We start from the raw sequence: 144179 nt of genomic DNA, 5'->3' as shown, positions 1-144179 counted from the left end.
ATCTGATCATAGTCTCAAATTGGATTTCAACCTTACCAATTGGCAAAAGCCAACTGGGAAACTCTGGTGGCAGAAGGTTTATAAAAGTTTAAACAAGCAAAGCTTCCATTCTGGGAAATCTGATAGAGGCACTTGGGGACACAGTGTCTGTTACAATGGAGTGTGAATAACAAATCAAAGTGTTTGGTGAGGGAAGAAGAGAGAAGTACTCTCAAGTCTTCAAAAGAGCTGAGGGTATGGGTCAAGTGGTACAGGGTTCAATCCCTTGTACTCCCAAAGAAAGGTAAAGAAAAGAAAATCACCAAGGATTGTTCAAAAGGATAAGGATTATATGCTTCCTTGTTTCCCTTTTTCACCTCTGTAATCACTCAATTATTTATCATTTTTATACGTTTTATGATTTTAATTGTTATTATAAAGGTGATGAGCAAAAGGGTTACAAGTTACATGAGTCAGATAGTGAGTTTTTTTTTTTTTTGGACAATTTCACCTCTTCCCTTATTCTCTCTGTTTTCCCTCCCATTCCCATCCACAAGTTATATAGTTCATATTTAACATGGCATCTAGTGAGTACCACTGTTGCATTTGTTTACTCTTTGTCCCTCCTTTTCTTATTGTTTGATAAGCTTTATTTAAAAATATTTTATTGTTGTTGCAGAGGTGATATACAGAGAGGTTACAATTACATGAGTCAGGTAATGAGTACAATTCTTTATGAATCATGTCTCCCTTTCATTCACTCTTTCCCAGTTTTTCCCTCCTGTCCATACTCACAAGATGTACAGTTACTTTTCATATAGTGTCTAGTGAGTATCACTGTTGTATTTGCTCCACTTTGTCTGTTCCCATCTTACCCTTGAAAAGACAAACAAACAAACAAGATAAAAGGAATAGAAAACAAAAACAGCAATAGCAGCAACTAAAAAAGCCTCTTAATTCCTTTTCTTGGAGTTCATTTAATAAAATATTGTTTTATATCATCATATGCATATAGATATTGAGCCTTTGTCAACCACTCCTATGCATATCTTCTGTTGGCCTCCATGTCTAACTGTCTAGACACCTAATTTATCATGGCTGTGTGTGTGTGTGTGTGTGTGTGTGTGCATGCATACACACACGTGCATGTGAATGTGTGTACTCTCTCTTTCTCTCTCTATCTCTATCTACATATCTATATTTATATCTATATCTATCTCTTTCTCTCTCTATACACACACATACACACACATATGTCAGTGTGTTTACTTGTACCTGCATTCTAGCTACCATATAAATTAGGGAAACCATGCAACCTATGTGTCTTTGGATCTGGCTTACTTTGCTTAATGTAAGTGTTTGCAAGACTTCCTATTTCCTTAAGAATGGCACAATGTCAATCTTTCTGATGGATGAGGAGAATTCCATTGTGCACATATACCAAATTTTCTTGACCCATTCACTGCCCTCAGTGAATCATCTGGGATGATTCCCGTATCTTGGCTGTCATAAACAATGATGCAACAGACATGAGTTTTGCTGATCACTTTAGTGTGGCCTTGTTTGTGTTCTTTTGGATAAATACCCAGAAAGTGGATTGCTAGGTCGTAAGATAGCTCTATCTTTAGTGTTTTGAGGAACCTCCTCACTGCTTTCCAGAGTGTTTAGACAAGTTAACATTCTAAGCAACAATATATAGAGTTCCTTTTAAAACTCAACAATCCAATCAATAAATGGGCTAAAGATTTAAAGAAAGACTTCTCAGAGGAAGAAGTAAGAAGAGCCAATAGATATATGAAGAAATGTTCAACATTTCTGTCCATAAAAGAAAGGCAAATAAAAATAACATTGAGATTCCACCTCATCCCAGTTAGAATGGCCATTTTCACAGAAATGGATACTAGCAAATGTGGATGGGGATGTCCCTCCATTTGTGTGCCCCCATACCCACCCAAAGACAAAAAGAAAAGAAAAGTAACAGGGGAAAAAATAGCTCTCGTTTCCATTTCCTGAAGTTCATTGAAATATATATTATTTTATATACTCAGAGGCATATAGGCATTAAGCCTTTGTAATCCTCTCCTAAGAATATCCTCTTTTAAGTATCACTGTATGTGAATGCCTACAGTCCTGTATAATTTTTCATGCCACAGTGTATTTTAGATCCAGCTTCCTCATGAGAAAGCAAACATGTGCCCTTTTTCTCGGTGAACTCAGTTAATTTGACTTGCTCTAGGTCCATCCATTTCTCTTCAAATAACATAATATTATTCTTTCTAATGGCTGTGTTCAATTCCATTAAGTGTAGGTACCACATTTTCTGGATTTACTCCTCTATTGTAGGGCCATCTGGGTTATTGCCATGAATTTTATTTTGTTTTGGTTAGTTTTTCTTTTCTTTTTTGTCCTGGGGCTTAAACTCAGGTCCTGGACACTGTCCCTGAGCTTTTTTTGCTCAAAGCTAGTACTCTACCACTCTGCTTCATGCTTTTCTGAGTAGTTTATTAAAGATTATAGTCTAACAGACTTTCCTGCCTGGGATGGCTTTGAAACACAATTCTCAGATATCTTCTTCTTGAGTAGCTTGGGCCTGAGGCACCGCTCCCTGTTTGGATTTTTTTCTTTTTCTTTTCCTCTCCTTATTTTCTACAAATGAATTTTTGTTCTGTCTTTATAAACAGTATATTTTCTAGATGCTGCACAGATGGGCTGAAGTATGACCCCACCAAACCAAATGATACTGAAATCCTTCCCACATATCCTCAGAGTCTGATCTTATTTCAAAACCTAGTGATCGCTGGAATCATTTCAAATGATGTCATGATGGAAGAGAGTGGACTCATGCTCCAGTTTATCTGGTATCCTTATGAAAAGACAACTTGAAGCCACTAACAGGGAAGGAAGATGACATGTGAAGGTAGGGGGTAGGGGCAAGCAGAAGGTCTGTGCCTGGACAAGCCCAGAACCAGGAACCAGACTCCATAGAGACAGGCAAATACCCTCCAGAATAGGCATTGGAGGGAACATAATCCTACTAATACCTTGATTTCCCGAGTTTGGTCTTCAGAACTGTGTGAGAATTAAGGTCTGGTGTGAAAGGCACATATTTTGTGTTATTTTGGTAATAGTCTGAGGAAACACCAGCCTCTCCTGATGGAGACACTGAGTTGTTATATTTGTTGTGGTATGTACTACCTGGCTCAACGCTTCCTACATACTTGGTTGCTTCATACAAACAAGTAGATATCTGCCTGGACTCTTGTGTAGATTATAAATTCCATAAGTCTGTAGACCATGCCTAGATCTTAATTATCCTGAGAGGAAAAAGGGGCTTTCACAGATGGGCACCTAAGGGACCTTTGGTTCTATATTTCTTTAACAGGCCATTTTTATTTATATAGTTACAGGGAGAATAATGAGAACAATATGACTAAGGAAGTACAGATTATATATATTTCCCCAGTAGTTTTATCTGCAGAGCATTGACAGTGTAGTCTTCATTACCATCTCTGAAATATTGAAAAACTAGGACAATTCATAGGTAGGCTGGTTATCTCTGTGAGGATAGAGAGAGTTCCCACGGTCTCCAGCTGGTTCTTTGGTGTATAAACACTGGAAAGAAATACTCCTTTATTTATGTCAGCAAAGTTAGTTGCTTCCTGAGTTCTTCCCTTGCCCCTATCAACCATTTTCCAACAGGAAAAGAAACAAACAGGGCGTTTATTACTATGGCTACTGGCAATCTTAGTAGCATAGTAAGTTTACTTTAAACAGCTTATTAATAATGCTAATTATTAATAATAATGATGGCAGAGAACCAAACAAAATCACCAGGGAAAAGACAATATGACCAGTTATCAGCATTATCATTATTCAGAGAACAGAAGCCATAGAAAAGTCATTACTATAAACATGCCTTTGACTATTGGCAGATGTTTTATTTAAATAAACATAATCAGGATTTGTGAAGATTCACCTTGGCAGCAGCTAAAGTTCAGGAATATTCACTAATCCCTTTGTGTCCCAGTTGTTTCCCCAGCTGCTCTGGAAAACGCATTGAGTGTGCTGGAAGCAGCGCCTGACAGCATGTTGAGCCTCCTGTTACTTCTAATTCATTCACGATTCCACACTTAGGAGGACAGTGTGTAGTTTTTAAATTACATCCTGTAAATATCAATCAAATCTGAATACGCACCTCCAGTTCATTCCATCATCTTCTGAAATCTCTCTCCAAATACTGGTACCTACAGTAAACTAATAGTAAGTTTACATTCCAGGCTCCTTAACTGGAGCTCTCTGTTTATGCTTGACACACAAAGACAGGAGTTTCATTTCACTTATCTAAACCTGAAACTTTACCAAGGATATTCAACAGAGCAGGGATAAGGCTATCCCAGAACACAAAGGCAGGACATACAATTTATCCAGTAGGTTCTGAGGCATGCCTCTTTGCTGCTCTACTCATGTTCCCACATTCTTGTAGGCACCATCTCGCTGTGCTTTTTCAGGATCCCAACTGACCATATAACCAAGTCGTCATAAATTTCTATTTCCAAGGAACACCACTATCCAGTGGTAAAATTCCGTGTCTTAGTCCAATTCAAGGTGAGACAATCTGAGTAGCTTGACTGTTCGATAGGAGCAGTTGCCCACACTATCCAAATAAGCAAGTGGGAAATCTATTGTTCTGCCTAGGACGCTAATCTGAGACTATACTTCTTCACTTTGCTCAAGGTGCTTAGATTAACAACAGGAATCCTTTGTAGCTGCAAAACATTATAAACATAAACCTTCTACAACCCTTAACCAATAGCACTGTTTAATTCACCTAACAATTACCTCAAAACTCTGAATTAGCAATTTCTATTTTCTAGCTAAACATATTATGTATTGGCTTATTAATCTCTGTGCAGGATACTTTACTATTTATCATTTCTCTTGGTCATTCATAGTTACACATTGCTAGGTAGTATCATCTATTTAAAAATATGTGAAAAAAATGTCCACAATGCTTTTTTTGTGGTCATTTGGGTAAATACTCAGGAATGGGATTGCTGGATCATAGCTAAACTCTATGTTTAGTCATTTGATGAACTTCAATATTATTTTCCACAGTGGTTGAACAAGTTCACATTCTCACCACCAGTATTGTAGCATTCTCTTTTGGCCATATTCCTTCCAGAATTTGTTATTATATATTTTCTTGATAATAGACAGTTTAACTGTGCTAAGGTGGAATCTCAATGTTTTGATTTGCATTTGTTTTATGGCCAGAGATATTGAACATTTCTTCATGTGTCTATTGGCCATTCTTATTTCCTCTTCAGGAAAGTTTCTTTTTAATTCTTTAGCCCATTTATTGATGGGGTGGTAGTTTCTTTGAGGATTTGTTTTTTTTTTGTTTTTGTTTTTGTTTTTGTTTTGGCCAGTCCTGGGCCTTGGACTCAGGGCCTGAGCACTGTCCCTGGCTTCTTCCCGCTCAAGGCTAGCACTCTGCCACTTGAGCCACAGCGCCGCTTCTGGCCGTTTTCTGTATATGTGGTGCTGGGGAATCGAACCTAGGGCCTCGTGTATCCGAGGCAGGCACTCTTGCCACTAGGCTATATCCCCAGCCTGAGGATTTGTTTTTTGAGGGGTTATTTCTTTTGAGTTCTAAGTATAGTGACGATCTTCTCCCAGTCTGTGGTCCTTCTATGTATCTTACTTGTTATATATATAATTTGCCATGCAGAAGCTCTGTAGTTTAATGCAATCCCATTTGCCCAGTCTTTCTCTTATTTATTGTGTTTCTGTTTTTTTTTTAATAGGAACTTTTGACCTGTGCCAAGGAGCCCCAGTGTATCTCCTATCCCTTCCTGTAATGTTTTGAGGGTGTCGACTTTTCCCTCTAGATCTTTGATTCATGTGGAATTGATTCTGGTGCAGGTGACATATATGGATCTAACTTTAGTTTTCTACATGTGTATATCCAATTCTGCTAGCACCATTTGTTGAGGAGGCTGTCTTTCTTCCATCTGATGTTTTTAGCTCCCATATCAAACATTAAGTGACTATAGGTCTGTGGAATAATTTCTAGGTCTTTAATTCTATTCCATTGGTCATCAGGCCTGTTCATATGCCAGTACCACGATTTTTTTATTTTTTATATAACCATGGCTTTATAATAGAGTCTGAAGTTTGGTATTGATATTTTCCCCACAATATTTTTCCTGCTAAGATTTTTTTTTTTTGCTATTTATAGTCTTCTATTATTCCATATGAATTTTTGGATTGCTTCCTCTTTTTCATTAAAGAATGTTGTTGGGGTATTGATGGGTATTGCATTCAGTTTGTAGATAGCTTTTGGCAGCATTGCCATTTTCATGATGTCAATTTTCCCAATGCAGGAGCATAGGTACTTTTTCCACTTCCTCAAATCTGCTTTAATTTCCTTTTTCTGGTTTTTAAAGTTTCTATCATAGAGCTCCTTCACATCTTTTGTTAATACCCAGGTATATTATCTTTTTTTTGGGGGGGGGCTATTACAAAAAGAGTTGCTGTTCTGATTTCAGCCTTGCTCTTCTCATTTTTGGCATACAGAAAAGCTACTGATTTTTGTGTGTTAATTTTATACTCTGCTACTTTGCCAAACTTTTGAATCAGCTCAAGTAAAGAGTGGAGTCTATGGGGTTCTTTAAATACAGGATCATGTCATCTGCAAGGAGAGAGAATTTTATTCCTTCTTTCCTAGTTTGGATCCCTTTTATGCTTGTCTCTTGCATTATTGCTCTGGCCAAAAATTCCAATATTAAACTGGAGAGGAGTGGAGAGAGTAGACATCTTTATCTCATTCCTGATTTTAGAGGAAATGTTTTTAACTCTTCACCATTAATTTTAATGCTGGCTGTAGGTTTGTCATGTACACTGTGTTGCTATTATTAAACTCAAGGATATCTATATCTTATAATATCACGTCCATAAATACTAATAATCATAGAGACTAGTAATAATATGATTCATGTCAATTTTATGCTTAATATTTTACAAAGATAAATCAAACATCACTTGGATTATGAACGAATACCAGATATTGTTCACTTTTGTTTCAGTTGCTGAATTGCAATTGGTGATTTTCCAAGCTTGTTGATTCCCTCAGCTGGATTCTTGTGATCAGAGTAAAGGAAATACATTTTTCAGGAACTCCTATTCCAAAAGAGTTGATAGAGAGACAGACAGGTAGGCGGATAGATGTGTGTGTGTGTGTGTGTGTGTGTGTGTGTGTGTGTGTGTGTGGTGTGTCTGGGCATCTTTTAACACATATTATTGAACTAACTGATCAAACCAGAACGAACCATATGTTCTTCTGGAAGGTAGGCTTTTAGGTCTTACATGAAAGAAACATGCCTAGGAAACTGGCAGAGGGTGTGCATTGTATTAGAAAGAATATCAGATGAGATGCCCTGTTTGTTTTTTTTAGTAGTACATTAGGCTTAATTGATTGGCAGTAAATAATGCGATGTTTAATGTGGACATAATCTCTAAATATTTAATATTTAAAGTTCTGAATCTCTTAATGTTAGAGAATTGGAACTTTATTAATTACTGTTACTAAAGAAAAGTCTAGCTATTCTTGACCTGTATTATGTAGAATCCTAACTAGATGGATTGGCAATGAAGGAGAGTGGCAATAAGGAGAGTAGAACTTTTAGGATCTTTTCCTATGTGTTGCCTTGACATCCAGGAGTTGCTCCTTAGTGTGGATTGTCTTGGTGGGAGTGGAATCCAGGGTAAAATCGTAGCTGAGTCTCTGTTCTTGCCCTACATTTTGTCAAGGAGTGTTTTCTGAGTTTCAGCATTTGCCATGACCTGAACTTCCTAGCATGATGAGTTGAATGCTAGCAGCGTTCCCAAAGAGCACCTGGTTTTATCCAGTGCACAGATCTGATGTTTAGTCTGATGTAAGGGATATCCCACTCTTCTGGAAGTTTTCTACTCATGTCTCTACATCTGCCCAACTATTCTAACAGTACATTCATCTCTTGCTCTCCAGTCCTATTCACTCACTCATTTCAGTGATGGACCCATCAATTTTACTTTTAAAAATTGAGTTTGGTGCCAAGTAAATCCATTTGGCAGCCATTGCAAGAACAAGTCAGAATGCAATGATCAGTGACATTCTTATTTATTAAATAGGTTTCCCCCAGCACTTGAAATCTACAATTATGAGACTGCCTTAGTTTTTCTTCTTTCTTTCCCTTTTGCTATTTTAATATCCATTATTACAGCGTTTTCAGATAATATTTAAACTGGAAAAACTTTGTCCATTCTGTTTCTGAATAATTTCTTTTAGATTAAATCACCCCATTCTGTCAAGTGTAATTTGATTTTAAGATTACCAAAGAACTCACATTTGGAAAGATTTGCTGAATATCTTATTGACATGGTATTATGGAAAAGCATTATAAACAGAGAAATTTTTATTAATTCTCTGCTTATAATAGAGAAAGCAGAGAGTCGTAGTCTATTGTCAGTTCTTAATGTGTTAAACTTATAAATTCAAAGGATTCTATTCTGTGGTATTTATTTCAAGATTATATAGCATTGAATGCAAAAGAAGCAAATATGATTTGGATGAACTCTCTGTAACGATCTGGAAATAATTTTTCCCAAGATATTGATGGATACCATTTCACACCCTGTGAGGTTGACTAATTTGAGGTCTCCTGGGTTTAGGGAGTAAATGACCTTAGGAAACAACTCAACTAAATTCACAGACTCTTAAGAAAACTTACTAAAGTGGTCTGAGACCATTGATGCCATGGTTTTATTTTCTCCATAGAAGAGACTGGCCAAGTAGATAGCTCTTGTATGCTGCCAAAATTCACAATGAAGTAAAAATCTCCATAATAGACTATATTAGTAATAGACTATATTAGAAAAATATTAGTTGAAGATACAATTAGGTAAGACATCATTTAGGGCTAGAGTGGGACCCTGCTCCATTCTAAGAAAGTAGAACACAGGCCTCAAAATTCATCAACATGAGGGTGGAAGGCAGGGTGAACAGCAAATCCAAGAAATTTAAAAAAAAAAATGCCACAACAGTCAACCAAACACAACAACAACAAAAAAACTGACTAGAATTTAGGGGACAGGCACAGAGTAGATCCTCTCTGCAGACCTCAAAAGGAACTGGTTCTCTTTACAGCTTGATCTCAGAATTTTTAATTCCAGGACTGTGAGACTGCAGATTTCTGTAAGTCCTTAGATTTATGGTATCTTAATCATGGTAATGTAGTAAACAAATACAGGTATAATCACTTTTAAGAAAGTTCAAAGTTTTTCACAGTTTGAAATGACTAACTCGTGTGTGTGTGTGTGTGTGTGTGTGTGTGTGTGTGTGTGTGTGTTAAAAGAACATAAGTATTTTCTTTCCACTGTCTGTTTCTTCGTTCTTCAGGTTAAGTTTCTCCATAGGTATGAAAGAAACATATCTATTAATTACTTTTTTTAAAAATAAGGAGCTTGAAATTGTCTTTTTATTACCATTTCTTTCCTGAATTTCTTTCTTGAATATAACCATTCTTTAGTTCTTTATCTCTGGAAGTGTTGCCAATAGCCCTTATTTGAAAGACATCTGGTTTTTATTGGAAAACTTGAGTCCACACATGTGCTTAAAGTGGCATGCACAGTGCCGCCTGCTCCCGCCCCGTGACGTTTCAACCTCTGCCTCTTTCTTCCTTCAGACAAAGGGTGAAGAAGGCCAGAGAATATCCACATGGATTTTGACTTTACCTTGTCGTTGGAACCCAAAGGCCTGTAGATCACTCAGAACCCTGTGAGAATGTTGCATATAACAAGATCTTCTGGGATTATGCTACAGATTTTGTCCTCTTGAAAAGGGCCATATCATAATACAGCCTCAAGCAAAACCCTGCAGGAAATGTGTGGGTTGAAGGGAGTTTGACAACCTAACAATCCCCTGTTTCTCATCTGGAGGCATGGCTTCTCTGGGAATGGTTTGGGAGGAAAACTACAAAAATAGAGGGCATTGCAACAAGGCCTGAAGGAGACAGGCGGCTTGCAATTTGTTGGCAGGACCTAAGAATGAACGCTAAATACCTTGTAATGCACAGGCAACCTTGTTGAGAACTAGTATCTTCCTCAAGGCACAGCATGACTTAAATTCCTCTGTGCTTTATTTAGACACTTTTGGGAGTTACTAGAAGATCTCCTTTAAGTATATCTTTTATGTGCTTCCAAGTGTTGACAAATAATGGATGTAAATGTCACAGAAGTGTATTGACCATGGAATCCACAACTGGTGTTGGACTATCACTGGAAATACTGTGATGCTAGGAAACACATTGTATCAAGTTGTATATATGCATTTGCATCTGGATAGACACATTCTACAGGAATTTATGACTAGGAAAATTGAGTTCCTCTGCTGTGTGTTATATCATTGTTGTAATTACTTTCAACATGCCACGTGAAACTGTAGCTACTATTGTTGATGATCCTCTTGTATCCCTTTCCTGTGGTTGTACTCGCACTATCACTGTATCTTATCTGAGTACATTGGAAACTGCATATACTGGTATTAGAACTAGGGAAGTGAAAGGGAATATCAAAATCGAGAGACAAAGGATAAAAAGACAAACGACTACAAAAGCAATACTTGCAAAACCATTTGGTGTAAACCAACTGAACAACTCATGGGGGGAGAGGGGATGGGGGAGGGGGGAGGGAGGAATGAGGGAGGAGGTAACAAACAGTACAAGAAATGTACCCAAGGCCTAACGTATGGAACTGTGACCTCTCTCTACATCACTTTGACAATAAATTAGAAAATAAAAAATAAACTAAAAAGAAAGAAAATTGAGTTCTTAAGCAAAATTGAATGCTCATAATCATTCTGGGTATATTTGAGATACACTAAAAGACTATGTTTACTATTCATTCATTATATATATCATTCATTATATATTCATTCATTAGTCATTCATCCCTTAGTCTTTGGGCAGTATGTAGTATACATGATACAAGAAGGTTCTGGAATAAGATTATCTAATCCTGGGCTAAAAATGGGGAGTTGCATTTTACTATGAGGCTGCTTGCAAATCTGTGTAAGGCAAACCTCTTGTTACTAAAGAGTGTGTATTGTTGAAGTAAAATCAGGACAATGCCATTTAACAAATTAAAGATATCTTCTATTGCCAGAGTGGTGAACTGAAAACAATGTTCTGACCGTACAAGATGAGTAAAGCAAAGGCAATGGCTTCTTCCCGGGAGAAGCTGCAATCATGCAAAATGTTACTCATGTGTATCTATCAAGACACAAAGTTCAAAAGTAGTTCTGCTTTTTTGAAATTTAAGACATAAAATTTGGTATATCAGTACCAAAATCCTTACAGAGTCACCCGAAGTTGTTAAGAGAAGACTGGCCGGCGGGCTGATGTGTTCATAGATGGATGAGGAATTTTTCATCAGAGGTAAATTTCCATCATCCTTAGTCACGGACAGGCTTTTGTGATGTGTGTTAGTTACCAGGTCGCAGCCCATCAGCTGCAAACGCATCTTCCCATGGTTCCATGCAGAAGCTCTCTCCAGAGCGGATGGTGTCAGAACTCGTGGGCTAGGGGAAGCACTAACTGTGCCTCCCACATCTGCCCCTAGAAACTCCACTGCCACATAGGAAATCCAGACTATATAACTGACCCTGGGAGGTTGCAGAGAGCTGCACTCAAACCAAGAAAGCATACTGCAAAGGCTGGCATGACTGAAGCTTCCTGGCCCGAATTAACTGTTTGATGAAGTGACTGACAGGAAGTCATTTCTAGCTTGATTCACCATCCCAGGTTCTATAACAAAATACCCTAGAATGGATAACTTATAAACAGTGGAGACACATTGCTTACAGTTCTAGAGGCTGGGAAGTTCAAAATGCTGATTCGGTGTCTGTGGACGGTTTTCCTTCAGCTTGTTAGTTCGTGCCTTTTTGTTTAGCCCTCACATTGCAGAAGAAAAAGCATCTTTCAGTCTCTCACCCCTCTCTCTGTGTCTCTTTCCTCTCCTTCTCCTTCATTTCTTCCCCCGCCCCCTCCCTCTCTCCCCTGCCCACCTCTCTGCAGTACTGGGGCTTGAACTCAGGGCCTGAACACTGTCCCTTGGCTTTTTTTTTTTTTTTTTTTTTTTTGCATAAAGCTGGATCGCTACCACTTAAGCCACACCACCACTTTAGGATTAAGACAGTTAACTGGAGATCAAAGTCTCATGGTCTTTCCTGCCCAGGCTGGCTTCAAACTGTTATCTTCAGATCTCAACCTCTTGAGTAGCTAGGATTAAAGTTGTGAATCACCAATGCCTGACTCCAGCCTCTTTTGTGAAGCTGCCAATGTCACTCACAAGACTGTGCTTTCCTTACCTAACTACTTCCTAAAAACTCCACTTCTTAATACTACCATTTGGAGATAAAATTTCAATATAAAAATGTTGGAAGGATATAAGTATTTAGATTGTAGCATTGACCTCAAAGAAAGCACATAGGCAATATAAATGGCTGTGTTGATGAAGCTAAGGACCTCAGCTATATCATTCTCTTGATGTTTTCACCAAATTTGGATAGCTGCTCTCTCCTGTGAGCATCCTGGAAAAACAGATACCATGTGGTCCACACCATAGGCCTTAACACAGTAGAGCTGGTTTGTATCCGAAGTCCTGTAAGCATAGGTACTGTTACTCTGAAGAAGGCACAAATGGGAACCACCTCCGTTTAATTTTATCTAGTAGTGAGGGAACAGCTAAGACTGAGGGTACCCCCCCCCCCCGACCAACCCCGTGCTGTCAGGCACCAAGTTCCAATCTTGATTTCCATCTGGAGAGAAAAGCCAGGGGTACAGAACTCCAGCCTAAATGAATGCCAGACTGTCTTCCTCTCCAGCAGCTGGGGCCAACACATGGCTGCTAGAGCACTTAACAAGAACAAGGGCTGTGTCTGTCCTCTCAGAACAAGACTGATAGAAGCACAAGCCTACCTTCCCTACAGGCCCTGCAATCAGCCATCTCATACAATACTGCACTGACAGAATTGAGCCTCACAGGGTTAAATGTCTTGCCTGGTTCTTGACATTCTGAACCTTTCCCTTTTAATTTAGGAATTATGACTGACAACTGTAGTTGGACAATACCAAAACTGCACAGGTGTAGTAGTCTCATATGCTATTGATAACCAGCCTTCTTTTTTGTCTCCCTAATACAGGACTTTGACCACTTGCTCCTCAAAAACCACTGCTGCCTTACACTTCCAATGGTTACTTGAGCACATATGGAGGAGGGGAAGACTAGGTAATGGGGAACTCAGGAACCCCCAGAAATGTGCACTGAGCTAGTAAGTACCCCATGCCCAAGCAGAGCTAGTCCTGAAGAGAATATATGCCTAGGATAAGTCATAGCAGAAGATCAAAGAACCTCAATAGCTATGTACATATGAATACATAAGACAATGCGAAGAGAAATGAACTCTAAGTTATGGAAATAAGTGGTTTATCATTGTTGCTGTTATTTTCAATGTACTATGAGAAATTATGCCTTCTTCTTTTGTTTTTCTTCCCCATGGTTTTACCCATAATGTCACTGTAAGTTATTTTGGTACCCTGGGTATTTCATGTACATTTATCAGAACAAGGGAAGGGAAGGAGAACATCAAAATGGAGAGACAAAGGGTAAAATGTGAACCAATGCAACAGCAATACTTAAAAGACAATATGCTGTAAACCAACTGTACAACACAGGGGAAGGGGGGTGGGAATTTGGGAGGGGGAACGGTGGGAGAAAAATGAAGGAGGAGGTAACAAGTTGATTAAGAAATGTACTCACTGCCTTACGTAGGTAACTATAACCCCTCTGTATACCACTTGGACAATAAATAAATTTTTTAAAAGTAACTAAAAAGTCTAGCAAGATGAGTCTTCAGAAGCAAGGCAAACACTGGTTTTCTGTGTTTTAAACAAGATGCCCATATTTTCATGAGTTCTGGGCAACTAGACTGTGATTGCAACCCACAGAACATATCACTGACAAGCATGCCATGGAGAAAGCATGAATGTAGGCCATCACAGTTTTCTGGTTTCCTGGATAAGGGAGATGAGTGGCAAGCTTTGTCTGTTATCTCTGAAGAGGGTTTTCTTGGTGTGATATTTGATGAAATTAGGAGTATTGACAATTATGCAACTAACCTGCTGGTTTCAAAAGAAGATTCATATTACAGCAACAAGAAACAGCTTGTGTGAATTATATTTAGTTCCTAATCTGGCAAATTTTCACCATTCCCTATATAATTTTTACTGCAGAGCATATTGAAGGACTGAACAAATAATCTTGAAAGCAACTATGGAGAATAGATATTCTATGAAGAACCTGTCATTTTTATTATTTGGTCAATATACAACCTTAATATGATTTTTTTCCAACTATGCTTATATTTTACATGTTATATGCATTTATGTAGATGTATTTATTTATTTATTTATATGTATATAATATACACATCTATACAAGATCCAGTCAAACCAGTCATAGGTGGGAAATACCTAAACTTATATTCTCATTTGTTTAAGCAAATCTAATACTATTTATACCTAAAAAGTTGTTCAAATTTTCTTAAGCATTTGTGTCCAACACATTTCAACCATATTACCACTCTGAGTATCACTGAAGACTTAGAGATTTATCAGAAGAAGAAGTAAGAATGGCTAATAGACACATGAAGAAATGTTCAACATCTCTGGCCATAAAACAATTGTAAATCAGAGCACTACTACACTGTTGGTGGGAATGTAAGCTTGTTCAACAACTCTGGAAAGCAGTATGGAGGTTTCTCAAAAGACTAAACATACAGCTTATCTATGACCCAGCAATTCCACTCCTAGGCATTTATCTAATAGACTACAAACAATGCCACACTAAAGCTACCTGCACAATCATGTTCATTGTAGCATTGTTTACCAAGATATAGAATCATCCTAGATGCCCCTCAGTGGACAAATGAATGACGAAAACATTGAAAGGGTGGAACAAAGGATGAACAGATTCAGCAGTGAAACTCACTTGACACTATGTTGAAAATGAATTGTACAACGTATGGGTGGGTATGGGAGGGGGAAATGGGAGAGAATGAGGGAAGGGTGACACTGTTATAAAAGAAATATACTTATCACCTGACATATGCAACTGTAACACCTCTGTATATCACATTTACAATAACATTATATATATGCATATGTATGCATATATACATGCATAACAGTTCTACATTCAAAATTCTAGAAATAATCATGAAAATATAAAAATGAAATTTGTTGTTTAAGAAACATTGTCAAATAACAAAATGTAGATATCAATTGGTATGAATGATTTTCCAATACAATTACAATAAAGTATTTGAAATAAAATTTAAGAGTTCTCATCCACATGGAGAAGACAGAAATCAAACCTCTCTCTCTCTCTCTCTCTCTCTCTCTCTCTCATGGTGTGCAAAGCATCAATTCAAGAGGAATAAAATATTTTAATCAAAGACTCTCCAAGTCATTGAAGGATATGAATGTTCTTGGACAAAAACATAAAAAAAAAACTCTTTTTTTTTTTTTTTTTTGGCCAGTCCTGGGCCTTGGACTCAGGGCCTGAGCACTGTCCCTGGCTTCTTCCCGCTCAAGGCTAGCACTCTGCCACTTGAGCCACAGCGCCGCTTCTGGCCGTTTTCTGTATATGTGGTGCTGGGGAATCGAACCTAGGGCCTCATGTATCCGAGGCAGGCACTCTTGCCACTAGGCTATATCCCCAGCCCAAAAAAAAACTCTTGATGATAAAAAAGAGATAATGTTTTTCTAAATAGGACCCTAATAGCTCAGAAAATAACATTAAGACTAGAAAAATTGGATTGCATAAACAACTGTCAGAATTAAAAGACAGTCTAAAAATGTGAGCATAAGCTGTCATATGATTTTGAGTATATACCCAGAGGAATCTAAACCAATACCCATTAGATTTTCTGGTATACCATGTTTATGGGGACACTATTCACATTAGCCAAGTTATTGAATTAGCCTGGGTATTAATCTACAGATATATGAATAAAGAAAACATAGGTATAACATATATAATAGTTTTATTCAAACGGAAATACATATGAAGTTATGTCCTTTGCAGGAAAATGGATGACACTGGACATGATCATGCTAAGTGAAATAAACCAGACTCAGAAAGGCAAATAAAATGTCTTCTTTCGGGGCTGGGAATATGGCCTAGTGGCAAGAGTGCTTGCCTCGTATACATGAAGCCCTGGGTTCGATTCCTCAGCACCACATATATAGAAAACGGCCAGAAGCGGCGCTGTGGCTCAAGTGGCAGAGTGCTAGCCTTAAGCAAAAAGAAGCCAGGGACAGTGCTCAGCCCCTGAGTCTAAGCCCCAGGACTGGCAAAAAAGAAAAAAGAAAAAAAGAAGTCTTCTTTCACATGTGGAATTTAGATTTTTTTTTAAAGACATGAAAGTTAAAGAGGATCTATTTGGGAAGACGAAGGAGACCAGCAGAAGGCAGGAGAATAAGAATAAGAGTATGAGAGGTTATGTGAATGGATATGTTAAGTACAGCACACACACACACACACATTATTTTTCACAATTCTATGCTAATAAAAGGAGAAAATAAGGGTGGTAGAATGAAAAGGTATGAAAAGCTTTATAGCTAAAACACCATAATCTAATCCATAGTAAGCAAAGCAAGGAGTTTTCTATTCAGGGAAATAAAGTCACACAATGAATCTCTTCATTATCAGCAAAGGAGGAGACGTGAATCTGGGAGGCTTACCAGGCTTGGGACATGAAGCAAACTGAACACAGCATGCTAAGGAATTGTGTCCATCATCCAGACAACCAGAAAGCCAGAAAGGTGATAAACAGATCTCTGTTGCAGAAGGATTTATCTGACTTCATGGAGAAAGCAAATGAGAAAGCCACCGTGGATAAAATGTTTAGTGACCCACTCAGATGCAGCTTGTCCTTATAAATACTTCAGAAGCACAGCTCCTGAATCACTATACATTCTCAACAAATATCTTACTATTTGAAAATAAGCATCTGCTTATTTTATAATGTAAAGTCAGTCACCTTAATAACTGATGATGTTAAAGGTGTTAAATTAGTAGACCTTAACTGCTTTAGAGAAGGCTGAACAAATTTTGAACAAAAGATTCTCTCATGGGTGTAAGGAGGACAATCATAAATAAACAACCACAGTAAGAACATTATTACAGGTTTAATCAAGGAGTGAGCAGAATGTACATGACCACATCTACATGACTAGATTCTTAAAATAATTGGACAGTCTTAACAAGACTCCTTATATTCCCTCAGCCTTAATTTTCTTGCTTATGAGACATAAATTCTCACCTAACTTTCGGGAGAGAGTAAATAGTGTAACATGCTTTGCCAGGTGTCAATCCTTTAATCAATGTTTAAAGAACAGTTCCTTTGCAAAGTAAAATCTCTATTCAAATATTATTTACTATATTTATTTTCTTTGAGATATATTTTAAAAATCGAATCAGGTTAATCTTGCTAAATTATTTCTTAGTGTGAACTTTCTTAATTACATTCTAATTTTTGCCGTCAATTCAAAATGTAATTGACATTGTGTGTAACTACTAGACTAAATGTGTCAGTATTTATTCAACATATCATTACAAGGCTTCTTATTTTATTATGCCCTCCAACGTGAGCCTCGCTAGTGATTTGGATCTTTATGCTATTGTCCATAATTCACTCAGTGGTAAATATTTTTTGAGTTATAACTGAGTGCCAGTCTGGCCTAAATTCTCAGAATGCAACAGTGATCAATGCAAAGATAAGTCTTTTGGAATTTATGCTATAGCAAAAAAGAGATAATAAGTGTCATAAACAAATAATACACTAGAGTAAGAGACCATAAGTATCACAGAAAAGAAGATTAAGGGAAATATGTGATATCTTGATAAAGTGAAGTTTGACACTTCTAGATTATAGAACTCTCTATTGCAGTGTCTGAGGGAAGAAGGACAAACATTAAAGCAGAAGGAAAATCCAGTGTAAAGGCCCATGGCTGGACCAGGCTTTTATGGCTGGTACAAAGTGAACAAGGAGAGAGTAGAAAAGAAGAGTCAGATCACAGTGTCACAGAACTTCATGGGTGAGCACAGGCTGGGAGCATGGTCTAACTTGTTACTTTTTAAGCTGCATTTTAGAATGAGAAGAACAAGAGAGCTGGTATGTGAGTTTGTTGTAAAGGCATGGCAGGGGGACCATGAATAAAAGCCGCAACAAAGAGACAGAAATGCTGGTGGTTCAGACAAACACTATTTACAGGGATGGTCAAAGTGGTTGGATTCCAGATGCATTCATCATAAGAATCAGAAGTAATTTTTAGCAGATCTACATAGAAGGCTAAAAGATGCTTGTATCCTGTGGAAAGTTATTGCAAGGTCCTCCCTCAGCAGGGCTTCATGCAGATGCCCCTCACTTGTTTAAGTCTCCGCCCAGTTAACTAGGTAACTGGCACACCTGGAGGCAGTTACCTCCCCCTTCTCTGCTGTCCCATCCTAATCCACCTGGCCCCAGCTCCCCACCCCTGCCCTAGATAAGGCACAGGGAGGGAAGGGTATGGGTGGGATTCTCTGTAGCCCACTGCAGGTGCCTTGAACTTGGCTGTAGGCCAGCAGTTGCCAAAAGAGAGTTCTCTCTTCTGCCTGAACACTGCGTAGTGTTCTTCATCATTGGCTGCCCTATTTTAATAGTTCCTACAGCTATTAGGACAAGGACAGCATTTAAAAATATTAGCATTCTATACTTTATTTTTGTGCTGCTACTGAAGCTTGTATTCAGTGCCTAAGAACTATCTCTGCTTTTTTTTTTTTGCTCAAGGCTGACACTCTATCAAATGAACCATTGCTTTTGGTTGGTTAATTGGAGATAAGAGTTTCTTGACTTTCCTGGCTTTAGACCAACATCCTCAGATTGCAGCATCTCTAGTAGCTAGGATTACAGGAACGAACCACTAATGCCTGGACTTGTATACTTTTTAAAAATAAATATGCACGGCTCCTGTGCATGCTATGCTAAGTGTATGCTCTAATTTTCTGCTATACTTACAGCTCCCAGAGTATCCTTCCTGCCCAAGTGCACAAGATGAAACTACAAAGAAAAGGAAATCAAAGCTGTAACTCTGTTTTTCAATATGGAAAGACTAGCACAGAGTGTAGGAGAAGAGGTCAGTACCTCAGGTCATGAGTAACTTGTAAGCTGCCTGCTGTGTTTGACTCTTGTCAGATAAGCACATTGTAGATGCTGTCAATTTATTTCATCTCCATCAGCCAAAGCTAAAGTGACATTTAGTGATTTGATTAAGTGAGATTCTCCTGAATACGACCTTGAGATTTCCAAATTTCTGACTTTCCCTGCAATCTTTGCTTGCCTGTCTTGGAAGAGAACTTCACATTACTGTCAAGATAAAATTACTGCTAGTTCTTTCACATGTCAAAGCCCTGCCTTTTCTGCAGTGTAGCCCATTGTGACTCACCACTCAAGGTGAAGCTTTGGAGTTTTATTGACTTTTATTTTTCTTTGTACTTTTCTAAGAGAAATCTTCCCTTTATCCTTTGTGAACTTGTGTCAGAGTGGGTCTTGTCACTTAATTGCTTAGATGCAAATTGTGAACTGTTTGCCCTCTTACCTTTTGCTTGTCAGGAAGAGAATTGTATAATCAAAATTGTTGATTTATAAAATGCTTATCTCATATGCTCCTAAGTGGTGGGATGTTTTAAGTAAGTAGAAAATGTTGATTACTTTACTGAGTGATTGATGCGTGATTAGCTTGGCCTCTCTTTCCCTTGGACACTCCTGAACTATTAAAAATAAAACTGCTATGTAGTGGTGGCTCACAGTGTAATCCTAGCAACCTAGGAAGATGAGATCTTAGAAGCACAGTTTGAAACCAGCCTGTGGAGAAAAGTCTGGGAGACTCTTATGTCCAATTAACCAACATAAAGATGGAAGTGGAGCTGTGGCTCAGGTGATAGAATGTCAACCTTGAGGAGAAAAGTTACAAGATCACACTTGGGTCCTGAGTCCATGCCTTCATGCCAGCACAAAAAAATATTAAAAATTAAACTGATTGGCTAAGGGAGTAAAGTTCAATATGCACCTCAGCGGTTAGTTGTAAGGTTCGCCAGAAAGGAAACCTGCCACAAGGTTCAGGCACAAAGGAGTTCATTAGAGGGACAGCAAACTGCCAGCCCCCACAAGATGCAGGTGAGGGGAGAAAGAAGGGGAGCAAGAAGAGAAAAAGAGCAGGAGAACATAAGAGAGAAAAGGAAAGAGAGTGGAGACTCGTGTTAAGCTGGATTATAAAGGGAAAGTGGGGAGCTGTGGCCAGGTGGTTTGGATGTGACCTTGGAGAAGGGGGTGGTAATAGCCTCCAGGTGTGCCAGTTACCTAGGTAACACAGGAACTGGGCACAGATCTAAACAGGAGCATCTGCATGGAGCCCTCCTGGGGGTGGACCTTACATTAGTAAATATGAAATTCTCTTTCACGTTTTGGCAGTCTCTATTTAATTCTTTGGTTTTATTGGGTATGTGTGTTTGGTTTTGTTTTGTTTTAAATAATATGAGGCATTGTGTCTCTCTAAGAACAGAGAAAACCATGTCATACACATCAAAGGAGGATTGTTATTTTAACTCGTATTGGCTAAGTTTACTTTATGTGCACTACAATTTTACAGGTATCAGGAGTGGAAAATGAAGCTATATTACCCGGGAAAAAGCATCTCCAGGCTGTGCATTGGAGAGACATATTATTCTCATAGGAAAGGCTGTTCTTTGAGAAAAAAAAAAAATCCAGCCCACTTTCTGTGCCTGTTACGTCTGTGCAGCTCGGTCACTATCAGTAGCTGAATGAAACCTTTCAATGATAAAAAAAAATTCAAAAAACCAAAAACAAAAACAGAGAAACCACACTGAGTCTTCTAAGGTGTCAGCTGCCTTAACATTATTCTTTATTTAGAGAGAAAAGTCAAGAAACAACAATAAAACCCAGTTCAAACAGATTTCAACTCAGTGTATTTTTGCTAACCCTAAGACAACTTCTTGAGTAGGAGTAGTTACAATTTATTTGCCAGAGTTCCATTGAGAGAATCCAGGTTTTCATCCACTCTGCTGTGTGGTGCAGTCCATCAACCATGAATTTAAAGCAGGAGATCAACCACAATTATGCCACTAACTGGGAGTATTCCCTGAAAAGGCAATGGATCATTGGAAATGCACTGCCTTTATCAGTTAGAGATTGCTAAAGATATTACTGCACAATTCTATTGAACTTACTTACGGCAACCTAATTAGATAAGCAGAGGGGTACAAAGGAAGCAAAAGCACAGCATATACAGTCTTAGTCTAGGATCTTAGACAGAGATTACCCTTTTATCTTTGCTCCCAGTTCAGATAAGCCAGAGATTCAGGTCCAGCTCTCATGGCCAAGGCACTTCTGTGTGGCTAGGGTGTTTGGTAAACATGTGTCTTTACAATATCCTTGCAACCAAGCTAAATGGTTGTGCAAGAAACAAACTGCAAAAGAATAACAATCCTGTATTTAGCAGCAGTATCTTAGTCAATGTGTAAAGCTTTATGATCCATCCTTATAGTAAAAAAAAGAAAGCAAAACATTACATTATGTCCTGTAAAATAATGACGTCAATCCAGAAAGCAGAAGTAAATATAGTAACATATGCATCCTTACTCAACAAGCAAGCGCTGCAAGGAATTATTGAGACAAAGACAAAAAGACAAAACAAAGCTCATGACTACCAGTGCACTGAGGAACACAGTTCTTGAGGCAGAGAAAGACTATTTAATTGGGATTTTTCTAAATTAACAAGTCGAACTATGGAGAAATCAAGTTTTCAGAGGCATTCTAGTTTTATTTATTTATTTATTTTTTGGCCAGTCCTGGGGCTTGGACTCAGGGCCTGAGTACTGTCCCTGGCTTCTTTTTGCTCAAGGCTAGCACTCTGCCACTTGAGTCACAGAGCCACTTCTGGCCATTTTCTGTATATGTGGTGCTGGGGAATCGAACCCAGGGCCTCATGTATATGAGGCAGGCACTCTTGCCACTAGGCCATATCCCCAGCCCAGGCTTTCTGGTTTTAAAGAATAATCTTTGTTTTCATACTTTATATCTAAGAATCAAGTCTTACTAGTGATTTATTTTAATATATGCATGACCAGAATAATCCTTTTTCCTTCTGAGCATCGGGTCTCTCACGCAGCGTGACGCTGGAACGGGCTGCACTGACTCAAGGAAGCCCATTAGGATCAGAATCCCCTACCTCTGTTTAGTAATATCACTCTGTAGTGAAAGGTGGGAATGCTTACACAACAGGAAGCACTTCAGAAGGATTTAACAGGACAACAGGACCCAGTTCCTGTAAACCTTGCCACTCATCTGTCACTGTTCTCCATCTTCCACACTGTTCTCCATCTTCCACACAGTCCTGATGTCCTGCCGGAAGCTAGATGCACACAGTGGATGAGAACCTTTGAGCTGCCTCTCAAGTGTCCCGCCATGCCCATCCTCCTTTTACAATACAGCTAAAAAAATTGGCTTGAAGAAACTAGCATTTTATAGAAATAGTTAAGCGTGACAGAATGACTGATTCTCATTAATAGATATAATATAACAGCTCATAAATGTCGACTAAAAATTGGAACTAGGGCCCTTTGACTGTCATACTTAGGCCTACCTGTAACCCACTGCCGCCCCTAGAGAGAAGCTCTGACCTGGAAAGTGACAGGCAGTGTGTGCCGGTGTGTCTGCTACACAGAACATGCTATGCTAATTCCACATGATTGGTTCGAATTAATGAGGCCCAACTATATTTGATGAAAGCTCAAAAATATAACTGAACCCAAATATCAGTGCTGCCTTTGTCACTATTCTAGCTGAATTCTATATCCTGATTTTTACTACTGGCATCTATTATTGGTGAGCAGGAAAATTCCATTAGCAAGGGTTGGGAATTATGGTACCGTGAAAGTAAACCTGAGTGGGGCATTTGTGTTTGCAAAACATCCAGAGGCTTTACAAAATGGGAATCCCTTTCTCTAGGTTCTCCTTCATTCTGTGATGGACTTCACCCTTTTCCTGGATACATTCATTTGGTTTTTCTAACACAGACTCCATTAACTAATTAAATAACATGTGGTCCACTGTAACAATCTCATCTCTGAATGCCTGGGCTTGGAATGAGAAAGGGGCTGTGGTTGTTTTCTTTCTTTTGGCTCATTCCAATTCTGGCATTCTCTTTCCTGGAGCCTTTTCTGAGATTTTTAGAGATATTTCCCTTGATTCAATCTGCAGCTTGCTTTTATTCTCTCTCTCTCTCTTAGCTCTTTGTGTGTGGGGGGGGAGAGAGGCATGGTGGTTTGAACTCCAGTCCTCACACTTGCTAGACAGACATTCTTAGCATGGGGTCACAACTCCAGCCCTGATCCAATTGTTTTTTTTTTTTGAGATAGAATTACACTTCTGGCCTGAGCACCATCCATCTATATTAGGCAGCCCAGTAGCTAGGATAACAAGTTGGCCCCACCTCTAGCTATCCACTGAAATGTGGTCTCATGAACTGCTTTTTTTTTTTTTTTTTTTTTTTTTGCCTGGTCTAGGTTCTAATTGGGATCTCAACATTCTCAGGCTTCCAATTAGCTAGAGTTAAAGGTGTGAACCACCAGTGCCTAACTTTTTCTTAGCTCTTGTGTGTTCAATATTGACAACCTCTGGTGTCTTTTCTGAAAGATCTTTCTCTCCCTTCAGGTGAGCATTCAGCCCACGACTTAAATATCACCTCCCATCTACCCCCCCAGACAGTCTGCAGATCTACATACCTAGAACTGTTTTCAGTGGGGAGAGAAGTTTTATTAAGAAAAGAATAAGCCAAAGTCTCTAATAACAAATCACTTCAGAAAGTTATCACAGCTGCCATTCTTCAAGTATAAGGTCTTTGTGTACTTTGTCTACCAATACAGGGGGCCTATCACTAGTTCTTTTAGTGGTTAATCAAAGCCCCTCGCTGGTCTTGGGGTAAATATACATCTTTCTTCACTGTGGTGTAGGATGTAAACAAGGCAGCTTGTTCTCTCCAAAGAGTCTCAGCAATCTTCTGTCCTGGCTATTTCACTTTCAAACATACGATGTTTCTTGAGTGTCTACATATTGCAAAATAAGTTCTTGAACCCCTCTTTGAAAATCCTCTTGGCTCATCTCATATTTTCCTTGAGAATGAAACACTGTATGGCTATAATCTAAAGCCTACCACTAAAACAATGAAATTATAGGTTATACTTCAGATTGCTTAATTGTCCAGACAGGACCTCATGCTGTTGAGATAAAACTGATAATCAACAAATAAATTACTTGGGAAAAATTATCTTTATGGAAGATACTTCTAGTATTGATGCTATAATACCAATCAATGAATAAACTTGTGAATAAGTTAAATAATTAGCTGATAAAATTGTATATAATCTTTAAAAGTCAATTGCATTTTACATGATAAAAAGTTGGAAATAATGTTTACAATTTTAATGAGTCTAGAAAGTCTAGGCAGGCTGGGAATATGGCCTAGTGGCAAAGAGTGCTTGCCTCGTATACATGAAGCCCTGGGTTCGATTCCACAGCACCACATATATAGAAAACGGCCAGAAGTCGCGCTGTGGCTCAAGTGGTAGAGTGCTAGCCTTGAGCAAAAAGAAGCCAGGGACAGTGCTCAGGCCCTGAGTCCAAGGCCCAGGACTGGAAGAAAAAAAAATCCCATTAAAAATAGAAAGTCAAGGCAACCTGATAGGATACTAAAGACCAGATAACTAATTATTCCTGTTACTCCAATACTGGGAAATTTGCCAGATCCCAACTGATTATGCTTCTCCAAGACATCCGGGTGCCTTGGTTGCCTAGCAACCCTTCTCCGCCCATTTTCCTTTCTTTCCAGAGGTGCAAAATACAATGTCAGTTAGAATTTAAGTTGGCAGATAAGAAAATCACTTTCATTACATCAGCCAAAGCTTGTTTGGCATGGCTTCAATTTGAATTTTAATGTCAGACAGATCCAAATTTAAGTAGTGACCTTGGAGAGGATCATTAACCTCACTCTGTGTTTGTTTTAAAGCTAAATACTACATTTCAGTAACATATCCATGTACTGTAAACAGAACTGACCTACTCATAGTCCACTGTTCAGGAAAGCAGCGTACACACTTCAGAATGATGATGGAGACAATCATGCATCTTACAGATGTTAACTAGCATGTGCTTCAGGAAAGACCAACCAAACTTTTGCCAAGAATCTGCTGGAACATTCTGAGAAGGTGAGGGTTGTTAGTTAATTGATGCTTTTTTTTAATTAAAAAAATAAGAGTTACAAACAAGGTATTAGTGGCTCATGTCTACAACCCTATCAACTCAGGAGAATGAGATCTGGTGACCATGGCTTGAAGCCAGATTGAGCAGGAAAGTCTGTGATTCTCTTATCTCCAAGTGACCAGGAAAATGCTAGAAGTAGAGCTTTGGCTCAAGTGGTGGTAGAGTACTAGCCTTGAGGAAAAATTTTCAGGGACATCATTCAGGCCCCAAGTTCAAGTTGCAGTGCTGGATCTTACACACAAAAATGTAGTTACAAAATGACTCCTCTATGTCCTAAAAAACATGTATGAAGAAATTTTATAGTAGACACAAACATTATTGCTATCCTAATGAAAGTGGCAGTCTAATTTAATGAATGTGTAGACAATACATAAAAATATGAAGAAAGATGTTTATAGCTATCATTGCTATGAAGGAGAGTCAGACCGAGAGCTCTGGATTGGAGAGAGAGTGGATATTCCTTTTTAAAAATAATTACTTTATTGTTATTAGAGATGTGATGTACAGAGGTGTTATATTTACATGAGTGTATTTTCTTCTTACAACATCATCTGTTCCCTCATTCTCTCCCCTTCCCCCCTTCCCATCTCCACCCATGAGTTGCATAGTTCACTTTCATCAGTGTTCAGAGCACTCTACTGCTGCACTTTCTCATCCTCTTTCCTCAAGATCTTTTCTAAGTGACAAAGCAAATTGTTTAACAGAGAGCAAGAGAGCACACCACTAAGGGAAGATGGAGCTAGATTGCTCCAGAGCAAGGTGAAAGTAGAGAGAGAGAGAAATGTTTTCTGCTCTACATACAGGAAATGGGATGCTAAGAATTGGGATTTTCATAAACATAGAAATGGACGTGGTGATAGTAAGTAAAGTTACCTAGAGAAAGCAATGTGATGTGAAAGAAGCAAAGGAAGTGCCATATACAGTGAAAAGCAATGGTATTCCTAAGACAAAAATGAGCTGGGATAGAAAGAATACAGAAAAGAAGAGAAAATGATGTTTGGTTGGTTGTTTTTAATTACTAAAGACAAGAGAGTGCTTTGCAAGACATGGAATGCTGTGAAGAGCTTGTAGAAGGAATGATCCCTAAGTGCCCAGTAGATTGGGACTGTTAAGATCATTTGCAGTGGGGTAGGGGTGCAGAACCTGAAGCTAAATGGGGCCAAGCAGCTGATGCTAATGGCCTAAGGAAAGGTCGGCACCAACTCATAAGTTAGATAACTGGAGCTGTGGAGAACATTTGTGGGAGTTATTGAGGAACAGGGCAGAATGGAACTGTGGGTAAATGGGCCTACTGCTGGATGCTCTTCACAGGACATGTGCATTGGTCAGAATGTATATGCTCAGACATCTAATATTTGTTTATTTGAGACATGGCATATGTAATCCAAGCTAGCCTCAAGATCTTGATCCTTGTGCCTCAGCCTCCTTAGTGCTGGGATTCTGGGATTACAGACATGCAACACCATGCCCAGCCAGGCATCTCAGACTTATAAAGGCCTTGCCTAGAGACCTTTCTGTGGCAATAAAACAAATAATCATGAGAAATCCTATAATACTTTACTACTTTCCAAAGCGTTTAATAAGGAAGTCACTAGCCTGAGTCTGTGTCTCCAGTTAGAGCTCCTAGGTAAAGATCTGCAGTCTAATTTACTAAGTTTTTAAGCCAAAATCTAATTTGAAGCTATATTTGTAAAGATCTGGGTGTCTGCTTGTCACAGGCAGGCAACTGATTATAGCACGCCCTCACGGCAGGCCGAGACCAGTCAAGCTATTTCTCTGCTTCACTTCCATTTTGTTGACTGTAAATAATCACACTCCGAGTTCCAAGTGGAGCCCTCTGAACCTCTTCTGATGCCATGTGCTCCAATTCACAAATTGTTCTTTGCCTGGATAATCTTTATAATACTTAATTTGTCTATTTAAAAAAAATTCAGTGAAAGGAACCATGGTGAAACAAGCAAACAAAAACTTCCTAGAATATCCTCGTTAGGAAGGTGGCTTACTGAAAGTAAAAAGACATAAAAAGGAAAATTGGTCCTCTGTTCTTCAGTTAGACAATGAATTCCTTGCAAGTGACAGTTGCTCTCTACTGCACCTTGGCACAATGCTGATAGAGCAGGCATTCATCTGTCTGACAAACGAATGAATGGAGTAGGTACTGGAAAATGGGGACCACTGTATTATTCAGTTCTGTCACTACTGTGACAAAATGCCTGACAGAAACAACCTAAGGGCAAAAGATCTATTTTGGCTCTCTGTTTCAGACATTCTGGTCCATCACCTTTGTCTAGGTTTGTTTTTCACTTTGGTAAGGCAGACCATCATGGTGATAAGAGTCTGGAGAGGTTTTTCAACTCGTGGGCAGAAAGGAAGCAGATAGTGTGGGAAAAGGATGCATATACGTATACATCAGCCCCAGTGACCACTTCTTTCCATTTCTCAGTTTCCACCAGTTTCTAAAATAATGCTGCTAGTTGTGACATAACACATAATCCTATGGGGAACATTTTGTATTCAAACCATAACAACTAGAATGTGCTATGCACTAAATCTGCTCACAAATCCTAATTATAGCTTAAAATATTCCTCTGAAGCCAGAACAAAAGGTATCATGAAAACAGTAACTATTATTGTTACAGAATCTACATCCTTCTTCCATAAGATGTTATTCAATTTCTTCTCCTTAATGTCGTAATGTGCTTAATAAAAATAATTACTTTTATTGTTATTTTTCAATGTTATTTATAATAGTCAAAAGATGAGATTATCATTATATAAAGGAAAAAAAAACCTTCCTACATAGCATGCCTCTATCACAAACCTTTAGATCTCTGAAACAGAGAAGGAAAATTGCATAACAAATTAGTATGTCTATCATTTGGAAAAGACAAATGCATATATTTTTGAGAAGATTACTGTGCAGCACTCATTAGCTTCTAGAAAAAAAAAAAAAAGATGCTTTCTTTCTGCCATGACTCCAGACCAAATATTTTTCACTCCTTGGTCCTCCTAAGACAGAGTCCACTCCTTAAATCCAGCCCTATTTCATGACCTACCACAGAATTAACTCAGGACTATTTCACAACTATAGTTGGTATATATGTATTGTTTTCAAGTTCACATAACAACATGTTCTAACATCTATGTTTTATGTTTAAAATGGCTTCTATTTTAACTCATTTTCAAATGAGTCCATGTCAGCCAAATAAAGGATAATAGTATTTGAAAAATAAAATATACAACACCTCACTTATTTGATGGAAAAAATACCAGTTTTATCCTTGTATAAATATTGTGGACATCACTCTATTTCCTCCATCCATTAGTTTATATTTAAATATACTCACATTATGGTATTTACTCAATAGCCAATTTTATTGTAATGTATTTTATATAGGTAAAATAATTTGTATGATTTTTAGTATACACATAGTTTATGCAAAATAATACACATATCTGTGAAATTGTTATCAGTTCTTATTTCTTGACATAGAGCTAATCTCTTGTTTCTATCTTCATAAATAATGTCATAATAAATAACATCTTCCACAAAATATTGCAAATATTTTTGAATACTTTCTTAAAACAAGGAAATTCATTAATAAGCCTTTATAATCTTTTAGGCATGTGATATTCCACTAGTAGTTTGTCTCCAAAAAATATTGTGAAGATATATGCTCCCACCTATACTGACTGATATTCCCAAGTTGTGAAGGAAAACCGAGGAATCACACGGTGTGCAAAAATGAATAAGGAATTGTTTACTAATTTTCATGCAAGGAACTTCCTCAGCATTGCCTTAGAGAAACAGCAACATATGCCTGGGAAAGGGAGAGAGAGTGGTAGGAGTTTAAATTCTGACTTAGTCTAGAGGTCAAGGTGTTTCAGTTCAGAAACAAAAAGGAACTTCAGCTGGCCCTTACACTGCCCAGTTGAGGCACGAATGAGGCCCCACGACATCAGCCTTTGTTTACTGAACACAAAGTCACCCAATGTGCAGAGGAGCTCTCTCCACAGTCCAGCCATGAGAGGCAGCAAGAAAAGGGAAGGTGTGTTGATTCTCTTCAAGAACCTTATTCCCCGAAGAGAAGAATTGTGTGCAACTGAAAATTTCCATTGCAACACAAAGGAATGTTTGAAAAGCAAGAATTGTGTTGTAAACGTCAGTTTAAATTATGGTAGTCTGGGAGGAAAAAAGAAACTTTGGTTTGCTTCATTAAGAATTTATGAGAGAAAAAAGTAAAATTTGATTTGGATACTGGCGAACAGACAGGATTGGACGTAAGAAAAGGAACACAAGCAATCAGGAATTTTGAGCCTTTGGGCTGGAATGGAAAGATTCTATTGCGGAATTGCAGATGACACTGAGTACAGATTTGCAAGACACAGAAAAATGTTGGGTTCTAGGATTAGGAAAGTCTACAACTTATAAATTAAAGTAAATCTTTGAAAATTTCTGTTTATGATCTGTCTCTTCCTGTATAGTTAATATTTATTGAAAAAATCTGTTGTGATCTAACTACCCATTAGATAAGGGAATTCTTTTAAAGTCTCTATATTCTTAAAGCCTGGAGTTTATGCATAATAATGGATTGAAAGAACTAAGTTGTGTTGTGACTTTGCTGCTTACAACAAATTCAAGGAAATCTCCTGGAGTTGGGAGAGGGAAGCCTTTCACCTTTTGCCCATTTCTTTCATGCTAAGGGGCTTATACTCCAGAAATACTTGTGGCTTCCTTCTTCAACAATGACTAACAGTGGCTGCCCTGTTTTGTTCATAGCTCTGTGTGATGGCTAAATGCTTAGCCTCAAAATGGCACTTCTTAATGGCTCCTTCCATGGTAGAAAGGGCAAAAAAAAGATGAGAGTGTTCTCTGAATCTCCCTTATAGGAGCCCTGGTCCATTCATGAGGAAGAGTGTGAAGTGGGTCTATTTATTTGTTGTTAACTTCTGCTTGCCTCTTAAATGGTCCGGAAATGAAGAGAATAAAAGGAAGTGTTTGGATTCTGAATTCATCTCTCCAACAAAAAACACTACCGCATAAAGCAAAAGAGTAAAATATGCTTAATGGTTTCTTTTCTCGCTAGGTTTTATTTCAGAAAGACTGAACTCTTGGGAATGGTTGATAAGTCAAGAAGTGACAATATTGCTAGTTTGAAGAGGGTAAGGCTCAGTCTCTGAGGGGGTTGATGAGCTTCCTCCTGTTTGGGACACAAATGAACTCCACAAGGTTTAAACTACTACTGTCCCCACACTGCTTCCTTGTAGCACTGGAGTAGATCATTGAAACCTAAGGAATGATTGCAAGGTGCATCTCAGATCCTTTTGCTCAGCTCAGTTTACAGTTTCTGCAGGATCCATCTCCCTGTAAGAAAGACCTGACTTCCGGCTTCCCTGAATAGGTCTGCTATGCTTTATGTTTCTCTGACATCGTGTTTAGTTGCAAAAACTTCCACTTTCCAGAGGATCTTAGCTTAGATGATCAACTATGTAGTGACCTTTAAAACTTTAGACACGAGGTGCAATGCTGATTCAGGAAGTCAACTGGGTGGGTAATGCTAAATGAATAAGTAGGAATACCCCAACGAAACCTCCAGTAATTGGAAGCACCTAAAAACGGAGGCCTGACAATGGCCCTTCTCCTGGTCTAGAACTGGATCTCCCTCCTTTTCTTCAAAAGGCTTCCAAGACATTACTTTGCTAATCTGCAATATAGATAATGTTTCAATGTCTTGAAAATTACAAGAGTGTATTTCTCACCTTAAGCCACAGAATCAATACAAGCACTGAATGCCTAGAAAGTCCATATTCATGAACATATCCATCTCATTTGTAATGGAATACCTCCCCTTGCCAACTCCCCTTAGCTAAACTGCATTTCGCAGTGACTTCTGACTTGTTAGCCAGATTCCTACAACAAGGCTTTGTCTTTGATATTTCCTAGAACATAATTTGAATCTTGTTCCTTCACCTAATTGAGCTTTCTGCTCAAATGTCTCCTTCCGACCAAACTCTTGTACAGCAAATCCATAGGCCAACCCTTCATTGAGCTTTCTTTCATTTTCCCCATACTTCTTAATTATTGATGTGAGATATCTCTACTTGTATATTTGCTGGCTGTTTTCTTTCCTTGTATATAAACTCTGAAGGACTAAACTGTGGGATTGTTTATCTGAACATATCTCCATCTACTTCAATAGTATTTACCAATTCGTTGCTAGTTGCTTAAAAAAATGACAAGTAGAGCTATGGAAACACAATCACTGAATAAGATGGCAAATGAGACCACTAGAGAGCTGTTGGTGTTACTCAGAATAATGTTCAAATTCTCATCTTTTTTTGCTCATGTTTCAGTTTTTATTTTGTAATAATTTACAAATATTCTTTGTGATGCTTGAATCTACTTCATCTTTGATATACCTATTTGCATATCCATTTTGTTAACTATCCTCTTTATAAAAGAAAAAAATAAATTAGATGTTTAAAGTTGATACCTTTACCAGATCTTGTAGGAAACACTCATTATAACTGTGAATCTGCCATATAATGAATAAATAATAGGCTTATTTAGAAGATTCTGTAAAAAACTGACTTATTCAATGTCTACTTCAAAACCAGTCCTACAATTACAACAAAAAATCTGTAGTCATTTCAGGTCATGTCAGAGTGGATTGAAATATTGTCACTTAACCCAGCTGTTGAGTTCAGCTGAGTCTACAAAAGCCCACATCATTTCCCTGTAATTAACATACTCTGAACAAGACAGAGAATTCCTAAGAAACCACTGTAAATTGCCAAGGTTTAAGACATTTTTACCATGAAGAAAATCAATGTTGACATATAGCACTATCAGCATAAAGCCAAGTTCTATAAGGCAGTGTATTAATTTTCCTTATTGTCCTTTGGGAAGTCAAATCATCTTTTACTTGCTTGCTAAATAAACACAGTAAAATAAGTAATATGGTGTCCTATGTCAAATGGCCTCCTTTGTTGAAATACAACCAATATATAAGCTCATGGACTAAGAGGTGTTCCAGCTGCCAGGGGCTCTGTATCTGGTTTAATGTGACATTAAGAGCAAGCCTCTCATCCTAAGTGGTCTTACATTGTTATCAGCTGTGCAGCAGGGCTCACTAATGAGGAAAAATTTTTCAATTTCATTGGTGGGACTGCAGTAAGTACTCGGTGCTAGAAAGGCTGCCATATCTCCTATTTATAAACACTGGTTCAAACTTTTGTTTCTTTGGGCCTTCCTACAAGGTTTTAAGATTTTATTTGTACTTTAGGCCAATAAACCTAAGAAGCAAAATTTCACTGACATTAGATCAGCAATATCAATGGCACATTAAATAAAAAATGAAGGATCAATGCCTTGCCCTAGGATAGTAAATAAATCTTAAACAAACAACTATATTCACATGAGTTTTTAAAAGTATTGTGTACCTGTGAATTTCTAAAGACAGCTTGGTATAGATCCTTCTCCAATTTCCCCATGTTTGGAAGCCATCAAAATGTATTTGCGTGTGCTCCCTCTGTAGGAAGTTGCATAGAGGGAGGGCCCCCCACTTGGCTATCATAACATGATTAGACCTAGTTTGTGCTTCAGTGTGGGGAGATGTCTCCAGGAAGACTCTGTTAAGATACATGACTCTGCCAATGGACATCATTAGCACAAGGACTCCCATTGTGCCTGGACAAGCATGCTTTGGAGCTGTACCTAGTCCATCATTCTTCTATCCACTACGTCTCACTTTTTGGGTTCTCCCTTAGAAGTTAGCACTGATCATAATGAGAAGGCTCTTCCCCTTCTCTTGCTCCTTTCCCCAAGAAAACTTCTGGATTAGACACCACCTTGATGTCTCTTGTTGGGAGTGGAAGGAGCAGCTAATCTCATTCTGACCTCTGGCTGTGTTGTTATCACTAGGATATGCTAAGTGCAAGGACATTTGTTTACTAGCATCTCAGCCACTATCCGGAATTGCTTTGCTATGTCTGCTTTGCTATGTCCACTGGAGTACATTCCTATGTTAATTAACCTCATCCTGTCTTCACTGCCATCAGATGTTGTGAACTTCAAAGCCCCTTTGTGTTCTTGAATTTTAGCAACCCTATGCTATTCCCTGGTTCCTAAACTGCATATAAGCTGGAAGTTAAGAATAAATGTGGCTGCAGTCTTGAGTTACAATCTTAAGATGCAGACCTCCCGTGCCCCATCTTTGCCTCTTGTCTTTTTTCTCTTGTCTTGTATTTTTCCTTTTTTTTATTCCTCGCCCCCCTCATTCACGATTCCCTTTTCACTGTCCGCTGGCTCCGGCAGTCTCTTCTCAGCTTACTTTCATCTAAACATGCATATAGACCACAGCTTTTTCATTCAACACATATTTATTCAGTCTTTACTTGTGCGGGGAAATGTCTGCTTGATGAGAGGTATCAACATATTGGAACTACATTAGCTGTAGTTTTTACCCTATTGATAAAAATATACACTAAGTAAATATTCATGAATAAAACTGAAAGAGAAAAGAGTGGAAGTACAATTGTGGGGGAAAATGAGTTCCTCTACTTATAGGTCAATGCTTATTGCAACATTATTCACAACAGCCTAAAGGTAGAAATACTTTATATTTTATCAATAAATGAATAAATAAAACTGGTTATACTCATTAAATGGAATGATATTTGGACTTCTTAAAATGTTTTTGAAAGCATAGGTATCGGCCATCCCAGAGGACCATGCGGAGATAATCACAGGCAGAAGAAGAAGGTTCATAAGGAGGTTTATTAGTGGGGCCATAGTTTCCACGGGAGAGGGAGCTACAAGGCGTCTGCACCTTATCCAGGTGGCAGCTTCTCTCTCTGCGGGTAAAGGGGAAGTAGGTAGGTAGTGAGTAGGAGTGGCTCATTAGGTATGGGTGGATCTGGGGGCTAGTGGGAGGAGCTGAGGACCTGAGGCTAGGAAAATGCTAACAATTTTTATTAGCATCAACTAGTTAGTTGTTCATGGGAGTTTCACTGTAATGTGCATATAAACATACATTGTACTTAATCAGAATCAACGCCTTTATCCCTCTCCCTCGTTCCTTTTTCTCTTCCCAAACCTGTCTCAGTAAGCTTCTTTGTTCTATTTTTACACACGTGCATGCAGTATTTTGGTCATATTCATCTTTATTTACAATCTCCATCTGTCCTCTTCCCTCCCTTTGTACCCACACCCCAGAAAGAGCCTGTTTTTTACATTATACTTTTCAAATTTTTAAGCATATGCTAATTGCTCAAAGGAGTTTCAATGCAGTAGTTCACACATGCATGTATAGTTTTTTAGCCAAATTAATCCTCTCGCTTATGCTCACTTTCTTTATTTTTTAAGAGTTGAAAAAGTTTATCCTGAAAATAATGAACACTTTTAAGAAGGGATGGAAAGTAATAATTAAAAACATAAACAAAAAGAACAGGAAAGAGCTTAATTAAGTGGTGAATGAAAATAAATTAAAAGCACATGGTTTGCTCTGGCAATGTGTCAAATGTTCCCTGGATTTACTCCTTTCCAAGGGAAATCATTTGGGATAAATTTCCTTCAGCTACTTCTTTTCAGTCCTGTCTGATTCCGCCTGCACATTGCAAGAGTGTATGATACAGGACCTGTCTGTCTTAGAAGAGGGGACTCTTCCTATTGCTCAACCTGGTAATATCTAGTAATCTGAATAATAATATTGGAAAAGACAAGCCAACAACTATCCTATTTTTGCCAACAGTAATTTCTGCTTAAGTATAAGTTTCTCATGCTATTTTGGGAATTTTCTTTATCCTTGATATGTACTTTTCTAACTGTGGTCTGTGAATTAAGTCCAGCACTGGTCTAACGCATTCATACACACTTTTATTTAAACTTTGTCATTTACCTTGTGACTACTGTATTAAACTACATTTGAAGTGGTGATTACTTTGCATAATATGTCCAGTTATGTTTCCTTTGTACTTTGAAAGAATTTTATTCTGTAGCCTAGAAAAATGTAATGGTCTTAATCAGAAGCTGTCTTTCAAATCTAGGTTCTATTATAACCTGTACCATCAGGACATGCTCTGTAGGTTAGTATATCTACTATGTCCCAGAATGAGAATCATAAATGGAAATACATACTTATAGCAATATTCCTTGTTTTAGGGGATCACACTATATTACACCATTTTGGTCTCATTTGTGTTCACTTAAGATATTGCCATATGTAATAGCTAGTTAATAGCATATTTAAAAAATTACATTTTAATTCCAGTAACATTTTATGAGACTATCTGACATTGCTATGTAATAAATATTTGGAGTGAGTTTGATGCTCACATTTTAATAATAGTTTCACACATAACAAATGATATTTAAGGCAATCTGATGGCTACATATTTAGGCTTAATTACATTCAAAATACATTTTAATAAAGCCAGTGTTGACAGAGACCCAGGAAACATTATTTATTGTCTGGTTGGATGGTTATAGAAGAAGCTTAGCTGTATAATTCATGAAAATGGTAATGTTGATGCAATTTGACATTTTTTATCTATCACATTCATTAGAACATTTTATAAAGGCCTACTCAACTTTTGATGTCTATTGGGTAAAAGGGAAAGCATGCAAACTATGCTGAAAAAGGAAAATACTATGCTGTTGAATACTGCTTCTAGGTAGTATATTAAATTCTTTCTCTCCCTTTTTTTTCCACCTCTTGCTTCTGTTTTTCCCCTATCTATCTATCTATCTATCTATCTATCTATCTATCTATCTTTCACCTTTATTTCTTTATATACATATATAAACCATATGCCTTCACATGTTACACATGCTAAATTCATCTACAAGTATCTCCAGAATTAAGGGACAGTAACTTTTCATTTGAATTATACAAATACCTAATTTTGCTCGACTAACTTCTGTTAAGGAAACACCTTTGAATATATCCAATTAAGTGTTATTTAAAATAGCACCTTAATGCACTCTCTTAAGAGCACAAGTATTACATGTTTTACTAAGTACAATGATACATCTGTCATCTTATTCTGCCTTTCTCTATCATTAATTATAATGCAGCTACTAGGTTAACAATGATGTTGCTAAATGAGGTATACTAATTTTCTATCTAGAATTAAATGTTAGAGGAAATTATATCTTCCTTCAAGAAAATTATTGAGGAATAAAAATAGTATCCTAGTATCTGACAATAACTTTCAGAGAGCATCAGGTAACAATAACTTTCAAAGAGCATCAGGTAACAATAACTTTCAGAGAGCATCAGGTAACGGTTTTAAATAGGAAGCTGGTGCTTAAGGCACACATGACAAAAATCCAGTGTATCCCAACATGAAAATAACATGAAAATAATACAGAGTGCAGAGAATTGGGGATAATAGTATACATTTAGATGAGTTACCTAGTTCATAATCCTGACACATTTTAATTTCAATTAATGCCTATACATTAGTAGAGAAATCCAAACACTTAAACCATGTCAGTAAGAGCTCAAGAAAAGAGGCTATTAGTGAACCAGGGTATCTGCTCTCTTCACATTGATTTAAATCCAATATGTTTGCCAAATGCCAGCAGCTTTGATCAGAGAAAGGTCGACAGACAAGGAAGGTGAAGGCCTGGGTGATACTTGGGGCGTCACGTGACAGCGCATTTCTGTGACAGCGCCTCAGCGTTGCTGTTGCTGGGGGAAGTGCCCTGACGCACCGAAGGCAGCTGCGTGTGGCTCTTCCAACAGAATCCAACAGCAGCGAGACGTTGTCCAGCCACACTTGGCATCATTGGCCGACCACATACATTTAAAGCTGTCTGGCTAATTATCTGACATTAGAGCGCCTTTGTCGGTAGAAAATTCTATGGTTGAGACATTTAAGGCCTAAAGTTTGTAAAATACACTTTGATTATGACAGTCTAAAATTAAATTGGATGTCCTTATTTTCAGATGAGGGCCTTAAAGTTAGACAGGAGTCAACATTACCTCAGGGAACGGGAGCCAATGATTTGGCCTTTGTTACTTTTGTGTATGTCTGTGCATGCGCACACTCACACACGCATGTGCATATGTATATGTATACATGTGTATGTGCATATGTATACGTGCATATGTATATGTATACGTTTGTGAGAGTATTGGGCTTGAATTCAGCACCTCATGCTCTTCCTTGTATTTTTTGCTCAAGGCTGATATTTGCCACTTGAGCCACACCTTCACTTCTACCCTGTGCTTCTTCTAACTTCACTGGAGTGATAGTAATACATGAAATACATACGTGACAAACATAACATAGAAATAAATTTACACAGTACATTTGACCATGGCAGATAATTTGGAGTAGTACAAGAAGGGAAGAGTAAAAACATAAGATCATGGAGTTAGGGGTAGATACAAGGTAGCCTTTGTTGAGAAGGTGAGTGTAAGCAGACTGGGGATGTAGTCATGAAGTTACTTTGAAAGAGAATCTGGGTGGGGAGAGGCTAGTGAAGCCAACACCTATGTGATCTGGGAAGAGATGGTAGCCAGTACGGATGGAGGGTAAGGAAACAGGAGGACCCTGGGGCTGAGTGAGGCCAGAGAGACTGAGAGTAGAACCTTGAGTAGAACCACTGAAAGGAATTCACTTCCGCATTGAAAGAAATAGGTGGCCATGTGGATTTAACTAGAAGGTAACATAAGCTGGTCTGTATCATCAAAGTGACTGCTTCACTCTCATGTCTTAGGACCCTAAGGTAGAAGTCAAGGGCAGTACCGTGGGCTGGAGATACTACCAGCTATTATAATATTTGCAGGACACATGGGTTCTAAATTTGGGATCAAAGAAGTCAGACGAGCCTATTCTCAGAAAGAACTGTTTGTTTCCTGCAGATTTCCAGGAAGAAGTAGACCCACAGTTTCACAGCAATAGACATTTGCTGCAAGAAAATAAAATATTCCCTCCTTATCTTTTCACACAGACTTAACTGTGAGGAAAAGGTTGCCTGGTGATTTACCCCAACTCAGTGTGAGTCATCTCAGGCGCAAAGATATCTTCATGAAGTGTACTCGGTGGTGGATCCCAGCCTTCCCAGCTTAAGAATATGAAGTAATCAAAGTTCATATCCTTGTGAAACTCTCCCTTGAAAGCCAATTCATTTGTAATACAAACCACATTGTAGGCCATGAGCGAGGCCAGCTGCTAGCTCTTGTCAGACATTTTCATCTTCCCAAACATATTTCAGCTTCCCAGGTCTGACATGTTTATATAAGAGAATTGTGTGCTGAATTCCTGCTTAATGAAGCATGTAGCCAGTGATATACAAACATCTACCTACTCCTCTGCTGTCTGGAAAGTGGCCACCAGGAAAACGCTCCTGCTCACTAGAGAACTGATCGGATGCATTAGTGCTGCAAACCTGACAGGTAGAAGGTCTCCCCCAAGGAAATATTGCCCACACAGGGCACAGGTTAAGATACCAAGCAAACAGACTTAAAGCGCTTCCAATTTATGAAGCAATAGTCATGTTTTCTAAAGCGCATGAGCAGTCAGCTCCTGCTTGGAATTCTCTCCAGGCAGCTTATAGAAGAACTTTTGAAAAATACGGTTCTTCTAAAGTACACTTTTCTCATGATTTTTGTTTTTGTTTTGTGTAGATACTAGGGCTTGAGTCCAGGGCCTGAGTGTGTTCCCTTAGTTTTTGTGCTCAAGGATGGTGCTCAAATTCTTGAGCCCCAAAGCTTCTGGATCTTTTGGTGGTTAATTGCCGTTTAACTGTCCCATGGACTTTTCTACCCAGTCTGGCTTTGAACTGTGATTTTCAGATCTCAACCTCCGGAATAGCTAAGATTATAAGCATGAGCCACAACAAACTGGCTCTGTTTCTTTCTCATACGTTATAGAAAATTGACCTCTTCTTTTTGCTTACCACTTTCAGAAAAAAAATTTCTCTGGGACAAAACTAAGTTGATCTCATAGACAGAACATGTAAAAATCACATTTTGTTAAGGCTCTGTCTTGATTTTCAGAAAATCATTTTAGGTAAAAAGTCACCAGCAATTTATAAATTTATGGCTAATTCAATGCCCCATCTTCCCCCCACTGTCGTCTGCATATTTATCCACATTCTTGCTGTTCATTCAGCTCATTCTCTGTCCATTGCTGTATTAAACAACGTAAGTGAGAAAGCATTATAATACTTTATAGCTCACTATCACTGTGAGACTTTAGTAGGCTAAATTTAGCTCAGAGCTTTAGAGAATTATTGGGAATCTGTGATTTTTTTTTCCTTTTTAGTCCTTTCAAATACGCATTTGCCTGTGTGCTACTAGACTAGTGAAGGCAATGGTGTGTTCACTGAAGCAGGCCTTTTCTTGCCTTGCTCATGGACTCAAATTCTTCTCATCCTCCCCCTGTAGAAATATCAAACTCACAGTAGGAAATAGGTGACATCCACTCACTGCTTATAGCACTCACTATTTAATCCTTTTTCACCTGGCTAGATCTCACTTAGGTTTCTGAGCCAGACATCAAATTCCACCTCTTCCATTAAGACTTCTCTATACGAGAAGGCATAGGGCTAGGGCATAAGGGAAATATTAGAAATTATTGGCATCGACAGGAACTTCTTGAAGCTCAGCAAGGAGGAGAAAAACTGGCAAATGGTATTTCATCAACCTAGGTTTCTGCACAGCAAAAAAAAAAAAAAAATACGGCTACTAAGCTAAAAAGACAGCCTACTGATTGCTAGAATTTTCCCAGCTATATATTTGGTAAGGGCTTCATATCCAGAATATTCAAGTAGCTAAAGATGTGAAGAATCAAGAACCTAATTAATAAATGGGTGAAGGTGCTAAATAGAGATTTCATAAAAGAAGTAAAAAAAGACCAGTAGACAATGAAGAAATGCTCAACATCTCTGGCCATAAAGAAAATATGAATTAAACCAATACTGAAATTTCTTTTCACCCTAATAAGAATGGCCAACACTGAGACTATGAACAACAACAAATGCTGATGGGAATGTAGGGTAAAGGAACGTAATTACACTCAGGAATATAAACTACTTCTGCCACTCTGGAAGGAAACTTAGAAATTCCTCAGAAAACTAAACATAGAACTACCATATGATGTAGTGATACCATTCCTGGTATTGATTTAAAAGATTACAAGCCAAGATGTAGTAGAGAAACTTGTACATCCTTGTTCCTTCCTGCTATTCACCATAGCCAAGAGGTAGAAGCAGCTCAGATGCCCGATGGTAGATGAATTGAGAAAGAAAATGTGGTGTGTGTGTGTGTGTGTGTGTGTGTGTGTGTGTGTGTGTGTGGTGTGTGTGTAATGGAGTTTACTCATCTATCAGGAAGAATAATATATTTTCATAGAATGGGTGGACCTGGAAAAGATTATGTTAAGTGATGTAAATCAATCTCAGAGAGACAAAGGGCGCATGTTTTCTCTCATGTGAAAGTAAGATCTAAATTATAAATGTATGAAAACATATATAGGGTAATTTCCAAATATATGTGAATATATTGTATAAAGTACAGTAGGCACAGGGGAAGTTTGCAATAGTATAATTTCTTTGAAAAACGAACTCATATGTTAAATTAACAAAAATAAATAGTAGGAAGCTGAAGCATGTGCTGTCAAGACAGAGGGATCAAGAGGAGAGGCAGAGACAGATGGATAGAAAAAGGGTGGGGCAAGGGTTGGGAATATGGCCTAGTGGTAGAGTGCTTGCCTCATATACATGAAGCCCTGGTTTGATTCCTCAGCATCACATACATAGAAAAAGCCAGAAGCAACACTGTGGCTCAAGTGGTAGAGTGCTAGCCTTGAGCAAAAGAAAGCCAGGGACAGTGATCAGGGTCTGAGTTCAAGCTCCAGGACTGGCAAAAAAAAATATAGTTAAAGTAGAGAGAAATGGAAAAGAGAACTATTTCAGCATTTCCTCTGAAAACCTAATGTCCAATTAACTGGAAAAGTGGGAAACTGGAGGCTTATTTCGAGTGAAGAGGGCCAACTGAGCAGGCATGCTGCATAAGAAGACTCTAAATTCAAGGTTAGATACCAGCACACACACACACACACACACACACACACACACACACACACACACACACACTTATACCCTCTCTGAAGACATCCATACCAATCTTTCTGCCATTCTGTCTATGCCAATTGCCTACTTTAGAAATGATATCACTAGAGTCAAATGCACAATATCCAGTCATAATTTTCTCTTACAAGTATTTTTTACAAAGAACATTTTCCTCTGAAAGGTAAATGTTCGGAATGTTTTTGACTTTTTTATACATGAGGTTATGAACATGTATAACTGTTTCTCTAAAGCTCTTGTTAAATCAGACCCTTAAAGCATTGCTCCTTTATTTTTTATATATTATTTCTGAACAAAAGATTGAATTGTTTTCATCTGAAGCTAAAAATTCCCAAATGAGTGGAAGATACATAAATATAGACTTTAGGCAGTATATTATTAATGTCATCTTGTCAAATGCACCCTTCAGCTTGAACTTTCAGAGCTGATTTTAGTGCATAAATTCACTCTGCAGATGCACAAATAACAGAAATTTCCAAGCTCAATGTTAGGGGAAGAACTGAAAAATTGGTAGAACAATTGTCCTAGCCATGTTTCAAGAAAAGCTATGAGATTATCCCAATATGATTTTAAACAAAATTTACTTTAGATATGCCACATTCTAAGTTTCAAAAGGTTTAAAATACAACTAAATAGGAAATTTGAAATGAAAAGTATGCTTAATTTTAGAATAAGCAAAATCTTTTGCTACCATTTTGATCCATTTCAATTCAGTCTTCTTTCAAATCAATGTTTTCTTTGAATGGGGGATGTGAATAATAGAATTTACCTTTACTTATTTTATACTTGCAGTTGCTTTCTTTAAAGTTTATATTAGCTTCTAACAGATCCAGTTTTCCATCTTTGGATTTGAAACCTAAATTACCCTCACAGAAACTTCTCTTAGGACAAAAGCCAGAAATGTATCACTTATATATTATTAGAGCTAATTCTAAAAGGAGACAAGTGGGCTGGGAATGTGGCTTAGTGGTAAAATGTTTACCTAGAATGCATGAAGCCCTGGGTTCGATTCCTCAGTACCACATACACAGAAAAAGCCAGAAGCAGCACTATGGCTCAAGAGGTAGAGCACTAACCTTGATCAAAAAGAAGCCAGGGACAGTGCTCAGGCCCTGAGTTCCAAGCCCTAGGACTGGCAAATAAATAAATAAATAAGAGGCAGGTGTGGTAGCTTACACCAGTAAGTCCAGCTACTTAGGAGGTAAAGGAAGGAGGCCACTTTGTGAAGCCAGACTTGACAAAAAGAGCAATGCATAGCCCTGTGGCATACTTCTCTGTGGGATAGGTTATAAGCAATAAATCCTTCCTGACTGAGGAGGAATCAGATAGCATTAGAAGCCACAGAGGTTCACCGGGCAAAAATGGCGCTCACCCTTGCTACTTTACAATGTGTAACAAAAAGGAGGCTTAGCAATGAGCTTTCCTTCTCCATGGGAAATAGGAGGCTCTACGTGCAGGGAGCCTCTTGGCTTCTGTGTTTCTCCATGGTTTGTATCAATGATAACCTCGGGGATTTGTTAGAATTCCAGTTCCCAGGCTACCTCCAGAACAACTGAATCAAAATCCCAAAAGAAAAAGGACAGGAGAAGAGAGGAGAGAAGCAAAAAAAATTAAAAAGGCGGGGGGGGGGGAGGAAGTGAAGGGAATGCGGGTGAAGAGAAATAGCAAGGGCACTGACAAAACCAAGGGGAAGGAGAAAGGGGAAAGAGAACGTCTTTAGGCCATTCGAATGATACAGCAAGCTGAGGGTGAGGGCAAGTCGGCATCATTCGACCATCTCTAAATATTATCCCAGCAATGATGTGGTTCTAAAATTATACAAAGTGCGTTCTTTGGTTCACTCAGAAGAGAAATTTTAAAACTTACTGATATTTTGGGATGTAGCTCAGTGCACAGCACTGGCATAACATTCTTGAGATCCTGTGTCCAATCCTTGGCACTACAAAAAGAATATACAATCAAATCTTGCTAGTCCTTAGGAGTAATTTTAAGAGTGTCCGTCATGGCAATTGTTGGATGGGTTAATTTGTGTTATGTGGAAATCCACTCCCGAATAATAATAAAACATGCACTGTTATGAAATTGCATTAGTTTACAAGAATTAAAGCAACATTGTCTAACAGGTAGCCTTTTTCAAAGATATTTTATTTGTTTGATGCTCCAGTTATTTCTGGATGCTTTTACAACATTCACACTTGGATTATCTGGTTTAGCAAAGAAGGTGTATAAAACTCCAAGTTAGTTTGCAATGATTCTGTGAATTGTGTATTTTATTTCACCATCTTGGTAGTGATATCACTTATAAAATAAATCATTACTTTCTTGCTCATCAGAGCCAAATCTTCTTTATAGGTAAGCTACTTTACTAACTAAATGAACTCTTTAAGAGAATATCCTAGGCAAACAAAAAAGAACAAAGGCTGAGTGGTGCAAAAGTAGGTTGCTCCCTGTCAATGCTCACATCTGTAATTATTCGTAGCTTCTCAGAGCATAGAGCATTGAGCTTCAACGTCAGCCTGAGCAGAAAAATCACTAAGTCTTTATTGCCGATAATCATCAAAAAGCTGGACTGGAGGTGTGGTTTGGTAGACCACCAGACTGGCTCAAACCCTGGTACTAGGTTAAGCTAAGTGAGAGATGTGGTCTCACAGAAGTGAGTGAGCACGTGGATGTAGGCCAAGAACGTGGAACAAAAATGATCTATCCTGAGAAATTGGTTTTTGTGTAGAGTCCCCATTGGTAGCTTGGGGAGGGGAGGGGCAGCTATAAACCATGAGTGGCTTGTTGCTATTTACCTGTCACTAACAATCCCAGCTAGGTCAGGGATCACTGATTGCAACTCACTAATCTTCCTGGTTTTTTTTTTTCCTTTTAGTGTATTTGTATGTCCTCTTGTTGCTGAATGATGGATGAAAGCTTCCCCCAGCTTGCCAGCTTCTAGGCAAAAATCACAAGTCCTTGAGATCCACTCATGTCAAACATTTCAGGATTTCTCACAGAAAGGAGATGCTCATGAGTTGAAAGTTTCAGCAAGGATTTATTTTTTTATACAATAGTTAAAGTGTGGCTCAAGTGGTAGAGTGTTAGCCTTGAGCAAAAGGAAGCCAGGGACAGTGCTCAGGGCCTGAGTTCAAGCTCCAGGACTGGCAAAAATATATATACAGTTAAAGTAGAGAGAAATGGAAAAGAGAAATATTTCCTGCCCCCCATATAGGCAATGGGATTTAAAGACTCAAAATAGCAGCCTTAATCTGCTACCTGTATTGTTTCTGAGTTGGAGGAATACATTTGATCACGTTGTCTAGAAACCCCCAACAATTATGGGTGGCCAAGATGGGGGAAACTTATTATCCTGAAACATGAAATATTTCTGGGCCTACTTAGGAGAGTTCTAGGGATTCCTTTTCTCAGATAAGCTCCTTTCCTTATTGTTTCTACACATTTTCAGGCAGTTTCCAGGTTTCTAACCATCTCAAAAAAGAGTACAGAAAGTTATCTCCATTTATGCATCCAAGTCCTTGCAATTTAAATAAATGGAAGTATAGTGAGAGTTGACTCTTAGTTTTAACTTTTAGTCTGGCCTTAGGATATTTATTAAAAATAATGTATCTTTCTCTGATTTGTCTATTTATCTGTCTGTCTAACTATCTATCATCTGTCATCTATATCATCTATATCTATCACCTATCTATAATCTATATTTATCTCTCTCCATCTGTCTGTCATCTGTCTCTCTGTCTGTCTCTCTCCTACTTCACTACTATAGGATTGCCCACTACTATATTTTATGCCTTACATAAGACTTTAATTCAATGCAACCTTTTAAATAATTATGACAGTGAGATCAGTGGAGGGGGAAGTGTGTTTACCCCTGGGTATGAAGAAGACGGAGGGAGGTCTCAGCCTGGGACAGCGACCTCAGGCAGCAGGCACAGAGAATCCACATTGTGTACGCGAGTTGCTGAAAGGGAGCAAGGCAGATGCTTTGAGTGTGTTTGCACGTTGGGCCTTCCTTCATTTCATTACAAAATGACTAAAAGCAAGCTGCAAATATTTCCCCTGAGGTAAGGTCCGTGCTCTGAAACCCTGCGAAGAACAAGAAGAAAAAACTTATTGTGAGTCATTTCTTTCTATCAGGTCTGAAAAGATTCTTTCCTTACTCTGAATGTTATTACACCAGTCCGGCTGTCACGTTAAGGAGATTTAAACAGACACAATTTCACTCCAATAGGGCTGCCATGCCATACGTATTCAGGAGTCTGAGAGTTACAGGACTAAGTTCAGAGCCAGCCTAGGCTAGGAAAGTCTTTGAAACTCCATCTCCAAAAATAACCAGCAAAAAATCACGCCTGGAGATATGGTTCAAGCAGTAGACTACCAGCAAGCAAGCCAAGAAAGCTCTAGGTTCTGAGGTCACACCTCAGTACTGGCCAAAGCAGAGCACAATCCCTAACTTATCCCTGTCCCTTAAGGAGGTTATATTTATTACTCATTGTGTTTTTATAGATTCATTAAGCATTACAAACATCTATAGTTCTTTCATATGCACACTATCTGGGTGTATAGTACTTTAGTATTTGGCATATAATAGGTACCTGCTAAGTTCTCTCATGGTACTTTGAGACTGTGAATTAAAGTGTTATGCACATCAGATAATTCTTCCTTTTTCACTCCTAAGATTTAAACCCTGATACAGTCTTGTGATAGGTATTTTTTTATCTGACAGAGTGATAGCAGTTACACACAAGACCCTATCAGTGCCAACTGAGTCATGCTGTTTGGGCTTACAGTAGGAGCTGTGATGCAAGTTGGAGAAGCGGGAAGCCGGGGAAGGCATGGGAAGGCTTCTAGGTAATCATGGCTCAAGTCAAGACTTGTCAAACTGGACTTAACGCTTTCAACAAATCATGAGTGGATGACTGCCCGGAAGGACACTGGTAGTGATGAAGAGAGAAAGGAGGAAGAGGAAAGGACTTGTTAAGCAGAGAAAACAGACAAGCACTGGAAAACCATTAGGAGGCATCAAAGGCAGATCGGATTGGGTTGTGCTCGTGTTTGTCATGGAGAAAGCCTCTCTGAGGCCTGAGCTTGGCAAACTTCTGTTGCAGCCTATCACTGATCTCATTACAGAATACAGACCACTGATCTTCTACCTGCTATGGTTTGAGTAAGTGTCCCCCAAAGGTCACCAACCTGTGAGGAATGAGGAGGTGTGGAGCCCTTAAGATATGAGGTCAAGAAGAAAGGAGCTAGGCCACCGGGGACATGGCCTGGATGGGACTACAGAAACTGAAAGTCCTTGCTCTCTCTTTATTGCTCTTTGGTCATGAGAGTGTAAGCAGGTTTTTCCACTAGGTACTCCCTCTCATGGTATCCTGCTTTGTTCAAAACAACAGGACCTACTTCTGAAACATTGAGCGTTCACTCTTTCAGGCATTTTCTAACAGTAATGGAAAACTGTCTATCACACTGTCTCATTTCTTTCATATGTATTAGGGAGAAAGCTTTTGGAAAAACTTCATACCACTAAAATGTAAAATTTAGTTACCATTATATCCTTTGGAAGGGGAAAACCACAGGAGCTTAGAATTACCACATAGTTAGCTTATTAGGCTCAGAAAATGTTGTATTTTTCCAGTTCAACATGACTGCCATCACTTTGAGTAGGCCAATTCATCCTAACTGCTCTAGGAGCTCTTGTCAGAAAGTTTGTAATCTTAGTACACAAACCACAGAAACCTGTTCCTTTTCCTCAATGTTTTGAATCATTGCCAGATGTGATAAATTATTTAATGTCATTTCAAGAGGGTAAACAGACGATATAACCCAGCAGAGGGTTTTTAAAGCAATCACTTCATTCTGTAGAATAGCTTCACATTCTGAAGTGCATTTTATCCTGAGAATCTCTATGCTTTGGTAATTACTTGACAGAATGAATCCACCCGCTCAGGCTTTTACACCTTCAGAGGCTAAGCTTGAATGATATAAACTAGAGCAGGAAATCAGATATGATTTCTTTCCTCAGCTATGTGGGAATTTCCCATACTCCAGGAACAGAAATGGAATATGAATGCAACACTAGTCATGTCTGTTTTCTGTCATGTAGTATGTTTGCTTCACACCCTGCCACCTTCCTTTCCATAATTAGCACCTCCACTTGTTGTTGCACAGAATCAATGAGCTCATTGGATTACATAGTCTAGGTCCCAGTTTTGTTCTGGGGGTCTTTTCCACTTGAATGGCTTATGTCTGGTTTCAGGATTGTTTTACTGGAACCTAACTATAGTATTTTTAATGCTATGTTAAAAATTCTAAGACATTATTTAATTCATCACTCTCTTTTCTATATAAAGAATCAGTGGACTATCTCATATCTGGAAAAAAAACAGAACTACATTTTTCTCTTGAAAATTCACCAGTATAAAAATGCCAACATGATAAATAAACTTTGAATATATATATATATATATACATTATAATAATCATAATGAGCCTATGCTTTACATTGAAGAAATTCCTATTTTTAAAAGGGACCAAACTAACTTCATTTACATTTTTTTCTGGTCTCTTCTAACATTAACCATTATTTCAAAAAGCTAATATTGATATTTTAAGACGCATTGTTACATTTCATAAATATAAAACAGAGGTATTTACAAATTTGAAAAGCTATTCAGCCAACAAGAATAGTAGTAATAGCTTATAAATGGATAGCCCTTAAAATATTTCAGATTATATAACTAGTTCTTAGATACAGTAATTGACTCACTTAACACAGCAGCCCTTGGAAGGGAGACAGCTGAGATACAGAGAGGTTTAGGGATGTGCTCAAGGTCCTACCATGAGTACATCCCACACTGCGACCTGAATCAAGAAGTTTAGCCTCCAAGTCCAGGTGGTTAACTGCTATGTCCTGTCCCTTCCCTTTTGAAATCACATATAAATACATTCATGATCTATCACTTACGCAATTGTCATAGTTATAAGCCAGAACTGGAATATTAGATTCATTACAGTAGATAGATCTATCTGTGTGTAAGGTGTGAAATGCGTCTGTATCTGTCTACATAGTTATGCATGTATATATAGTAGGGCCTAGTCACTGACTCCATCTTGTGTTTTCTCCTTCCTTCTAAGTTTCTGTCTTCTAGGACTTGCCTAGGTCTCTGAGAACAAGCCTGATTGAAGAACATATTAAAGTAAAGGAAGAAAACTTTCTTTAAAGCCACGAAGCTCTTCTGGGTACCAATATAGCTCCACATAACTGTTCCTGATGTAATGGCTCCTGGTGGTGACCAACCAAACCACAGCCAGACCAAGATCACCAGTTGTGAATTGGCTTTTTGGTAATAATAACATGTCTTCAACTATTGGGGCTCCCTAGCACCTTAACTCTGAAACGTATGTATACACAAAGACACGTACACATAAACACAAATACATAAACAGGATAAACTTGTAACATTGTATTATATATCAAATATTTAAGAGGGGCTAACTCCAGCTGAGAATTACAATGCATTCTTTTGAGAATGTTCCATGTTTTCAAAATCCTTTATCATAGATAAATTTTTATCATTTTTTTTCTAATTTGAGAAAAGGCTAATTTTAAAAACAATCTTCCATGGAGAAACCACATACTCTTGGCTTATTGGTGTGTTAGATAGTTAGATATTTAATTATATGTTATTATAATAATAACATTACATACATATAATACCTCCAAATTTATTCATTGGGCATTGTGTGCAGTGGTCCAGTGAGAAATTCTCTTTTCCTCAAAGCACTTCCCTTCCAACTTCCATCAAGTTCCTTGCTCTTTTCATTTCTTCTGCCCACCAGGGTGATTCATTTATTACTCACATTCTTCTTTGGTGAACAACACATAAGCTCCCTAAGTGACAGGAAATCTCACTGTCTCCAAAGCTACTATCCTGTCTATTTAGATGTCTATGAATATTTAAATCTCAATTAAGTAAAATGAAAATTTCAGTTTCTCAAGTCACACTACTGTAAGAAATGGTTACTGTTCATTTGTTTGTTTTTATTTTTTTGTTGGGAAATGCTGGTTCCTTACATAAGCCCATAAATTAACCAGGAGTAGGATGAAGACTCCATTTTGTGTCTATGACCTTTGTCCTGAACCATTCTCTTTAGTAGTCACTTTGAAGCCATCTTAGAATGGACCAGACTACCTACAAGTTAGGCTTCAGTGACCCATGGTAACAAGGCCTCTCATGAGCAATTCGGAGACAATGAAGTGTCAGACTGTCTGATACCACGTCTGACCACCTCTGAACCTGCCTGTGGCTTAGGACTGTTCTAATTTTCATTCTTTCTCAGTCCCTCCCCTGGTGTTACCTTACTTAATGGAGTCCAATGTCTGAAGACAGCTAACCATGGCAAGATACTTTTTTTTTCATTATTTTTTTCAGTTGTGGGTCTTGAACTAAAGGCCAACACACTATTCCTGATATTTTTGCTCAAGGCTAGCACTCTGCTACATTGAGCCACAGCTCCACGTCCAGTTTTCAGGTGGTTAATTGGAGATAAAAGTCTCACGGGCTTGCCTGCTCAGGATGGCTTTGAACTGAAATTGTCAGATCTCAGCTACCTCAGTAGCTAGGATTGTAGGCATGAACTACCAATGAGCAGCTACTAAATATGTTTTAAAGTGCCCTATAATATCTTTCCCTTGCCCTTTACTATGTCTTATTATTTGTCACGTAAAAACAAGTAGCCAGAGCTAACATGAAAATCTCCTAGAGTTTGAGCCTGACTTCTGAAATCTCCAGTTTCACAGCTTTCCACAGTTGAAGTCTCCAGCTGGCGCACATCACCAGCAACTGCTGTGTGGAGTAGAGCAGATACACAACTTTGCATCACTGAGGTAAGTTCTTTTGCATGATCCCATTCCAGAAGCGAGGTGAGTTATGACTGTTCTCTTCCTCTCCCATTTCTCCTGCCTGATAGGGAATGTAAAATTTCAACTCCTGGCATATGCATGGCTTATTCTTAGAGCCCAAAATAGCTTTTATTTTCTCTATGTTCTTTTAGTCTTTTCAGATCATAAGAATAGCAGAACTCTTCTACTGCAGAAGTTAACCTCTTGGTAATGGTCAACATGGGTTCAGGAGATGAGATTTATACTCCTTAGAAGCACAGCCTTTGTCTGTCTTAAAATGCCATGCATATCTTTCTCATTTTGAGTAATATTCACTGAGCTGTGTACTTAGCTCTTAAGCAGATTTGTCCAATGATGTCAAGGAGACATCCTCCTTAAAATCTGATTTGGGCAACTAGAAAAAATAGCAACTTTGAATAAGAAGTACCTTGAGGTCTCAGAATTATTTTCAATGGAAATCAAGACTGGAGATAGTGGAGGTTCTCATCTTGAAACCTGTCAGCTTACAGTTAGTAATGCAGGCTGTTGTAAATCATGTCTTTGTTTGCGGCCAGAGGAGGAACATCTGCCTCTCATGCGTTTTGAGGAAAACAAATGATTTGGCATATGCAATCAGATGTCTAATTGATAGTTTAAAAAGCAGAAAAAAAATCACTCACTAAATCATTAAAAAATTCTATTCAATAGCTAATGATATACATAAAATTTTCTCGTGCAATAAGATCATAGATGAGGAGTTCCACGGTTGGTTCAGCGTATGAATTAAATCCCCAGGAACCAAGTTTTGCTTACCTTACCACAGAATCTCTATCTTCAGGGTCCCATATAGCTATCGAACTTGTACTCATCACATAGAGTCCATAGCGTGACATTATTAGCCTGTGTCCTGATATATTTTTTGGTTGAGTATCTCCTTGAATGTCTTCAAGACCTGTATGGTTTATAACTGATAAAACATGAAAAATGTGAAGGAATGGAGTTCATGATTATTTAATCTGGATTGTGGGCTGTCTCTAGGATCTTCCTCCTTACCTGCCTTAAAGAAACTAGTTACAAGGAACTAAGCGGTCACATTGCAGTTGCCCAGGAGGAACTGTGGTCATCTTCTACGAGCTGAGGGTGGCCTCTAGAAGGAAATTGATGTCTTTAGTCCTGTGGTTGCAAGGAAATGAATTCTGCTAATACTCTGCTAATCTTAGAATTCTGCTAATCTTAGAAGATCCTTTCTGTGGAAGCCCAAAATGTGACACCATCTTCTCCAGTCAGCATTTTGACGAAAGGCTGAAAATTGAGCATCAGCTATGGTGGGCCTGGACTCTTGACTCAGTGGAAAATGTCATGAATTTTGTTTAAAAAAGAGAGAGATAATATACATTGAGGATCAACCACATACACTGACACATACACATACAGCCTCTGTTTGCTACTTAAACTTTTTATTCTGCTATGTGCATAGGAATACTACTGCCATCACCCTATCAATTTAGAACACTACTCCTTATTCTTTGAGTTTATTCCTTGACTAAGCCTAATGGTATTTCCCCAAACAGTCCCACATTACTTTTGCATTGTATTGATGTTACCTTTCCAATATCACAAACAATATCCTCACCCTCTTAAATTTGGTTCACCTAAAGCAAGGAGTCTGTATGATAAACATTGGGTCTTTAAGGGTATGTGCCCAAGGCCTAGTTCAACCAGTGGACTTCAACTCCAAAGGTTCCACCATCTTCCTATAGCACCAAGCCCTTAATATATGGACCCTTTAGGAACATTCGAGATCTAAATAATACCTTTTCTTTTCATGGTAAAATTTCTTCTATCATTTTCTTTCCTCTTTTTACTAAGTTCCTTTTCTCTTGCTCTTACTACCACATGTTAGCAATGGTTTTCGTTCTACAGTGGTGACTCTTCTTGCATTCCCCTTCACCTCCAGTTTCTTTCTCCACTTGCCCTGCTGTCAACTCCAGTGCTCTGATAAACCAACTATGATTACAAAGGCTCAAGAGCCCACTGTGAATCACACAACTGGAAACAATTGAATTTGAGAGAATAATACTTTGTCTAGCTACATTTCTTTCAATAGTGGCTTTTCAGAACTGGAGATGGATCAGAGAATGTAAAGAAATGTGTACAGAATGTTGTATCTAGTTGCCAGTTGTGTTCAAAACCTCTGTATGAAGTGCCTATAAATAAACTCTAGAAAATAAACTAGCAAAGGGGTCTTCTCCTGTGAACTGCACAGTGGCCTCAAGCTTCAGCCATCAACACTAAAAATAAAAATGGTCCAATTTCTCTACTTTCCTATGTGTCACCTGAAAAGCTACTGCCAGACAGACAGCTATAAAGTCCAGAGCTTCTTACATCTCTTCACACAAATCATTGTCTTCCATTGCTTCTAAGCTGTTCACTTTATCTAAGAAAAAATATTTATACCAGATCCAGCAAGTCATTCCTGAAGCTGTATTATTTCAAAAAAATGTTATAAAGTACAGGCCATTTTGTATCTTTTCCAGAAAAGCCAGCACATAAAACACATTGAAGGAATATGTATTTTTTTCTTTTTAGTATGAGACATGTGAAAGCGCTCTCATTCTCATTAAATGGCAGCCTCGCAGGCTGACTTTGGCTCCACAGCCACTAGCATTTCTGTGTGCTTGCTGTCAGAGAACAAATAGCAGCAGTCCCCTTTCTGGAAATATTCTCAAGTAGAGTGGATGGACTGTGAGGAAAATTATTAGCTCTCTGTCAAACAAAACAATTAATTCAAAACAGATTCAATCAGGGCAGCTATATTGCAAGAGGAAAAGAAAAAGATGTCTTATGGTTCAAAGGGTTGAGAAAAGTGATTTTCCAGTCTAAAATGAAAATACCACTAAAATGCTTGCGTATGCAATAGCTCTTCTACCAGAAGATAATTAGTACATGGGAATCACTAATTAGGCCAACAAAGTTTTAAAGGTTACATTGATAAATATAGAAAAACATGAAGCAGTAGACCAAAGTATGCCAAAATAAGGCATGATAGAGCACAGTTAGGCCTTGCAACAGCTATTGTAAAGAATCAACATATATTAACAACAGAGGCAATGTCATCAAACTGATCCTCAATTTAAAGCAGGGGAAATCCTTCCTATAGTTTGGTTTCAATAAGTTATAATACTAAATGATCAAGTCTTTCTTTCACGTTTGCCTTCTTATCCTCCCTCTCTCCCTCCCTCCCTCCCCCTTGCTTCCTTCCTTCCTTCCTTCCTTCCTTCCTTCCTTCCTTCCTTCCTTCCTTCCTTCCTTCCTCCCTCCCTCCCTCCCTCCCTCCCTCCCTCCCTCCCTCCCTCCCTCCCTCCCTCCCTTCCTTCCTCCCTTCCTTCCTTCCTTCCTTCCTTCCTTCCTCCCCTTCCTTCCTCCCCTCCCTCCCTCCCTCCCTCCCTCCCTCCCTCCCTCCCTCCCTCCCTCCCTCCCTCTATTCGTTCCATTGTTCTTTCCTTTCTTTCTTGTAGGGGTTTAAATTCAGATCCTCTTCAGATTTCTTGCTTGGCACCACCACTTGAACCATGTCTGTAGTCAAGCATTTTGTAGATGGAGTCACTCAGACTTTTCTGTCCTGGCTGGCTTTAAACCACAGTCCTCTGGGTCTCCACTTCCTGAGAAGCTATGATGATTAGAGGTATCAATCACCAGCTCCCAACTTAACTGATTCTATTTTTACGTCAATTTCCTGATAATGTATTTCAATTGGAAATAAACATTGTTCATATAAAACCATACCAAAGTTTATGTAATAATATATTATGACCTTAATTTTTAAATTGGCTTTGAGTATTTTAGCCAAGTGTAAGAAAGAATAGCTACTTCCTTTGGTTTTTGGTAACAATCTCTATCAAAATTCCCAAATTAGTGGAAGAAAATAGGAAAAAGTACTTGCAGCCATAAGTTATATTTAGGTATTTGTCATGACGCCAGATTCCATGAGTTTTGTGTATCTGACCCTTTGGCATCTTCCCACATAATCAAGCTTTTAACCCAGACTTAGAGTAAGCGGAACAACAGTATTTTTTCCCTTCTGTTTAACTTGGCTTAACTTTCTGTAGAAGTTCTCTTTCCCACAGCCTAATTCCAAACAAACTGTGATATTAACAATATCATAATTGTTGGTTAATTCGATCATTTAACTTGATGAAAGGCCAATCATTAGATACCATTTCCCTTCTAGGTGAGAAAATACTTAGAATTTTTAACCCCAAAGTGAGTTGAAACCTTTATTAGTCAATTTCTTTTCTTCCCTTTTCTTTTTTTTTCTCCTTCCACTGGACTTGGACAGAAATTTCCAGTCACTGGGAGATCTTAACAAAAAGCCGCAAGAGAGATAATATCAAATGAGCTAGAAAAAAATCAGGTGTTTTTTTTTTATTTTATTTCGTAAGTTACCAATAAGTAAAAGAATGCTAGGAAGTCAACCACAGGCAAACCCTTCAAATTACAAATTTTTCAGGGAAAATTGAAATTGGCTAAGTACTTTTTAATTATTTGACTTTACTCATCTGTTTTTGTAGGTTTCATGAAGAAAGATAAGAACTAAAAAAGATCACATTTTTTTTAAGTCAAGAGAGAATTTAGACGTAGATGTGTAGAACTCTGAATGGAAACACAGCAAGATCTAGAGCTATAGATACAGAATAAGTGGAATCTGGCTCTATGAGAGAAGAAGGGTAGAACTAACTTTGCCTCTGTGTGTGTGTGTGTGTGTGTGCGCACGCGCGCGTGCACACATGCATGTGCATGCTTATATGAGGAGTTTGAACTCAGTGATTTTCACTCTTGCTTTGTTTTTTTTTTTGCTCAAGGCTGATGCTCTACCAATTTAGTCCCATCTACATGTCTGGCTTTGAAGAGACAAGAGCCTTATAGCATTTTCTGATCTCAGCCTCCTGAGTATCTAAGATTATAGGCCTCAGCTATTCAACTGCAGCTGGCTTAATTAAGCTGTTTTCTAAGTGTGCTATCTTCTTTGTTGAAAGAGCAGATATTTTCAAAAGGCCACTTCCAAAAGTGGCCTGTGATGGAGCATGGGAGGTTCCGGGATGACAAATCAGTTAGAAACAGCCCTGGGCAGCAGTTTCTTTGCTCCTGCCAACATTTTCTACATTAAGGTCAGTGGGACATGAAAGTGCTATGAGGAAATTGGATGTTGTCCATAGTGGTAGAGATAGGTTGTGGACAAGAGTATGATATGATTATATATGACCTACAAATGCTACTAATTTATTAATAACTTGAAAACTCATTATGTTGAAATAGTTTAACCTTGTTTTATCCATCACAAACTGATTTCCTCTAGGAACTTTCCTTTATCCCTCCCCAAATCCTCAACAACAAATCACTGGAAAGCTAGGAGTGGTAGTGTATGCCTCTAATCCCAGCTACACAAGAGACATAGATAAGAGGTTTACAAATGTGAGGCTGGCCTGGTGAAAAAAAATTATCAATTCTCCACCTAAAATTGCACGACAAATAAAGGTCCAGGGATGTATCTAAAGGGGTAAAGTCCCTGAGCAAGCATGAGATCCTGAGTTCAAACCTTAATATGGCCCTCTCCCCCAAATTATTTTCAATGCTAGCTTTCTGAGCCCAAGATTGGATAAATTGGAAAGGGAAGGGAAAATACTAAGGGCTTCAAAAGACCCTAGTGATATATTCAGTAGTTAATAGTATTGATAAAAGTTAAGGGAACTCTCAAGGCTACCTTAAGAGGAATCATGTAGAGTTTCACATTGGGCCATTGGAGGGGACCACTCTCCTCATGGTAGTCCATACTTAGTTACTATGGTTATCTCTACACCCAGCAGCAAGATTCCATCACATGATCCATGCATGCTTGCTTGTTTTAACTCTGTGTGCCTGTCCTGGTTGATCTTTCTCATAATTTGCTTCATGACATTTGCATTCTACTCATCATCTACAAGCAAATTCCAAGATCTTTAATACTTCAGAATTGCTCAAATTTGTTTTTACAACCCTCTTAATCCACCAGTTACTGTAACCTAATATACTAAAAGTGAGCACCTTGCTTTTTTCTGTGTACTGACATTGATCCTACTGGGATTCCAAGAAACCATCTCTTTGTTAATTGGAGAACACCTCTGTCCTAGAAGCACTAACTGTGAGCTGAGTTGCCTGTCTGCCACCTCTCTCTCAGTCCTCTCCTCACAGTCACAATGCCTAATGGTGGTTCTCCTCCATCTATGTCTTTTACCAGCCCTAATTCTTCTTTCACTTTTTCTTTTATAGCACACTCCCTCTTAGATAGCTCCACTTAAGTGAGTTATTGCTGTTTGGAACTCAATATGATTAAAGCGAAACATCTTATCTGCCCTCTCTTTCTCCAGAAAAAGAAATTTTCTCAGGCCAGTATTATCACAAAAACAAATATAATATCTGCTGGCTTTCTACCAAATCAAAAACTTGGAGTCATTTCTAATTCTCAGTTAACTACTGGTCTAGTTCTTCTGTTTTTCTTCCAGTTCATTCATCTTATTTAAGTTACTGTCCACTGTTGACTCTATGTGCACAATGCCTGGTTCTCTGCATTGAAGTCCACTTCACCCAAAATATCAATCAAAATATATCCAAAGAAATGATTTGAGAAATAGGCCTAGTAATAAGAGATAAAAGTGAGCCAGAGAGAGAGAGAAAAAAAAACAAAGCAGGAAGAAAAAGAGGAGGAGAAACAATGAGAACAAGAAAAAAAATATATAGAAGGAGAACAGTAAAAAAAAGGTAGAAGTAATCAAAGAATGTTCAATACAATTTAGGAAGTTTACTTTGGACTTGTATATTTTTCTCTAGTTAGCTCTAAGTCTCATAAAGCACTGATCAGCCTCTTCTTTTTCTTGGTTACAGAGATGATGCACCAGTCTGTATCACATAAGATAATTTCCAGTTCTATTTTGTTGTGACTTTGTTCAGAAGCTCCTGCTTCCAAACTTTGACATCCCCACTAAATTATCAGCTCTCCTAGGACCTGTGGCCTTCCCCAAAGGCCACAGTGATGCTACCAGTGCTGGTAGTCAACAAATACTAAGAAATTAGGATTTGATGGACTGAGTCAGAGTTTAAGACCTTAAAACCTGGCTCCAATATGCGATAGAGTACCATACATTTATGTATGGCACAAAGGGGAAATCTTAGCTATTCTTTTAGGTAGAATCTGAGTACAAAACTAAATAGACCTCCCAATCAAATCAACAGGCTAAAGGGGAGAGACTAAGATGGAAATATGGAATATTTTGGTATCTTTAATGTGATAGTCAAGCAGATGTCATAATAAGAAGACACAGGAAAAGCAGCAGTAAACCAAGTTAAAGACACTAAGAATATAATGAAAAAGAAATGATTGAGAGAGGAAGAAGATACATATATAAATCATTCCTTTAATGGTTTAAGACATTTAATAGTGAAGGAAATGTATAGCTAATAGCATTGGGAGGGTATGGACTGAAAATAAATACTTATGTGAAGCCTGTTGCGTACATGATTTTAATTCAGTGTCTGGTTCCAACATGATACAAAGCTGTACAAAAAAACTATACTGCTATCTCAATGTATCAATTCTAGGCTAAAGTTATAAAACCTGGCACATTTGTTTGGCCTGGAGCTTGAGCTCAGGGCCTAAGAGGTGCCCCTGAGCCTCCTTGTACTCAAGGACAGAACTCTATCTACCCCTTGAACCATAGGACCATTTCTGGCTTTTCTGAGTAGTTTATTGGAGATAAGTCTCAAGACTTTTCTGTCCAGAATAACTTCTAACCATGATCCTCAAATCTCAGCCTCCCAATTAGCTAAAAACCAGGCAAGTTTGATGCAAACACATGTAGTAGGGCTGAGCTATAGCTCAGAGATGGAGCAGTGGCCTAGCTCGTATGAAGCACTCAGCTTGATCTCTATCGCCACAGAAACATTAAACACATAATTTTAAAAGTGCCCCAGGCCTTGGTGGTTCACACCTGTAATTCAAGCTGCTAAGGAGGCTGTGATTCCAAAGATCTGATTTCAAAGCTAGCAAGGGCAGAAAGGTGCAAGAGATTATTTTTAGTTTAGCAGCAAATAGTTGGGCTGGAAGTGTAGTTCATATGATAGAGCTCCAGCCATGAGCAAGAAAGCTAAGCAAGAGTGTGAGGCCCTGAGTACAAGCACACAAAGGAAAGAAAAGAGTGCATGTAAACAATCAGATTAAAGAATGCTGTTAAGTCTATGAAACGTGAGGTCTGCCTTTCTGTCTTATACTTGTCATCTTCAGATAAATCATCTTCAGGGGCTTGTGGAGTTGATACTTGGCACAATTCACAGAGTGACATTTCTTTCACATTAATTTTTCATAAAACCAAAATGCAACCTAAGTTATATTGTGTGCCGAAAACTTTTCACAGAATTCTGTAAAGGTTTGCCGATGTGTGATGACAGATAGAGAAACTGGCATGGGTTACAGAACAAGTCTAAGTTTTCCTTTCAGTGTTGCACCTGTCACCAAAGCCAAGAAAATTTCATCTAACTGCTGCTCATGCAACTCTGATCTGAACATCTTTCATAGTATTTGGGTGTGTGTGAAATGCTTTCCTCTTGACTACTTCCCTTATTTTCAAGGCTCGGTGTAACACGTGTATTGCATAACATTTCTGCGTGAGGTGCTGAGAAGAGGAATAGAATAATGAACATAAAAGGAGTGGGCCGTGTTCTCCCTCACAGGGGTGGAGAAGCCAGTGCCGTAGAGTTACCATGAGAGAAAGTGTAGAGAGGTATGGAAATTCAAGAGTGCTACCCAGACAAGGGCATGAGCCAGCTGGGCAGACTGAAGATGCTCTTCATGGGAGGTTTCAGTCAAGATCGGCTATGTTCTGCTGAAATAACAAAAAGACCTCCAAGTGTCCTGGTTTCAAACAACAGTTTCATTTTGCCTTCCTTCTAAGTGTCGGTATATGTACTATCCTCCACATCTTGATTCAGTGGGCTAGATGACAAATTCCCTCGTCTTATCCGGTCTGACCTGTGGCACAGTGATATCAAGGGGGCAGTCCTTCAGGAACACGGTGGTCCTCAGTGCTTCCATGCAGAAGTGGCTCCAGCTCACTCTGCCAACTTTTCACTGGGAATAGAAAACTACGTGGCTCAGCCCCTCACTGCACAAGGTGTATAATTGCATAATCATCAGGAAACAGAATCACACTGAAGAGAATTGAACTTCCTAGCCCAAGGGAGAGACTGTCAGTCAAGGATGTAACTGAAGGGAGAGGCCAATTGATTTGAGTATTTTCCATGCATCCTGAGATTGGATGCTTCAGCAGAGATCAGTAAGGGGAAAAGCTGGTTAGCTAACAGGAGTCAGGCCAGGCTATATGGCTGTATTAAAATGAAAACTAGCGATAGATCCTTTGGGCAGTCATCGATTGCTGGTCATCAGCTAGAAACAGCATTCGGGAGAGGCCAGATTGAGGAAGGATGGCTGAGTTAGAAAGGGCAGGTTTTAATTCAGTGCAACAAAACTTGTCAGGATCTGACCTTGAGAAAGGCAGCAAAAGTGGAAGAGTCCAATGAGATTTAAGAGTATTTGGAAAATTGAGTCAGCAATATTTATGAAAGTATTTCATAACCAAAAAAAAATACTCACAACAGCTAACAACGAAAGAGTAAGGATACGGTAAAGTCACGGGTTGTTTGTCAGGGGTAACCCCAATCCCAGCACGGCAAACATAGAGGGAGAGCTGGCGTAGGAACCAGGTGGTAATTCCATGTGGAGGGTTTAGTGTCTGGCTGGTCTGGAAAAGCACTCTGGTAGGAGAACCTACTGAAACAGACATTTTGATCTAAAGCTGTGGAGCAAGAGGAACAGGAACAAGATAGGTTAACCTGTGCCAAAATGTAGATTTTTGAACAGAATAAGGGGTAATTCATTATTAGGGTTCCTTAGATACAAGAAGTAATTAGTTCTTAGATTCAACTAATACCTAGAGTGATTAGTTGTTTAAGTATTGTCTCCAAAGGCCCAGGGTGCTGGAAACATGGTCCCCAAGGGAATGTGTTAAGAGGTAGTATGGCCTGGATAGTTAGTAACTGGCCCTGGGGGCCCTCTCAGAAAGGGTTAACAGAGTTCTTGCAAGACTGCAGGTCCATCTGAGAGTGAGTTGTTATAGAAAGAGCCAATGGTCTTCTCCTTGCTCCTTTGTTCCTTGTCTCTTCATCCCTACCAAAGACTCAGATGAAATCGTTCCTTCCCCCCTGTTATACTACAGCTACAAAACCAACCCCAGAAGCTGGCAAGCCAGTGTGATAAATGAATCTGTTTTTCTTTGTAAAATACGTACGGCTAGAGAAGAAGAGAAGAGACGAAAAGATAATGTAGCATAACAGTAATTTTTTCCCCATGGAGATATTTTCTGCAGACTTTTAGTAAAAACATATCTGCCTAGAAAATGTATTCCTCTGTCAACAGAAGGGCATTTGTTCTTGAAGAAGGGTCGGCGGTTGTAACTTCCTCGGGGCCTCCCACAGTTCTGGGCACAGAGTGGTCAGAAGAACAATTAAGCAGTGAGTCAGACTGCTGGGTTTTACTTCCCCACACAGTCTCAGGGCAGCCACGCACCCCCTAGAGAACCCTAGAGCTGCTTCCTAAAACAAGGGTGGGGACACCTATTCCCTGTGCTGCCTGTCAGTGACAAAAGCCCTCTGGAGGCTCAGAAGCAGCTTTTCAACACAAGTTGGTATTCCAGTGCTTGCTCTAATTTGTATGTGGGTGGGTGAGGGGAGGGATTCCTAGATCTATTTTGAGATCTCATAAAATATGAAGAAAATAGAACCCTTAGCCAAACCTCATAAAAGCAAAATTGACATTTTTGACATGATTCATTCTTCCTTTGAAAACCAGCCATCAGATAAGGGTCAAATCATTTTAAATAGAAGCTGAAGGAAAGAAAACAAGGCTTTAGAAAAGATTCTTCAGAGTGAGACTGATGTTTTCCATATTATTGTTTTGGAGGTAACCATTAGTTGTGGATGAGATAGCCTATATAAAAATTCTAAGCCTAAACTGGCTGTTAATCTATATTTCCCCCTTTAAGTAGACTCTTTTATATGGTGCTAAAAATAGGTAATTTTCTATTTATAGTAGCAAGTCTTTGGCAGCCGTCCTTGTGGAACTATAGCATCAACAAAAAGCCTTGGTTATCTTTATGCTTCTCACAAGTAGGAAGCTATGTCCAGAGATGGCACACCTGGAGTTACTATGTGGTGCAGTGAAGGCGTTTCCATAGCTTCTATTTTCAAACCATAATCATGATCATCTCTTCAATCATTCTTAGCTATTTTCCTGCAAGCCACCCTTCACTACCATTGTTTATGTGCCTGAGTTCTTGTAAACCCCAGTTTACAACCACTCTTGCACTCATTATCTAAGCAAGCCTATAAGCTTGTATTAGGGAGAGGGTTCTTAAACCTGAGGCAGATGGACCACCTCGAGGTGTGCAACAGTGTCACTTAAGGATCCATCTCTCCCTGGCTCAGTCCACGTCTGTGGCCCTGTTGCAGGTAGAAGAAACCACTCACAAGAGGCAGATCCAAGTGGAAAGAAGTTAGGTCAGAGGGGGGTACCCCCGGAAGGGCTGATTGAACCCACCCCCTCCGTTCCTTCCTCTCTTTCTCTGCTTCCTGCTCAGCATGAGGTGACCTGCTTCTTCTACCACATGCCCTGATGTGTTGCTCTACCAAAGCTCAAAGCACCAGGCCACCTGATGGAAGCCACCAAAACAGAGAGCCAAAACAAACCTTTCTTATTCTTTTTTAGTTTAATTTTACTGACACGGTGGTATACAGGGAGGTTACAGATAAGGTAATGAGTACATTTCTTGTCATTTTTCGTCTACTTTCCTTCCCCTCTCTCTCCCCCGACCCCCAAGTTGTACAGTTAATTTCCAAGGTATTACTTGTGAGTATCACTGTTGCATTGCTTCAAAATGGTGAGACAAAGGATAAAGGGTGAACCCAAGCCATCCCTTTTCAGTTATTGTTCACATCCATACTCCTTCCCAAACCTCTATAACATATCACCCATGTTTGCAGCCAGTCTCAGAATCTTGAACAAAGGCCCCGGTAGCCACTGTCAGGATTACAGCTTTCACATGAAGTGAGAACTATGGACAACCCACAGGTCAACAGTCTGGGTAGGTAATAAATACCCAAATCAAATGTATTTTACTTTACTCTATGTACCATATGTACACCTTGTATATAAATGTTATCTTCACATGTAAAAATAAAGTCTTCCTGTGACTGAATTTATTCTATAAGGATTTAGGCATATAGATAACTTCCTACTTTTCTTTTCTGTTTATGTGGTACTGAGGAATAGAACCCAAGGCTTCACGCATGCTCAGCAAGCACTCTACCACTAAGCCACCATCCCAGCTCTACTTTTCTACAGGTATTAAAAATTATTATGAAGCCAGACTCTGGTGGCTCATGCCTATAATCCCAGCTGCCCAGGAGGCTGACACCTGAGGATCATGGTTCAAAGCCTGCCCGTGCAGGAAAGTCTATGAGACTCATCTCCAATTAACCACCAGAAATCCAGAAGTGTCATTTTGGCTCAAGTGGTAGAGCACTAGCCTAAGCTGAAGAGCTCAGGGAAAGAGCCCAGGCCCAGAGTTCGAGCTACACAACAGACAAAAAAATTATGGAGTAATATAAAACTTTCATCTACCAGGAATCTCTCTGCTACCCCTCACTATTGCCAGAAACAAGGCTGTCACTGGCACATGCTCTGTCAGGAATGATCTGTGTACACGTGCCAAGTGCACGACCAGTCAGAGAAGTAAGAGCACATGGCTGTCAAGACCAAGCTAGGTTTGTTTTCTCACTTCCATGACTACTGTCCATTTCTTCCTAGTTCTGCTAATCTTTTCGTGATTGTTTGTAAAGCCATAACAAAATGTTCATTCATTATGTACTAATGTGGAAAATGACCATTCCTCTTTTAGAATAACTCATTTAGCTTTCATCAAAAGGCACTTACTTTCCTTTTTTTTTTAATGTTCGTTTAGACTCTTCTAAATGAAGCTGCACTACCCTCATAGTAAAGTTCCACCATGTAGCTGGTGAGATCTTGCAGATGTGAGTGGGTAAACCAGCTGATTCCAGTATTGTGCATGGACTACAGGAAGTGGCTTCATGACTGGAAGATTTTCCAAAGAAAAATGTTGACAGTAAGCAGCTGTGTCTGTTTTAAAGGTTCCATATGTTGGGTCATATTTTCTGTCTGTCGCTTTTGCATGCTAAGTTGCTGAAGATTCATGTTAAAGATTCTTTATTTCATATTAAACTCTTGATGGGAGAAGGATTGATGTTTATAACTAGCTGCTCAGTAGATGTTGAACACAGCCTCTTGGTCTCCTACATTTCCTGACTTTGGCAACTTGATTTAAAGACATGGTTCTTAACTGACATGACTAAACTGATTTTTGCTTGTGATGGGGAACTGTGGTGTTTCATCATCTATAGCATTGTATCATTTGTCATCTTTCCAATGTAGTTCCTACAAATTGAATGTAGAATACCAGTATCCATGTTGTGCTTTATGTTAATTACCATATGATTGGGATTTTTTTCAAAGAGTTAACATCAAAAAGGAGTGTGAACTAATCAAGGCCTATCTGTGAAAATCTTTTATGACTACTTGTAAAATAACTCTAAATAGGAACACTCAGTCTACTACAATCATTTTAAGAACAAGTCATGTATCTAATTGTTCTATTGACAAATTTATTCAATAAATTAGATGTTGTACAGCAATTGAGTAAGGAGAACTTGGCAGATTCTGCTACAGAGAATATTCTAGCACTCTAGAAACATGATCAATCACTAGGCTGGACTGTAGCACTTTTAATCTCTCTTGAATGGCCACCTGTCTCACAGGTGATTGAATGTGACTTTTGCTGCCATTGAGTATCATTGATCTCCCAGAAGACATCAAGTTTAATTTCTATGAATCAAGTATATTGTATGGGAAACCAGAAGTCAAGTACTTGGTGGTTTCTAAGTAAATTCTATAACCTCTTTTTATTGGATAACAACAAAACTGGCGAAGCATCACTAAACTACAATCACTTAAACAAAGAAGCATTTGACATTTAACTAAAAACAAATCTTACAATGTTTATTGATGGGTAGTATTGAACAGGAACTTGATTTTTTTTCTTGAATAATAGTGTTAGCATTGAAACATAGAAATCTAGTGAATACACTTAGAAGTTTCTAGAGTCCAATGTTAGCTAATTGATGATCATTGATTTGATACCACAATTTCCCATGATGCCCCACAAAGGCATTCTGAGCTCCTGTTACAACCGTCAGGTCATACCACCCAACAAATAAGCAGCACATGTGACTGGTGCAATGTGCAGCCTATACATCCAGACTTGGCAGTAACAGGAGACTAAGTGGGAGTATTGTAATATTTTGATCAGTAGTTTTGATTCTAGAAATGGGATCATATGGTCATGAAACACAAGTGATAATTTTGTTATGCCAAACATCAGTTGTTAAATGTGTTCAAAATTTCACTAAGATGTTCTTAAAAGTGAGAATGGATTCATTCAGATTATTTCTGCACATTGTCACTATCATTTGCATTTTGTAATATTTTCTTCAATTCAAGAGGAGGAATGACAACCCATCAGTATGATTTGACTCTCTGGGACTTGTGCTGCTCTTGTTTGAGAGGATGACACTTTTGGCCATGTGGTTTCTATTATTCTGTGTGCTAGGACAGGTAAGAAGGCAGGGTTGGGACTTTGGTGTGGTGGCGTTGTAAAGTGTTTGTCAAGCTTGGCCCTCTGCTTTATCATCTAGAGAGAGAAGAAAGGAAAAGGGATGATGAGACAAAGGGAAGGAGGAATGGAAGGAGGGAGGAAGAAAGAACAACTTTATTGTAAACAACAGAGTGCAGTCTTCAATTCAGATCAGCCAGAAGAAGCGCATGCTCATCTATGAGAATGAAAAAAACAATTAAGAAATTAAGAAAACCCCAACAAGTGACTTTCAGTAGCCAGCATCACAATCAGCAGACATGTTGTATCAGATCGTTCTGATCTAATTAAGGGCCTCCCATGGCCACTGTGGAATGACTCTTGCCGGGTGAGGCCTAGTAACTGGCCTACTTGCCTCCGACAGAGCCTATTGGGAATGCATGTGGAATTTTGAGTGACTACTTGAAATTTATTTGCTAATAAGGAAAACATGGTTCTTATCCTCAAAATACTCATAGACAAGTAGTGCAGATGGGAGTAAACAAAACAGGCCCACAGAGTGCATTAAGACATGTACATATAAAGGGAGTTTAGGTGTTTAGTCTCAAAGGAGACAGCATCCAACCTGAGAGGAAGCTGGAGAAACAGCGAGTATCCAGTAAGAGTCTCCACCACGCTTGGTGTCTGTAATCGCTGCAGTATGAAAGAAGGTATCTTCCTGGAGGGTGAGCAAAGGGCTGGGTCTGGATGTCCTCCCAGGCGAGCCAGCCGCCCTTACATCCTGTGAGGTAGCATGCCCTCCAGGAAGGGTCCAAGGGCGGGTGTAGATACCATGGCAGGGAACTCCACACCTCCCTGCACGATTGTGCTTGGGCAGGGGAACTGCCCCAGAGAACATTACTCTCTTCCTCTGCGGAAGTCACTGTTCTTTCTCCAGTGGGTTCTCCTCCAGCTTCATTGTCTCTCAGACGCACAGCTCCCATTTCCTCAGGGCAGTTGTACGTACTGTTCCTTTGATCCAGCACATGCCACTGTATCTAGCTGGTTTAGCTGGGATGGGATTTTGCTAATTTTTACTCAAGCACACTTCAAACCACGATTCTTTCACTCTCTGCCTCCCAAGTAGTTGGGATTGCAGGCATGAGCCAACATGCTCATCCCTAAAATTTCCCATTTTGGCATCCTGAAACACTTTGTGTATACTTTTGGATGACTCCTCTCATATATCTGATATCTACATATACCTATATATGTGTGAATTTTATTCGATAAAAAAGTACATGAATTTATTTCTAAAGTTACATTTTGAAACATGTCTATTGTTCTACTGCAGTAATATCCTCTTGTTCTGGATCTTAAATACAGCACTCACACTAACACGTAAATGTCTGCCCCACTGTCTGACAACTGCGGAATCAAAGACCCTAAGACATTGTTTTGCTTTTTAAGCATAAGATATAAGGTGGAAACACTTCAACACCCACTTTTTTGGTTTTGGCTGTTCTTTTGATTTATCTATCTAGCTTGGCAGGTAGAAATTTTTCCTTTTGAGAAAGAAAAGGCCTCTAAGCCATTGGTCCTTCCAACATGGGGCATAGAAAGTTTCTGTTTTAAACAGAGGATCTGATGTTTCCTTTCCTCTAATTTCTAAGAAAATTATTCTTGTTAACATCTACTTGCACCTAGCAATGAAAGTCATTTAGTACAAGTAAAAACAATCATAGAAATCAATTTACTTTGTATAGAGAAATAAATGTTGAGTGAAATTCTTATAAATTAATAGGGATGTTTACTCTTTGTATCTAGACTTTGTTTTAGAGTTTACATTATTTCTCATCCAAGGCTATGATAATGTTAGAGTACACTAAAGTATTATAAGGATAGTTGTTGGGGTTCTGGACACCCCCTTTCTCCCCCCACGGGGAGAATGGTAACCACAAACTCTATGAAAGAGCACCCAGCCTGGCCCTCCGCCAGCGGAAGGCCAAAGGCGTGCTCACATGGGCAAGCGCTAAGTTGAGGACGGGTTGCTGAAGCTTCCCCTCCCCCCAGTTCCCCCCACATGTTACCGAGGGCGGAGGCGAAAAGGAAGGCATCAGGGACACGCTGCGGTGGTGGAATGCGTCTCAAAGACTTTAATATGGAAGGGCACTTATATAGAAGTAATGGCGGGAAGGAAAGGGGGCTGGCCAAAGGGTCAGTCATAGGCTAGGGGTCACGCTCATCAAGTGACATCACGAAACTTCCCTTTGTGGGCGGGACAACCCCATCATGGTGGCGAGGTCAGAAGGTGGGAGGGACTTCTATTGTCCCAAGGCTGGTGGAAGGGCAGTCTTTCCCAGGCCATAATAATCCCCAACATCTCCCCCTTTTTGTTTTTTTCAATAAGCAGGGGATGCTGTAAACACATGGCATGTGTGGGCATAAGGCAAATGCTGACATAAGATCTGTGGGGCCCCTTCCACAAAACTGGGGTGAGGGGTAGGTAAGGGTCCATCCATCTGGCTATGTCCAGAAGTCAGAATCCTCAGCTGGTTTCTGCCAAGTGCAGGAAGGTGCAGACAGCAGCCCTCTTTTGTTGGTGAGGTAGAAGCTGAAACTCTGGCATTCCCGGCAGTTCACAGTAGCTGATAACTCAAACATAAGTGATTAGTAGAACATTCTTTTATATAAACATTGAAGCCAAGGTGTTAAACCTTTGCATTTACCCTTTTAAACATTTCTATCATAAAACATTGGGGTTGAGTGTCAATACCCTCAGCTCCTATTTTCTTTCCAACGGGACTCCCCAAGTCTAGCAGCAGGGGGAGAGGAAAGGAAGAAGCATGGTGCAAAATTCCTTTGGTTTCTTTTTGTGACGCTGTAGGCAGTATTGCCACAGCAAAACATTGAGCCATGAGATGCTCAAGAAGGAATCTAGAAAGCAAACAAGGAAAGGAAGCTTGGTTGCTTCCTACCGTAGGCAGTCCTACTTTCCATGAGCCATGAGATGCTCAAGAAGGAATCTAGAAAGCAGACAAGGAAAGGAAGCTTGGTTGCCTCCTACCGTAGGCAGTCCTACTTTCCATGAGCCATGAGATGCTCAAGAAGGAATCTAGAAAGCAGACAAGGAAAGGAAGCTTGGTTGCCTCCTACCGTAGGCAGTCCTACTTTCCATATTTTCATGGGAGAGCAGAAGTCCAACACGGTCCTCCTTTTCCTGGAGAAAACAAGAAAACATTTCTCCAGAGTGGGTGCTCTGGGTTTAATTTTCCAATCTGGAAAAACACATATACTGTACTCCATCCCACACTGATTCGGGATGATTTAAAATTTCTGGATAATTAACATAAGCATAACTAATCCTTAATTAATCCTAGGGAATCCTTAATTAATCCTGGGGAATACCTCCCCCTTTTGTTTTTTTTTTTTTTTTAAATTATGACACCGGCGGCCACCAGGCAGGGAGTATGGATGGAGGTCTCGTCTTCTGTAGCTACTTCCTGCTGTCAAGGGGGCGACGTAAATCAAGGGCCCCTGGTCAGCCTGGCAGTCCGGTGTGGCTGGCAAAAAGTCCCCATCATTACCATGAGTATGGTCACTAGGGCCAGAGAGCGCTATGGTTTTCTCCAGCCCCCCCTGAGTCTTTGGGCATACCCAGAAGTTTCCAAGGCTGGTGCCTCCAGGGTTCAGGCCTGTGTTAGGGTGACGACTGTGAACGGCAAATTCCCCATTGGTGATCTCAGCAAGAGATGTTATTCTGTCAAAAGACACTTTTGAAAAGGTCAGGCAAAGTATCGACAAGTTCTCAGAGCTGGTTGGCATGAATGGCATAGAACACACCCTGGGCATAAGCCAGGAACAGTTCCCTTTTGGAGCATAAACCCAATTGTAAAGTGAACGAGTAAGGAGAAACGACTGAAAGAAGTGGTTAATGATAGAAAACTGGTTTGGCATAGCCAGTCAGAGGCAAAATAAATAAATATATATATACACACCTATATACAACTGGCAAAAAAGAAGAAAATGGACAGGAATTATCTCTCTCGATTTCCCGGCTCTGATCCATTTTGAAAGGGTGAAACAAGGCATCTCCCTTTAGGATAATATGGCACCATTCTCCTCTCACTCCACTCCACCTTTCCATCTCCTGGACTGGCTAAGTCCCAGGAATTTTAACGTTTGTGGCTGGAATTGCATTTTCCCATCCGCGTTTGAACTCGGGGCCTGAGCACTGTCCATGAGCACTTTCGCTCAAGGCTAGTGCTCTACCACTTGAGTCACGGTGCTGCTTCAGCCTTTTGCTCGCTCTCTGTGGTTGAGCTCTCAATCTGGCTCTTTGCTGTTAACTGGGAGGTGGGATTTTGGAGAGATTTTTTCCTTTTGCCCGGGCTGGCTTTGAACTATCCAGGGAGTCATAGTCCTACAAGCCCTTTTTATTCCCAATTGAGCAACAAGGAAAAAACACAGAGATAATCCATTTGTAACCCGTTGAGAACTGACCAAAAACTGCTTGTGAAGGTTTGGCTATAACACTTAGAAAACATGAGATTTACATGCCATCAACTTGAATCACGCCATTGAATCCCACTGGCAAGTGAAAGAGAACACAGATAAATGACAACCAAGGGCAAAGGGTTAAAGCATTGTGGAATCCTCAGTCTCGGAAGTGGCTGCGTCCCTCATCCCCATTTGGCAAGTTCCATGCCATGCGATGGGGAACTCGAGGCAAAGCTGTAGTGGTATCTCTTGCTCACATCTTGCTCTGGGTTGCCTGCAAAATTTCTATATAGATTGGTTAGGGTGTTCAAAATTTTTCAGCACTTCTGGCTCTGGTATATCGATGCCCTTCTGGTTTAAGCAGGGTGAAAAGACTTTCTTAATCACAAAATTCAAAGACTTTCTTAATCCCAAAATTTTACCTGGCTTGCTGTGACCACTAACATAACTATGGTGATTTAACCTGGAGTAACTGTTAAGATGGAACTATTCACATCCTACTCAAGGCTCATAAATCATTCGAGCAGCTTCCAATGGGAGAGAGAGCAAAGAATCATTAGTAGTGAAACAAGGCAGTTTGGGAACAGAATGTGGTGGCATCTTCCTATCCAGGAGCTGCGACCGTCCATGCGGCTAGAACATCTGTCCACCTGTATCCTATAAAGCAGTATATTAATCCTGGGTCAGGAAAATTGAGGTTAATAGTCACATTTGTATGAAGCAATCTCAATTTCTTGATCTTGAGAGTTTATGAGAACACAGGAGAGAAAATGGGAAGGTAAAATCTTAATTTATGCCAAAGAGTTGTTAAGGCTACATGCACACTTAACTTTTAACACACTGAGTATAAAATAACATGCTGATTTTATACCATTGTGCTTTTACTACATGTTGCATATTTGAACCTTATGGAAACACACTGAATATAAAATAACATACTGGTGAACTTTTACCACATGTTGCATATTTGAACCTTATGGAAATTTTTATAGGCACCTTTATCTCCATCGAACACCGGGATGGAAACCTATTGTTATGCCTTTAAATCTTACCAACAACCACACGCGTGCGCGCGCGCACACACACACACACACACAAAAATACCTGAGCGCTCTTTAAAATTGCTTTGATTGGCCATTTAAATTTTCTGGAATTCCAGCGGCAAATGATATTAATTTGCCCATAATAGAACCACGTGGTTGAATAAAAAACAAAAGGGAAACCTGTTAATTACACACTCCCAACATGACAATTTTTAAATCACAGTGGACAAGCAAACCCTTTTATCCATCTAGAAAACTCCAGTTGATTTTATCTCTTTGAACTGGTAAACATGGAAGTTCAATCAAATTACCTATTGCTGTATCAAAACTCTTTGTTTTCCTTTCAATATTCCATTTTAGTTTATAATTTGAGGCTTTCCTGTCTCCAACCCCGTCTGCAGCTGACACAGAGAGAAAAGTGCAGGCAAGCACAGCGGGGTGCTTGCCTCTCTCAGCTGCAGCGCAATCGGCCAGCCCAGGCGAGCCTGGGCACGCCCCTCACCTGGGGGGAATGGGTGGGGCCCCGCCTCCAATATGGCGCGCCCCATTGTGCTCCACGTGTGTGTTAAGTCAGAGAAATCAGGATTCAACCAACTCACCCGAATTTCTGAGCTTAACGACCATCGGCGGGCATAAAGCAGTTTGCCGGGCTGCAGCAGCCCACGCACCCCAACTGGGACATCGTCCCATGGTCTAAACTGCACGCCACGCCTTTTTTTTTTTTTTTTTTTTTTTTTTTTTTTTAAATCCATCCGCGGGCTGGGGCCGCACTGGCTCCAGCCCAGCCATTGTAAATACAAGTCTGGCCAAAGCAGCAGCCATCCCCAACGCTCTGCCGCCGCCATGCCACAGCTTCCCACATGGCGGAACCGCGCTTCCGCCACGCCGTGCTCGGCCGCCGAAATGTTACCGCAAAAGACGCCTGGTGCCACGCGGGCCCCAGCGCACGCAGCTCGCGAACCCGGGCCGCGCAGAGCCCAGTGTACTCAGCTCAGCCCGCGCAAGCCAAATCGCTCCGGCGCTCGGCCACCCACTGCTTCTCAAGCGCCGCTGCGGGTGCCGGGACCGCCGTCTGGCCCGGGGCGCACAGAGCAGAACTAACCGACCCCAGCCCGGGGTCGCATTCCTCTTGCTCCGGCCCCACTGCTCCACTGACATGCTTCCGCGGGAAGCGCGCCCCGCTCCCTCCGCCGCCCGGCGCCAAATCGCCACGGCGGGGCAACTCTCTGGCGCCGCGTCCCGCGAGCCTGTCTTGTCTCCATGCTTCTGCCCCATCTGGATGGGCAGGACCCTCCTCTAAAACCCTACTTAGCAAAATCTGTGGGGATACTGTACCCCGAACTTCTCGGCCGTACAATTCGGTCCCCGTTCGGGCGCCATTTATGTTGGGGTTCTGGACACCCCCTTTCTCCCCCCACGGGGAGAATGGTAACCACAAACTCTATGAAAGAGCACCCAGCCTGGCCCTCCGCCAGCGGAAGGCCAAAGGCGTGCTCACATGGGCAAGCGCTAAGTTGAGGACGGGTTGCTGAAGCTTCCCCTCCCCCCAGTTCCCCCCACATGTTACCGAGGGCGGAGGCGAAAAGGAAGGCATCAGGGACACGCTGCGGTGGTGGAATGCGTCTCAAAGACTTTAATATGGAAGGGCACTTATATAGAAGTAATGGCGGGAAGGAAAGGGGGCTGGCCAAAGGGTCAGTCATAGGCTAGGGGTCACGCTCATCAAGTGACATCACGAAACTTCCCTTTGTGGGCGGGACAACCCCATCATGGTGGCGAGGTCAGAAGGTGGGAGGGACTTCTATTGTCCCAAGGCTGGTGGAAGGGCAGTCTTTCCCAGGCCATAATAATCCCCAACAGATAGTAAGACAACTTATTCATAGAGCGGAAGGTATTAAAGTCAAGCACTTTAATGGAATTTATAACTGAAGTTGTTGTCTTCCCGTAAAAATCAGTTCAAATCAAACGCGCGCGCGTGTTTTTGTGTGTGTGTGTGTGTGTGTGTGTGTGTGTGTGTATTGGTACTAGATCTTGAATTCAGGGCTTTGCAATAGCTGAAGCCATAGCACAGTTACTGCTCTATTGCTTGAGCCCCCTCTCCAGTCTAGTTTTTTTTCTAGTTACTCAGAAGGCCGTGTTTGGAAGCTTTTTCTGCCGGCTCTGGCTTTTAACTATGATTCTCCAGATCACAATCTCCTGAGTAGCTAGGATTACAGGCATGAGCCACAGCTACCTAGTTCCAGATCAAACACATTTTAGAGTGCAGAGATATATGAAATATAAGTGAAATTAATATAACTTTAGAGATGCTTAATTTCGACTAACATGAGATTTTAACCGGAGGATATATATGTGTGTGTGTGTGTGTGTGTGTATGTGTATTTTCATGCATATGTATGTGTGTATTTAAAATTCTTTTCTAAAGAAACATGTCTGTATAAATAAGATGAAAGTATTTAAATCTTTTTGTACTGTATTTTTTTAATATAAGCATGGCTTCTAGTTTCAACTTAGATGTTATTTTGATCATATTCTGTGTGGACAAGGGTGGAGGGGTTGCTGAGGCCACAAGTTTAAGAGGGCCCCCAAATTTTGTGCATTTAACGTCACTATATCCACTACGAAGATCCACACATAAAAGAAATCTCCTTTTGTGTTTGGTGGGTGAAGGCACAGAGAAATCACTGTGAAGGATGGATGACTGAACTATATTGAGAAAAATCTTAACCACTGTCCCTTTGAAAAATGCCCTTCTTGTAAATCTGTTTCCTCCTAGTAGTATTATTCATACGTCTTAACCTACTCTTTATATTTTCATCTAACTACTCGTCTAAATTCGGGATTCTTTCTTTTTCTTTTGTTTTCTTTTGCCTCTGTGGGGTGCCTGGGGCATTCTCAACATCTGCTCATTTAAAAAGAAGAACAAAAGTTCTGTCTGGGGATCTTCAAGCTGTAGAATTACTATGGATTTTTTAGTACAAAACTATGGGAGTCAGTGGTTGGGAAGTTCAGGAGAAAGCTGTATTCTGCTCTGCAGCATTCTGAGTCGTTCCTGAGGCCACGAGGTAGCTTGACAATTCTCCCCTGCCGTCCTGCAGGGCGCCTGTCACTGTGCTATCATTGCCTACCTCTAGGCCTATTTTTGCCTTCTGCATCCCTTTACCAATACCCAGGCCTACCAGGTGTAGACAATGACCTCAGGGAAATGGTCAGCTAAGTGTGACTTAATGTGACACTGTCCTAGTTTCCAGCCTTAGCTTGTTACTCTTTCTGAACACTTCAGCCTGAATAAGCCTTAAAAGCATGTTTAAATTTTTATCCCGCTTTCTTAAATATTTAGTTTGCGGGAACAGTTTTTCTCTATTGCTTCCATAGTGACGGAAAAGAAAGAAAGACTCCTCAAATGATCTCTAAAATCAAACCAAAATAGAATGCTCTAAAAAGTCATAAGAAACTGAGCTGGTAAGATACTATTTCCCTTAGGTAATATTGTCAACTGTTTAAATGAAGTATTTCATAAATATGAGAGTAGCAGCCATAACTGTCATTTTCATAAAATGAGACTTCAACAAATCTGCCTCTGCATAATTTGCCTTTTCCTTTTGTCAAAACAGAGTTCTCTTTACTTGGAAACATGAATTGCTTTCTCTGTTTAATCCCTGATTCAGGATGTGCCTTTTGGCCTTGTGTGGTGAACCCATCATTTAAGAGTCTCTCAGCATTTGTGGCTGCCTCCTCCAGTTCTGAGGTCTGTGATCTTTGCTCTGGGAGAGAGGCATGCAAGAAACCCACCTGTGAATGAGGTTCAAGTAAAGCAGTCTGATTTCTCAAGGTCAGTGAGAATTAAAAGCAAAATCAATAGCTATTATTAGGTGATTCTGAAACATTCAAATTATCTCATTACTGTAATGTCAAATATCTCTATTGGTAAAAAAAAATAATAATAATAATGGAAATTACCAGGCCTGACTGGTGCTTCAATTACAGCTGTGATATTTTTCTCATACCATATATTTTTTTCAACTGAAATATATGCGAAGAGACAGGAAAAAGTTTTCTGTTAATATATTAAAATGAGAGAGGCCCCTTTACTGACTAATGTGTAGTTTTAAGGATTTTTAAATCACGGGTTTGAAAAATTATAATCCTGTTACTGCTCAACACTTAAGGACTAGGGAAGAAGGACTAGGGAAGAAGTTTAGTTGTAGAGCACTTGTCTAAAATGTACAAGGCCTTCAATTCCCTAGCACCTGAAACAAAAGAAAACATATGGATTCATTTGTCTTCATGTTAAAATCTGTTCAAAATATGTTTTTTCCAGAAGTGATGTATTAAGATAGCTTTTTTTTTGGCCAGTCCTGCACCTTCTGGCTTCTTTTTGCTCTTGAGCCACAGCGCCACCTCTGGCCTTTCCTATATACATGGTGCTAGGGAATCGAACCCAGGGCTTCATGTATGCAAGTCAAGCACTCTTGCCACTAGGCCATATTCCCAGCCCCTAAGATATAGTTCTTTTCATCAGTCTTATGGATGAAACCCAGCACTGAATGCTAGAGAAGCTCTCTACAGATGAAGCATATCCTAAACCAAGGGTAAGATTGCAGGCATGAGCCATCAACTTCCTCCTTCCCTTTCCCCACCTCCCTTCCTCCTTCCCATCCTTCTTCCCTTTCTCCCTCCCTCCTTCCCTTCCTCACTCTTTCCTTTCCTTCCTTCCTTCCTCCTTCCCTTTCCTTCCTTCCTTCCTTCCTCCTTCCCTTTCCTCTCTCCCTTTGTTCAATCTTTCCTTCCTTCCTTTTTCTCCCCCTCCCTCCTTTTCCACCTCCTTCCTCTTTATACTAAATGCATAATTAATTGTTAACACACTCCCTATGACAAAGAGCTTTCTATTACTACAATAAATACCTGAGATAATAAACTTAGAAAGGAAAAGGTTTTATTTGGCTCACAGCTTCAGAAGTTTCAGACTGTAACTGTTTGATCATGCTGTTTTGGGCAAAGGTGGTGCATGTCAGGGGCTTGTGATGAATCAGAATGGTTCCCCTTAAGGCCAGGAAAACAAAGAAGAAGAAAAAGGAAATAGTTGTTTTCCACTCTTCTATTAAAGGAAGCTTCCTGTGATCTGTAGACCTCCTGCTAGGCTCCACCTTTCAAAAGTTCCACTGAGGAGCAAGTCTTTACATTTGGGGCTTTGAGAGAATCAAAGTAGAGCCTTTACTAAGTTAACCATTGGATTAGGGAGACAAGTCATTTCTTCATCTTTTCCACTTATCTTTTGGTAGCTTACCAATATCAGGAAAAGAAATCAAGAGAGCAGAAACAGTTTGAAGTGCTGGTGTTAAAAACCCAAAATTTGCACAATGCGGTTTCTAGTGAATTGTTGCACATGGACTTCTTCAACAAGACAGTTTATTATCTTAAAAGTTTTTGTTTCTGAATTTGATCTTAAGACATCAGAATGATCTACAGATGCTTGGTGAATTGCAAGTTCTTAGAGCCTTTCAAAACCCAAAGGCTATGAGTAAATAAAACTGCACTGGAGAGCTTTATTCTGATACTTTACACGCTCTTTTCAAAGTTGACCTGGTGATTAACACGCCACGGTTAGGAGCCAGAAGTCCCAAGTTTCAGTCTTGGTACTCCCACTTGCTAGCTGTGGAATTTGGGGGAAAGCAATCACGGAAGGGGGAAAGCAATCACCGCCAATTTCAATTTTCTCACACATGACATCAAAATAACATTTATACCAAAAGGCTCTTAAGGTAAATAAATATTATAATGTTCTCATCTTTTGTTATAAATCTACAAAAGACTTAGAACAGTACCTAGCACATAATTAACATTTGTAATGGTGGATACTATGATTCTTGGTAATTAAAAGGTCAGAACAAAAGCAAGTAATTCATTGATTCACATTTTGGTAGCAGCTGGAATTGTTTCCTTACTTAGAAAATGGTAGTCAAGCAAGGAACACTGGCTCAATCCCGTTATCCTAGTCACTTGTGAAGTAGAGATTGGAAGACTGTAGTTTAAATCTAGCTTGAACAAAAATAATTCTATAACAAAAAATTCTATAGACTTCACCTCAACCAACCACTAGGCATGGCAACAAAATCTTATTAAGCCAATTATGGGGGAAACTTTGCCTAGCTTTCGATTGTTGCTTTGTTTTGTTTTGACAAGCTTCTCTCTGTCCTTAAATTCAGAAACTGCCACTCAAGTCTGTCAGCCATTGATTTCTCTGACCCTAACTGTAATGCTGATTTTCTTCCCTCCTTTCCCTTTTACTTGGAACCTTATGTGCTCATTGAGCCTGTTCAGATCATCAAATAATCTCCCCATTTTTCCACCCTCAATTCTCCACTCCCCTCAGGCCTAGGCAACACTAACCTTTTCTTTTTTTTGCCAGTCCTGGGGCTTGGACTCAGGGCCTGAGCACTGTCCCTGGCTTCTTTTTGCTCAAGGCTAGCACTCTGCCACTTGAGCCACAGCGCCACCTCTGGCCATTTTCTGTATATGTGGTGCTGGGGAATCGAACCCAGGGCCTCATGTATATGAGGCAGGCACTCTTGCCACTAGGCCATATCCCCAGCCCCAACACTAACCTTTTCTATTTTCCTGTTGGGGACATTTTATAGACACAGAATCATATACACTCTTTTATAACTGCTTTTGTTCACTTAGTATAATGTTTAGAAGGATTCTCTACTAAGAGTACATAACAGTACTTCATTTCCTTTTGTTACTGAATAATATCCTATTATATGAATGAACTATGTTTTATTTCTTAGTCAATCTAGCTAAAAATCTGTTGACTTTTTAAAAAAGAAACAACTTTTGGCATTTTTTATTTTTTCCTAGTTTATTCATATCAACAGTAACCTTTGATATTTTGTTCACTTGTTCAGAACTTTGGTTTACTTTGCTGGTCTGTTTTCAGTGCTTTAAAGTAGAAGCTTAGGGTACTTACTTAAGATCTTCCTAATTTTTTTTAATAGAGGGAGTCCATATCTGTAAATTCAGGAATTTACCAGCAGCATTATTCTTTTTGCTGAAGATTGTTTTCGCTATTTGGAGCTGTTTGTGACTTCAAGCAAATTTCAAGATCATTTTTTCCTACTTCTATGAAAAATGTCATTGGGACGTTGGTAGGGACTATATGAAATCATAGATTGTTTTGCATAGAATGAGGATCTTAATATTAATTGCTAATACTGATAACAATTGTTTATTTTATTAATTTACTATCTTAAATGCCACCAATAGCAATATTAGTTCTTCCAGTACACAAACACAAATGGGCTTGTGCTTTGGGTCCACCAGAGCCTGAGGCCACAGAGAGCTACCTGAAGATTCAGGCTGGCCTGGTGCGGGGACAAGCATGGAACCTGGGATGGTAAGTCTTGCCCTGATACTGGAGTCTGGCGGGGGACTATGAATCTGTGGAGCCATCCCAGAGGCTAGCTTAGGAAGTCTAGCTTGAGTACTGGAGCAATGGAGGTCAGCATGGAATCTAGGCCTGCAAGGGCGGCCCTGGGTCTCAGATCATGGGGGCTGGGCAGGCACTGAGGTCTACCAGGATAGGCCTGGGCCCTAGTCCCGCTGGAGCTGGCCCACATCTGTGACTTCTGGAGCACCATAGGGATCAGCCTGGCCTGTGGGTCTGTCCTCAGCAGGCCTGGAGCCTTCACCGATGGCTGGCAGCCTGGTACCTGAAGCCAGGGGGGCTGGCCTGGCACTGGTGTGTGTCTGAAGCCTGGTGCAGTGTGGACAGGAATTCTCCCCATGTTTTTAAACCAACTGATAATCATGTCTAATTCTACCTTTGCTCACAGTTGTTCCTTAAACAAAGCAGTGTATTTCCAGGTTCTGAGAGTTACCATGTGGGAATCTTTTTAAGGTCCATTGCTCATGCTACCACTCTACTCCCAGCCAAGTTGTATCTGGCAAAATATTGCACACAGCATGACTGTCACCCCCAGAATCTTTTCAAGGTCAAACTGCTTCATGAATAATGCCTCCACTAAGACAAGGAATATGTAGATTTTAATTTCATAGGACTTGCTTTTCCTAACTAATATGAGCATTCCAAATGAGACATTTAGAGAGCTAGCATAGTCTTAATTATTCCAAGCAACAGTGTAAAGTTTATCCAATCAGATTTTGTTCTAAAAAGAAAATCTGGCTATCAGTAATGCTAAATAGAGAAAGGAGTAGAAATAGAAAGAGAAGTAGAATATTACCTTATCTTTTTTGAGTTTGACAGGTTATTTTTATTTGGTAAATATTACAATCTGTATTTTGTTTGCGACCAATACAGACAAGTCTATTTCTCTTCCTCCCTCACTAGATCTTTCTCTCTCTTTCTCTCTCTCTCCTCTCATCCCCTTCCCCCTTGTTCTTCCCTCCCCCATCTCTGTGTCCATGAAATCAACAGAAATATGCTCACTAGCTTATTTGTTTATTTTGTTTACTTGAATAGATATGATAACCTCAATGTGGAAGACATTATTTCTAAAACACTGGGTTTAGAAAGATTCATAAAACCTATTTTAAGCATAAACATATTTACTCATGAGTTGATTTTAGTTTAATACTTCTCACATACACACACATACATATATGAATCACATAATATTGGTCACATTTTTTAGCAACATTTTTATTAGTCCTCATAAAATCCCATCAACTGAGGTCAGGCAAGCCATAACTTTTGGATTCAACAAATGTCCTCCATCCCTTCCTATGCTTCTCAGTACATGTATAAACATCTATCCAGCAGTGTCAGTTACCCATTCCTCCATGTTTTTGCATGTTTGTTTCCATCAAATGAAAAGCCACTTCCTCAGTTCCATCCTTTTCCAGATATGAACAAATCCTTTAAGATATAATGTCTGGGCTGTTTGTAAGGAACTATTTTCTTCTAAGGGAGTAAATCTCTCCTTTGGAGCACTCAGATCATTTAGTTTAATTTTGAAAATAACAGGGCTGTCCCCTTGTTCCTATGAGCACATTTCTCTGTTAGTTTGTGTCTTTTAGTTAAATCCCAAAGACTCCAAGGACAAAGTTTTGAGATGCTAGAGGAGGACCAGAATTTTCTGATGAGGCAGAGAAAAGATTGAAGGTAAACCATTCCATCTATGAAGTTGTGCTGTGTACTAAAGGAAAAAAGTTCCAAAGAGATATGTGTGTATATATGACGTGATGTATATACATATATATGTATACACACACATATAGATACACACACGGAGCCCAGCAGAAGCAGACCTGGCTAAGAATATAAAGTTTCTGTAACCTTAGAGCTGCATTCACAAAGGATAACCTTGGCTTCAAACGTGAAACACAGGAAAAGAAACCCATCTCATCAGCTATCAATTTCCCAGGAACGTGTTGCAGTTTTTAATTATGGAAAATTACAGTTTTATTGTGGACCGGGGCACACTGGAGGGAGAAACTCTTTTTTTTGTTGTTGCTGTTTTTTAGTATGTCAGCTGTCCCTGGAATCCCCTGCCTCTTTCTCTTGACCCCTCCTGCGACCCCTTCCCCGGTGCTGGGCTCCCTGGAGTCGTTTCTGGCTGCCGATTGGGCGCTGCCGCGATGGGGCTTCGGTTCTCTGGCCCCAGGCTGAACCCGGACTGGTGGGTGGGACTCCGCGCAGCCAGTGTTCCACCAGCAGATTCGCGGGAGGCTTTCCCACACTTTCCAGCGCTGCACCCCAAGGCAGCGGGCAGCCGGCGGCCCGGGGAGCAGCCCCAGCCCAAGGACACCTGCTTGGGAGGACGCTGCCTGCACCCCGGGGCCTCGCGTGACCGCGCTATGGTGGGTTTGGCCACTACTTTCCTTTTCGATTCAGGGACGGGCTAAGGAGGTGCGAGGCGGCCGGGAAAGGAACCGCCAGGGACCCTCTGGGGTCATCTCAAGGAGCGAAGCCCGGAGACCCCGCGAGAAGCCTAGGCTAGGACTGATGTTCTGGGGCGTGGGGGTTGGGGGGGGGGCGCAGCCGGCTCTCCCAGGCACCCCGCGTCCCGCCCAGCCTGTGGAGCTGGCTTGGCCCGCGTGAGCTCAGGTGTGAGCGCCGCGCTGCGTGTGCCCAGGTGCGTTCACGCGGGGACCCACTGCCCCCCGCCCCGCAGGTCGCCCCGGCCGCCCACCCCGCCCGCCGCCGCAGCCACCCTCGAATCCGCGGGGCGCGCCCCGGGAGCTGCTGGCGGTCGGGGGACGCAGTCCCGAGGGCTGGGAGGCCGTGGAGTAGGTGGGCGCGGGGCATCCCCGCGGATCGCGGTTCCCCCGCGAGGCGGCCCCTCGCCCCGGCCTGTGGGGCTGGGGCTCCGGCGTCTGCGAGTCCCGCTGCTCAGCCCCGGGGAGAGAGCAGGGGTGCGGTTCCCACGCTGCAGAGAAGCAGGTCCGCCGAGAGCTGGGGGCCCCCCGAGGGCGGAGCTGGGGCGCGGAGGCTGCGCCCGCGAGGCCGCGCCTGAGACCGCGCGGGGCGCGCGGGGCGCGCGGGGCGGCCGGACTCCCACCGCGGGCAGGGCAGCGCGCCCCGGCTCCCGCTCCGGCTCCCGGGGCGCTCCGGCTCAGCTCGGCGCCACGGCCTCCCACCTCGCTGCGGCCGCCGATCGGAGCTGCCCAGCCACCCGGGGACCTCGGAGCCCGCCAGGCCGGGCGCCGCCGCGCTGCGCGGGGCGGGTAAGCAGTTCGCCCTCCTCCGGGGCAGAGCCCAGCCTTGGTCTCAGTACTGCCTGGAGACGAGTACCCTAAAAAACTTCCAGCCGGCTGGCTGCTGGGGTGCCTGCAAAGTGCGGGAGCGCGCGCGTCCTTTTACCAGCTTGGTCTCTTGTGTTTATTGTGACTGTTGGCATTATGGATGGTGGGGAGCAGGGGTTCCCCCACCTTCTCCGCACCTCTAGGGTGCACGCACAGCCTGCACCCTGTCGCAGGCGCTATCTCTAGATGGCATTTGTGCAGAGGACAGCCGGGCCGTGTGGTCATGTGACTCCCGGCTGTGGCTTTCCCGAGCCTGTCCTTTGCTCCCTGGTCGCTCCTTCATTTTGCATTTGATAAACAGTTTACATTTCCTGAAGGTAGACGGAGGCTAAGCAGTCCTCTTGCGTGACTGCTTGTAGGCATCTTGCTTTCCAACATCCTTAATACCCGCTAGGTCTAAGGAGGGATTTTTTTTTTCATTAGAATTTTATTTGTAATCCTTTGGTAGTGATTCCTTAGGATCTGTCTTCTAGTTGTGATTTTGTTAAATGTCTCTACCCATCAGATCTAACGTCCCTGTTACTTGCACACCAACACTGAAGTATTTTATTCTAAGAATTTTTGCAACTTGGTAGAAGTGATTTGCTGCTTTTCCTAACGTGGTTATGCATAGATTTTCTTCCACTCCTTTAGGAAGGATGGTAGAAATCAACAGTGGGAACAATAAGAAGGTCTAGAGTTGCAAAGTGAAGTTTACTTGTCAAGATATAGTATGTCCTATGTGCAGTTAAAAACTATGGGTCTGTGGATCGGCTTCAGGTGTTCTGAACTTAGACTCAAATGTGGGATTGCTCCTGGTTTCGAGTGATAGAAGAGACTCCCCAGACAGAGAAAAGAACTCTGTGATCCAGTAGAACCTGAAGTTAAAAATAGGTAATCCACACTTTCATCTAAAAAAAAAAAGTGGCTCTTCACACGATGCTGTTTTGTTTTAATCCAATAGGAAGACTTCTAAAATCATGTTACAATAAATACACATTTTCTACAAATGACTTATTTGTGTATTTTAAGGTATATCACTTACCAAAGTAAGTTCTGTGAAACTTACTTCGTGGAAATCTGTAACAGATGGATGGATATCTTCTTTTTTATACTGTAAGATCTTCCTAGAATATGATGAAATATACATAATTTTCCTAAAATATAAAGTACTTGTACTTGGCAGAGTGTTTCTAGGGATTGAGATACCAAAGACCTCATGTTTGTAAGTATTTATATATAAAATAACCTATTTAAGATGGGTTTCTGTATTCTGAGAACAAGGAAAACTACAGTTATTTGATTTATATCTGGCAGCCTAAAAGAGAAGTATAAAAAGCTTTAAAATATGGTGTTGTATATCTAATCAATAACATAAACATAATATTACTATGATCTGGGAAACAAAATATGGAGATTTTTTTAATATATTTTCTCAGACTTTCAAAAATTTTATTGACCCATTAGGATATGTGTAAATTTGAATTTTTCCAAAAACCATACAAAGAATTGTTAGAATTTACATTCTAACAATGTGAATATGGGAGTATACAGAGGAAGTATGTTTTCAGGATGGTTTAAGTTAGCAAAATAGGTATCCACCCAAATCCCAAACTGTTCTATTTTCTGAGTAGAAAAATATGCAGTTCATTTTAGAAATGAGTATCTGCCTACAAGAAGAAATGGAAAGGTACAACAATATTTAGATAAAACGAGACATGTAATATCAGTGGGAAACCTTTTAGGGAAAGTGATCGAGCTAATCTTCTCTGTGTCAGATTCACTTGGAAGTTGCTTGGCTTTTCCTCTTTATTCTAGGATAGTTAACATTTTATGCTTATTTTTTTTTGTTTGTTTGGTTGGTTGGTTTTGTTTGGTTTTTGTGCCTGTACTAGGGATGAAACGCAACACCTCACACTTTAGCTTAACTTTTTCACTCAAGGTTCCAGGTTTTATCTGGTTTATTGGAGGTAAGAGTCTCAGGGTTTTCGTTCTCTGAGTAACTTTCAAACCTTGCTCAGATCTCAGCCTGCTGTGTAGCTAGGATTACAGGAGTGAGCTACCAATGTGTGGCTACAGAACTGTTTCATGTCACTCAATTAGAAATATTTGACCAAGTAAGTTTTACTTTCTCACACCTACAGAAACATTTCTGTGATGACGGAGGCGGGTATCTTGGGGCTTGAACTCAAGACATGGATGTGGTCCCTGAGCTTATTTTGCTCAAGACTAGTTCTCTATCACTGCAGCCACATTTGCACTTCTGGCTTTTTGATGGTTAATTGGAAATAAGTGTTTCATGGACATTCCTGATGGTGGCTTTGAACCTTGATCCTTAGATCTCAGCCTCCTAAGAAGCTAGGATTACAGGCATGAGCCACCAGCACCCAGCTAGAAACATTTAGATTTTTTTCAACACAACTAATTACAACATTTTTCCTTCTCGGACCATCGGATTCAACTTGCCAGTACTGAGTAGCTTGTTTGGAGTGTCTCCATGTTGACCTGATACACGAAGATCTTTTTGACAATTTTTAATTCTTCTCTTGAACTTAGGAGCTAGCTGATTTCTGGGGATGGAGTACTTTTAGGCCATACTGAATCATATTTTTTTTTTCCCCTGGGCAGTTTGAAAATACCTTGTCTGTTTCATTTTGGTTTCCTCTCCACTGAGTTTAGGGCCAGTAGATTGTATCTTCCTGTAGCCTGGGGCTAAGTAGGGAGAGACTTAAACTATATGATCAAATTCAATTTGGAATTAAGTGCAGGAGTCTCTGGCCAGCTTCTCGCTCTGCACACAGAGTACTGTGTGCAGCACAGAGTACCGGCTGTGCGGCACGGTCTGCCTTTCCACAGAAATGAGACCCATTGTTTGAAGTGTCTTGCCTCTCTTAACTGGCATGCTTTCTGGCCATTAATAAAATGTGCATGTCAACATACTTGCCTATTTTTATAAAAGCAATGCCAACTCCTGTGATTCACCATGCATGGGAAGAATGATCAGGAAGTCAAGGGAAAACAATCGCCTTAGAAGTTAACTCTCTGGGAGAAGGAAGGGGGACTCCCCAATCCTGAATACTCACCCAGTACTCATCCTTGTTGGAATGGAATGGCTTAGTAGGTGTCTAAGCTAATCGCTTGTTATCACTGCCTCAAATGCTTTTGTGCCTCGATGCTTTAAGTTATCTCTATGACGTAAAGGGAAGCACTTGTTTGACAATGACCTTGCACAGAATCAACTGGTGTTGGCACGCCAGTGCTTTCCTCTGACAGATTTTGAAGCCTGTTCAGACCTGCTTGGAAACTGGTGTTTCAGTCCCTGATTATTTCACAACCACCACTTTTTGCTCCTCTCTCTCCATTCTAGCGCATGCAGACCCTGCAAATGTTTCTCCTTGCTTGAGAATCTAAAATTACAGTGTTCTTTCTGCACTTTGAGAGGCCATGATTTTTCAGGATTTCATTCTTCACCACCAAACCTGTGGAAAGGTTTGACTTGTATTTCTTTGAGTCTAAGGCCTGTCTTCAGGTACCCTTCCACCTCTGAGCCTTTTCAGCAATTCAGAGCCTCAGTGGAGCCATCCAAGACTCCGATATTCTTCCTCTGACAGCAATCTTCTATTCTTCCAATGCATCACCAACTCACTGACATCTAGCACCCTCCTCTCTTTTTATTTCCTGACCACCTTCATTTCTCTAACGTCCGTCTCTTTCTCACACTCATGTTGGGCAGTAATTTCAACTCTGTCTAACCCCAGAGTTCTGCTTTGGCACAGCAGACCCCACCTTCCCAACCTTAGCTAGTGCCGCATGAGAGGATACAACTCCGTCCTCTCTTCACTGACAAATAGGTCACCTCCAACTACAGTTTAAGGGCTAATTCACAGGGTAACAACATTACTACTTTTTTCTTTTTAGCCTCTCTGTATAAAAACCTGCATAGTTGGGCTGGGAATATGGCCTAGTGGCAAGAGTGCTTGACTCATATACATGAAGCCCAGGGTTCGATTCCCCAGCACCACATATATAGAAAACGGCCAGAAGTGGCGCTGTGACTCAGGTGGCAGAGTGCTAGCCTTGAGCATAAAGAAGCCAGGGACAGTGCTCAGGCCCTGAGACCAAGGCCCAGGACTGGCAAAAAAAACAACAACACAAAAACCCTGCATAGTTAATATTCTGGACATTTACTGGTTTACTAATCTATTCATACTTGTAGTACATGATCTGTATATCCCATTCAAATCAGTTTCTCCTGGGGTGCTTCTACAAATTTCTTTCACATGTAATAATTCCAGTGGACCTTAATAATAATATTGTTATTTCAAGCCATATATTCTGTGTGTGTGTGTGAGAGAGAGAGAGAGAGAGAGAGAGAGAGAGAGAGAGAGAGAGAAAGAGAAAGAGAGAGAGAGAATATGAGAATGAGAATGTACCAGTCCTGGGGCTTGAACTCAGTGCCTGGGCTCTGTCTCTGACCTTTTTCTCAAGGCTACCACTCTACCATTTGAGCCACAGCTCCACTTCTAGCTTTTTTTTTTTTGAGGGGGGGATAGTTTAGTGAAGATAAGAGTCTCACTTTCTTGCGAGTGTTGGCTTTAAAACTGCAATATTTCAGATCTCAGCTTCCTGTATAGCTAGGATTACAAGTGTGAGCCACCAGCGCCTGACAGTTCAGTCCATTTTTATTTGGTATGGTTTAGTGGCTCGTACCATCAAGAATTTGCTCCTTTGGATGGGCTCCTGTTTTTCACTAAGTGTAGTCCCTATGGGTAAACATAGACCACCATCCTAGGGACACTGGGTTAGTGGGATTATATTCATTTGATAGTATATCGAAAAGTAACCTAAAAAAATCTCCTTTTCCCTTCCCATCTCCATCCTTCCCACCTCCTTCCTTCCTTTCATATTATTTTCCTATTTTCCATCATATTATAGCAAATGCCTTGGTATATTTGTCAAATATATGGTTTATCTCAGTTTTTGTTTGGCTTATTCATTTATTTGTTTATTTTTCTGTACTGAGGCTTGAACTCAGCACAGCAGGCTTGAACCATTGAGCTCTAGCTCAGCTTTTGTGCTCAAGATTGGTACTCTACCGCTTGAGCCATAGCTCTACTTCAGGATTTTTGCTGGGTAGTTGGAGACTAAGTCTGGAAAACTTTTCTGGACAGGCTGGCTTTGAAGTATTATTCTCAGACTTCAGCCTCCTGAGTAGCTGGGATTACAGATATGAGCCATTTATGTTTAAAATCATGCCCAGCCCAGCTCGTTTAGCTGTCTGTGGCTTTAGAAAAGCAATTTTACTTTTTGAGACAGTGGCACGTTGTAGTTCAGGCTGCTCTTAATCTCACTATCCTTCTGCCTCAATCTCCCAGATACTGGTATTAAAGGTATGTGCCACCACGATCAGCTCAATGGGAGTTTGAAATACACTTCGATGTAATTACATTTAAGCTTTTACTTTAATTCAGTTACCTCTCTAGAAAGCTGTAGTGATTGGGGTTCTATCAAACATATTAGACATTTCCTGCAGAGTAGAGGCAATGAGAGAGTTTATCAGTTTATAATGAAGGCTTCATTCAAATAGCAGCAAGACACCGAACTAGAAGACATTGGGCAGGATCGTGCTTGCTTTTTTATTCAGTGCATGACGTAATACATTTTTGAAGGCTGTTTTACAGGATACACAGTTAAGTAACTCTATTTTTTTTCTTAGACTTTGTTCCTTTGTGTGGCTCAAGAGTACATAGTGTTAGACCTGGCCAGATTCCTTATTGCAATGCATTTTTTGACTTTGAAGAATAGACACAAAGCAAGTAACCTTATTAAAAATAAAATGAGATAACACTAGATTCCTTCATAACGATATTTGATATTTCATACAATCCTGTAACCTCACTCGATTAAGGTAATATTACTTCCTATTTTAAATTCTGATACTGCGTTTTAAAGGCTCTCTTTACAGTAGTCCTGGAGTTCATGCCAAGCTCCGTTGGCTAAAGTGCTAAAGTTGGTGCGTAATTGTCCTTTATTGTGTGCTGATATTAGAGTTGAATTCGGGACCTTAATCTTGCCCGACTGGTGCTCTGCCAATTGAGCCACACCTCCGGCCCTTAAAGACTTTGGAGGATTTGTCTGCACAGGCTGACTTTAAGCCCTGACCCTTGAGGTCTCAGTCTCCCGAGAAGAAATGATTGCAGGAATGAGCCACCAAAACCTAGCCAATCACGATAATTTTTAAGGATGATTGTAACAAGCTTTTTTATCCACAAATACTTTGATACTTTGTAGTGTCTCTCCCTATTAATGTATTATCGGCACTCATTTAGAATGTTTTATATCATTTTGTATCCTGTTTTTTTTTTTTTCTTTTTTCAATCTTGTCCTGGTTTCAAATCAGTTAGAAAATTACTTTCCTAAGGAACAGAGGTAAAGCATAGGAGAGAGTAGTTCATTCTGTCCGGAATTTCTGCATCACAACTTCTGGCCCTTGCCTGCGAGGCAGAATACTTTCTGTAATATCTAATAAAAATGCCATTGTTACCACTTTATTTGGTGATCACTACTGAGATTATAAAGGCCTTTTGTTCTTCTTGCAATTTTGAAGAGCTTTAGCTTATTTCTTGTCTAGTAGTTGACCGTGCTATTTTTAGCACATCAGTCTCTGCATTTTTCTCGATACAGTTTATTGTAGATTATGGTGGTCACTGGAGAGATACAAGCTAAATTTGATAGCCCCTGACTTGAAGAATTCTGAGTGTATGTGGAGAAGATAATAAAAGTAAGAGTAGTCTCACAGTTCTGAATGTCAGCACTGAAGCAGTTGTTCAGCACATGTGGCAAGTTTTCGTGGGCTGCTTCTGAGGAACAGAGATGTCGCTGTGCAGGATAGAGAAACTGAGGAAAGCGATCCAAAGACAACCCAGGACTTGGCTGAGATTGTAAAACAAGCCCATGATACTGGAACCCTGGGGTTAACGTGCGGAGCATCATGGGAGAAAGTTCTAGGTCAGAGGTGAGTGCATTGTGGCCATTTGTACTCATGTGGGTGATTAAGGTGTGGAGACCGGAAGGAAGATGCTGTGCCTTTGTAAACACAGCTCTGGCACACTCTGTCTGTTTTCCTTGTTTTTTTTTCTTGATCCTTGTTTCCCAGTGCCTCTGGAGCTTGAACTCCAGGGCTCACGCTGGCTGAGCAGCTGCTCTATCCCTTGAGTCCTGCCCCTCACTCTCCTAGCTTTAGGGATTTCTCATTTGAGAAGGGCCTTGCTCCTTCACGCAAGGCAAACTTCTCCTTTTGTTTTTGTTTAACATGAACTGTTAGGAAACATGTTTCAGACTTACCGCAAATCTGGTTCTTCCTACCACTACCTCCTAGAGGTGATTTCTCTCTCTCTCTCTCTCTCTCTCTCTCTCTCTCTCTCTCTCTCTCTCTCTCTCTCTCTCTCTCCCTCTCTCTCTTTCTCTCTCTCTCTCTCTCGTTTTTTTGAAGGGATAAGAATGGGTTGGGTTGTCCTCATCTGCAAGAAGGCAAGGCTGTGTGACGAATCCTCTGTGTTCTTACTAGAGAAGCTTAGTTCTAGTCTCAACACAACCAGACCTGGAGGCTCACATCTAGTCCTAGCCATGGAGGAGTCTGAGAATTGAAGATTAATATTCAAAGCCAGACCAAGCATTTAAGTCTGTGAGACCCTTGTTTCCAATTAACTCGCGAAAAGCTGGACTGAAAATATGATTCAAATGGTAAAGCCCCAGCTGTGAGCAAAAAGCCAACTGAGAGCACATGCCCTAAATTCAAACTCCAGGATGGGCATACAAAATATATTAGCACACATGCATGTGCGCACATGCGCGCGCGCGCACGCACGCGCACACACACACACAGGCATGGTTAGCTGCTGTTCTCCACTCTTTTTTTTTTTTTTTTTTTTTTGGCCAGTCCTGGGCCTTGGACTCAGGGCCTGAGCACTGTCCCTGGCTTCTTCCCGCTCAAGGCTAGCACTCTGCCACTTGAGCCACAGCGCCACTTCTGGCCATTTTCTGTATATGTGGTGCTGGGGAATCGAACCTAGGGCCTCGTGTATCCGAGGCAGGCACTCTTGCCACTAGGCTATATCCCCAGCCCTGTTCTCCACTCTTGATCATCTTGCAATTTCAAGTTGCCTATAGCAAATAGGTAAAATTGAATTGAAAACATTATAGTGGAAAATTTAAACAATAAACATTTTTAAGTATTAAATAGCTTTTGTGGTAATATATTGTTAAAAATTATTGTTTGGGCTGAGAATGTGGCTTAGTGGTAGAGTGCCTGCCTTGCATGCATGAAGCCCTGAGTTTGATTCCTCAGCACCACATAAACAGAAAAAGCCATAAGTGGGGCTGTGGCTCAAGTGGTAGAGCTCTAGCCTTGAGCACAGAGAAGCTCAAGGACAGAGCCCAGGGCCTGAGTTCAAGCCCCAGGACTGGCAAGAAAAGAAAAAAAAAATATTGTTAATCTCTGTGCTTAATTTACAAATAAAGCTTTACCATAGTAAACTTAGAAAAGAACCATGTGGTTTTGATTGGGTTTCGAACTGTGTGCATTTTGTCAGATCTGGAAGACATGTTGCAATGTATCTCCATAGATACCAGTGACTAGGGACTGGACAATTCATTTGACACGACATGGAACAAAAAAAATTCAAAATTCCATTAGTGTAACATAAGCTTTTGGATGACATGACAAAGCATTAGCTTTGTCCAGATAGGACTTTGAATGAATTTTTGAAAGGTTATGACTGGAACAAAGAATGAGGTTTGGATGAACTTAATTGCATTGCAAGTACTCAAGATGACAAAGTTTAGTAAAAGCTATACTGACACCGTAGGCACTGACACCGTTGTAATGATGACCAGAACAAGGCTGTCTTTCCACCATTTTTCCAGTGTAAAACTCCATTTGTTCGATGTATTAAAGTATTTGTAGCCATCAGTTATCAGAAACATCTCCTCTTACCCCCCACATCTGCTTTGACCCAAAATAATAATTTAGGCTGGCCCAGAATGGATTTCTGCTTCTGTTACATGGTGGCTGGCTCTGAGTAGCTCTTAGGCATTCTCTCCAGCTGTGATCTTTCTTGATAAAGAGCAAATCATGTTTTCCTCTTTATTATTAGCATATTTAAATCAAAGAAAGAATTTTTTGTTGTGGCATGTGCATATGTATATATAATGCACTTTGATCAAATTCATCTCCTCTATTGCTTACTTATCCCCAATCTTTTTTTCTTCTAGTCCCAAGGCCTGAATTCTGGGCCTGGGCACTCACTGTCCCTGAGCATTTGTGTGCAAGGCTAGAACTCTACCACTGGAGCCATAGGTCCACTTCTGGCTTTTTGTTATTAATTGGAGATAAGTATCTCAGGTACTTTCCTGCTTGGGCTGGCTTTGAACCTCAATCATCAGATCTCAGCCTCCTGAATAACTAGAATTACAAGCATGAGCTACTGGTCGCAGGCTCATACTCCCTTATAAAAGCAATTGGTATTAGCTTCCTTAATGTGAAGTGCATTAATCATATTCACCCCTCCCCCTTTTACCATCTTCTTAGCCTCTTACCTCCAGCTGCCATTTTACACTCTTGTCATTCATCTTTCCAAGGCCTAGCTTCCACATATGGGAGAAAACATGCAATACTTTCTCAGTATAACATCTCTCCACACGATGGTTTCTAGCTCTGTCTATCCATTTTCCTGCAAATGATGTAATTGCACTGATGAGCAAATAATGATCCATTGTGTGTATGTATATTGTTATATATATATTGTTATACATATGCATATAGTTTGAACTGATCTATATATATTTATGATATGTATATGTGATCTATAGTTTGAATATTGTGTGTGACTAATGGGATCGAGTCATCTTAGCAGCAATTTTCCTCCCTCTGCTCTTTCGAGTTGTAATTTCATCTTGCCTTATCTGGTTCCACCTGAAGCACACTTGCTACTTTGGCCAGGAGCAACCAGGCCTAGATCAGGGGACCACCAGTCTATCTTCCATAAAAGTTTCTGATTGTGATCCTTTCTAAGGATCTCAGCTTCTTTGGGTTGGTGATTTCCTTTTGGGGGGCATGGGGAGGCATTCTTGGAATACATATTTTAACTGCATATTGTCTAGTAATCTCAGCTCTCAGGGGGCAGAGGCTGGAAGATCAAGAGTCAGAGGCTAGCCTTGCCTACACAGCAAAAACTAGTCTTAAAGAAACCAAAACAGACACCTCGATGTCATGAAAGAAAAAGAGAAATCAGGGAAAGTCTGAAAGAAATCGTACAAAGCTCTACATAAAAATGCTTTTCCCTACTTTTGTTGCCTATGAAGTTTCTTCTTTTGTGAGGATGATTGGGACCTTTTACTGATCCCCTTGTTGCAGTTTTCTCTGTAAATCAGCCAAGAATGAAATCAGCTTCTTTCTTATTAATTTGTGTGCCTGTGTGTGTGTGAGTGTGTACATTTGCATGTGTGTGCACATGCCCTAGTCCTGTTGCTTGAACTCAACATTTGGGCACTGCCCCTGAGCTTTTTTGTTCAAGGCTGGTGCCCTATCACTTAAGTCACAGCTCCACTGCCAGCTATTTGGTGGTTAATTGGAGATAAGAGTTGCATGGATTTTCTTCCTTGAGCTTGCTTTGTACTCTGATCCTCAAATTTCAGCTTCCTGAATAGCTAGGATCATGGGCACACAGCCATGATCTGTTTCATATACAGAAAATTACTCTTTGCTTGTTTTTTGCATCCACTGTCCTTGATAAATGGCCATAGGTCAGTGAACACAAATCTCCACAGTATGCAATTTGTGCTGTGGGCCAAGAAACATTTTAAGAGGTGTAGGAGCCATGTCTGTTCATAACTCCAAGCTGGCAATCTGACAGTCCTGTTTTGCCATTCTCTCACATGAATACAACGTTGCAGCCAATTGCTTTAGATGCAATTTTTTTTACCGTGTTCCTTTTAACTTTAAATTAATTATTTTTGTTGGTGGTGGTTATGGGGCTTGAACTTGGGGCCTTGGTGCTGCCCCTGAGCCTCTTCGTGCTCAAGGTTAGTACTGTAGCACTTTAGCCACAGCTCAAATTCTGGATTTTTCTGAGTAATTTATTAGAAATGAGAGTCTCACAGACTTTCCTGCTTGAGCAGGCTTCGAACCACGATTCTCAGATCTCCAACACCCAGCTGCTATTTATTTACTTAATAGCATACATTTACAAGCAAGGTTTCATTGCGACATTTATACAATATAACCTGATCAGCCTCATCTCTTCTATCATTGCAAAATCCCATTCCACTTTCTTAAAACAATTTCAGCAGATTTTATTGTTTTATTCATATAAACTGTACACTGTATTTATCCTCATTCACCCTGTTCCTTAGCCTCCACTTCTTCTTCCCATCCCCCAACTGAGCCTGTTTTACTCTCTTATCATTCTTTAGTTTTTAGTGTAGATTAATTTCACCCAGCGATTTCTCTATGATATTTCAGACATGCATATCTTGTGCTTTGCTCAGAATAACTATCTCTTTCCATTTCCTACCTCTTCAACTTCCTATTGATCAACAACTTTCAGTGATATTTTTGTGCTGTCATTATGTATAGATGAAAGGTATTTCAAAATTACTCACCATCCAAGTCACCGTTACCCTCTTCCCTTCTCCTTATCGTCCTCTATAATCCCACAATCAGAATGATGTTCTTTGAGTACAGATCAATGCATGTTTGTAAGTATATATACCTGCCCTGCATAGATGCCCATGAATATATGTGTCTTTTAAGCCTAGCTCCAACATATGAAAGAAAAGTCACATTTGATTTTTTTGATCCTGATTTGTCTCAATCAGTATTATGTTTTTCAATTCCATTTTTCTATAAATAATGTGATTTCATTTTTAAATAGAATGTACCAGATTTTCTTTACCCATTCATCTATTGTTGGGATTTCAACTGATTTCTCCATTTGGCTACTATGAACAACATTGCAATTAACATGGGTATGCTGGTATCTTCTTTGTGTATTGACTTACACTGCTCCAGACATATGCCCGGCAGTGAATGGCAGCCACCCAGAAAACAAACAACAACAAATGCTGGCAAAGAAGCAGGAGAAAATAGAAACCTTCCTGCTCTGTTGATGAGATTGCAAGCTAGTGCAACCATTATGGCTGTCAGTGTGGAGGCTTCTCAGAAATTAAAACTCGACCTATCTTATGAGTCACCAAGTCTTTCTCTGCCTCTATGACCTCATCTTTTGCACATACTTGTCTCCTCTTAGGATGCATTTTCTCATTTTGTCTACTTTGTTCTTATTATACAAAACTCAGATTAAATACTGCCTTTTTTGTAGAAACTCATTACAATATGCCACATGTACTTACATAAAGATTACTGATATCTCCATTACACTTAGCTGATTTGTGTAGTTTTTTAATTTCTCTACCCCTAAACCTTGACTTCAAATGTTTTTAAAAGGTTTAAGATTGGCATGTTTTAAATTCTTGAAACATAAATTCCTGAATCTCTTTTCTTTAGAATCACATAGTAGATGTTTGTGAAGTGTTGGACATCAAATAAAGGTGCAGAGGAAAGGATGATGTGATGGGTTTCATAGCAGAGCACAAACTATACAGTGGAAGGAAAGAGCCCTGTATAATACTGCTATGAAGGATTATTTTGTAAATACAATGTGGCATTTATATAAAGCCATGCAAGAACTAAGTGTTGCCCAAGAATAAATAAGATAGAAACTTAACACATCCAAATACTAATCACTAATCATGACTTTGGTAAAGAAACTATAATTATGCTATGATTATTTGAAATAATTTTTTAGCACTGAACAAGTGAGAGCTTTAGGTCAGAAATACATGAAAAAAGTCTAGCTATGCATTGACACATAGTTGAGAGAGAAGGCATGGTATTTTAGTGTATCTATCAGAAAATTACAGTCATTCTCTAGTATAACATCAAATTGAGGAGTGATCATTTTGTAAAGGGTAACTGCAATGTGAGGTATAAAATTAGCAGTACCATTGCTTTATCAGGTTGTTGAATATGCCCATTATTAATGTATATTATTGACACCAGGATTATGTTGTGTAATAGTCATTTGGAAAATGTATGTCCATTAAAATGATAGATTTCCCACGTGGTAACCCAACTCACAGTGTATTAGAAAAGGGCTACATTAATCAATATCACCCCTGTCTAATTAGGAAATTTAGCATATTAAGAAGCAATGAAAACAAAAGAAAAAAAGCTACAAGCTTCACCATGAGAGATGCCCACACATCTCTTGTTTAAGGAAAATCTTCCATCCTACTCTTTCTAAGCCAAAAATCCCTCCTTAAATATAAGAAGCTTCCTTTAAATTTGAATAAATATGAAGTATCCAAATGTTTAAGGCTAATTTAAGGGATGCTTTGTTGGTATATGCTGGTATTAGGGCTTCATCGCAGGGCCTGGGGAGACATGGTACCTTAGCTTTTACAATCATGACTTACTCTCTATCACTTGAGCCACAGCCCCACTAGCAGTTTGTTAGTAGTTAATTGGAATTAAGAGTCTCATGGACTTTCCTGACTGGACTGGCTTTGGACCATGATCCTCAGTTCTCAGCCTTCTGAGTAACAAGAATAACAGGTATGAGTCAATGGAGCATGGAAAAAGATAAAAAAAAATCTTAATTTAGAAAAGTGAAAGTGATTTAATATTGTTGCAGAACAAGACAGCCCTGTGTACTTACCTCTTGTATATACACTGAAGTTTAAGAAAACATCAGAATTTCAAACTATTCATTTATTAGATAGTAATGAGATTAGAGGTTAAACAATTATAATGATAGCTCGGAGGAACAGAAGCTTTGAGGATAAATTATGCTAATCTCTAAAGCTACTAATTTGGAAACCTTTACACAAGCATGCATTCCATTAACATGACTAGACCATCACATGCAGTCTCTGGAAAAGCTCATGGTGCTTAGGAAAAATTAGATTGAGAAAGACTTAGCATCAGGATGGTGCTATGTAGACACCTGCTGCTTTTGATCAGCTGTGTCCTGGACAAGGTAACCACCAAGGGGATATAATCATATCCAGCTAATGACTGTGAACATTTATTAAACTATGGTCTAAACCCTGATATGAGTGCATTACCTTCATCATATCCTTAGAGCACTATTCCTTTCCCATGGCTGTTTGTCAGATGAGGAAATTGTGTATAGCTTACAGTACAATGGGGTAGAAGTGCATCTAGTATCTATACTATAGCTCCATCTTCATTACTGTTCTGCCCACACTCAAGTTAAGACCATAACACAAATTCTATCATATGTGCCTTAGAGTTAGGATTCCAGGACCTTTGAACTTCCAGATAAATGCATAAATCAAGAACAAAGTTAAAACATATTTAGCAGAACTTTAACAAAGTCCAATCAAATTAAAATAAACAACAAGTGATCTTTAGTTTTCCCTCTTTGACCTATGGCTCTTTGTAATTAAAATATATGGAAAACTGGTTTGTAGTTTTGTTTGATCTTTGCTTTTGTTGTTTTTGCTTGTATGTTTATATAATTAATCTTTTTTACTTAGGGGAAATATCTTGCAAGTGTATACATATAGATACACACATACATATATACACATATAGTATATATACTGTATATAATATGCTATATATACTATAGGTAATAGAAACTTTTTTTATTTTGTTTTGTTTGTTTGCTTGCCAGTCCTGGGGTTTGAACTCAGAGCCTGGGTGCTGTACTTGATCTCTTTTGCTCAAGGCTGACACTCTACCCCTTGAGCCACAGCTCCACTTCTGTTTATGTGGTGCTGAGGAATCAAACTCGGGGCTTTGTGCATGCTGGGTAAGCACTCTACCGCTAAGCCACCTTCCCAGCCCTTTGTTTTGTTTTTCTTTGCACTCTCAGGATGCTAATTGAGTGCATAGCCACATCCAGTGGCTCAGCTTCTCTTGACCCAGTCTTTAGGGAAAGTTGCCACCTACCACCACTTCATCTCAGATGAAGTCTCCTCTCCCTTAGGGATAACCAGTTTTTAAAATGTAGGTCACCTGAGTTCTCTGAGATTTCATTTTTTAATTTATAGCATGGTAGTGTAAATCTACATATAATAAACTAAATATGTAGCAAATTTGTAGTTTAATAAGATCTGGCAAGATGTAGATTCCCATGAATCCACCACATCAATGGAGATGAGACACTTCTGTCATTCCTGAAAGATGTAGTTTGTGACCCTTCCCAATCCATTCCTTCCTCTTCCCCCATCTCCAGGGAGCCACTGCTTTTGATCATTGCAGATTGAAGGTCAGTTTTCAGGTTTCCTTTTTATTTCCAGTACCAGGGCTTGAATTCTGGAATGATCATGTGGAATGGCACACTGTGTCCTGTGATAGGGAATGTCTGCATGCTCAGAAATTGCCATCTGCTTCCGGAATTGGTCCCGCCTTTTCCATATTCCCATTTCAGTCTCTACAGAGCTGGGCCCATAGATGTGTACCATAATGCTCCAAACTCACTTGACTAGGATTAGTGTAGCTTTGAGAGTTTTAAGGCATGTGTTAGTTCTTCTCTTTGTTTTTATCTTTATTAGTGTTATTTGATTTGGCTCTTCTTTGTCTGCCATCTGATCTTTGTTAATTCCTGTTGAACAGGTAGTAAAAACCTGACTGTGATTGCATTGACTCTACAAACCACTTTAAGGGAAAGAGAGTCTTCAGTAGTATTGAATTTGATATATCATATATATCCATTTGCTGGGCCTTTCCTTAATTGTGCCCATAATCATACTTTTGGCATAACCAACTTGCAAACTTTTAGTTGAATCAGTTCCTAAGTGTTTTGTATTTGCTAACATTATAATATCTGGGCTTTAAAATTTTATAATAACTTTATAACAATTTCCCAATATTTGCTGTTAGTACAGAAATTACAGTTAACTTTTATATATTAGCTTTATATCCTGAAGTCTTGCTCTGTTTTGTACTTTTATTCTAGTTGTGTTGCATATCCTTTTGAACATGCATGAACATTACACATGTATGGAACTGACAGGTGATCTTTTTTTCCCTGTGTTTTTTTTTTAAAAAAAAAAAAACACCTTTGTGGATTGGAGCTTAACTATAGTATTGTCTTTATCAGCGTGTTGAGAGCAAGAAATTCTATTTTGCTATGCTAACAACAGGAAAATGTTCTCAGTTTTCTCATTAAATCTGACTTTAAATGTAGATTTTGTTGAGAGCTTTCACCAGGGTTTGAACTCAGGGCCTCTGGCATGCTCAGCGTGCACAATTACTATAGCAGCCATTCCTCCAGCCTGCTCTTTGCTGATTAGACATGGAGTCCCATGGACTTTTCTGCACAGACCGGCTTTGAACAATAATTCAGGAAGCTTTCAGCTTCCTGAGTCACCTGACACTTTAGCATACTTTAGCACTTCACACACACAATTTGTGTGATTGCATACCTTGTCCTACTTGTCATTATGATGGCAAGAATGAGAATATCTTGTGATTCTTTACAACCTGAAACTATGCATACTGTGCAAGGATTATTTCTGTACATAAAGCTACCACTATAGATAAGTAGAGCCAAGGATTGACGATTTCCTATTCTTAAAACCCTTGGTTTCAAATTTGCTTCTCCTTAATCCAATGAACTCACATAAGCTGTAGTGCATACTGGCATAATTGTTTTATTGTTCTCTAGCCGTGTATTTTCAACATGCACTCCCCTATCATTATGGAGAGTTATCTCCTGAATGTCATCCATTTCTTTCTAGTTGAAGACTCAAATTTATGTTCTGTTTTCCCTACCCTCTCCCAGCGCATGCTTCTTTTTCAACATATTTCTTCTCTGTTCATTCCCGCCATACTTTTATAATTGCTGCTTCTGTCTTAATCACAACATCCTTCTGTAGTTCTTAAACATGAATTTTCCAGAGAGCACTAAATTTCTGTTGCTGCTTTTGCCATTGAGAAACCCACCATTAAATTCCTGACTTTATTGTCTTCATTCACAGGGCACAAATTTTATATCTGTTGTGGTTGTGAATTAAAGGCTATAATGTTCAACTAAGTCGCTATCTGGATGCCTTTCTGATGGTTAAAATCAGACATACACACAAAATTCTACTATGTATTTGGACCACTGCCATCCTTGTGTTCCATCTGTCTGATAATGCCATCATCACAACAGAAAATACTCTCGAGTCACGGTGCTCCTCGATCTAGCGAGCTGCCACCTCATGCCAATGTTAATTTTGTAGTATCTCCTTTCCTGCCTCCTCTCCACATCCCCACAGCTTCCTCTGTCCCTTCCCTTGTACTGTCCTTCTTTAACATGAACTTTTGCCAAAGTCTTCATGTTCAAACCCTAATCTCCAATGTAAGCTCAAATTCTATGCAATCCAGGGCAACTTTCCTAGCAATCCTTTGGCTGTCACTGACTAACAATGATGTTTCTTATTAATTTTGCTTACTGCCCAACTCTGTTCATTTCCCATTTTTTAATTAAAGCCACTCTGACTTTATATTGTAAGCATTCAAGAATATTCTCTCCCTCTCTCTCTTTCTGTCTCTTCCATATTAAACTCTGAGGAGGATTAAAGGGAAGTTATTGTTTTCAGAAGCTCAGTAAATTTGGAACAAAGTATATAAGTGAACTATTTTGTTTATTTTTATTTTTATTTTCCAGTCCTGGGGCATGAACTCAGGGCCTGGGGGCTGTCTCTGAGCTTTTGCACTCAAGGAAAGTGTTCTACCACTTGAGCCTCTGAAGACTACAGGCATGAGCTACTGCTTATTTTTGTCTATTTTTATTATCTTTAAGCACATGAATAGAAAAAGGAAGGGTGGATAAATACAGTCATAATAGTCAATGTTTGTATGTGGAAATGGAATCAGGGAACTTGAACAGTTGGTTGAGATTTGGAGAGGCATAGAAGAGACTTCCTTCCTTCCTTCCTTCCTTCCTTCCTTCCTTCCTTCTCTCTCTCTCTTTCGTTTGTTCATTCATTCTGTGTGCTTTTCCTTGAGCTTAAACTCAGTGCCTGACCCTGAACTTTTGTTCTGAAGGCCAGCACTCTACCACTTGAGTCAGAGTTCCCTTTTGGCTTTTCGGTGAGTAATTGGAGAAAAGAGTGTCATGGACTTTCCTACCTTGAGGTGGCTTCAAACCTCCATCCATGGATCAGAAACAGTCTCCTGAATAGCTAGGATTACAGGTCGAAACCCTTCAAGGCCTGGCTCAACATTTTTGAGCTAAATTTGCTAAAGATAGAGAACTTAGGCTTTTATGATATTAGTAAACTTTAGTATACAGTGAGATGTCACTTTCCCAAAATATGAAAACTATATCAAGAATAATCAAAGAGAAAGGAAACACATAGGAAAAAAATTAAAGTTCTCAATTAACAGTTCATGCTCCATATATGCACAGTTAATTAATAAGTAAAAAAAAACACAAAATTTTGTTTCATACAGTAAAAAGGAATGATATATTTTCCCGTATCCCATCTTATAATAATTAGCCTGTTTTTAGTAGGTATTTCTGTTTGTTTTAGTTCAGGTACTGGGGTTGATGCAGGGCCTCATGTTTTCCATGCTGAACTGGTGCCTGGTGCTCTGTTTGAGCCACGCCATCACTTCCAGCCTTGTGTTGGCTAATTGGAGATAAGAGTCTCTGGTCATTTTTGCCTGCTTGGCTTCTAATCGATAGTCTCAGGTCTCAGTCCCTGAGTAGCTAGCTGGCATAGTTTAAGAGACCATGGTAAGGGACTATGATGAAAGTCCTAGGAAGAACTTCAGAGAATTATTCTCTGTATTTTAGGAATGAATCCTTGAAACGTTTGTACTATTTCTTCTTAGGCAACAAGACCGACCACAAGCAGTAATGTTATTCAATTTGAAAAGTTATTAATTATATACTAATAAAATAATTTTAGTTATTATCACACAAAAAATTTTAAACACGTATGCACATAGCATTTATACTTTCAAAGATTTTGTTCTTTCATTGGTTATAAAGCCTTGTGTATCTGCTGTTAAAGCTGAAAATCATAAAGTGCTAACTCTTAAGAGTTAAATCCCTAAAATAGAGTATATACAAAATGAAAGATGTTACAATTATAGCCTTAAATCCAATGACAAAGTTACTCGATCACCCCCTTTTACTTTTAATGAAGATTGAATGTAGTCTTTTTTTTTAAAAACTGACTTTAAGTAGCTATACAAAGGAACTGCATTTAAGAGAAGAGTTTATGTGTAGAACACATCTTTGGGCATAGTTTTAAATATCATTTGTGTGCAGTAATACAGATGTGGCAAGTCAGATGTCATGATGGGAGTCTGCCAATTTTGATTATTGAGAGTGTCTTTGATGTTGCAAGAGTTGACCTCTTAGTGTTGGATGACCTAGGAGAAAGGAGTCTTTATTCCCAAAAGTCAAAGGTAAGTACTATGTTCCTTCTTATTATTTGCAGACAGATTCCACTTACACATAGATATAGTCCCTTGGGATAGTACATGCTCCATCCTGAAATATAAACAGAATCATTTTGTAACCGTTCGATGAGCACAAACCATTAAAAGACATACTAACTTCCTTTCCAATGCATCTAATATGTTACCAGAAAGTTTAAGGCAGCTCAAGGTCAGTCCAGTTGGTAAGATAAGAATTCAGGTAAGATTTGAACATATCAAAGGTGATAGGAAAGTTTATTTAAAAAGAAATATGGCAGGGATTGAGGATTTAGCCCAGTGGAAGAGCATTTGCCTGGCAAGCGCAAGGCCCTGTTCACTCCTCAGCTCTGGAAAAAGAAAAGAATATGGCAGAGAAAGACAGCATGTAGCATAGCCATTCCACAGGGAAGATGGCAGTGTAGCCTATGTCTACATAGTGAGAATTAGATAGCTTTCTGACTGGTGGGCTCCTGTTTCCTACAAGGTTTGATGCCAAGGAATTATTGTTTGTCCTTATTCCCTCATTCTTCTTTTCCTTTTTTTTGTCAGAACTGATGCTTGAACTCAGGGTCTGGGTGCTATCCTTGAGCCTCTTTGTGCTCAAGGCTAGCACTCTAACATTTGGGCCACAGCACCACTTCTGACTTTTTCTGAGTAGTTTATTAGGGATAAAAGTCTCACAGACTTTCCTGCCTAGCTGGCTTTGAACTCATTCCTCAGACCTCAGCCTCCTTAGTAGCTAGGATTACAGACATAAACCACCACCTGGCTCCCTCTTAAGTCCTTCTTACCTCCTCCTTCACTGGTAGTCTTATGTCTCCCATTTTGTTGTTAGGCAGGTTTTGTTTGATCAGTTCCTGCTGCTATCTGCAAGCTGTGTATGCCCCAGTTTCCTAACTGGTTATTTTTGCTACTAACTTGTATCAATTTCTCTCATGTCTTAGCTTTCATGGAAGTAGGAGAAATAACTTTCCAAATAAAAGTCTTCTATTCCTTTTTTTTTTCTTTTTCTTGAGATAGTTTCTTACCACTATGTGGCCCAGGCTGGCCTTGAACTCCAGTTTCCTCCTACTTCTACCCTCTTAGTGCTGGGTTTGGGATTGCAGACATGTGTGGGAAAGATTTTCACAGAATCAAATTGCCCCAACTCCCACAAGGTTTATATACCAAACCTCAACATCTGGGTTTTGTAATGTTCGAATAAACGAAGTCATGGGAACTGTTTTACTTGCTATTTTGATGGCTCCTTGTGGTTCCCAGAGTTTTCCTCTGGCTGTGGTTTTGAGGTTGACATTCCAGGAAGGTAACATCTAAGCCACATAGCCAGTCCTTCACCAAGGCCTCTGGATTCCCTCTCTAGTAGACCCCTAAAGCGTGTCCATTTTTCCCATGTAGCCATTTCCACTCAATCCAGCTCTTCCATCTGCCCAACTCTGATCTGTGTTTTCCTTCTACATCATAATTAATGTCACAGCTATGTAGAATCTGTCGTTCCTTCCTTGCTTCCGGTCACTGGGTTGATAGCCCATTGGATAGTTTTAGCTGACTCAGCATGCGTTCGGCACCCCCAGATATGGTTATTTATCTCACCACTCTGACTGTGTTCTCCCAGACACCCTTTATCACCTACTCTAGAATTTAGTTTGGTCCCTTGGATGACCCAGTCAGTTCAGTCATCTGGCTGAGCCTGGGTCCAGGGACTGGGTTTGGACCCCTGGTTTGCATTCCTTGAACACATGCCACACTTGGAATTGACTTCGCAATTTAATTTGGATGGGACTCGAAGTTCCACAACAGCAGGTTGTGGGGCTGCCTTTCACACATCATTCTTCCTCTTCATCTGGGAGGATATCTGGCACATACAAGGACATTTGGAGATATTTGTGGAAGCGAATAAATAAAGAAGATAACCCAGTGATACCAAAGAGTCAGTGAGCATCTATTTAGAAAAGGGAAAACACAAATAAATAGAGATTCAAGTATGCTAAATTCGAAAGATTCTTAAGCTTTGATTTCCAGGCCTCATTAAATTTAACAAAGAAGATTTAGTTACATGCTGGGAGCAAAAGCTGGATAGCTATAGACTTTGGAATAAATATGATATTAAGAAACAAAGGCTTGATCTTACAAGAGTGACAGTAAAGAAATGAAAGTAAGACTAGAGTTTTAGACCCAAATCTAGGAGTTCTATGTGTCAGATCCAGCCAACCTACCCTGTATACCAAGAGTCATGGTGAAGCGTGGAGAAATGAGATTTACTATTTATCTGGCACAGGAAGCCATCTTCAGGATAGAGATATGATTAAGGGTTTAAATGAACAAGGAATCTGTAGCAGAGGGAAAAAGATAAGCATAAATAGTCACAGCCACAGGTGTGTTCTTGTGGCCAGTTGTGGTAGCAGAGGTGCTCTGAATGTACACCATCTCTGGGTTGGTCAGGGGGTGGCCTGGTAAACTGAGAGTCAGTTACACATTTAGCAGGTATCTGATTCTCCTGGGCCTCCAACAGGCTGTAGATTGAATGCAGGAGAGAATGGCTCAGGACAAAGGACCCAGAGACAAACTAGAGGCTGGGATACCTAGCTTTTATCCTCCTTTTAGTCAATTTGTGGGTCCAAGTTAGGAGTAAGTGCTTTTCCACAAAGGTAGTTTACACCTGTTACAGCATGACTAGAAAGGGGTGAGTCTGAAGCTTCTTAGTTTCTTTTCTTTTCCTACAGAAAAATGAAAACAAATACATTTAAAAGGTTGATTTTATTCAATATCTTTTTCTTTTCTTTTAGTGGTACTATGGTTTGAATTTGGGGTCTTATGCTTGTAGGGCAGGCAATATACCACTTGATCTGTACTCCATTTCTTATTTACTTTAGCTATTTTCCTGATAAGGTGTTGCATTTTGCCTGAGGCAGGCCTTGGACTACAACTCCGGCCTCAGCCTTAACAATAAATACGAGCACAAGCTTTTACAGCCATACTTTGATTATTAGTTAAGAGAGAATTCACTGACTTTTTGTTCAGGCTGAACTCAAACCACAACCATCCCAATATCTGTGTCCTGAGCAGCTGGGATTACAGGCATGAGCCACCATGCCTGCCCTTGTTATATTTCCATTTTTAAGGCAGAAAAACCTAGTTTTCTAGTCTAACTGAAAATTTAGCTACTTTCCTAACGTTTATTAATGAAAATGGTTGTCAAAAATTGTGCTGGAGTATGCAATTTTTACCCTTACCAGGGCACTTAGGTTTTAGTGTTTTCCTCTTTTGGCTAGTATTAAAACTCTTGTCTTTGCCATTTTACATGAAAACATTCAGCTCTGTTTGTCATTGATTGTATAGGCTCTATGTCAGGCATTGGACTTCAGATAGAACTATTTGCTCTTCAGATGGAGACCTAGTATTTATTCTTCTCACCCCATCCAGACAACTTTGAGTTTTGAAATATGCCTTATAAGTCCTTCTGTTGTAAAAGAGGTATTTATTATCACAAAGTACCTAAGCAGTCTTTAAATTCAGGTCTCAATGACTGGGTCAGATGTAGTAAATAAGCTGTTCATGCTTAAAGAAAGCTCACAGTTTAAATGAGGGAGAGGCTCCTTACCTGAATGATGATTTATCTGGCTAATACGAGACTCATGGCTAGGGTATTATCCTCTCTAGAAAGGTTAGTCACTCGTAAAATGGCAGGAACATTCAGCATGGGTCGTCAATAACTTCGGGATAGCAAGCACCTATCCAAGTTTCTGTGAACTGTTATTCCACTGTTTGCCTTGTCACTAAATTTATTATTTATTCATTTGTATTTGCCTCAACATGTTATTGCTGCTTCTAACACCAGTTCTGAACTGATGGTATCAACTGATGAAAGCATTTGGGAAGTGACCGCTGGCAACACTAGAAGTCCTCATTAGTTTAGTGGGAGAATGTGGGCAGGCTTGATGGGAACTCAAGACAAAAGGGGGTTACAGGTGCATCAGCCATGAAGGTAAGGTACCCAGCTCCTGGTGCAGTGTCACCAGAAGCAGATGGATGCCGATTCCCTGTGTATACATATAGGACTTAATGAGACTAAACACTTACCTGATCTTTAAGCATCACTTGTTTTCCACTGTTGTTTGTAAGTTAATAAGAAACACTGTTAGGTACATTCCAGGGAATTAAAACAGTGTGTACTAAGGGAGGGAAGGGGAAAATATAAGCAAGTTTGACTGATCAGCTATATCTAGCTGCAGCCATATTGGGTAGGAGATAAGAATGAGGACCAGGGTTGAAATCCAGAGTGGAGGATGCAGGTTAATAGTAAGATTGATCATAAACAGAATTCCATATGACAAACTTCTATGTTCAGTACTAAATAAAAAGTACTAGTTTATTATAGGGATTTGTTTAGTCAAACCAATAATTATTTTCAGTCTTTTATTTTTTGAGTATCCTCTTCTTTTATTAATTTTTATATTGTGAGATAACAGAAATTGTAACATTCAGTTACATATAGTTCTTCTGAACACTAATGTAAAATACTACTGCATATATATTATAATGCATATATTATGGTCATATATGATATACATTTTATTATATAATATACAACACATTATACATTATGTATTATATGTTGTATACATTATATATAAATTGTTTAAGATTATCTACTGCTCTTTTTATTGAGTTCAAGTTGTACGGAACTAGATCTGTGGCTGGTGGTGTAGCTCAGTGATACAGCACTTGCCTAGCATAAAACCCCAGAAACCAAAAACAAACAAACAAAAAAGAGAACAACCCAGCTGGATCCACACTGAATGCTAATTTTTGGAGACAGGAAGAATGGACAGCTAAGATAAAAAAGTAACTCTGCCTTAGAGTCAAAATTACATTTGGACTAAAATGTCTTGCCTAATTTATGCGGCTTTCTACAGCCATGCATTGGTGAACAATAGTCTTAAGGCCCAATTCACAGCCTTATTTGACAAGGTTTTGTTAGAAAATACCCATGCCCAGTTGTCTGTGTATGGAGTGTGACTGTTTTCCTTCTGCAATAGCAGAAATGAATAGTTGTGATCAAAGCCTTTAATGCTGAAAATAACCACAGTCTTTTTTTTTTTTGGCCAGTCCTGGGCCTTGGACTCAGGGCCTGAGCACTGTCCCTGGCTTCTTTTTGCTCAATGCTAGCACTCTGCCACTTGAGCCACGGCGCCTTCTCTGGCCTTTTCTATATATGTGGTGCTGAGGAATTGAACCCAGGGCTTCATATATATGAGGCAAGCACTCTTGCCACTAGGCCATGTTCCCAGCCCCCCCCCCCAAAGTCTTTTAGATTAAAAACAAACAAACAAACAAAAAAACTTTGGGGCCTGGGAATATGGCCTAATGGTAGAGTGCTTGCCTCATAAACATGAAGCCCTGGGTTCCATTCCTCAGTACCACATATATAGAAAAAGGCAGAAGTGGTGCTGTGGCTTAAGTAGTAGAGTGCTAGCCTTGAGAAAAAGAAGAAGAAGAAGAAGAAGAAGAAGAAGAAGAAGAAGAAGAAGAAGAAGAAGAAGAAGAAGAAGAAGAAGAAGAAGAAGCAGCCAGGGACTGTGCTCAGGCCCTGAGTTCAAGCCCCAGTACTGGGGTTGGGGGCTGGGGGTAGGTGTGAAAGAAGAATCGGAGGTGAAAGCCATAGATCTTCAGGACTTTCAGAACTGACTTCCCCATTTCCCCTGGTGCCATGTTGGCTTTGGGCCAGTCAGGGGACCGTGAGGGAAACAGCCCCTATTCCCTTCTATTCATGAATATAGCAATCTTGCTTTATGTCTTCGTGAAATTTCCTAAATTATGGATAATAACAGATTTGGGGTTAACTTTAAGAAACAACATCTGGCAGTTTTCGCCTGTAGTCTATACCTCCGCATCCACTGATATACCCATTGTTGAACTTATCTTCTCTATCTGCTTCAGTTCAGAAAATGAATCACCCACTGCTAGCCTGATTAGTCAATGTACCTGATTAGACAATTTACAACCAACTGCTAATACCCCCTGAGACTCTGTGAAAGAAATTGAGGAGCATAGAAAAGAAAATAATGGGATTCCGGCCATCTTTCCATCCTGCCTTGAGGATGACTGAGCAGGACTGGTAGATTGTATGCAGCTGCAGCCAGGCGGAACAGGAGATGAGAATTAAAACATTGAAGCACCTAGAATCCCAGCTATTCAGGAGCCTGAGGTCTCAGAACTGTGATTCAAAGCCAGATCAGGAAGGAAGGTCCAGGAGACTCTCATCTCCAATTAACTACCAAAAAAGCTGAAAGTAGAGCTGTGGTTCACGTGGTAGAGCACTTAAGTAAAAATGCTCAGGGAAAGCAACTGAGTTCGTGCCCTAGGACCAGCATAAAAACAAACCAAGTAACATTGAAATTGAGTACCAAGGTGAAAATCCAGCGAGATTAAAGGTGAAGTTTAATGGTAGGATATATCATAAACCATGTTCTAACAAACCTCTAACTCCAAGACTAAAATCTTACCAGCCAATGAGCAGGAGTTTTGAATCTTGATTGAATTTTTTATAAATTGGTAATGTACATTTTCAAGATTCATTGGTGTTTTATATAAACAAGGCCTTAGTCTAATGAATTTTGAGTAGTGGAAAGTATAGTGCCGATCAAAAGGCAGATGGACTTCCATTTGAAACCTGACATCATCATCTCTTAACATTTCAGATAAGGGGAAAATGGTGAACTTTGGAGCCTCAGGCTCTTTGGGGTGAAGATGACGTGTCAGATGGTAACTGTGAGGATGGGGTGCATATCTCGACTTCCTAGTGCTGTATCAGCCACATAGGAAAAAATTAATAGGTGCAGATGCTGTTCAGCTCACTTGTGCATTTCTTTTTGTTGTTGTTGATAGTGGTGGTGGGGATTTTTTTTTTAATTTTTCCACGAGTAGGAAATAATTGGTGGTTCCAGTTAGTCATGATTATTAATTAGTATTGTTGCTAAGCTGAATTCACATCAGACAGTGCTAGTGACATTAGCAATGAATGAGTCGTGAACCGTGTGAGGATTTCCAACCTTGACATCAACACAGATGTGGAGGGGAAAAAACATGAAATGCATCAGATTTCCGCGGGATCCGTCTTATTTCATCGAATGGTGTCCGCTTTCCTGTTTGTATACAGAGATCCAAGACAGTCCTAGGAATATGTTCCTCCTTGAGTTCTTTGAAATACAATTAATTTTTATAGTAACATTTTAGAGTTATTTTACTATTTATAGTGATGTGTGTGTGTGTGTGTGTGTGTGTGCGCGCGCGCTCTTGGAGTTTGAACTCAGAGCTTTGTGTTACCCAGTCAAGCAGTTTACTCCTTGTGCCACACCTTCGGATTATTTTGCTCTGTTATTTTTCAGACGTAGTTTTGTGCTTTCTTTCCTCCCTCTTCTGACTGTGATGATGATTCTAAGTTTCTTAACTCGCTGGGACTACGGGCATGCACCACTATGCCTGTCTTACCTCAAATCATGAGCTCTGCCTCCCCAGTACCTGGCGTTACACACGTGAGCCATTGAGCTTGGCTGAAACACTTTCATTGCTTTTTTGTTGTTCCTTCGTTTGTTTTTATTTTTTCTATCTAGGACAGTTTCAGATCTGAAAACATAGTCTTTGGCACTATAAATGTATATTTTCTTCAGGTGTTTCTAGGACACAGTGATTTCTGCTATTGTGATTGTTAGTAAGGACAGCATAGTGGAATATAGGGGTTTCAGCACAAACAAATATAAACTTAGACTTGGCTCTTTCATGGTTTTTCTTCTGGTAGCACCAAACAGGGCCAAGTGGAAGCCAGTACTTAGGACTAAAACATAATGTGTTTCATCTGAAAAGCAAAGAAATACTAAAAGCAGGTATTTTACGCTGGTAGCACAGTGGAGGTGCAGTTCTGATCTTTTCAAAATGCCGCTTGTATCAGAATTTTGTACCCCACGAAAATAACATATGACAACATGCTCTCTTTGCTTTATGGCCTCTGTCTTTTCAGCTTCCTGAAGGTATCAAGTCCTGTTTACGCCTCTACCTGCTCTCCCTCTGCTGTCTGTAGACCCCCCGTTCCCCTTGATCTTGAACTGGTAGCAGCTGCTCGGCCCACCACAGGCAACAGCGCTTCACGAGGAAACCAGCAAACCCCAAGGCCACAACCATGTTCTGCACGAAGCTGAAAGATCTCAAGATCACAGGCGAGTGTCCTTTCTCCCTGCTGGCCCCAGGTCAGGTTCCTCAGGAGCCAGCAGAGAAGATGGCCGGAAGCTTGGAAGGCTGCGAGACAACTTCAGCCATCTGCCAGGAGGTCCCTGAGAAGCACGCACAGGGGAGCCTGCCTCAGAGGAAGACCAGCCGCAGCCGGGTCTACCTGCACACGCTGGCCGAGAGCCTTTGCAAACTGATTTTCCCAGGGGTGAGTACCTGCCCTTTTTGAGATATTGGGGACACTTTGTGATTGAAAACAACAACACAATGCTTCTCTAAAGAAAATGCTTAGGTACAACGACAGGAAGGGGATACAAGAGGATCATAAATAATAGAAGCTACGGTTTCACATGGCATGTTGAAAGTAATTACAACAGTGACATAACAATCGTTTCCATAACATGGAGTGCATTTCACTTAGCATTATCTTATGTGTTCATAAGGGTATAGCTACTATCTCTGTATCTTATCTGAGTGCATTGGAAACCGTGTATACTGGTATTAGAACTAGGAAAGTGAAAGGGAATACCAAAATCGAGAGACACAGGATACAAAGACAAACGACTACAAGAGCAATACTTGCAAAACTATTTGGTATAAATGAACTGAACAACTCATGGGGGGGAGGGAAAAAGGGAGGGAGGAGGGCGGAATGAGGGAGGAGGTAACAAACAGTATAAGAAATGTACCCAGTGCCTAACGTATGAAACTGTAACCTCTCTGTACATCAGTTTAACAATTAAAAAAAAATTTAAATGCTTAGGAACACTTGCTTTCTCACTTCTAAGATTATAGCAAGCACAGAATATTTCCTTGGAATACGTGAAAGTAATTTTGAAAACTGCTTTTTCACCTTGTGTTTAATCTTAAAATGAGTAATACTATGACTTCTTTTCAAAAGTATCTGTGCTCTGAGAGACAGCTTGCCTGTGCGCTGTGCTGCTTCTCTGTTAACCTCAGTCTCTGCCTTTGTGTTATGAAAGCAGTAACATGACTTTCCTCCTGGAGTTTCAATGACTTCTTCCAGGAGCCTAAGTGTTCAGCAGTTGTCAGCTATTAAAGTTAGCTGGTAGCTGTTACTTTAAAACTAAGTATTCCTTGAGGAAAAATGTATTTTCTGTCAGGCCTTCCTCTTCCAGTTCTAAAGCATGTCACATAGTGCTTGACAACCTTTGAAAGTATGAAAATTTCCATTTTCCATCTGACTCCGTAAGACTGCTCAATCATTTCTCAATCTGTTAGCAGGCAGCACGCTGGGACTGCAGGCATCTCTGTGTTGTCAGCCTGCCACTTCTTACTGTTCTGTGTGCTGGATAAGGTCATTTTGAAATCTTGAGCACCTTCAGTTAATCTACCATTAGATGAACTCTGAGAGCAGGGTAATTACTGTATTCATGGATAGGAGCTAGCTTCTGTCCTATGCAAAGTTCAAAAAGAAGAACAATTGAACATACTCAAAGTCTGTAAGTTTCGTAATTGATAAACTTATTTCATCCATAAGGGCACTGATATAATCAAATTAGCTATCATAATGAATTCACTATGTTTCTGTTAGTGTGAGGTTTGAACTCAGGAACTTGTGCTTGCTAGGTAGATGATCTATTGCTGAACCACGTTTATTGGCCCCTTGCTTCCTCCCTCCCTCTGGTTCCTTCTCTGCTTTCTCTCCTCCTCTTCCTCTTCCTCTTCTTCCTCCTCCTCTTTCTCCTCCTTCTCCTCGCCCTTCTTCCCATCCATATTTTTACTTTTTGCTTGGGTTAATCTAGATCTATGATAGTCTTTGGTCACACTCCCCTTTCATGTAGCATAGCATGTTCCCTACTATGTGTTGCAAAGAGGTCTTGGGACTGTATGACCTGGGTTGGCTTTGACCCATAATCCTCCTGATTTCAGCCTCCTAAGGAGCTAGCATTACAGATGTGAACTGGCCGTACCTGGCACATAGTCACAATCTTTAATTGATGTGAGAGAATTCACTACATTTTGAAAAGTGTAGAAGAACCCAGTTTCACTGTTTTTTAGAAATAAAAGGAAGTTCAAAGAAATCCTGCTTTATCACCTGGAAATTATAAAGAAATTCAATAACTGGACCAAAATCAAGTAGTTGTCAGTGGAAGAAAAATAGCCATGTTCAACAATGCTGCTAATATGGTGAGAAAAGAGGAGACAGGAAGGAATGATAAAGTACAATTAAGAACATCGAAGGGAGTTACAAGACACACCAAGATGAATAGCAGTTCATAAGAACACTGTCAGTGCTTTCTCTGAGTCTTGCCAATACTGTTCGCATCTTTATCTTACTTGATAAACTTCGAGTTGCTGCAATAGGAATCCCATTTATGTTGGCATTGAGGCAAGCTAGAATAGGGAAAACAAGGCATGGTAAATATTTGTCAGCATGGAATTAAAAAAAAACACACACAACGAAACAGCTTAAAGCAAATATAGGAATCTTCACCCATCAACTTCCTTTAAGATTAAGGAACCAAAGCCATTTTAGGGGAAAATGAGGCAAAATAGACTAGGGAAAAAAAGGAAAATGGCAGCCCAGAATTTAGAATCAGTGTATTTAGAAACTTAGCACTATCTTCTTTGTTTTAACTCTTGCTCTGCTCCATCAGTGTCAGTATTAGCACAAGGAAAAAGAAAAGAGCAAGAACAGCTTTCTCCATCTGACCTTGCCTGCTGGCCCCCCAAAATTAGTGTGTTCTAAAAACTGAGAAAGGACATCATAAAATAGACATGTATCCTAGCAAAGCAAATACTTGGAAAAATGGCTCCTCTTGGCACAAAGTGCTTATTGCAAAGGATAAACCTTTGTGGCAGGATGCATTCTTTATCTCAAGGATAAACACTAATTTTAAAATACATGGCAGAATGCATACTTTCCTGAAAAGGATGCCCAAGCATATTGGTCATATATTTAAAGTACTGGTCAGTCTCAGAGACCCTGAGCCCAGTTGGTAAAAGTGTAACACCAACAGTGATGAAGAGCAAAGATAAACACTTTGTCTGCATAACCTTACATCAGACCCCCTGCTTATCATATAAATATCCTTGATGTCAAAGAGCACACACACTCTGTTAGAGCATGCCCCTGCCTTTCTGCTCATTTCTCTGTCTATCTGCTTGCTTACTCACTCAGTAAAGCTCTGCCAAGTTTTCGTACCATTGGGACTTATCCAGAAATTCCTGTTCTGTAATGGAAGTCAAGGACCCTAAGTAAAGAGTCCCGACTTTTAGTGGGAAACTTCAAAAAACCCTCACCTCATCTGGTGACAGAATCTCTTCCTAAAACTGCCTGGCTTACTTGATGGCATCTGTTGAAGTCCACCAAGTCTCCTCTCTCGTATCCATCCTTTTTTCTTTTGAATTTCTGACTGAATGATTTCAAATGACCTGATTTTGAGTTCACTAATTCTTCCATTTGACCAAGTTTGATCTTAAAGCTCCTTGTTAACTTTCTAGCTCAGTTAAATTATTTTTCCACTGCGTAATTTCGGTTTGAGTCATTTTTATGATTGTATTCTTTTGCTGATATTTTCATTTTATTGATAGTTATCTTGATTTCATTTAATTTTCCCTCTGTTTTTTCTTCTAGATTTAGTGGCACCTTTGGTAGAATTATTATTTTGAATTTGTTGCTATATAATTCACAGAGCCTCATTTTTCAGGGTTGTTTTGGGGGACTTATTTGTCCCTTTGGTCATGTCACATTTCCCTGATTCTTTGTCATAATTTAGTTTGGTGTCTGTGTATCTTGAAATTGAAAATGCTTTCATGAACTGGACTAGCCAGAGGTTCTGGAAATCTCACAAACCTTTCCTGTACATGTGTGCATTCTATTTCTTTTCTTCTCCTATGAAGAAGTAACAGGGACTGTGTGTCTTTTCCCATTCTGGAAGAGAAATACAGGCCTTCAAAATAAGCTTTGTTGTTTCTTCATAAACTCTTAAGAGTAATACTGAAAAGCTGTAGGCTATAGTAATTCTACAAGATAGAAATGCATTTAGCATTGACTTAAGGTCATTTGTCTATGACACTAAGTGTCCCAATACTGATGCATTTGAAAGGTGTGATTGATTTATATAACTTCACCCACTGTCCAAATATCTACCAGACTTTGAGAGCTACCTCTATTATTCAATGATTACTTTTTTGAATTGATAGATTTATTGATTGCCCTCTATTTAGTTTCAGTTCTATAGAGAAGATGTTCCCAATACAATTTGACATCAAGGTTTTTTTTAAAATAATTCTCCAGTTATGTTTCATGGGGGATGGTGAGCATTTAATGGGAGCTGTCACTCCAAAGAAGTAGAATACCTGAGATTTAAAAGGTCTCTTATCATTAAATAAAAACTTGTTTAATTTAATTTATTTATTTATTTTTGCCAGCCCTGGGGCTTGAACTCAGGGCTTGAAGACTGTCCCTGGCTTCTTTTTGCTCAAGGCTAGCACTCCACTACTTGAACCACAGCGCCACTTCTGGCCTTTTCCATATATGTGGTGCTGAGGAATCCAACTCAGGGCTTCATGTATACAAGGTGAGCCCTCATTTTGAAGAAAAAAAAAATTAACGCATATAAAGTTAGATTACTTGCTTAAAATAAGAAGACATAATGGAAAATTCTGAATCTTATTGATAATTTGTCTCTTGATATTGTTTTTTCATTTTTCATAGGCCTTGTTCCTATCAAATACTTTAAACTCCTCAGGCATAGTGTTTTCAAGTAAAATACAGTGGAATGCTGGCCACAGCTATAGTAAATGTGAATCCATTTACTGAGTTGAAGCTTCTGAATTGGATAATGCTGCTCAAACTCAAAGCCCTACTGAGAGCAAATGAAAAGAATCATGGGCTTCCAGCAATAGGGAGAATAAAAGACATAGTATTAACATGTATCTATATTAATTTAAATATTCTCAGACTAGAAAAGGTTAGGTGCTATAGAAATGTGAAAAGCCAACAAAAGCAATGGTTTACCAATTAACTATATCAGTGAAATTCTATCCATTAATATTTAGTGTATATGATAATGTTGCTTCAAATAGCACTTATTGGTGAAATGTTTATACATAATAAGTATTAGTCTTTTTAAAAATCAGAAACCCTTTGACTCTACCAAGCCAGCAATAATGAGAATAGGAGCCTTCATTTCTCCTCCTCTTATGATAGCATATGTTAGAAGAAAGGGACTGATAAAAGTCGTTCCTAGTGACAGTAGGTCAGTCAACAAGTACCATGAGGGATCTTGAAAAAGGCAAAAGGGTGTTCCTGGTGGGCTCACTGGAAATATAAAGAAGAGAAAAATACCTCCACTATCATGAGGGAGGAGGAAGGAAGAATTCCCAAGTGAAAGAATTAATTGGGAAATATTTTTTCTTCTGTTGAAGTTTCTTGCCCATCAAAAATTGCATTTTTAAGTAGTTTGCTTTGGAGGCAATTTCTTAGTATTTGTAATACCTATATACATGATTATACCATACTTCTAGGATAAAAAGAATGTGAATTAAGCCTTCAAGGCTTTGAAAAGAGCCAACACAGATACATTTGTTCATTTTCTCATTCATTCGGTGAATACATATGGACATTTCTTTTTCCTTTTTTTTTTTTTTTTTCTTTGGTCGTGGGGCTTGAACTCTGGGCCTGGGTACTATCCTTTAGCTATTCAGCTGAAGGCTAGCTCTATCACTTGAACCACAGAGCCACTTCTGGTTTTTCTGGTGGTTACGTGGAGATAAGAGTCTCACATACTTTCCTGCTCCAGCTGGCTTTGAATTATGGGCCCCAGATCTCAGCCTCCTGAGTAGATAGGATTACAGGCATGAATCACCAGCTCCCGAGTGTATGGACATTTCTTATGAGCTGTTATTTCAGGTTCTGGACATACAAGTTACTGCCTGTCATGTAGTAGTTTCTACTCCCATGGAGAGAGATAAGAAGAGGTAATAGTGTTATGAAGGAAAAGCAAGACTGTAGATAGAGAAGCAGCAGCTGCTGATCCTAGCCCTGCATGAATATTCTACAGGAAAAAGGAATTACCAGAGGATGGGAATATGGCCTAGTGGCAAGAGTTCTTGCCTCATATACATGAAACCTTAGGTTTCCTCAGCACCACATATATAGAAAAGGCCAGAAGTGGCGCTGTGCCTCAAGTGGTAGAGTGCTAGCCTTGAACAAAAAGAAGCCAGGGACAGTGCTCAGGCCCTGAGTTCAAGCCCTAGGACTGGCAAAAAAAAAAAAAAAAAGAAGGAATTACCAGGTGGCATGTTTTCATGGGTCTCTGTTATAGTCAGTCTCTATGCTAGCAATGGCAAAGCAACTCTGCCAAGCAGTAGGCTCTTGAGAGAGTCAGTTTCTTTCTCATGCTTTCTGACTGATTGATATGTGTCTTGTACTGGCTTACCAGGTAAATTTTCTGTTCCTTTCCTTGATGTGAAACAATTCTAATCAATATGTCCTTCTTCTCCTGTTCCTCACCTACCAGCTTTTCTGTCCTTGGTCTTTGCATTGTCCACTAGGACGGGCTCAGAACTTCCCTCACTGCAGGACATGTCTCTTACCTGCCTTTCTTTCCTCTAGTAGCAAATGCACCTTTTCTCTCTCTTCCTACAGGTCAGAAAAAAAAATGTTCTGCCTTGTAAATTTAAATGCTCTTTCTTTCCACTAATGGCTCTTTCTGTACATATTGAAAACTAAGAGGCCCGTTCCAAAGTGCTTGATTTAATGGAACACCATTGCTTTTCCTGACTATTGAAAGCTGAACAAAACAGTCATTCAGACATTAAGGAAAAATGAATTTCCCAACTTGGAAAGTAGTCAGAAGACTCTTCATTCCCTCTTAGAACATTACCAAAAAAAGATTTACACACATGTGCACACAAACATACACACATGGTAAGTATCATTTTTATATAAATGAAAACATATGAGATCATGCCTTATTAATGTTTTGCTTTCTACTTACCACGGATTTTGAGACAAAGGAATGTTAAGTGAGATTAATAGATAGGGAACTTGTAATTGTTAAGTATGGAGGTTTATGTAAGGTTATCTTGCAGAACAGGAAATACTCAGAAACCAGTTCAAAAGAAGCAAAGTGTTATTTGAGAAAGATCATTGGCTTGAAGAAAGCAAATCAGTACTTATTAAGAAAAACCCAAGACTAGATTTAAAATAAAGATCATCTGATTTGGTGACAGGGTTGACTTAATGGATCTTGGAAAGGAAGAGGTAGTGGTAACTGTAGGATTTCCAGGCTAGAATATAGAAATTTGTAGTTAAGGGTACTTAAGTCATTGGGTGACTAGGGGTTAGGCTATGTGAGAAACGGCAATTTGCCTGGCTTGAGCTATGCTGAATTTGATTCATACAACGGAAACATCTTAACCATAAGAACTGACATCCCAAAGTCCTATGCGCCAGAAGACCCAGCATTTCAAATTAGAGTTGTCTGTTGGAATCTGCTTCAACTGTTTTGTGGCTTTCAATGAGAGGAAGTCCAGGGACAAAGCCTGTGAGGTACCATGTAATCAACTCAAATTAATTCGAGCCCATTGTTTCTTCCCAAGATGGAAAACTACACAGAAAACGAGTCTCCGTTTCTAAAGGAGAACTCAATCACACTTGCCATTGTTGAGAAAAAACATTTCTCATATTACGTCTTCACAATAAAGTTCTAAAATATTCATATTCAAATATACTCTTATATGGAAATATTCAAAACCTTTCTATTTTGTTTCCAGTTTGAACGGCTGAACCTTGCACTCCAGAGAACACTAGCAAAGCATAAAATAAAAGAAAGCAGGTATGTTAAACCCGTTTTGATAACTGACATTGGTAAAAACAAACAAACAAACAGGTCACTGGTGGTCAGTTACACTGCCCTTTCTCACTCCATTTTGGAAGGACAGAAACTGAAATGAGTATTCCATATGCTACTGATTTGAAATTAAGTGCATTTACTTTACATATTTTATGGAAGACTAAACGCGGGTTCATGGAAAATGTTAGGGATTCTATAAGAGTGAGAAGGTAGAGCTGAGCTTTAAGCTTGTCCATGAGTTTGTTCAGCCTCTGAGTTTTGAACCCAGTCACTATACACTGCTGCTTTGCCGGTTGCATCAAGCTTATTTATCATTATTATTTTTTATTCATATTTATTATTTTAAGTAGTTGCACAAAGGGGCTTCAATCTAACACGCCAGTCAGGTGATCAACATCATCCCTTTCATCTTTCTCTCCCATCTTTCCCAATCTCACTCATCATCTCAATGTATCTGCTTCCATTTTCACCTTGTACATTGATTTTTTTCTTCCTCTCTTCATTATCTTCCCCTCCCCCAACAGCATATGCTCCAGCTTCCTGGTATTCTTTTTGTTATGTAAGTTAGTTCTTTAAGGAGTCACACCATGGGAATTCTCCCTTGCATGTACCATAGTTTGTTTAATATTTGTCCATGTATGCAAATGTTCCTTTTCTTCCCTACTGAGGTCTAACCTATTCAACAGCTGACTAGACACAAATCCCCCCAAATTAGAACTGATTTCTTTTCTGAAGAATATTGCTAGAATCCAAGGAAAGTGCCAACAGAGACTCCCTCCCAACACCTGTACCTCTCTGTGGGGAGCTTGCAGCTACCTGGTCAGGAAAAGGGGCTGAGAGAGGAGGACTCTGGGATTGTGGAAGACCCTAATCCTTAGATAAGCAATCCAGTATTCTCATGACTGGTTTGGTTGCTTGGTGAATATCAATTTTTTTGTATTATTACTTCTTACTGGTTATTCTGTACTTCTATTTTTTTGTTGTTTTATAATTTCCTCTAAAGAGTTTCTACAAAACTTAATGTAAGATGACATTTTGAAAAGACCTGATTGTATGGTGAATTTTTCAAATATAACTTGGCATCTTTACTCTTTGATGGTGGATTATTTGATTGGCTAACAACTCAATTTCCTAAAATTTAAAAAAAAATAGTTAATTTTGTGAATGATAGACTATATATTTGCATCTACATCTGTAGACTAGAACAGTAAAATACTGCAAATCATTACCACTATTTGTGTATTTTCATATTGAATTTTATTTATTTTTAAAATTATCTTCAAGTAATTGTACACTGAGGTTTCTATTCAACGTGTCAGTTTGTAAGTACAGTATATCTATATAAATTCTCCCCTCATCTCCCCAGACAAATGGAGTAGAGGAATAGGGTTGAGAGTAATTAAGGAGAACAGCGTATCTTATAAATCTATTCATCTGGCTCCTTTTCATGAGTAGATAATCTGCCCTGGGGACTATCTGTGCTGGATTTTCCTTCCTGACAAACTGGCCCCAGACTTGCAGGCAGGAGAACCAATTGGAGAAGGGGGTGTGGCCAGAGCTGGGGAGTGGCCAGAGTGGGGAGTGTGAGCTGAAGTCTGACAGAAGCTTTGCTTACAGGACTGATAGTAAAAGCCTTCCAGATCCCACTGGCCTTATTTCTCAGCAGGGCTGATAAGATAGCTACAAGTCACTCTTGCTGAGCTACTGGGCCTGGCTGCTTCTGTCCTTGGCAGCCAGTTCACTCAGCGTTTATTCTCAGAGCTTTGTGTTCTGGAATGTTCCCACAGCTACATACAGATATGCAGTAAGGGTGTTTCTCAGTGTGTAGCTCTTAAAGGAATCTCAAAACCTAATCAGTTTGGAAGTCTTGGGAAACAAACAACAACGAACTCTTGCCACTTTCCCAATTTCTTAAGGAGGGGATAATACTGGTTATTTAGCATTATAGTGTGTGTGTGTGTGTGTGTGTGTGTGTGTGTGTGAGAGAGAGAGAGAGAGAGAGAGAGAGAGAGCATTTACAAATTACACACAAGTGCTCATGCCTTCCTGTGTTTTCCGAAGGCAAGGGCAAGAAACTGAGTTTGCTCTCCACTCCGTGCTGTTTAGAACAACTTACTAAGCTCTGCTTATTCTCTTATCGTGGGTGTTAGGGAAGGGCAACCTTAGACTGAAGAAATTTGCTCTTGAAAAAGAATAGAAGTTGCTTAAATTAGAGGAAAAAGAAACTCTAAAGTTTTATTAATATGGATAAGTATCTCACAAAGGATCTGAGGATCTCTGAGATCCAAACTACAAAAAATATCATTTAGTTACCTTCAGCACACTTACGGAACATATGTATGCCTTGTGTTTTTTTCTTGTTTTTTTTTTTTTGTTTTCTTTTCCTTTTGTCTTATTTGTTCGTTTATTTGTCTTTGGGAGGGTAAGGAGGAACAGAAAAGGTGAGACAAAGGGGAACTATACAACTTATGGATGGCAATGAATGAGGAGGGGAGGGAAGACAGCGTTCCAAAAGAAATGTACTATGTGAACAAGCTCAGTGATATATTAATGAACATATTTCTTTGACTATGAACTTTCATACAAGACTAAAGATAAAAGCTGGAGGCAATGATATCTGAGAGGTAAATATAAAGTCCTAAACTTCTATAAAAGCAAAAATTACTGTATTTGCTTAGGGAAAAATGTGTTTTAAATTTGACTTGCAAGTTAAATTACATTATGCAGAATTTTTTTCGTAGTTGGATGATCTGACCCTTAGGATTTGAGGATTTATTGCCATGCTCTTTTTTTTTTTTTTTTTTTCTTGGCCAGTCCTGGGCCTTGGACTCAGGGCCTGAGCACTGTCCCTGGCTCCTTCCCGCTCAAGGCTAGCACTCTGCCACTTGAGCCACAGCGCCGCTTCTGGCCGTTTTCTGTATATGTGGTGCTGGGGAATCGAACCTAGGGCCTCGTGTATCCGAGGCAGGCACTCTTGCCACTAGGCTATATCCCCAGCCCCTGCCATGCTCTTTTATTTTAAAAAAAAATTCGGTGCTGGGAATGGAACCCTGGGCCTCTACCAGTGAGATAAATACTTTAAAATGGAGCTATCTACCCAGCCCCACCAACCTCCTGAGCATTTCACTCTCCTATTTCCATCCCAAAGAGGTTCCCTTTAGTCTAGGCTTCAGTAAAGTAAACCTCAAAGGCAAATATGCCTTTCTAATAATGACTATACACCATTTATCTATTGGATCTTTCCACATTGTTTTGGATTGAACAAATCATCATGTCTTTCCTTTATAATTACTGGTCAAGATTTGCCTCTACAAAACTAGTAAAAAGCATTGCTATATATTAAATATGATCTGAATTTTTATCATTCCTTTATCAGTTTATAATTAAAGATATTGGATTATTTTTAGGAAACCCTTGGAAAGAGAAGACTTTGAAAAGACAATAGCTGAACAGGCAATTGTAGCAGGTAATCAAATTTTTTAATATGTGTGGCTAGAAAATATATCCCATGCCTGTAGAACTAATATTCTCTTACTTACTAGTGACTACCAGTATGAATTGTTCAACATATGTATTATGTAAATGTAAAGAGTAACTTTATTTTTATACTACATATTTTTGTGTGACCTCAAACATTTCCTCTTTGAATCATTGTTTTTTCTGCTAAGAAGTAGATAAGCCTGAATGGGAATCTGACTTAACAGATATTCACAGGCTTTGGTGTTGAGCCTAAGTGTTCCTCATTCAGACATGCAAAATTCTGCTCAACAAGATAAAAGATGGTTTTGAAAGGTTGAACACAACTATGGGAAAAACAGTTAGCAGTGTTCTCACATTAATAATTACCTTGAGAGAAAAATTAGGTGAGTGGCTTGGCTGTGCCCATATTTTAAATGTCTGGGCACATGAACCAAGAGGCCATATACTTTTAGAATTATAACAAATCAGCTGTTTCTGGCTCATTTCTATAATCTGGGCTGCTTAGGACGTTGAGATCTAAGGATTGTGTTTTTATGCTAGCCCCAGCAGGAAAGTTTGTGAGACTCTTATCTTGAATTAACCACCCAAATCCAGAAGTGGAGTGTAGTTCAAATGGTAGAATATCATCCTTGAGTGCAAAAGCTCAGGGACAGTGTTCCAGACTCTCAGACCAAGTCCAAGTATTGGCAGGAGAAAAAAAAAGATTATAACAATAACAATGGCTGAGTTATATTGAGATCTTCCAAATCTCTATATATTAAAATACTATCCTTGAGGATTGTATTATTTTCCCCTATATTATAACTAAAAATATGTATCCAGAGTGTAAAGAAAAACAAGAACTTTGGAACCAAAGGTTCCAAGTGCAAGCCTGTAATCCTAGCTACACAGGAGGCAGAGATCAAAGACTTCAGTTCTAAGTCAGCCCTGGTATAAAAGTTTCAGAGACTCTTTCACCCAGTGGCTGGGTGTAGCAGCATGTACCTGTTATCTCAGCTATGGGGCAAGCACAGTGGCTAGAAACAATTGCACTCCTGCCATGTCTAATAGCATGAGGAAGCACAAGGAGGGTTAGAGCCTAGCTGTCCCAGGCATAAAACAAGGCCTTATTTTAAGATTAACCAGTACCAAAAAAGTGGCTGATTAGCAGGCTCAAGGTCATGAGTTCAATTACACATACACACATGCCAGAGAGAGAGAGAAAGAGAGAGAGAGACAGAGACAGAGACAGAGACAGTCTGTAGAATGCAAATAATACATTTTAAGCCAATATTCACACAGGTAAAATGAAATAGTAATAACTTATTTTGCTCGGAAAAAAAATAGCAAACTTGGTAATCATCTCTAAACACAATAGAGTTTTGGAAGCATTGGTTTTGAATTAATTCCAGCAGGTGAAGCAGACACTTCCAGACTCTGATAAGAGAGGAGGACCCTCATGAAGATGTTTTGTCTTGGTTGTTAAAAGAATGACAGTGGAAAGCTTTGGTGTTAATTTTGGAATTTTAAGTATTCTTTGCTAGTTAAGTTTAAGAAAGATAGTAAAGAAAAGCAGTACGTTGTACTCAGTCATCTTTTAAAATTAACTATGTAGTTTGTTGGATGCTGGTAGCTCATGTCTATAATCTACTACTCAGGAGTTTGAGACCCAGCGGATCATGGTTCAAAGCTAGCACTAGCAGAAATGTTACTAACCAGCAAAAAAAACCCAACAGGCTGGATGGAGGTTGGGCTCAAGTAGTAGAGTGCCAGCCACTAGCAAGAAAGCCAAATGAAAATGAGAAGTCCTGAGTTCAAGCTCTTATAGTGGCATATACACCAAAAAGTTACTGCTTGAAGATTTTTATTCAACATTATCAGAATTTTAGCAGCTTGTCTTTGTTGGTAACTTAACTATATTGGCATTGGATTGGGTTGGAACTCTTCTTTAAATAAATAGCAAGCAAGTCTCAATAACGCACCTGAGAATAGGCGAGCAGCACGGTGCTCCCAGATGGCTTGTCTGACTTGTGGGGGTATGCGCTACCTTCCAGGGGTTCCAGTGGAAGCCATCAGAGTTTCTCTGGGAGAAGAGCTTTTCAAGCTGTGCTATGAGGAGGACCAGCACATCCTGGGCGTGGTGGGCGGAACCCTGAAGGACTTTCTGAACAGCTTCAGCACCCTTCTGAAGCAAAGCAGCCACTGCCACGATGTGGAGAAGGGGAGCGGGCTGGAAGACGCATCCATCCTCTGCCTGGAGAAAGATCACGAGTTTTTAAATGTTTACTATTTCTTCCCCAAGAGGATCACATCTCTGATTCTCCCAGGCATCATCAAGGCTGCTGCCCACATATTGTACGAAAGCGAAGTGGACGTCTCCCTCACGCCTCCTTGCTTCCGAAGCGACTGCACAGAGTTCGTCAACCAACCCTATCTGCTGTACTCTGTCCATGTGAAGAGCATCAAGCCATCCCTGTCTCCAGGCAAACCCCAGTCCTCACTGGTGATCCCCACATCACTGTTCTGCAAGACATTCCCATTCCACTTCATGTTTGACCGGGACCTGACCATCCTTCAACTCGGGAATGGCATCAGAAGGCTACTCAACAAGAGAGACCTGCAAGGAAAGCCAAACTTTGAGGAATACTTTGAAATTCTGACTCCCAAAATCAACCAAACCTTTAGCGGGATCATGACAATGTTGAACATGCAGTTTGTCATACGAGTGAGAAGGTGGGACAACTCTATGAAGAAATCTTCCAGGGTAAGGAAAGTAAAACGTTATCTCTAATGCAAGATATATTGTTCCATTGCTAACGACCTGAAATCAATTGTAACAATATATGTATAAATCAGGTCAAATTCTTTGATGTTTAAAACAATTCTAGAAGGGCTGATTCTGACCAAGGTATACTGCATTGGTAAATTGAAATGTTGAATTGAAAGTCCTTTGTATAGCTACTTAAAAGTAATTAATAATAATAATAATAATAATAATAAACCACCTCTAACATATTTTTTAGACTGGAATAGTGATAAGACAAGATCATTCCTCCATTTGCTTGCTTATTTATGTAGCTGATTACTTCACAAATATTTAGTGAAGGCAGTTGCCTTTTAAAAATCCTAATGCATTATAACTAAATTAGATAAATGCTTATATGAAAAACTTCTCAATTAGTTTCAAATAGCTTACTTGGTTTGAATAATAAAAAGGATTGCTTTATAATAAACAAATGAAAGCTGCATATTGAAGGAAATAGCTAAATGGAATTTTAGTCTGTATTAATTGCTATAGATTGGGGGTGGTAAGCATGTTGTTATTTCATGGTAGAGAAATTTGGCAATCATTATTCACCAGTGTATTGATAACAAAGCTAAGAGAGAAACCTTAGAAACGTGTGACCACAACAAAAGTAGAGTTTATTCTGAGAACAAAAATGTTAAATGTCCTAGCAGAGTGTGATAGTGAATCCTGTAATCCCAGCCACTCAGAAATCAGAGATATGAGAATCACAGCCCAAGGCCTTTGATGACAACTTGAGATCCTATCTAGGAAGAACATTTGTAAAACAACAAAACAGGAGTGTGTCTTAATGTTACAATGGTAGCCTAGCAAGTTCAATACCCAGAGTTCAATTCACTCCCCCGCAAGAAGAAAAGAGCTTTATCATTATTTTTATGACAAAAATGTTCTGAATATTTTAAAATGATTAATAATGAATGTTATTCATTTCAACAAAATGGCAAAAACATGAGCTTTCACAACTACTCCTGTCACTAAGTTATGCATTTTAATCCTCCTTTAATCCTGGTTTATTTTTCTGTTCCTGTTTTGGGGTCAGCTGTTGACTAGGTGCTTAAAGAAAAATTGATATAGGGACAGGGCCTCTCCATTTAAGGCTCAAAGAAATCAATTATAAAATCACTCTGGAAAACAGCTCTGTGGGCCATTCAGCACAAAGAAATGAAACTATGAAGTTGGATATAGATCTATTTCCATTTTTATGGAGGCTGTGTGGGATGCCATTTTCTTTTTCTTTTTTCTTTTCTTATTTTTATTATAAAGAGGGGTTGCAGTTACATAAGTCAGGTAATAAGTAATAAGTACCTCTTCCCTCATTTTCTCCCAGTTTTTCCCTTCCACCTCTGCCACAAGTTGTACAGTTCATTTTCACCATAGTGTCTACTGAGTATCACTTGCTTTTTTCACCCTTTGTCCCATCATTTTTTTACCTCCCCATTACCCTCCACAAAACATACAAACTTACAAACAAGACAAAGGGAGAAAACAGAAAGAGCAACAAAGGGAAAATAAAACCAAAACAACCTTGTTCGAGCACTCTGAAACCACTTCTGGGCATTTATATAATAGACCACAAACATGACCACACTAAAGCTACCAGCACAACCATGTTCATTGCAGCATTGTTTACCATTGCCAACATATAGGATCAACGCAAATGTCCCTCAGTGGATGAAAAGGGTCAAGAAAATGTGATATCAATCTATCAATCAATCTACCTACCTACCTATCTAACTATCTAGATACAATGGAATTCTACTCTTCCATCAAAAAGTATGCTATTGTATCATTTATAAGGAAATGGGAAGACTTGGAAAAAATTAAGTAAAGAAAGTCAGACCCAAGGAACATAGGTTATATAGTTCCCCTCATTTGTTGTAACTAGAATGTTCCTATAAATCTACAAGTAAACATAATGGCAAATAAGAGACTAAAAAAAATCCACTTAGATATGATAAATTATACATGACTCTAGACAAAAGGACCAAAGGAAGATATTATTAGGAGAGGATCACAAAGACTCACTAGCTATGTGCATGTAACCATACAAAATAATGTTTATCAAAATGAACCCTAAGAAATGTAAACAACAGGTTTTTGGTTATTTTCCTTTTTGTTTTTATTTTCTCCATTGTTCCTGTTTTTGTTTTCTGTACCTTTTGTCTTGTAAGTATCTGTTTGGGGGAGGGTTTAGGTGAGCACAGAAATTGTGAGACAAAGTTGAACAATCGCAATAGTGATGCTCAATAGACACTATGTTGAAAATGGACTTTATAACTTGTGAGGGGCTTCGGAAACAAAAGCTGGGAGAAAATAAGGGAAGAGGTGACACTGTTCAAAAAGAAATGTACTCATTACGTGACTTACATAACTGTAAACCTTCTGTACATCACCTTTACAATAATAATAGTAAAAGAAAAAAAACCCTCAGCCCTGTTTCCGGTTCTTGGAGTTAATTTCTATAAATACCATTTTACATAAGTATTGTGCCTTTGTAACAGGATGCAATTTTCAAAGTCCTGTTCTATTTTATTTAACCACTCTCCTATATATGGACTTTCCCCCCCCACAAATTGGTTTAAATGGATGGTTGATATTCAGCTTGACTGTTGGTTAGCTGTTTGGATAGTGCTCTGCCACGTTAGCCACACCTTCACCATGCTTTTTGTTTTGGAGATGGAGTCTTATGGATCTCAGCCTTCTGGGTAGCTAGGATTACATGCATGAAAAATGGTCACCTGGCCATGATTGGTTTTGCTTTATAGCTATAATGAACACATATGTATGCACTGTTCTCACAACTGTCACTAAATCTTCTGACCAGGATGAGCCCTTGAACCCTCGTGGCTGTCAAGCCCCCTGGGTATATCGTTCTTAGCCAGCTGGTTTGTTCATTTGTTGACTAGATGCTTAAGATAAAATTGACATAAGGCCTCTCCAGTCAAGGCCTATGAAGTCCATTGTAAAATGACTTCTGAAAGACAGGTCTGTGGGCCTCTCAGCACAAAGAAATAAGACAAAAACAAAACACAACACCAAAAAGAAAAAAGAAAACTCTTCCACAAATACTAGGGCAAATATTCAGAAGCTTTTTACTTTCCACATGTGCCAGAGGAGAAGAAGGGAAAAGAAAAGAAACTTATAAAATAGAGGTCAGAAGAAGAAAAGAGACAATAGCTAGAAAAGCAGATAGAAGATAGGGTAAGAAGGTGGGAAAATGGGCAAAAGAATGAGAGGGAAGGAAGGAACAAAAGTAAAGAGAACAGAAGGGAAGAAAGGGAGAAAGGAGAGAAAGATCAGGAAAGAGAGAAACAGAGAGAGATAAGGAAGATAAAAAGAGAAGGAGGGAGGGAAGGAGGGAGAGAGGGAAGAGAAAAAGATAAAGAAAGTGTAAGGAAAAGGAGGGAAGCTAACAGAGTGCTGGTGTCTCACACTTGTTATCCTAGCTACTCAGGAATCTGAGCTCTGAGTATCACAGTTCTAAGCCAGCCTGAAAAGAAAAGTTCATGAGACTCTTGTTTCCATTTCACCACTTATTTCTAATTAACCCAAAATGCTAGAAGTGGAGCAGGGATCAACTGCTAGAGCACTAGCCTTGAGCAAAAAAGTGCAAGGACAGTGCCAGGCCTTGATTTCAAGCCCCAAAGATTGCTATGTGTGATCCTTGAAGCAAGATGTTTGCATTCATTACAAATAATAATTTCTGCCTAGAGTATGTTCGAATATATTCTTTAAATGTCTGCATGCATATTGAAACTTATAGCAAGTTGAAACAGTTAAAAACAAAAACGGTCTTCTCTAGCAGGTTGGAAAAAGTATAAGACAGGGCCACTGTCTCTAACTCCTTCTCCTATCTGAGAAAGTTGTCAGGAATTTGCCAAATCCACAGCAGTTGGTTTTCCTTTGCCTTACAGGTTATGGATCTCAAAGGCCAAATGATTTACATTGTTGAATCCAGTGCTATTTTGTTCTTGGGGTCACCCTGTGTGGACAGATTAGAAGATTTCACAGGGCGTGGCCTCTACCTGTCTGACATCCCAATTCACAATGCACTGAGAGATGTGGTCTTGATAGGAGAGCAAGCTCGAGCTCAGGATGGCCTGAAGAAGAGGCTGGGGAAACTGAAAGCCACTCTTGAGCACGCCCACCACGCCCTGGAGGAGGAGAAGAAAAAGACAGTAGATCTGCTCTGCTCCATCTTTCCCTGTGAGGTGGCTCAACAACTGTGGCAAGGACAAGTTGTGCAAGCCAAGAAGTTCAGTAATGTCACCATGCTCTTCTCGGACATTGTGGGGTTCACGGCCATCTGCTCCCAGTGCTCACCTCTGCAAGTCATCACGATGCTCAATGAGCTGTATACTCGCTTTGACCAGCAGTGTGGAGAGCTGGATGTCTACAAGGTAGGAGAGGGCAGAGCAATAACCATTTTATAGGCAAAAGTCACTGGAAAAAAGCACTGTGCTCTGACCCTGCATTGCAATATAAATGAAAAGCATTTTCTGCTGGGTTACTCCAGCTATATCCGGGTAACAGGCATTGTGCACTAATTATGTGGGTGTTCTCCAGCCAGAAATAGCTCTGAATCTGTTCTGAAACACAGTTAATTGTTTCAGGAAAGGACTGTTTCATTACCTTCTCCAAGAATGAGGATAGAATGGAGGGAAGATAGAGTGAATAAAGAGTCAGGAAAATGTAGTGTTTAACAGTCAATGGATCAGCCATTCTAATGTCGTAACTGAGTTGGATTATTAAGCACCAATACTTAAAGGGAAGTACTTTATTTTCTGAATCTTTAAAAATAAGTAAGAATGACTATTATAAAACCTTTTTTTCAAGTAAATTCTATGCTGAGTTTACATGATAAAGTTTATAGCCAGTTAACAGAAATCAAAATCACCTACTTGAACCATTTTTATAGCTTTGCCCAGGGCAGAGACAAATTTGAATTCTTTCCATTACTTTTCTTGTTTTGTAAACTGAGTAAGTGCAATTACCTTTCTAGAACAGAGAAAGCAATAATCCCTCACAGAGTTTATATGTGTGAATGACACACTCTGTCCTGTGTTTCACAAACAGGATTGTTGTAAAGATTGTGGTAGATAATACACTGTGGATCATGCATCCAAGACTTAGCAGCTGGATCTTGCTAGACCCTGAGATAATGTAGGAACTCTATACCTCAATCAGTGTATAAGTTATCTCTTCTTTGAATGTGGCAGTTGTTAGGAGGAAAGCTAATGGAGACATTTTAAGTTCTACCTCTTTTAAAATTAAGTTTCCAGCTGAATGCGCATGGTTCAAACCTGTAATTCTAACTACGCAGGAGCCTGAGATCTGAGAATCATGGATCAAAGCCAAACGGGGCAGACAAATCTGAGAGAATGATTTCCAATTTACCAGCAAAAATCTGGCAATGGGTAGTTCAAGTTGTAGACTTCCAGATTTGATCAGTAAGGCCAAGGGAGCATGTGAGGCCCCGAGTTCAAGCTCTAGTACTGGCACCAAGGGTGAAAAATTGGTTTTTTACAATTGTAAGTCATTTTGCCTTGTTATATAGGTCATGGTATTAACTACATGGCACTCATCTTATTGGTCTGATTTAAATCATCAGCTTAATTTGTCACATAGCAGTCTTGTACTCCAGAGTTTAGCCCAAATGAAATAAATAAATTATTGAGGAGGAAACACATATAATTTATGTTTTGCTTCATTGTACTTGCTAAAATCAAAACCTTCTCTTTTTGAAATCTCTAACAGGAAATTCCAGACAGAGCTATGATTTCCTTGGGGAGAAGAAAAAAGAAATCGCTGTGTAATTGTAGATAAAATAATTGGCTTTAGTTAGGTTAAGTGTTATGGCCTCCTGTGGAACTTACTTTGTTTATTTGCAGTTGTCTTTTTTTTTTTTTTTTTTTTTTGGTCTCTTGAGAATGTCTCCTCTCAGAATTATAAGAAGGAAATTACTTTTTTTCCCCTTTATTGGAAACTGCTGTGATTGCTGAAGGAGAAACAGCCTTCTTATACTTTCAAATTCCCTATTAAGAATTTTGAAACTTCCCCCTCCTACAAGGATGAAGTTCTAGAGCTCTCTGACTAATCCAGCTACACCTAGATGGACAGTACATCTCTTTTCCACCCAGAACTCCCACTTTCAGACTCATTCCAAATTCATACCAAAAATACCTGGAGATAGCTGAAAGTACATAAGGAAGGGCCTTGATTATAGATTTTAATTTACACACACACACACACACACACACACACACACACACACACACACAATGTATATAACCATAAGTGGACTGATGAAGGTAATGGGGTTGAAGGAACCATGGGTCTTATTTCTTCCAGGATCTGATTGTCTCAGGTTTTGTTTGATTTCATTTTCTTCCTTTCAGTATTTTGAATGTTACCTTATTATTTGATTGGCTAGCATGAATGGACAAAGTATGCAGGAGGGTAGCTCCATCTGGCTCTGTGACAGAAGCCCTATTCTATTCAAGCAGGTACAATTACAAGAACAGAGAAAATAAATGCTAGCTCCAAGTAGTTTTCATGGTAGGACTTCTCCTAAATAGTGATGTATTCAGATGAGTACATCTTATGAATTCATTGCTGGAAGAAATGGATTGCTGCCTGTTTATTTATTATTAGGTACAAGAAGAACAAGAATGAAATTTGCATAAAAATAGTTCATTTCATATTTAAAACAGGTTAAGAGTCAAAAGAAATGCAAAGGTTTAAAGATGTTAGCTCTTTACAAAACGTGGTTCAATAGAGCTTCCTTAAACGGGATGACTTAGGACTGAGGTAAAGCCTCAGGGAAAAGCAAATTGGTTATTAGACAAAAGAAGAGCTATGGGGGTAGGTTTGGTTTGTTTGAGGGGTAACAGGAAGATCGTGACAGTGGAACAACATGAGCAAGAAGCAAATTTAGATCAAGTCAGAAATTAAGGGGAAGGCAGACCCTTTGAGACTTTGTAAGATCCTTGGCATTTCCTCTGAGTTAATGGGCTATCATTGCAAATCATTACTGAAGGTTTGTTCATCCTACCTTGCTTATTTTTATTCCTTTCTCACTCTCATCTCTTCATAATGGTATCCTATAATAGACAAGATCCAAAAAGTTACAATATGTATCTGGAGAAGAAAAATGAAATTGCCTCAGAAGGAGAAGATTTATTCATAGATTTAAATTAACACATAGCTCTCTGTTGCCAGTATCACATATGGATTAAATTAAAAATGGCCTGTAACAATAAGGACAATTTGTATAATAATTTGATATCCAACAGCCTTCCAAGCTGTTCCTTTCCTCTCCTGATTTAATTTTATTTGTCTTTGCAAGTAATATCTATATAGATACATAATATCTACATACATACATATACTCTGATGACATTATTCTTACACTTATATGTTATTTATTGAGGAGATGATTTCGTGCCAAACAGTTTTTCTGGTGGGTAAGTGATCCTAATATCTTAAAAATTTTATTACAAATCCTAAATTCATCATTCTATCATCTACAAAACCTATTTTATATCATTACAAAGAAGAGGATATTGACATGCTGAGCCAGTGGCAAGTGTAAGGAGGCCACTTGAAGTTGTGTTCACCGGGCTGTGCTGCATTGGGTAGTCATGGAAGGAGAGGGTACACCTGGTGGCATTCTTGAAAAGGGAAGCCACTGCTAAAAATATCAGATGTTCCCTGTGGTTCCCGCTGTGTGGTTCTTGATTTCTACAAAGTGATTTTTTCCTGAGCTTTATTCAGACGATGTCCAATACACCACATGTCCAGGTGGAGACCATTGGGGATGCATATTGTGTCGCTGGGGGATTACACAGAGAGAGTGACACCCATGCCATCCAGATCGCCCTCATGGCCCTGAAGATGATGGAGCTCTCCGATGAAGTCATGTCTCCCCATGGAGAGCCTATTAAGGTAAGCAGTCTCGGAGATATCATTAGAACAAAAATTTATTAGTGAAGTATTGAGGCACTGGATTATTGGTTGTAATTTAGCTGTAGAGAACAAAATCCTCTGTAACTTGTTTAAGCAGAAAGAAATTTCCTCTAGCCTACCTAATGACCTAAGGAAGAGTGACATGACTGGAGAAGCAATTGGTAACCTGGGCTTTCGGGGGGAAAAAATGTCTCCAGCAGTCACCCTGCAGGATACCTTTCCCTATGGTCTAGAAGCTGACTGCCTCATTGGCAAGGTCAGGAAAGACACCAGGCTCAGAAAGCTGCTACTCTGAATCAGCAAGATAGAAATCCTACATTAGAGACCATCCCAAGATATGGGCCTGAAAAATGGACTCTCTACTAAGCACTTTATAAAAACCCCAGAAGTTCACTTACCCATGGAAGCAAAAATATATATGTTCACAACAAAGAAAAGCTAGTCTTCCAAATTCCATGCTAGTGCCTCTGTTCCATCAAATCTAAATGCATCTAGAAGGCTCCAGTCAGTATATTTTCTTCACTTCTGGTAGAGGACTTTATGTTATTATAGATGTTGACTATGAATCCACCAGGTCCATAACATAGCAAAAGTTTTATATTAGCTATATTCACTAAATAATGCTGTAAAATGATCATAAATAATAAAATGAACCTGCTAGGTACTGATTTAATAGAATACGAGTGAATTACATGGACTTTCCCCACTGCCAAAGAATCTTCCCTTAATTACTATAGAATGATCTCTGACCGATGCCCTTCAGAAATGGAAGAAACGTAGAATCCTATTTGGAAAGTTATGACATTCAGAAAGTAGAATAAAATGTATATAATCATTTCAAGTTTAGCACTGGCATTCCCTAACAGAAGCCATATTTTGGAGCTATCTTGTCTATTTTCTAAACCAACTGTGTAATATACTTCTCCAAATTTAGTGGTATGAAACCACAAACCTCTTATTAATGCATTATTCTTAGCATCAGGAATTTGGATAAATTATAGGGGTGCTAGATCCAAAATATGTTGCATCTTAGCTGGGGAAATCCAAGTATTTGAAGGAACCTGTAACAGCTGGGATCGCTTCAATCTGCACTGGACACGGACACGTTCCAAGATGGCCACCTCTCTCAGTTGTCGAGTTCTTTGGTGAGGATGAGCAGGAAGCCTGGACTCTGCTGCTGCTTTCACCTCAAGGCTACAAGATGAAGCAAGGCATTCTCATAGTCCCGCTTCTTACCTGGGGACTTACCTCCCAGGGAATAAGATAGGGTAAAGCTGCATAGTCTTTTATGATCTGACCTTGGCCAGTACTGATCATTGATCACAGCTATTGTAAATCTGGACAGAAGAAAAAAATGGCTTAGACTCCGTATCTAAAGGAGGAGTGTGAAATCACTGGCAAGTGTATTTAAAAGTATCACAACATCTCACTTCCCCAGACTTCATTTCTATAATTGCATTTGTAAACCAGGAGAATTAGCTTCCTTTTTTTCTGAGAGAATTCAGAACCACAAAGTAAACATATCCAGGCTATTAGCAATGAGACCAGCTAATTCCCCACAAATTAACGCTATACTGAAGAGGTGTGCATAGGGGAGGAAGAAATAATGACGTGATCACTGTTATTTTTGAAAAGGTGTTTCTATTTAATTTTTCACTGGGAGAAGTATTTATTGCTAGTTTTAGAGATGATATCAGAGTAATAACAGGCTAGCTTTGGTGATGTGTAAGTTGAGACACTATCACTTTTTATGTGCCCTGGGAAATTGCTGAGGGAGTTAGGAGCAACTGGTGAAACCTTTCAGAGGCAGAATGGAAGGCATACAGAGCATCAGGAAAGCAAGGATGCATACGGGACGTGAAGACAAGTATAACCCTTTATTTTATAAAGAAGGTAAAGACATAGAAAGACATGTTGGGACATACTAGTAGAATATGTCTTTGACTATACATCTCCTAACGTAAAATGTATTATGGAACTCTTGCAGAATTCATGGCATGACATCTTGAAAACATCACTCTGGGATGTTTCTAGCAGAAATATCTGAATTCATGGAATCAGCAGTAAAATTAATCAGAACTGGCATCCGATATTTCTAAATTACATGTAAGCTACACAGACTATGAACTGTGTTCAAAATGCACATATCCAAGAAAACTTAAATGCAGATTTGGAAAATAATGAACAGGATACCTGATTGTCATTTACAATATAAAACCTTGCTGTGTGTGGCAGTACTTCCTCTCAAATAATCAAGAACTAAGATGTGTTAGACAATCTCTTGAAAATATTTCATATCAGTGCCTCATCCTCTACCCAGGCATAATGAAGTTTTATTACATGGGTGTAATTATCATCATTGGAATCAACAACTTCATTTTTCTTTTTCTCTGCCACGTGTGTGTGTGTGTGTGTGTGTGTGTGTGTGTGTGTGTGTGTGTGTGTGTGTGCTGGTTCTGGGGTTTGAACTCAGGGCCTAGATGCTGTTTCTGAACTTGTGTGCTATGAGACTAGCACTCTACCACTTGAGCCACAGCTCCACTTTTGGCTTTATTTTTCCTGATTAATTGGAGATAAGAGTCTCACAGATTTTCCTCCCCTGGCTGGCTACAAACCTCCATCCTCAGATCTCAGCCTCCTGAGTAACTGGGATTATAGGCATGAGCCACTTGGGCCCAGATTAAAAATTATTATAAGTCAAAACCTCTTTCAAGTTGGGTGCTGGCGAGCTTTACACCTTACATATTAGCTGGTGAAGAGGCAGCCACTGGGAGGATCACAGTTTAAGGCCCAGTCCTAAGAAAATGTTAAAGACCCTTTCTCCCGAGCCATTAGTTGGGTCCAGTGGCATGCATCTATCATTCCAAGCTCCATGGATGCTGAGATTGGGACAATCATAGTTACAGGCCAGCATGAGCAAAAGGGTTTGCAAGGCCCCATGTAAACAGGAGCGGTGAAACACCGCTGTCAGCCCAGCTCCCTCCTAAGGAGGGAAGTGGAGATAGGAGGATAACAACCAGCCTTGGCAAACATGTCAGACTATTTCAAAATACTCAGAACAGAAAGGGCTAGAAGTGCAGCTGGAGTAGCAGCGATACACCTGCCTAGCAAGCAAGCAGCTCCGAGTGCCAACCCCAGCACTGCCAAAATTAAGTCTTTTGAAAACGGTTTATTTTTTTGTCTTCTTTTTCTTTTTCCTTTTCTGTGTTCTTTTTGGTGCTAGTGCTGCATCTTCGAAATCAGAGCCTCATAATCTCACTCCACTCTCTTCTTCCCCTCCCTCCCCCCAAGCTGGCCCTTCACTACTTCAGCTACTACTCCCATTCTAGCTGTTTGGTAGTTAATTGGAGACCAGTGGATTCATCTGCCCAGGCTGGCTTCAAACTGCAAACCTCACATCCCAGCCTTCTTTGTAGCAATGATTATAGTAGTACTGAGCATTTGAGATGCTTGCACCTGGCTTTTTTTTTTAAGCATTCAGATAGGAGTTTCACAAATGGGAAGAGATTTTCTAGAGACATGCAGCAATCTGTTCTTTTCTGTTTTCAGATGCGAATTGGACTGCATTCTGGATCCGTTTTTGCAGGAGTTGTTGGAGTTAAAATGCCTCGTTACTGCCTTTTTGGAAACAATGTCACTCTGGCTAACAAATTTGAGTCCTGCAGTGTACCAAGGAAAATCAACGTCAGTCCAACAACCTACAGGTACAAACTACATTAAACACTTGGAACACATTTTTATTTACACACAAAACTGCATTAACCACTTGACACACATTTTTATTTATACGCAGTTGTTGTTTTTCCCTACTGGTTTGTTGGTTTTCCTTAACTCTCTTTGACTTAGGTAATCTTATAAGAAAATGTAAAGCTGTTGCCTTTTATCATCCTCAAAACAACCAGTCTTAGCCACTTGCTAGTAAGTAGCTCACACCTGTAATCCCAGCTACTCAGAGGAAGCTGAGAACCGAGGATAGAGATTTAATGCCAGCCCAAGCAAGAAAGTCCATGAGACTCTTATGTCCAATAAACATCTCAGAAAAAGCCAGAAGTGACACTGTACCTCAAGTGGTAGAACACCAGCTTTGAGCAAAAGAAGCTTAGGGACAGTGCTGTGACTTAGATTTCAAGACCCAAGACTGGGGGAAAAAAGTAATTTTTAAACTACTCATTCACCTTAGGAAAACGATGTTTCTCAGTCATTATTTTTTGCTTTTTTATTGGGTCAGTACTGGAACCTGAACTCAGAGCCTGGGTGCTATTCCTTAGCTTTTTCCCACAAGAGCGTTGCTGTATCACTAGAGCAACAGCTCCACTTCCAGCACTTTGGTTCTTTATTGAATATAAAACCCTCGTGGATTTTCCTACCTTGACTTGCTTCAAATATCAATCCTCAGACCTTAGCCTCCAAGGTAGCTAGGATTACAGGCATGAGCCACCAGCATCTAGTTCCAGTAATACTTTTCAACAGGCTTCACTTTTTCCTTTGTGATTCTTCATTAAAAAGCACTTATTAGCTAGCATTGTGGCTCACACCTGAAATCCTAACTACTAAGGAGGCTGAGATGGGATCACAGTTTGAAGCCAGCCCAGGCATGAAAGCCCATGAGATTCTGATCTCCAACTAGCAACCAAAATGCTTGAAGTGGAACTGTGGTTTTGGTGGAAGAGAACATGTCTCTAGCCCAAAACCTCAGGGAGAGCACTCAGGCCCCTGAATTGGAGCCCTACCTGGGACCACCGCTACCAAAAAATAAATAAATAAAAATAAAGCTTTATAAACGCTATCAGTTTATCAGTGAGCATTTGATATGTGATATTAACTAATGTACTATGGTACAATTCTAGCAGTAACAACCCAGAGGTAGTAAATTGTTAACACAATTTATGGGACGTATTACCAATAAAACTGTCATTGTTCAGATACCCAGCCACATGTCTAGGGTGGACAAGATACCAGTACTCTAGCCAACTCAACTCTCAGCATATTGGAATATTCCCATGGACTCTTCAAGTCAAAGAATTATGTACATTGATTCCCAGAACTCTGACAAGTACTATACATACTTACAGTTTAATTCTAAAGAACATAAATCAGGACTAGCCACCTGAAACATGAAGTCTGGAGGGTCCCAAATGCCTGGAACTGAGCATCATTTCAAAGCTTTCTCTCCTCCCCATGGTCAGGCTGGCTCAGAATCCCAGCCTTCCAATTACCTGGTTGATAGCTCTGGACTCTTGATCCCATTCTGAGTCATGTCATTACTTCAGAACCAGGTAGGATCCAAAGGGCTTATGAAAAATAAGGATATTCTTCAGAAAATCCCCAGGATTTTAAAAGTGCACTTGCTATTAACCACAAGGGCTAGTCAACTCCCTACTATTGGATGCTAGGGGAAAACTTACTAGGGAAAACCATTTAGGTCACTAAATATTTTCAGAATGTGCTGACTTATGGACTGACAGCAGATGTTGGCAGAGTAGGAGACTACTGCATCATCTAGAATGAAGAAGACCTCTGTTTTCCTCTCTCCTATGTACTATAACCTTAAAAGCTGCCATCATGAGGTCACCTGGCTTGCTGTAACCAGAAGGTGAGTTCTTTCATATAGGAGGAAATTATTCTGTACTAAAACTTTGTCACCTGCTGGGCATGACCGCTCATGCCACTAATCATAGCTCTTCAGAAATCTGAGATGTGAGATCACGGTTCCAAGCTAGCCCAAGAAGAAATGTTTGTGAGATACTTATCTCTAATTAATCACCAAAAATGCCACAAGTGAAGTTGTAGCTCAAGTGGAAAAGCACTGTGGCTCAGCAAAACAGCTCAGTGACAGTGCCTAGCCCCAACGTTCAAGTGCCAGGATGGAAAAAATAAGAAGAGCTCTGTATCATAGCTAACTCACACTAAGGACATTATCTTTCCTATTCAGGGTAACTCTTTTGTTGTGTTCTTTGGTTGTTTTTTTTTTTGGTGATACTAGGGTTTGAACTTGGGGCCTAGTACTTGTCTGATGGGTGCTCCAACATATTGTCATATATACCAACCCTTTTTGCTTTAGTTATTTTTCAGATAGGGTCCTGTGTTTTTGCTTGAAGCCAGCCCAAACTGCAATCCTACTACATGTAGCCTCCTGAGTAGCTGGAATTACCAATGTGAACCTCTAAGCCTAATCAGAGAGAAGCCCTGGAACTCCAGCACTGCTTCATGTCTAACCCAGACTAGGGTGATGACCTTTCCTCTTATTGCTCCAAAGCACAGCAGTTTGAGTAGAGCTGCCCGCTGCCATGCTGTGAGAGGAAGCGGGCAGCGACCACAGGGCAGAGGCGCTGGCTTCCACTCTGCCACACGGGTCAGCTGCCCTGTTCTTGCTGCAATAGAGTCTTGCTTTTCTTGTTACTTTCTTAATAACTTTGCTGCCTAAAAAGAACTTTTGTCTCCAGGATCAGTTTCTCTTAGAATTCCAACATACTCCTATCCTTGAAAACATGGAAAGTGCTTTATTTTCACGTCAACTATCACCTGGGATTTCTACTGCTTTATGTAACAGAGCTCAAAGTATGTGCCTACACTCATGGTTTTGGTTTCCCCACTTCTCTTTGACTCTCTCCATCAGTGCTTATCCTTTACGCCTCACTGGATGGAGTCGTTGGCACAGCAGGGAAGCGGCATGTACCTCCCTAACATCCTGGTCCATTCTCTCCTTATCTTCTTCTCCATCTCCATCGCAGTCATACTTGCAGGGGCTTGGAAAGCAGTCAGTACATTCTTCTTGAGATTGGCGGATTCCAACAGCCCTACCTTGCTGGCAATGGATCCAAAGCCTCATGAATCTGGGCACGGCTCTCACACCAAGTGTTTTGATGCCACGTCCACATGCTCTCCTCTTTTCCATGACTGAACTCTCTCACTGTCTTGTTTGTGCTCCTTGCCCAACACGTGTTTTAGTGTTGTCTTGTCAGTGCTCTAGCACAGTTTCTCTTTTAACTTTCACAAGTTATGGTTGATGCGGTTAGGGACAGGTTCAGATACCAGTAAGGCAGAGCCAGAAGATCACTGTAGTCGAAGAGTCAGGGCCAGCCTGAGCAGTGAGGAAAAAGTCCATGTAAAACTTAACCATTCCCTTTAAAGGGAATCTTAATGAACCTCACCTTGTTTTAAACCTTTAGCCCATTCCATAATTCTTCACCAAACTACAGACTCATACACCCCATTCCAGCTCTCCTCATCACTGATGAGTAAATGGTACATTAAAAGTAAATTGGCTAAAGCCAGGTATGGTGGCTTATGCCTGTAATCCAAGCTACTCAGCCTGGAATCTGTGGATTGTAGTTCGAAGCCAGCCAGAGAGAAAAAAAGTCCTTCTGAGATGCTTATCTCCAGTTAACCAATCAAAAATTGCAAGTGGACCTGTGGTTCAAGTGGTAAAGTGCGAACCTTGAGCACAAAGAGGCTCAGGGCAGCACCCAGGCTCTGAGTTCAAGCCCCACAACCAACACCAAAAAGTTCACTTGGTTAAATGATTTTCTGCAAACCCCTCCAGTTAAGCTTTTTGAGTCAACTTGAAATGATGACACACCTCACTTAGAAGTAAGAATCTAAACATAAGCTAAAAATAATAGCTATGTAATACGACCTTTTGTCCCACTTTGGACATGCCAGATCTTGTGTTCTCTTCTAATTTGTAGGAACAGCAGAGACCTTATAGTCTCTGCAGACAGGCAGGATCCCAGCTATGCAGACAGGAAGAAGTGTGCTGGGCTTGTCCAGCTGTTTCTCTCAACTTCACCAATAATACATGGCGTATTTGCTTACCTGAAAGGAGAAAAGCCACAGAGAAGGCAGAAATGCAGTTCTCACTCACATCCCTTCAGTTGGAAATTCAAATCCAGAGAAAAATAGGTGCCCAGGTGGGTGCTGGTGTCTCATGCCTGTAATCCTAGCAATGAAGGAGGCTGAGATCTGAGGAGCTCAGTTCAAAGATAGCCAGGGCAGAAAAGTCCATGAGCTTCTTATCTCCAATTAACCACCAGAAAACCAGAAGTTGTTCTGTGGCTGAAAGTTGTAGAGCGCTAGCCTTGAGTGAAAGAGCTCAGAGACAGCAACCCTCAGGCCTTGTGTTCAAGGCCCACAACTGACAAAAAAAATACTCATATTCAACATATGCACATTCTTTTATGATAGTCTTTGAATATAAGTGTGTGTGTGTGTGTGTCTTTGTGCACACCCATCCTAGGGCCTGACCACTGTCCCTGAGCATTTTTTGCCTAAGGCCAGCACTCTATCCAGTGAGCCACAACTCCACTTGCCTTCCTGGAATGGTTTCAAACTGTGATCCTCATTTCTCACCCTCCTGAGTTTACTAGGATTACAGGTGTGAGCCACCAATGCTTGGCTAGTGGTTGTGTGTGTGTGTGTTTGTGTTGTGTGTGTGTTTAAGCATGAACTATATATGGAGTTCATGTGGGACTAGTACATACATTTTACATATCCCTAACAAAGTGACTTTTCTGGAAAAACAGCTTTGGGGCATGAAATAGTACAGCTCTGATTTGTAACATTTGTCAGTTGCTGTGACTTTAACATGCTCACTTCAACACATCTCATACCACATTCACACAGTGGTCTGTCTTCTAAAAGTCTTGAATGTTTAATAGTGGACCCACAAGCTAGCAGAAGTCACATGTAGCACGTCACTATGGACTCACGCTGTACTTGTTGCATAATGTGTAGTTTTGTTGCAAAGTATAAATAAGCCAGACAATCTTCTACCCATGGCTGGAGTATATTCAAATAATAGGCCTTGTATATACTATAGTCACTCAGCAATGATGGTGATGAAATCATGCTATCTGTTAATTTTATTATGCTATGATACCATATTTATGTATGTACTGATAAAAAATCTTAGTTGACAAATTCTTCACATACTGTATTCTCTCAAAGACTTATTCTTGAGATGTGGATTTCTATCCAATTGGCTTCTTCAGTACATAGAATAACATCACAGTACAGAATCTAGTTCTATATCATTTGTCTCTTTCATTCAGACATGACCCCATAGACTAGTAAACAGTGGACCATGAGCAGGCTGAACAAAAATCATAAAGGACATTTCTATAGAAGTAATTATTATAAGCTTATTAACTTTGCCTTTAATAAAAAATAGGGAAACAGAAGAGCCAATAATGTAATCATTAAGGTAAGAATTTACAATGAGCTTAACATAATGGGAAAGTCATAGTAACAAATAAGAGACAAGTTGGTTAGAGAGAACCTTTCAAGAAGACAAATGTTCCACATGCGTACCAAATAGTACACAGAGAACTAATACATCTAAATGAAGCTCATTTGCATCCTAGTAATCTGGAATATATAAAAATTTTATTAAAATACTCAGAACTTATTTTCATATCATGTTTAATTCCTTGTAAAAGGAAAAAATCTTTTTATAGCTCCCTGTCCTTGGTTTGTTCTCTGTTAATTTTGTACAATTAATGAATTAATTAATGGGCAATTTGCATACCATGTTCAATTAAGGAAACCTTTTAAATACTGTTACAATTATGTGTAAGGTTTACTTTGCTATTATTAAACTGTGATCTATTTCTCATTCTATTTTATTCATTTATTTGTGTGTGTGTGTGTGTGTGTGTGTGTGTGTATGCATTTGCACGTGTATGTGTGCTGATCCTGGGGTTCAAACTCAGGTCTGGATGCTGCCGCTAAGGTTTTTTGGCTCAAGACTTAAACCTTATCTTAATTGGACATAAAGTCTCATGAGTTTTCCTGCTAGGGAACATTTGAACCTCTGTCCTCAGATCTCAGCCTCCTGAGTAGCTAGGATTACAGGTGTGAGCCACTCACTGGCTCCTGGTGTCATTGAAATATTTTAATAAAATTCATGTAACCATATTATCTTCTTTTCAAGTTTTCAATCTTCTATGACATCATCAAAGATTAATATCTTTATTTTAATCTTTTCAGATTGCTCAAAGACTGCCCTGGCTTTGTGTTTACTCCTCGGTCGAGGGAAGAGCTTCCACCAAACTTCCCCAGTGAAATTCCTGGAATCTGCTATTTTCTGGATGCTTATCAACAAGAAGGAATGGATTCAAAACTGTCCTTCCACAAGAACAATGCTGAAGATGGCAATGCCAACTTTTTAGGCAAAGCTTCAGGGATAGATTAGTGAGGCAGATGCTTGTGTGTTTGTATTTGGGGTTTGACTCCTGTGAAGATGCAGGGACCTCTGAAAGCACTTTAGGATTCAGAAGGCTAAAGAGCAGTATGAAAACTTCAGGAGCTAAGTCACAATCTACTCTTCTGTGTAACATGACAATAACATAATCACTCAGTACTTCAGCCCTTCTGTTTAAAGAAAACAAACCTCACAGTACAACTTTGGGGGGCATGTTTCTGTTCTATGACAATCACTAACTTCCGGCACCTAAAATTCACACACTTGTACATATACCAGTTAGTTGTCCTCACATGTATAGCGCAATGTAGCCCCCTGCTAGCTTCTGCCTTGGAAAAGCCCCTGATTTTATAGTGTGTTTGTAGCAGTGTCACCTTAATAAAAGCCTTTGAATAGTGACTCCACTCTTGGATACACTAAGATCTTTCAGTCTTTGAACAGTGCATCTGATTGTTATGCTTAATTTAGCTGTTAGCAGATATAACCAAATAAGCTGAGATATTTTTCCTCAGTTACATCTTTCTGTTTCTTGTTTTTTTTTCTTTGTAGAAAACAATTAGGTGTTAGATTACTATATGTTACAAAATTGTTCTTCAGAGTTTCAAGTTAAAAATATTCCCCATTGCACAATATGCCATTCAACAAGAATTTTCTGTGTTTGGACATTCATTATTTTTTATTCTATACTTGGCAAAGGCTGCGTTAATTCATATTACCAATTAAATTTCTAGTAATTTGTTTGCGTATTGTAACAGAAAATATTTAGAATAAAAGAGGCTGTAACCTCTATTAAAATGTGATATTATCCTAATTTAAGTTAGCCAGGAGCAACATGGGATTAATGTGTGCATCTAAGAGATTATAAAATTATAAAATAGTACAGCATTTTCATTCATACAGGCACATGCACACACACACACACACACACACACATACACACACACACACACACACACACTGAGAATAACTTGGATCAAATTCAGCAGACATTACCCATTGCCTTGCGGAGCCATGTGATTTCCATGGGGAAAACTCTTAAGATCAGGAGAGGAAAATAGACTTTTTAAAATAATTTTTGTAGCCCATTTTCTTAAATATTTCTGCTGAACATTTTGGTGTGTGTAATATATTAGAATCAATTTTTATATTATTACATGTATATCTGTGAATTGTTTTTATTCTACTTGAAATACCTTAATGCTGTTTTCTTAGGAGACCACTAGTATTGATTAAGAAAACAAGGCTGAGATTGAATCACAGAAATAACTAATCATTTTTCTGGAGCTTGAACCTTACCACCCTGAACTGGGAATGGAACCCCAGGGTCTCGTGAATACTAAGCAAGTTCCCTACCACAGTGTTGTAATAATGAAGCATGAACTTTTATATTTGCTAATGTCAGTCTAAGTTTTCTGATGAGGTCTAAAGATCAGAGTTTGATTTTTCAAAAAAAGGATTTGATATTTAAGCAGAGATGAACTTAACTGGATACGTAATATCTGTGTGGTTATTATACATAATCATGTAGTCATACCTTGATCAGTGTTAATTAACTAAAAATATCAACTTGAAAGCAAGAAAGGATTATAGTATTTAAATCAGGATCAGCAGAACCATACAGTGTACCTTACTTCTTAGGGTTCTGCAAATAGCTCAGCTGAAAAGTTCGTTAAGGATGTCTACTTGTGCCCAGGCTTGTCTGTGGTGACATTGGAAACAAAGTTATCCCTAATTGGCCTTTATATAGCAGAAGCATTATTGTAAATAGTGCAATGATTACCGTTCAATAAATGACACTTATGTCTCAAAGGAGTGGATATGTCTTATTGAACAAACCCCCCCCCCCGCCCCCGTTATTGGGAGTACCATAGGTCTGAGGGAAGTGTATTTGTACTCTTGCAATGAGAAGAAGCTCAGTAAGAATTTATTTTTAAAAAGAACGATGGACATTTCCTTTTGGGAACTGAACCTTGATCACAGGGGAAAATAAAAAAAAACTAAAGAAATGAATAAGCATAAAATAAAAATCATCTTCATCAAATATTTGAGTCTCCAACTTGATAAATCTGTGCTCTAAAAGTTTGTAAGTTACAATTCAAGTATTTCAGAGTTGGCAGTGTAGCATGGTGGTAGAGCATTTTCTTCACATGTCTAAGACCCTGGATTTGAACTCCAGCACTGCAAAGAAGATAAAGTTATTTTCCATGTGTATATGATGTGCTGCTACATGCACAGATAAGCACACACATAGAACAACTGGGGAGAAATGTATAACTCTGGCTTAAAAGCTGTATTGGAGTTCTGTGCATTCCTATTCCAGAAACTTTTCTGTAATGTTGGCAGTTTATCTAAATAAAAAGGCATCCACAAAATATTTTCCCAGAGAACTGTCTGTGATAGGTTCTCTAACAAGCCTATCATGGCAAGTTAAACACTGGGAAAAAAATCAGAAGAGTGTGGGTTTGAGCCACAGTATCAAAGATTCCAGACAAGGAAAAACCCTTAGAGGATGAAAATGGGAGGATGCAATGCATGTTTGTGAACAGCTGTTTTGGAAAATACATGAAATAGTGGATATCTATTTGTACATTTTACCTGGATATTTGTCTGCATTTCAAAGTCATGCTATCCTCTGAAAAGTATAAACACAGACTTGGCTTTCT

At 39.6% G+C, this 144179-nt stretch overlaps 1 protein-coding gene across 4 annotated transcripts; it reads left to right on the top strand.

Annotated features, from left to right (window-relative positions):
* The first annotated feature begins 80449 nt into the window (after positions 1-80449).
* Positions 80450-141917, top strand: Gucy1a1 (guanylate cyclase 1 soluble subunit alpha 1). Of its 4 annotated transcripts, none has more exons than XM_048364019.1 (9): positions 80450-80596; positions 109108-109461; positions 117003-117064; positions 120490-120548; positions 122596-123305; positions 127262-127747; positions 131151-131294; positions 134865-135019; positions 141303-141917. In XM_048364019.1, exons 2-9 carry the CDS (start codon positions 109207-109209, stop codon positions 141505-141507), a joined length of 2076 nt encoding a protein of 691 aa, XP_048219976.1. In that variant the 5' UTR covers positions 80450-80596; positions 109108-109206; the 3' UTR covers positions 141508-141917. The 4 variants fall into 4 exon arrangements, with proteins under 4 accessions (XP_048219976.1, XP_048219975.1, XP_048219978.1 ...); XM_048364018.1 differs by having other exon boundaries at positions 80451-80596; positions 109048-109461; XM_048364021.1 differs by lacking the exon at positions 80450-80596 and adding an exon at positions 81339-81463.
* Positions 141918-144179: the final 2262 nt, after the last annotated feature.

This window comes from Perognathus longimembris, chromosome 16, assembly GCF_023159225.1.
Source record: "Perognathus longimembris pacificus isolate PPM17 chromosome 16, ASM2315922v1, whole genome shotgun sequence".
NCBI classification, from domain to species: domain Eukaryota; kingdom Metazoa; phylum Chordata; class Mammalia; order Rodentia; family Heteromyidae; genus Perognathus; species Perognathus longimembris.
Note: the sequence above shows the minus strand (reverse complement) of the source record. Positions and strands in the feature narration are given on the sequence as shown.

Bases quoted from the DNA above. Each gene is read 5' to 3' on its own strand.
- Gucy1a1 (XM_048364019.1), top strand. From the start codon at position 109,207: ATGTTCTGCACGAAGCTGAAAGATCTCAAGATCACAGGCGAGTGTCCT. The intron at 120,549-122,595 runs GTAATCAAATTT...GCTACCTTCCAG, and splicing joins TGAACAGGCAATTGTAGCAG to GGGTTCCAGTGGAAGCCATC. The intron at 127,748-131,150 runs GTAGGAGAGGGC...CCACATGTCCAG, and splicing joins GAGAGCTGGATGTCTACAAG to GTGGAGACCATTGGGGATGC.